The sequence below is a fragment of the Toxotes jaculatrix genome, chromosome 12, assembly GCF_017976425.1.
Source record: "Toxotes jaculatrix isolate fToxJac2 chromosome 12, fToxJac2.pri, whole genome shotgun sequence".
Lineage (NCBI taxonomy): Eukaryota > Metazoa > Chordata > Actinopteri > Toxotidae > Toxotes > Toxotes jaculatrix.
In genome coordinates, this window is record NC_054405.1 from 18,444,189 (window position 1) to 18,580,656 (window position 136,468).

At 39.8% G+C, this 136,468-nt stretch overlaps 2 protein-coding genes across 2 annotated transcripts; both read right to left on the reverse strand.

Moving 5' to 3' along the window:
• Window positions 1-49,186: 49,186 nt before the first annotated feature.
• On the reverse strand, window positions 49,187-82,120 carry nsg2 (neuronal vesicle trafficking associated 2). Its single transcript, XM_041051920.1, has 5 exons — window positions 82,086-82,120; window positions 81,514-81,690; window positions 71,206-71,316; window positions 51,677-51,787; window positions 49,187-49,384 (listed from the first exon to the last, which is right to left on the reverse strand). Exons 2-5 carry the CDS (start codon window positions 81,640-81,642, stop codon window positions 49,187-49,189), a joined length of 549 nt encoding a protein of 182 aa, XP_040907854.1. The 5' UTR covers window positions 81,643-81,690; window positions 82,086-82,120.
• Window positions 82,121-86,633: 4,513 nt separating this feature from the next.
• cpeb4b (cytoplasmic polyadenylation element binding protein 4b) lies at window positions 86,634-116,841 on the reverse strand. The gene is made up of 10 exons (XM_041051118.1): window positions 116,434-116,841; window positions 114,328-115,565; window positions 103,566-103,656; window positions 99,227-99,277; window positions 93,631-93,801; window positions 93,327-93,416; window positions 92,916-93,034; window positions 92,673-92,787; window positions 91,457-91,638; window positions 86,634-90,104 (listed from the first exon to the last, which is right to left on the reverse strand). Exons 2-10 carry the CDS (start codon window positions 115,516-115,518, stop codon window positions 89,877-89,879), a joined length of 2,238 nt encoding a protein of 745 aa, XP_040907052.1. The 5' UTR covers window positions 115,519-115,565; window positions 116,434-116,841; the 3' UTR covers window positions 86,634-89,876.
• Window positions 116,842-136,468: the final 19,627 nt, after the last annotated feature.

The following is a 136,468-nucleotide window of genomic DNA, read 5'->3' on the forward strand; positions in this document are numbered from 1 at the left end:
ACCCTTTGAAATGGAGCAACAGGGGCTTGCTGTTGGACTGACTGGCAGGATGGCAATTACCAAGATGCAAGTCCAATTTATCTGCCTCACCCTTACAGCCATAACACAGGGGGAGAAGTGAAAAACAGAGAAAGCAGCTTAACAGAAAGTGTAAATAGATAGAGTGGCTGGCCTTGCCTTGACCCCCCTACAGCGTAAAATTGAAAAGAGCTTGGTAAGTTTAAGCTTACTTTTCGCAATTTAGAAATAATGCTGTTGCTGGACTTTTGGCAAAAACATTTCACTATAATGACTTTCAATATAGATGAAGGCTTGATTACTTGCTTTTGTGAATTCACATGTATTCCATTCCAAATTTCTTGCTCTGTTACACATTTACATCTACATTTTCATTCTCTCAGTATGGATTTCCACTGTAAGGAATAAGCCTTGGTGATGCAATGAAGTGTGTTTTTGTTCATACTAAGTTCTATCATGTGTTTTGGCTCCATCACAGAATGGAAACAACCAGTTCCAACCCTGTCCATCATCTTCTATAGTGGGCGATCATCCCATCTCATAATGGGCATTAAAGAGGTGCTGTGCAGTGTAACAGGTTGTTGCTGTGGAAGCCAGTGTTGTGAGTGATTCTTTTGTTGCTATGTTTGGTTTTGGATTAATTGACCAGGAAAAAAAAAATCTGCATGGTCTGAAATTAAACTAGTAAGATGTTGGGAAAGCTGAGATTTTGACTGTGGATACTGCTAGAATGGATAGCGTTAGTGAAAGCAACACAGATATCATATGATCAGACGGGCTGTAAACAAACACAGAGCAACCTGCAGTACTTATCTACACCAAATTATGTTTTGTGGAAGTGAAAACAAAAGTCACCGCACCAAAAATGTCTACCAAGCTTTCTATATTTGCGTGTGCATGCAAAGTTGAACCAGGCAATAGTTTCTCACATAATTGATTACAAGAGATAGTTTGGGAAAAAACAATTTTAAAGCTGTTATAATCAATATTTTTGTATTAGAAATACTTTAAATGTCTACATACATGTGAAAAGGGGTCATATATAGGAATGCAGTCACATATTATTTTCAGATGACTCTCAGTTCCTCTTTGCTCGAAGTGATGTTTCAGCATCTTTTACTCAGTGTTTTCATGTTCCTTTCCGTGACTTCATTGTTGGCCTCCATTCCCATCACTCACATCAGTGTCGTTTCCAGACACAGTAAAGCTCAGCAGAGCTGGTGGAGCCCAAAAACAGAGCTAAAACAGGGGTGAATATTAAAGTTAGATACACCAGAAAGACAACTCAAAATGAATGCTAACTCCATATCTGTTGGATGTATATAGAATAGTAATACACCAGCGTTGTGTTTACAGCTTGTTTCCACTGCCACCAAGTGGCAGGAAAATCACTTAATGTAGATTTAAAAACAGGAGACCAGCCAACTTCTCTATTAATGTCATAGTTATGATATGATTTTCTTTCTCTCACTCCCTCTCCCTTACTTCTCCTATGTTGGTGCCCCCTCCAAGCCTTTTAAGTTGGGCTGTCTGCTGATCTGTAGATAATTGTTGACCGCAGTACTAGCCAGGAAATGGCATGATCAACTCCAGATGATGAGACAAGCGCAAGGAGAGAGCAAATAAGAAAGACACAGACAAATAGAGAGAAAGAGAGAGAAGTGGGGTCATACTGAAAAAGGAAGAGGGTTACAGATATACCAGTCATGCAATTTACACACTAAATGTGTCAGTTAGTTCATTCTTGTTCACATAATGTAACATTAGCTCCTCCTTCTGTTTTGATTATAGTAAGATTAGGTTAATGTGTTGTTAATTGCTCCTTAATACAAAGGTGTTTGCGCTGCACTTCAGTTTATTCCTTCTAATTGAACGGCAGTTACTCACAATTGAACAGTACTTGAGTAGCACTTAAATCTTATTTGCTTGTAATTTCCCCTGTGGCTGTGTTTTAGTCTGATGACTACATCTGCTTGCTTGATCCAGAGTTTGGAGAAGTGAGTGACATTGTTTGCCTTTGGAGTAATGGCTGTCATTATGGTGAATTACTACTCTACCCAAACACAACTGATTCTCTAAAACCATCCCACAGCGCTCTGTCTCTATCTTACTCTCTGGTGCTGGTGCCTTGTTACAATCAATTAAGCTGATTACAAGCACTATCTTCACCACTTCAAAGGAGGGCCATTACAGTGGGTCAGACTAACTGTCTCTTTACTGCACTGCCCTGTTGTTTGTCTCTGAGAAAGAAACCTTAGATATGTTGCCCTTTAACATTTGAGGTGCTGAAATCTGTTGATGTAGCAAAGAAAAAGAAATGCTGGAATCAGACCAGTGTTTTCATGGTGACTGAAGGATAAATGACAAGTAATGAGCTGAAGACAATTGGTGTCGTCTGTCCTCTTTCAAGTTAAAGGTTGACTCCTCATCAGGTCAGACAACAGGTCAAACAATAAATGGAGGGACACAGAGAGAGGGAGCGAGACACCAAGTCTAGACAGCGTATTTAGGGACCCTCCCTGATTGCTTTGTTCTGCACCATGTCTACAGGTAATTACCTCAACAAACTACTGGGAGCCCTGTCAAATCTGAAGCAAGTGAGGGGTGAAATAGATGAAAAAGTAAATGAAGTACAAAAAAAAAACAATAGATGAATGTGTCGATGCACACACGTGTTTGTGTGTGCCAGTGAGCAGACGTTCATGGATGAATGATGAATGATGATGCTTGGGTTGAATTGAAATAGCAAGTGAAAATGTTCAACAGCAGCCAAGTCACATTAAATAAGCCCATGATGACACATTTATTGTGGTACATAAGAAATTAAATACAATTAAAAACCATGAAAAAAACTAAACTAAAAACCTAAACAAAGCGCCAACTTGGAATCTGACTAAAACTTGAATCTAATTGTTAGTGCAAGTATATTATATTTTAATATCATGCATTAGTCCTGTAAGGGAATATGACTTGCCAGTTCTTTGTCGTTAAGTTTTCAGTTTCAGTTGTGTCCATAATATTTATTGGTTTGTGTGTGTGTGTGTGTGTGTGTGTGTGTGTGTGTGTGTGTGTGTGTGTGTGTGTGTGTGTGTGTGTGTGTGTGTGTGTGTGTGTGCGCGTGGCTAATTACTCAGCAGCAAAGTAATGTGTGACTCATTACACTTCTTTGGTTTCGCAGCTCAGCTCTGTCAAAGGTGCCTTTAAACTGCTCCAAAACCTGTACACCCACATAACATTGTGGTTTAACAATCAGCAATTTCAGGCCTGCCAACTTTTGACTTCAGCTTGGAGTGAGATTTGTTCCCCTAACAGACAGCTCAAAATTATTTCTGAACTACAAGCAAAATTGATTTGTAATTGTCCACTACAAAAATGTGGACATGCTTGATGATGTGTTGATGATATATCAAGGTCTCTTTCTTTAGAACACAAATACCAGCTAACAATATCTGCATGTCCAGATGTTTGATATGGTACTGAATGTTTTATCATGCTTTTACCATAAAACAATGAAAATTAGTGCTGCAGTAACTTTGCTAACCTTGCTCTGCGTAGGCAATGTCAGCGACTTTGCACCAACGGATCCTGATAAACAAATTCATAAATTTCGGAAAAAATGACCAGTGTACATTGTATTCGTTCCTCTGTCCTGACACTTCTTCAGGTTTAATGGCAGATAAGGCCACCCACCCACACCCAAAATCATCAAAATACAATCATTCGATATGATCGGTCTGTCTCTCTCCGACCTTGCTCCATTCATTTCGAGAAAGCCGAAACAAAACGTTAGCATGAACAAAGGCATGTGTGAGCATGAGATTGTGAGATCTGTGTCAGTTGCGTGAGTCTCACGCTCCATGCGTGAGAGTTGGCAACCCTGCAATTTACACGGATTAACTTGCCATCTGGCAGCCATCTTGGCCGCTGCGGCTACACGTAGCTCTCCAGAATCCCAAACTCACATTATTTGCAATGTTCATGGACCTTCCAACTCTAAGTACAACTATGCGATTCCTGAATATGGGTTTACCTGCAGCTAACGTTAGCAAGCCAGCTTTTCAATACATAGAGCGCTTCTCTATCACACACACCCACAGTCATGCAGTGATCACACATCGGGGGCAATTTGGGGTTCATTATCTTATCCAAGGACACTTTGACGGGCTGAAAGAGCTTCAGACCAAATCACCAACCTTCCGATTAGTGGACGACTGAGCCACAGCTGCCCAATCATAACTGCATTAATACATCTTACTAGTGGAGTGCTACAACTACAAGTAAAGGGTTTTAAAATGCAGCCTTTATTGTCTTAAAGTGAACACTTTCTTTTTATATCTTTCACAAATTGTTGGATTTGCTGATTCACCCATGTGGAAATCTTGTTAGCTTATGCATCCGTCATGGCTGCATGTTCAAAGTCTTCACAGTGTGAGGACAGAGCTGGAAATAACCTTTAATAAAACGTTAGGCGCCAGTTGAAGCTTTATCTTAATTGTATGTAAAACAGCCATGCCCTGCCTCATCTTGTAAAGATGGACTGATAGTGATGAGCTGGGTTTGAAATGTGTAATTTTACACACGCCACGAATATGTGACTTTGTGTTGTGCTTTGTGTGAGTTAAAACAGCATCTGCATAAAGTACCTACCTTTTTGGGTATGTTTATGTACATTGTCTAATTTATGTTGATTGATTGATTGAATTTATTGAATAATTTAAAATACGGTTGCATACATACAGTAGATACATACCTTTGCACTCTTAATGGCTTATTTGTGGTTCTCCAACATCCAGATGAGGAAAAACAAGAAAAAAAAAAACTTTTATTTTGAAAACATTAATATGATGGTACTTACTGTGCTGTATTTACTGATATAGATATGATGAATTATGGTCAGTCACACATTGAAAAAGCTGATTTCAGTTTTTGTTTTTTTTTAAGATTTTGATCTTCTCTTATAACTTTCCTTCATTTGTTCACACTTGACCTTGTGTCAAAGTCCTATGTGGAAAATAATATGTGCTCTTCATGACCTGCCAGTGAAAATACAGGTAAAGTCACTGGTTAAACACAGAGTGATGGTTATCTGTGATCAGCTCTTTCTGTGCTGATTATAGAGGGCTTTCGCTTAACTCTCTTGGGTTTCTTTCTTGGTGCCATATGGGCTTGAGATGCAACAGAGTCTTTACATGATAAAAGATAACCAGGCAAGATTTGCATCTGCGTCTGTGATGCAGACAACTTATAACCATACTTATCACAAAAGAGACTGTTGCCTTTTCATTATCCTCATCTTTTCTTTGGTGTTGGTAGAAAAAAATGCATTTTGGTGGTTTAAGATGTAATCCATTCTCACAGGATTGTTCCCTTTTCACTGCTTTTGATATGCAGTCTCAAAGACACTTGCACACAAATCATACACTCACTGATGAAGGACAGATCATTTACTGCAGAAGGTGCCAAACGTCAAGTCTGGGCTTCAACTGTCTTTGTTACAACTGCAAAGATCGTGTCAGTTTGCCTGCAGACACATATTGATCACATCGCATATCAGTGTAAATATCAACTCCATAAATCAACAGAGTTAATTAAAAACCACTGCAGTGATGACAAGGAGCGTCACTGATTGTTTCTATCTTTAATTTATCAGTTGAAAAACATCTTAGAATCTGGATCATGGCTTGGGTAAATACTCACTTGGGATTGGTTCTTTTAGGAGTCAAGGTTTTTGCGGCAGGGATATCAAGACCTGTAGTACGTCATACAGTAACTTCCAGTAGTCTGCAGGTTCCAGAGGCTTCCCAGACATTGTTAGCTCTATCCTTAAGCTTAAAGCAAAAGAGAAACAGCAACTGAAGTGTCACTGAGCAAGGTATTTTATATGTATGTTTGTGTGGAAGTTTGGCCTGTAGCACTGCTTAAACAGGAAATTTTCCTTTTTTTCTCTTTTTTTCTTTTTTTTTTTTTTTTTTTTTGTAAAGCACATGTTTTGATTGAGGAAAAAACCAAATTTTAAATCTTGGCCAAACTGTCTGAAGTGGAGTGACTCCCTCATTTTTGTGTTTCTCCCTCTCATTTGCTTTGCCACTCTAAACCCCTCCGCAACCCCGGTCCCCACCCCTCACTGCCTTTTCACGCACACTCACTAAGCAATATTGCTTTGTCAGGCAACATTTAGAAGATTAACCTCGAAATTGCCATAGGGCATCCCAACTCTCCTCCACCCTCAGCTGCTTCCCCCTCCTTTCTCAGTGTTTCCCTCCCTGCAGCTCACTCTCTGTGAGTACTTGCGCAACAAGTGGCGCCGCTGTAGAGCCCCCTGGGTATTAGAGGGTTGAGTGGCGTCCCAGAGAGCCGTAATTACACCACCACTCAGGTGATTTAAGGGTCCGGGAACATGCTTACCCATGCATGGCACTAAAAAATCCCATTTTACACCAAAACCTACCCGCGTTCTGTGTCTCAGGCGCATTATTTTTTCTCACATGGTGTAACACTTATTATTCTTTTTTTGTTTTGTTTTTGTCAATTCTCTGGGCACAATATTATGCAATATAGGTTAGAATCTTCTATCTACCGATGTGTTCAGAAAACCATCAACAACAGCTAGTTACCTCAAGCCTCAGCTGTTCGGTTCCCTTCAAGAGTGAGCTCAGCTTTGTGATTACTTTTACAGCTTTATTTTTGTCACCAGTTCTGTTTAGTGGGTATTATTTGAAAACAAATAATAATCACATAGAAGCGTTAGGACCTGACAGGCTATAATTCAAGAGAAAGGGTTGATAATTTGCTTTGGTTGACTCTCCGCCCCCTTCAGACATCATGGGGACGATAGGGAATGTTTCTCTTTTAACAAGGTCAGGACTAATGCTGGTTAATGGGAAGGGGATGTTCCTCTGCCCCCGTACTCCTCAGCTCTCACCTCTCTCTAGCTCTCTCTCTTATCTTCTCCCCATCTTGGTTTAACAAGTTGTTGTGACTCAGAGGTCACTGAGAAGTATAAGAAATTCATTGGTTTTCCCCGGTTTCCCCATGGGAATCATTAAAGTTGCATTGAATCTCTGTCTCTCTGTCTCTGCAGTCGCTATGAAGCTATCTGTATGTAGTATGCCAGTGTGCACCAACATTATGCTCAGAGGTGCATGCAAAAAAAGGTTTAAGACTTTGCTCTACACAAGCAGTTGTATATCTGACAAAGAATCCATGAAGTAAACTTTCTGCTGTCTCGAGCCATAAAACAACAAGTGTCATGGGAAAACATGCATGTGCTAATGTTGGTGAAAGCAGTGAATCTATTAATCTCTGTTTAAATCATTGTCGCACAGCCTTGGTGGTATTATAGCTCTAGGGATCTAAAGTTTAAAAAAATATCTTCAGTAATTCAGTATCTGTATATGTAACATTTGTTACAGCATTTATTAATTTAAAAGGAGAAACAAAAATAAGTGACAGGGGAAAAGGGAGAAAAAGCTTGAAAGACAAGTATTAGTACAAAGAGAGATTATAAATAGTTTCCTTTCACTCAACTATTTCTCAGCATTAGCAAATGAGGTATTAGAGTTTCCTTTCTTCTTGTTAAGATTTTGTTTCTGGCAGCACTGGTTAAAGAACTTGTGCCTTTTCACATGTAATCCCTGCAATTAAGACTGTAGGTGTGGCTCCATTACCTCAGCAGGATTAGTAATGACCCAGGAGAGAATATAATTGCTTCTTAATTTGAAGCTGTGAAGTGCATGAAATACCTGAGGCTCAGCCTGCCGTCTCAGCAGTGGTTAGTTCATGGATTAGCTGCTTTTTTTTCTCTTTCTCTCTCTTGCACTTTTTCAAACCAGGACCTTTACAGTTCTTGTGTTGTGCAGTTTGCATGATCTGTTACTCTGCTCCAAAAGGTAGTAATGTATAAAAACAGGAAAAAAAGCATGGCGATGTGTTTAGATAGCTATTTTTCTTTTTTCCTGCTTGTAGGTTACACATGCAATGTTTGATCAAGTATCTACTGATGCACAGGAAAATATATATACTGTAGATACAGTACATATTTAGTTATATACATATTAGGGATGGGTGATCAATTTCTGTCAACGCATGTTTGTGCCATGTAGACCTGATACCATTTAACGTCACCTCAGGCTATTATGTAAGAAAAAACATGTGAGAAACATGAACATTCTTTGCATGTGTATAAATGACACTGTTGTCACAGCCAGCAGGTGAGACAGTAACACCCTTCATTATTCAAGCCTGACATCTGTCCAAGTTGACTAATACCATATAATGACAAGGCCTTTGACCAGCCATAATGGTCTTTTTCAAGTCCTATCTTTTGTCCTCAGAGAGACATTTCCCAAGTGTCCATTAGTGACAATACAACAATTGTAACTGACACCTCACTGCTCAACACTCACTTACCATTAGACACCTACAGGAATCTAACATGGTAGTCTCAAGTTAGATTTAGACAAAAGAAAAAAAAAAAAAGAAATGAAATTGAAAGGACAAGGAAATGGGATTTTTACCCAGAGCTTAAATAAATAAACTTAATTCCCACAGCTAATTCAAATAGAGCAGCCTGACTATGTGGATTTACATCATGGTCACACTGTGTGATGTTGTCTCAACCATGCAAAATGGTTCAATGGTTGAGAAGGTTCAGCGTTATCAAGTCTAGCCTTGTGATACACATACACTCTGTTGATCCTTTTAGCTACACAATTAAGTTGTATTATCTTTTAAGAGACAGATCTTTGTCATCTTAAAGTTATCAAGCCTTCTTTATGGTGTTTGGATTTAGATTGCCTTTACGCACGTGAAGGATTCACGGGAAATGATGTGTGCCTGTAATCCTGTAACTGTTTGTAATTTTATCTTATTGATTTTAGCGTCACTGTTTGCTGTTCACATTAAGTTACTGCAAATACAAACTCAACGTTTGCTACTGCTGCTGCTTCCCATTAAAAGCATTCAACTGGTGAAGCACAGAGTGACTTTTGTTGTGAAGCCGCTCACAGCAAACACAATGTATGAAGCAATTCTTCATCCAAAATGCATCTAAATCACAAGACATGTCACATTTAGCACTGTTTCTTCAGCAGATCAGTGTTAAATATTTCAGAAAGTAATGACTAATGAGCTTGTTTGGCTGCACTTTAACCACAAGTTGCTCTTCAGCTTTATTTCTGACAAAGCAGCTGGTCAAGAAGTGTTTGATTTTGTATTAAATCACACTTCCTGTCATCACCAGTAACTACAGCTGTCGCCAAACCATTCAAGACTCCAGTGGGTTACGACTTTAAGTAGCACTCACTTGGTGGTCTTTGGATGTTGTAATGTCCAAGAAATTTCTTACAACTACAAATGAGAATCTCTTCGAGACCAAGACTAAATAAATGTATCAAGTGCTTTGCTAAATTTCCATGTAATATTTCTTTTATATTATGTTCTGATGTTTTCTTCCATTTTTTAAAGTGAAAGCTGCTCTGTGTGTCTATTGGTGGTCTGTGAACCACCACCTTTGATGTATTGATGATTTGTTGGTCAAAGCCAATCTAAAACTTCTATTGAGACCTTTACATGAGCTGAGAGATGGATCTAGTTTCACTTCTCAGGCACAGAAACAGGCATAAAGACAAACTGCTGCATTAAAAAAAAAAAAACAGGAATAATTTCTCAGTCCTCATCCTGTGACCTGTATTGTTTGCGTGAGAATTAGGCACCAGTGTTCTGATTGAAGGAGCAGTAGAAAAAGAAAAGAGGTTGACAAGCAACAGGATGTCAATTACACAGCAGCAGTGAAATCCACACTTCGTGTCGGCTTAAAGCGGTGAACTGTCAACAGAGAGGAATGCCAGGCAGCCGTACAGGAGGCTGTCTGTGTGTGTGTGTGTGTGTGTGCGCGCATGTATACACTTTGTAACTGTAATTGGAAACATTCATTCATCCATGCACACACACACACACACACACACACACACACACTGCACAAACAAATTCTCACACATACACACAGACGACTCCTCTGACAGTAAATTAATGGAATAAGAAGTTGCGATCACATTTTCCAATACTCAGGAACAGATGCAATTATCACGTTTTCTGCTTTGCTGTTACCTGTCTTTGCCATTATAGACGGCTGACAGACATTGTTATGCACACTGGTGTGTGTTTGTATAGTCTTCAGACAAAAGCCTACAAACATCAGCATTTAGTTACTGAGGTGTCTCTGTTGCATTGATTTCCTTGTCTCCTTTAAAATGGACCCCTAAGTTAACAAGAGGTCTGTACCAAACCAAACTCCTCTGTGGCGATCAATACAGAGAACAAAATAAAATTGTTGAAGGGTTAGAATATGAGACAGTTTATCAATTTGTGGATCTGTACCGCTGCTGTAAAGTTTGGGGGCTGTGATCAGAGGTCTGGATTTAGCCACTGGAGACCATGAATGTCTGTTCGTGTCCAGTTCATCTGACACTTGACCACGAGACATTGCCACTTGCTGCTAGCATGGCTAAAAATGGTGTCTATACTTACTGTGCTCATTGATTTTTCAACATACATAACGATATCTTCAACCTAGACCAACAGATACAATTATATAGAGACACAATACACAGTAGAACCAAATACATAAAACTGGGAAAAGAAAGAAAAACACTTTGCATTTCATTGTATATAAATACATCTGTTTATATAGATATACACACAGAGTTGTGCATATGATATACATGCTATACCTGTCTCTTTATATAATCCAAGACATGCTGTCATGTCATGCTGAAGAATGAACTTGGGGCCGATCAGACGCCTCCATGATGGTAGTGTGTGATGGATTAGTATCTAGCAATCTAAAGGACCTTACAGTATTACAATAAGTACAAAATTCAGTTTCTAATATCCTCTATCAGTGTCCAGGATCCATCCACACCTCGCAGTTTTTATCTTATTTTTTCACTTATAGTGGAGATACCACTTCTTATAATAAAATAAATAAATAAATAACTTTATATAACCAGGAAATGTGCCACACAGAGATTAATCTCTTTTACAGGAGTGTCTTGGCTAAGATAGCAGTCAATACACCATTTTCAAGGAATGTAGAGTCCGATACACAAAAGACCAAATTCTTAGAAATAAGTTGAAAAGCACTTATTGACCTTACTTGCTACTTTATTCTTTATATTCACTTTACCACATGTTTCTTGAATAGGCGATTATAACTTCAAGGAACATTTAAAAAAGGAACTAAGTCAAAGAACAAATTAAAGAAGCTGAAAAAGACGTTTATGATTGAGTCTCATTTACAAATATTTAAACGAGCTGATAACACTTAGTAGCAGGAGATGAATACAGTGAGACTATGCTGCTCAACTTCTCAGTCAGACGTTCTGTCTTGCCCATCTGCTGCCTAGCAGAGTGTAATCTACCAGAGCAATTTTATTAGTCTCTAAACGAAGAACCGCTTTGATTAATGACAGAAGCCCCCAGGTCTCCACGTTGCTCTACTAGGTTTTAAGTCACACTCCAACTGTTGACACCCAGAACTGTAAAAGGATGAGTCAAGTAGCACAATGAGCTGCTGTTCATACATTAAATTCAGTTTAAGACTAAAACAGTAGATTTGTGATTACACAGCAACTAATAGTATCCTCATGTGTTTCACTTTCAACGCACTTTATAAGTCTGTATAACCTGTGGGTGAAATATCCTGAAACTGGACCCCAGAAAGTGTAGAGCAAACAAGGACACACACACAAACACACCTACACAAACACATATGCACGCACAAACCATAATTTATTGGGGAAATAACTCAAGCCTGATGGGAAGCTGCTATTGACCTTGTCCGTGTGTGAGTGTGTGTGCCCTCTTGTGTGTGTTTCCACTAAATTAAGAACTTATTAGGACTTAAAAACCCTATCCTATTTCACGCAGGGAACCTCTGGGGGGAAATGAGGATTACTCTTCAAAGCCTGCGGTCTGGCTCTTTTTATGTTGTAACACTTAATATTTTATGTTGATGTGATGGTCGGAGCACTTAGAGAGGTCATATGTCAAAGTTAGACATTAACACTGCATGCATGGTCCTTGCCAGTAGCTAATTATATGTGTTATGGATTTGATACTTGTAACAAACAAGAAATAAATTACTTCCAATGAACCGAGCTGGAAAATATTTTAATGTCTTCATTTCACCCCAAAACACATTTAGTTTGGGCATGCAGTAAGAACGTTTCTCCTTTTTCTGTTGTTGTTTAATTTGAAATTAAGTCTCAAATTGTATAATTGAACAGATTTTGATGAATGAGACTCATTTTACCAAACTGTACACATCCAACAAAATTAGAGCTCAAGATTACAAGTGTCAAATTTATGCTCAAGTATTTTAATGACATAAAGTCATAACAGTATTAATGCAAAGTTGCAGCAATTGGGCAAAATTGCAAGGTCGCACAGAATTCACAGGGATTGGATGAGTTTGACATAGTCGCTGAATGCTGCATTGCTGATGCTGAGGGCAGCATCACGGTCTTATTCTCTTACCTTCTAGATAGTTGCAAGGAAAGTTTCACACAGCTACATATGGAGCTTTAAGCTGGCAAATAGCATGGAGATTTTTCAAGACAGCAACCTTATAAAAAGTGCCCGACAAGGCCCCAAACTCTTTATCCCTGTTGCCCTTGCATCAAATACATCCTCACATAAACAAGCACAGAGGGGAAGTGTACCACTGTTACAGAGTAGTGGGAAGCCGCAGGGCTGCCAGAATTGGAAAAGGCCCCTCATGACTTCAGGTCTGTTACGACTAAAGACCGCAGTCATGATTAAAAAGCCTTATAGTAGTTCTTGTCAATGCCAGGGCTAAAAATGTTTACACACATGCCTTAATTGGGAATCAGGCTTGTGTAGACTGTAGTTAGAAAGTCATTGGACTACAAAGATTGCAGTCAAATAAATATGCATCTCTGTAATTATTGGCCAGCCTATTAGGAAGACAATTAAACATGAAAGTAAAGTATGTAAAGTAAAAATAGACTGAAAGAACGATGGGTAAATTAGTCTATTGATGAAAGCTGTGCTGCTGAAAACAGATAATAATATATGAATCATCATGATTTGCTTTCTTGCCACATCATGTTTTATTCAATGGAGTCTTTTATTATGAGCAAACCTCTGTGGAAATGCCTCTCCGCTTCATTCTGTCTGTCATCATATTGAATTATCTTTCTGGGCTAAATGCACCGAGGGAGGATATCAGATTTCTCACAGTGATGAGACAGAGATGGATTGTGAATCAAAAAGATAGAGACAGATCGCTGGTGGAGACAGTCCTCATGTTCCTTTTCACAGCTGCTGCCAACAGCAGGTCAGTTTGGTCTCTTTGTGTTATTTAGAGTCTCTGACACAACAAGGAAACTCTACCTGTCTCCATTATGATGGATTTGCTCATAAATGTCGTGGCAGAGTTACAAACAGGAGAACCTGTTTTGTTATTTTTTTCTTAAGCCTGTCACTTAACCCGCTCACTACTCATCCCCATTAAAACTGTCTCTAGGGAGGGTGTGTGTGTGTGTGTGTGTGTGTGTGTGTGTGTGTGTGTGTGTGTGTGTGGGGTGTGTACTGTGGTTACAGGACTTTTTTCAACATATTTTCAATTGTATTTCCTGCTGTTGTTTGTTTTCACTAATCAGACACAAGTAGTTTAGTCTCTACCCTCAAATTATGCAAAATCAACAGTTTATTGTTGTGGTTTGACATTTGCAAGTTTGTTGGCTCTCTCATTGTTAGAGCGACTTTGGCTGGAGAATGAAGTGTAGAAGAAAGTATTTTGATATAAAGGCTAATGTTCAGGAGCTCCTACGTCTACAGCACCAGTTGAGACAAACTGAAAAGCTTCTGCTCCAGCGGGATCTTAATGTTCTCGTGTCAAAGAGGTCTAAAAATATCAGCTGATGTTTGCCAAATGACCAGCATCTTGTATAAGATGAATTCATGACAGCCCCCAGGCTATTTATGAGTTATATATGAGATTTTTAGGATTCTTTTCATTACTTATAAACAGCTTCTTTTTGTTGAGGAAATTTTCTTGTGAGAAACATTCAGGAATGTTAATTTACAATAAATGAATAAAGAACTAGTTTAAAAAAAACAAAAAAAAAGCTTAATGTGCAGCTCTGTTTGACAGGCAAATCTTAATATGTCTGAATGTGCTCTGACATTATGCCAACTGTTTAAAAACAGTATTCTACGCTCAGTTATGTCAGTGTCCAGTCAATGCATTCTTTCGGACTAATTTTAAACTGGGTGTTTTTTTAATACTGTTCATAAAAAAGTAATATGCACTGTTAATTTTATTTGTTTCCCCCAGACTTTTTTTTTTTTCTGCTATATTTCTGTTATGTTTTTCATGATAGCTGAATTAGTCCCTGAGGGACCCCTGGTTAGAAAACAGAGATTAGTTTTATCTATTTATGTTAACCAGACTTTTGGTATTTGTAAGAGTGCAGGCTGTAAATTACTGAGTGCAAGAGCTCCCTCTTGTGACAAAATCGGACGCTCACAACAACGTGTTATTTTGTTCTCATGGGAGATTCTGGTTAGGTGAGTGCAGATAAAATAAACAAAAAAAAGTTAAAAACCCTGTAGTGCCTCACATTTCATTGCCCAATTCACACAATTTCCTTGTCAGTGATGATAAAAACCAAAGGTGGTGGGCGGTCGTTGAAATGAGGGATGGTAAATCAGAATGGAGAGGAAAAGAGGCAGATGAAGTCATGAAATGCCGTAGACAGCGTAAGGAGATGTGCATGTCTGTGGCAGCTACTTGTTCAGTCACCAAAGTGAATGCAGTTAACGAATGTGCATTAAACACTGATAGAGTAATACCTAGACTGCCTTTTAAGATAAGTTGAACTTGGAAGTTCAAAGCTGAATAAATGCAATATGTGTCTTGAGTGGTATCTGAATGGTTTTCTAACTCTGTGTTTGTCCAGATGGGTTTGATGGTTAATTTTCTGCTTCATAAGCCATTGCCTCTCACTGGGTGGAATTACTGTACACATATGTATATGTACTGACAGCCTGCATCCTTCAGTAAAGGTATAGTGTTTAGATTTTCTGCAGTGGAGCAGAAAACATTCTCCAGTGTGTCTCTTTCCTCTCCATTATCCCTATCTGGGTTTCTTGTGCTAGGCAAGATAGACTGCTTGTCTCCATCTGTCAAAAACAGTCCTGTCATCTCATGGTTTGAAGTGGGTCAAGTGTAATTCAGTAGTCATGGTGTTAGTTATAAAATGACATTATTACCACCCTGTCAAAGTAAGTATAGTCTGTGAAAAAAACAAGATAAACTGTGCCAAGGAAGTTGACCTGGTGCGTCTTTGGAGCAAATTTTATAACATTATAACAGTTTCTGCTTTGAAGATTTTTTTTAAAGATAACGAGTAAATGGTTCCCTATTGTATTCAAGGTTTTACTGCAGATGGTGATCGTCAGGCATACCGTGCTATAATAGAGAGTCATTATACTGTAAGACGTTCCTATGGCAGACACATAATAAGGCATAATTTGCTAGAGAGCGAATGATTTGTTACCACTCTAGAAGGTTCCTGGAAATGATCATGTGAAAATTCTAGGAAAAATGTAGATAGTTTGATACTCAAAAAGAAAAGTAATCCTTCGCTTGGACTATACAGTCTTTCTTTCAATGTGTCTTCCTGGGTGTGAATTACAGGTAAACACACATTTCAACATATGTGGAACAATAAACATTTGATACATCACCAAAGTGAATGATTTTTCCAAGAATTTCACTGTGCTTTCCAAGAAATTTGTTTAGAACTTAATTGCTGTGCTGTTCTTCTCTTCTGTTTGTGTGTAGTAACTGCCTCATTTCCTTGTTCCCTGTGACAAAGGCATTTTTCCTGAAAGTCGCACCAAAATATGTAATCCTTACAGGCATTAGAAGAAATAACAATTATACAATACAGTTACAATTACTGGTGGAATTCCTTCCAGGAATTTATGAGTATAGGTATAATTGTAAAAAAGAAAAATACAGACAAACACATTGTTTTGATATCTGATAACATCCTTATTATAATCACTGCCAACAGATTTGATGTTTTACCAAACCATCACAGTTAGCTACAGAGGGTTTCCTCACATTGGCTCACTTCCCTAAACATAAACAGCTTCCACCAACAATGAGTCTACAGCTGGAGGTGAGAATGCAGGTGGCCCTCCTCCAAGAGCGTAGCACATAGCTGCATTGCCCTGTTTCCACTCTTCACTAAATTCTTAGACAGAAATCTCTGCAGCAATATACAGTGCAGCACGTCTATAATCGCACTGTGGTCACCTCTTTAGGAACACGAGAAAATGAAAACGCAATTATGCTGCAGAAATTATCATATTCACAATCTCAGATACGGCTAATGGCAATGGTCATTTCAAGGTGAATTTACTTGCAGAGGCTGCCTGCAGAGTCATCGATCATCAGAAGGAAGGGACGGGGTTGGGCTGATGTCATATACACTCATGGAACATAGGGTGGACATGGAGGTGGACAAGAGATAAGGACAGGAACACACACACAACGAAGCAACTTATAAAACATTTTAACTAAAATAAATAATAGCCACACATTATCAAGATGAAGACAGATACAAAACATTTAATGGTAACAACCAGTACCTACCTATGAGTAGAGTCCACAACCATACACATTTTTATATTTTAGCTTCTATTCATTTCTGTTCAAAGCAAACATGTCAATGCAGACACAAGCAGCTTACACAAATGACTGTTTAAGACGTCAGGGGTGTCTTTGGACAAAGGCACGTTTCCCAGCAGCCACTGTGAGACCACCAAATGTGAGTGAATAGCACATTTCTTGATCCATGGGGCTCTTTCCATCTAAAAATAGACTTTCAGTCCCAAATGTTTGATTTTATAAAACAGCCAGCAGATGTCACTGTGCTTCCTCTGAAGATAATGAGAGACAGGAGAAGGAGCTTTGTGTAACAAAGGGAGAGACTGGATCAACAGAGCTACTTTTTTTTGTTATATCAGTCAATATTATGGTCTGCGATAGTTGAGAGTAGACAGAGAAGATAAATAGTAGAGTAGAATGGTGGAGGATGCATTAATTGATAATTTAGTGGTCATATTTTCAAAAATGTATTGTTTCAGCATGAAGATTGTAATAATGAATGTTTTCTTCCTCACCTTTACATCACACAGAATTTGTACTGTTTGTGTATAAATTTTGTATTATGGAGAGCATTAGAGGGTTGCTTCCATAGCAGGGCTGAGCTGGCCAGGCCTTGACCACCTATGTCTGTTAATTCACATTGATTCTTGCTCGTGAAAATAGTCATTATTGAACATGACTCATGCTTGAATAGAAGTACAGCAGAAGAATTTCACACGGCAGATGGAAGTCTTCTACTTCAGATTGAGGAATGCTAAGATGAAAACATTGGTTTATTGGAAATGAAATCAAAGAAAGGCTTCATTGGCTTTTGTAAGTGGATGATAGAGGAGTAATGTCTTACAGAATGTGTTGCTCAGACTGTGTTTTGTCAACAGAGAGCTGTTGCATTATGTCTCTCAAGATCATATCGGATGTATCTGGTGCTTTGTTGCAGAGGTTGTCAACCACTGCACCAGTGTCGGGGCCTGTACAGTCCAGTAGTTATTCATACCCCGACCACGTACTTCAGAGTTTACTTCTGCTCGTCTGCCTGCAGTATCAGTGAGTGTGTGTGTGTGTGTGTGTGTGTGTGTGTGTGTGTGAGTTTGTGTTCCTTCAGTGATAATTGCTGCAGATACAAGTCACACACACTCTCTCACATATTACCATGAACAAACGGACATGCAGCTGCGTGTGCATGTACATACACATACACATACACAGTGTAACCAAACTAACCTGGATACAAAATGATTAATCACTGAGCACAATTCACTCTCCCCTGCTGGAATAGTCTCCATAACAAACACGCACACACACACACACACATACACACACAATTTTCTCTCTCCTTAAGAGAGAAACCGAAAAGAGAGAGAAATAGAGTTAAATAAGAGAACCGGATAGCAGATTCAAGTTTTATTGGAGTGATGCTTCAGAACAAAGCAATTATTGATTTCATTCTCTCTTTATAGCATTGCTGATTGCCTCTATAAGTATTAAGTGTACTTCAGTGGAGACACCAAGCAAGTGATCCATTGGACAGGGCCTTAGTGAGTAAATTGGAGAGCGTCTGAAGTGCAGTTTAAAATTTTATGAATGGATGTTTGAGTACACAGAGAGAGCTAAATTACTATTACCACAGATGCTTTACAGTCTTAACAATTTAACTGATTCACAGATATTGCTGTTCTATTTTTTCCCTGTATCCAGGGCTGATATTAATCTCTCCAGCACGTGATTGTGTTTTTTAACAGCGGTTCTACTTGTATGTCCTGTTTAAGATGCAGCTGCAAGGTCATACAAAGTTCCAGGAACATATTAGCATTTTAATAGAGTAACAATGTCCTTTTTGTTCAGGTAAATGCATATGAATACAACTGCAGCACTTAATTGTTCCAAGTATGGGAATATCATTAAAGTCCTTTGCGGTTGTTTTAAATAATACCTCTGATGAAACTGCAATATACCTAAAGGTTTGCCTTATCATGCACTTTTTTTTTTACATGCTGAATAGACCAATTCAGCTTAGAGGGAAATTGATATGTGCAGTGAAGTGTACATGCCCAACACCAGTAATTTCCAAGGCATAGGGATGTGCCAAGTTCCCTGTTTATCAGGCCTGAAGTTGTGTTGCACACTAGAGCATGTCAAAACTGTCAGCTGCTGTTTGGAGATGCGCCTTCATCATGCACACTGTAGATGTTTCTCGACCAATTTGATAACTTCCAGCTAATTGGCAGCCCTATAAATGTCCAGAGGTATTTTGGTGTTTTCTCACCCCTTTGCATCAACAGCAGTATGTGTCATGTTCTCTGACATTTCAAAATGTCCTCTGTGGAAAAGGGATGTCTTTGCAAACACAGAACACAGATCAATGAGGCTGATTCGAGTACGTGACTATCAACAAGTGATCCCTCTTTACAGTTTTTCTGCATTGAGCATGTGTGTTTTGCACTTAGTTTGTTTCACTCTGGTCCTTTTGTTGAGTGTAGGGCTACATTTTTCCAGGAATTTTCCTGCCCATTCATTGGCCATTCGGGGAAAAAGCTTGCAGCACAGCAGTGGTCAGAGCTTAGCACAATGCAGGTAGTAGTGCTTAAAAAGAAAAAAAAAAGTGGAGTGGATCAGTACAAATAACAGCATAACAATGTGACATATGAAGCTAACACAATCTGCCATGTGTGTTTATAATGTGGATTTTTTTTGTCAGGTTTACAGAGGTTAGAAACTTGCATAGTAGCTGTACAGTGCTGATTATGCTTAAGGTTAATACATTTACATGAAGCACTAAAATGTTAGGTATGTAAAATAGCTCAAGTAAAATTAAGTAAAACTGAAGTATAATTTTAATTACAAGCTTTTCTTTGTTTATATTACATTCAGCTTCCAATATGTGTAAATTAATAAGTTTTATATCCCAGTGAGACTGTCCTCCTGAAAAAAACAACCCCATAGGTAGCCTGTTTATTGTGTTTTATTGTTAGGCGTCCTCCAGCAAGCATAGCATTTATAACAGCAGCAATGGAGGGAGTCAGGTAATGTACTATACAGAGCGACATTGTCAGAGGAGGGTTTGGGAACATGGACGTGTCAACAAAATTCTGGACAGTCTTACAAGAGATTGCTGTTTGTTTTCCATGCAAACTCAATAGTCACTGTTGACTGTGACCGTTCTACAACTTTAATTGTATGTTTATTATTATTGTAACATGACAACAAAGGTCCTCTAACCTTAAGGACTAAATATTTATTTTAACCCTCACCATGTCAACCAAAACGAAGTGGTCTCAGTTTGGAAGTGACCACTGATATTAAAAAAAAGTATGTTTGTGTGTCACAGCAACAGTCAATGCTGCCAGCTCAGAGAGCTGCCCAGTCAAAAAAGAGAAAGAATGAAAGAAACTGGCCAATATAACAGTTGACTCCTAGAATCGCATTCCTGCACATTGACAAATTGTCACCGCCACTCGAGAAATTTTACTATCAGCAACATGTCAGAAAAAGAAAATGACACTGATGTGACTCAGATGTCCTCACTTAGCCTTGTATTTGCAAAGAGATGGGTTTTTGGAGCTGTTTTTTTCCCACTTTATTGTTGGAAGTTAAGACAAAGTGACGCCAACAGTAACTTATTGCTTGTTTTACTGACCCATCAGGTAACAACAGCTCACATCATGGCTGAGCAGTGATAACGCTGATCACCAAGAAATCCTAAATGCAATATTTTAACCATAGGAACCAAAAATTTGTTTCTCAGAGGAAAAGAGTATTGAAATGCTGAATGTCAGATGTATTAGAGAAGTCAGTAAACCACTGAGGAATTGTGATGTTTGAATGCCTTCTAGTTATTTTTGCTGTCAAACTACTTAACGTGAGATTGATGAGGTTTCAGACCATTTCTGACAGCACACTCTTCCTCGTTTAAATTATGTATTTCTACCTGTGTGTCTTGCTTTTCGTTGTTTTCTCTCGTGTGTTTGTACATTGATGCATCTCCTTTGTGCTGCTTTTTGGCAAATGTAGGCGTATGGAGGAACACTGACAGATGGGGCATGGCAAATGACAAATTTGATTTGGTTATTATGATGTGGGGTTCATCAGAAAGTATACCACTGCTGCTTCTGTCACCAGTACAGTTTGTTATAGTCTCCAGAGCAAATTTCTAGACTCAAAACGTCACAGGAAGCAGTGTCTGACATAAACGTGTTTAATATGTAATATCTTGTTTCAGGACTGTTTGGGGACTGTATGAGTGTGTTTGATTCACAGCCCTGTCACTCTTCTGTTGGTTTTGTTGCACCTGTTTGGGTGGGAAATCTTACACTGCTTTAATTCTTATTAGTGTGCAACATCACCTAATTCCCAGCACAGCTTCACCCAACCTCCACCCGACCAGAGGTCTAATTAGCCAAGGTGCAGGGCCTTTAAAGGGATACTTCCCTTATAAGGAACTCGACTCCTCACCTACTCAGAGTGAGGAGAAGCAAAAGGAAGCCGTTTTTAATGTCTCTGTCACAGTGAGATTATTTTAGTTTAGCTTAATTACTGAAATGTCTGTGGGATTAGTAGCGGCTCTGATCAAAGGAGCTTTCCCCACTTTGCCTCTTTACACACTTAAGAACACTTTGACTCTTCTAATCTGTACATCCCTCCCATTTCTAGCCTCCATTCACATACTCAATTCCTGCCTTCCAGACTTACCGCCAAGGATCCAGAGACGTTCTGCCCGACATCTTCACCCCTCTGTCAGCCTTGAGGCGGCACTTTACTGGCTGCATCGAACAGAAAGAGAGAGCCAGACAGTGCATTATTAAAACTACAGATTCCATCATCAGAGGTAGGCAATTAAGACACAAGGTAGGTAGATATATACATGAGTATGTTTTCTTTGAAAACCATTTTTTTTAACTGCTGCAGAGCAGTTTAAAAAATGGTTTAAGATATAACTTTAGTGTGTTGGGTTCTATGGGTGAACCCCAGGTCTTTGCAGGCGTTATGACTCTCATCAGCAGTGGCACGTTCTGTAAAGAGACATGACTTTTGCTGTGTCCAGTGTCAGCACAACACAGTTCTTAGGGGGTCAGTAGAAGGTTGTATTTTTATTCCGGCATTTAACACCCACTCGATATACATTAGCTCCCACAGTAATCGCCATGTTGCTTCCTCGGGAGGTTTCTCACAGCATAATCATCAGGTTTTCCCTGATTAGTAACTGACTTATGAGTGAGGCACAGCTCTCAGTGTGTGGCAAATCATTTTCTTCCTTGTTGTTACCATGGTGATTACAATATGAACTGGCTGCCTGAGATTTTGTTTCATATTATTTCTTAAATTCATTCCTTTGCCCTCTCCTGCTTCCTCGCTCCTTACACTCTCTTCGTCTATCTTTTGGCATGAAAGGCTGGGTATCAGCCTCTCTCCTCTTTTCCAAAGCCAGTCAGTTGCAGACCCAAGCAGTGATAGGGATTATCCCTCTATTTCTATTAGTCACACACTCATAAGCCATGTATCACTCTGAAGCTTTGTGTCAGCAACTCCACACCAGAACGGAGAGACTTCTCATTATTGGCGGATTGAGAGGTTTTAGCTTACAAAGAGAGCGCAATATTCTGAAAGTCAAGTTGTGTTTGAAGCAAGGCAAATGCATTTCACAGATTACTACATGGTGTAATATGTTTTAACTTTCATTGGTGCTGTGACTCCTTAATTTGAATATTAGTTAAACTTAGATAAATGTGGCTATAATGGAAATGTTCTGTAATTACACACATTTGTATAGAAATGGGAATTTTTTACAGGGTTCTGAATCAGTCAGTGTTAAAGTAGGGGTGCAATGTAATGGCATTTTTCTTCTATTTTATCACTATAACAATCATCATTGTTTGCTGTTTGTTGCTCTTATTGAATTGCTATTTCGTATATTGACAAGTTGATGGATACATTCAGGCCTTTAAAGGCAGCATTTTAATGCAGTTGTCTCAAGTAGGCTTTTACTCACACACTACTTACAGCTATTCTCTTCCTCTGCTGCTTTTCACTTTACCATGCTGTGAGGGAGGAAACAGCTTGACACTCAGGGAGTCTGCAGACAGCAATGCACTGACCTTGAGTGATGACCACGACAACTCCTCTCCCTGGACACTTCTTTTTCCCTCCTCCTCTTTCCTCACCACCTCTGCAACTACAGTCTAACTGCAGTCTCTTTTTTTCATCTGTCTATGTTTGGACTGTTAAATGCAGCTTATATTTGACAGGAATAACTAAACACAGGCAGTGTGGAATAAATTTGAATACTTTTGCACGAAAAAGGGCCTCATGCAAGAACATTTTTGTAGTCGTTATCAACCTTTCTTACTTTTTTCATTGAGGTTTGCCGGTATAAGTGTTCCAAGTAAGATTTACCAAATTGCACAAACTTTTCACAAACTGGTCGTTTCAATTTGCCAAAGGAAAAAAAAAATAGGTTTCCAAATCTCTCAGTAAACTGATTTCGGTAACGTTATCTACAGACTATTTAAGATTAAGGCATTATAAATTTTAAGTTAACTAAATGTGTTCCTCCTTGGAGCGAGGTAAACTATCTGTACATGACTCCTGGAGCAATTGTGAATTTCCTTCATACCAAAGAGATAATTCTAATTACAAGAAACCAACAGAACATGAGGAGTTTTCTTAAATCAGTCATACACGCCACAATTTTGTTCTTACTCTCGTAGAGGTTGTTGTATGTAGTCTGTTCTTCCTGCTTTTGGAGGGTGTTGTTTCTCTCCATGGTGCTGAAACACCTCTGTGACCACTGTAAACACATAGTTATCCAAGCAACCCAGCAACTGTAACCGTAGCTACAAGCTACAACCACAAAGAACTGTTGATATATTGTGTCTGTATCCATCGTGAACCCATTACAAAGATTGTAAGTTGCAAGTAAGTAGCTAAGTTGTGAATGGTTTCCGTGTGGATTTGTTATGTACAAAGAATAGCCTTCTTGTGATTTACTTGTGAGTTTGTATTCAGATTTGAAAACAAAAAGTGGTGAATTATTTAGTCTAATTTTGTTTTATGGCTGATAATTCTGTAATTTGTTGTGCTGATATCGCAATCGATACACAAAAACACCACATCACAATACACAAAAACACCAGGGGGCCACCACCGCAGTTTAGGATTGGCTTGGATGCCGACCTATAAACACATACACAGACCTGCACACAAACCACATGTACGGTAAAACAGATTAAATAACTTATCTGTCTCACTCCAGTGATGTGTTGTTGACGATAGTGATGATGATGCACGTATTGACTGTGCGTCTGTGACTCGCTTTGAAAAATACTTCCCGTGCGATTGTTGTCAAGCACAACCTGGGGAAGTGTGTGCGTGTTCAGGAATAAAACTCAATTCACTTCATGTCACTTGTAAGAACAAAAACTGTGCAATAAATTTTAATGCACATTCATCTTCAGGCACAGGAAACTGTTGATGGCAGAGTCTCTGTGCATTCGAATGTGAAAGAAGCTCCAAAGGCTGATGTGGAGGATAGTCTGATATGATGTAGTATACAGGGAGTCAATGTACCGTGAAAAATCCTTTGGTCAATGCTGCAGGGAGGAATAAACATTTTATGGATTATTCTTAGGTTCTTCCAAAGGCATATAAAACTGCAGAGATTTTGTCTCAGTGAGGGGACACATTTGAGCTCCGAGTTCAGCTTGTTGAGCTTTAAACTGAAGCCGGCCTTAAGTTTTCGATTCTAAGCAAGCAACGAGCTCCATCTTTGCCAGTCATTTTACGTTTTCTTATCTTTTCAACTTTTTAAGCATTGCATCTTAGTAATCAGTGAGACCATTTAAGAGTCTCCCGCAAATACTAACCAGCACATTCCTGGGTTAGAAACTTCCTATTTGTATTTTCTCATTTTTCTGTATTGCATCTCATTTTCATTGATATGACCAGATAAATATAACAAGAAATTCAGGGACTTATTTTCTGATGAGGTCCCTTTGACTTAGAGAGAGTAACCGTAATGTGAGAATCCATTTACACAAAAAAAGTCTACAAAAATGTATTGTATTGTATCAGTATTAGCTCAATTACCAGACATACAATGAAAATGTGATCATAAGTGAATATGAAAACACAATAAAAAGGCCAGTACACAGGCACAGCTAACTTACTAATGTTAAGTCTGTTTTTCTTTCTGCCTGATTGCTTTGGAAAATGATTGATTCTTGAACATGAAAAACTCAAGAAGGAAACGAAAAACAGAGCAACTTAATCTAGTAAGCAGGCTTTTCTCTTACATCAGCGAGCCATTTAAGGAAGACGTCACGGAGACACCACCATGGGCCCTCCGAGAGAGCGGATGATGCACCTCGCTTCATTTCCGATTCCCCTCATGTCTATCTTTGATTAAGGTGATCGATAATGTTTCCTGTGCTCCAGTGAGTGTGCAAGAGACTTTAATTTTGTACTTCTCTACTTTCTACCACTTGATGTCAGTTTCTTTCTCACTAATAGACTAGATTTAGATTAGAGCAGAGGTCTTCAACAGGGGATCCGTGACCCCTAGGGGGTCCGTGGAGGTACTGCAGGGGGGTAGAATAGGTTACAATTACTGTTTTTATGTGCTTGCACTTAAGCAGACGGGGTGTGTATACACAGGTCTCGGCATGTGAACAGCACAGCTCATGTTTGAGTCATTAAGGTTTGTTTGTTTCTTTCTCTTAACCGGAGCTCGTACGAACGTCCAGCTAAAACATGTGATCACTCCTAGATCGCTTACATACAGTAATGGAGAATACTGACGATAATATGAATCTGGATCGGCTATAAGTGATTTGCATATGGTTTTCATTTTATTCGTTCAGTATGACCACATTCACTCTCTTCTATGAATATATATTGAAAACTTAGCACTTATGGAATTCTCTTTTTTGTGCAGAGGAATCTGAGAGCACAGTCATTATCTCTGAGTCTCTGGGTCAGACTGGATCTGCCCCGTTGTGATAGGCAGGAGGGAGGTATCAAACACTCAGCAAAACAGTGTGACATAGAAACCTGTTGTGTGTGTGTGTCTGTGCGTGTGTTTGGTGTTGCACATATTTTTGCTTGTGTGTGTGTATGCATGTGTGTGTGTGTTCCAGCCGGGATTATGATAGAGTAGGAGACACTCGAAATAGAGGTCACGTCTTCATCTGAAACCCTGAAGGGAAGCCTTCACCTTCAAGATAGGGGCTTTAACACTTCTGAAAGTAAAATATTTAAATATATTTCATGTTATAAATATATTTGAATCTGACCCTAGAACAAAGCACGTCTACTCATTTAAATTTGCTGAAAATCAGTGATTGGCAAAGACGTGGTGAATATCTTTTGCTGTTATATCAGACGGCTAAACAGCATGAAAGCTTTAATTACTTTAAATTTGTCTTCGCTGACACTCCAAAAACACAGACTCTAGCTCAAATTAAACAAACTGGTTATTTCCCTGGGACAGTAGTTCCTTTACTGTTCAGGGTGCTGTGCAGTCTGGGACATGTTTGCAGTGTCTTTGATCAAGCATTGTGATGAGCATGTGCGTGCATATATGCCCTTTATGTGAACTACATATTGATTCAGTTTTTAAAAAGAAAGGACCTTTTGTGACTGTGGTTTCCAAAACGTTTTTCCCAGCCTGGCAGTTGAAAACACTTTAGGGGATTGAGGTAGAGCCACAGATGATATATATTTTAGAACTCAGACTGTGGGAGAGCATAGTATTGGGCCCCTCAGAAATCTGACATTGTGCAGCACATCACACATGCTTCACATTCCCCACCACACCCACCGACAACACAGACTATGAAGAATTCTGGTCGTCGACCCCGTCCACTTGAGGCTGGCAGAGTCACAGGGCTGAGCGGAGGCACCCTGGAGGCATCGGCAGCAGGGCAGATGATTCATTTATCTTGTATAAAGCCTCCCACCCTCTCTTCAATGAGCTGATGCAGGTACATGTACAAAGAAGTGCTTCAAGTGATCATTTGTACCAGCTGCACAAAGCTTTCTGCCACAGTCAGTGACTCTATCTACTCCTCTACACTGGATTTCTCTACTCTGCAGTCCAGGGCAAACTATACCTCACAATACATGTGACATATTTAACATTAAATATCCATTTTTTTTCTGTACGCTATTCAGTACAAAAGCCACTCACAATAGTACTGTCTAAAAATGTGAACAGATAGCAATTTATTCCACGTTTATACATAAGTCACATTCAAAACACATCTGTCAATCTCAGTCGATGTACATCTGCAGAATCCAGTTGACCTTGAACAGGTTTCATCAACCCAAGACCTTTATTTAAAGGTGCACATACTGTATAGTCTAAAAAGTGTTCTCATCTCATCTCAAAGTCTGTCTGTGAATACCATAGACAATATTTGTTGTAAAATCCTCAGTTTATCCTTAAAGTTTGTCCTTTATTGCTTTATTATAAATATTTTGTTCTTTTAGCTGCAATGACCCCATATCCCCAGGAGTCATTAAAGTTTCATCCACTTATCTTATCTAATCTTTCTGTTAGGCTAAAATGCAAGCAAAGGGTAAACTCAGTTTATATCAGCTGATAGTAATCAAAGCACAAGACCAACATTAACCTTAGATGTGGATGTTTTGTTCTGTACAAAGATAGAAAACAGGGCAGTGCTTGGGAAAGAAAAGAATGGCCTTCCTGTGTAAATGTTCTTAAATCATTCGTGTTTGTTTGTAGTCTGGTCTGTTTTTGCCCCTACATCATGGAGGTGAAGATAGGTTCTCCAGAAGAGTGGTAATTACTGAGCGAGAAGAGACAAAAAAAAAAACTACAGACTTCGAAGAGAAGAGGTTAAAGAAAAGTGAGGGAAGCACAGGGAGTGAAAGAAAGAAAGAAAGCGGATGTCGTGGAAGGTGTTTATTATGTGGCTTCAGGATGAAACAGCAGGAATGTAACAGGCAATTTTAAGTTGTTGTCCATGTTCAGTAGCAGCCTTTGTTTGGCAGCTTGTGATTATCACACCCACACTTTTTACAAATGAAATAGCAGCACTGGGTGTCTCAACTCCAAGATCCAGTGAAACGCTGCATTTAACACCATGTTTTCCTGGAACCATAAGCTATGAAAAAAAAGGAAGAAAGAAAATCTGCTTGTCAAAAGGGTACATGCTTGCATCCATTTTGTGTATGCTTGTGAAGTCCTAGTTCTAAATTAGCCCTACCTCAGCATCGCCTCAGGCTCCTTCCCTTTTAGCCCAGATTTGTATTTTCTGGCTGTAGTGAAAAACAAAGGTCACTTTCAGATTTCTGACTTTTTAACCTGTTGTGACCCTGAAAAAAAAAACAGAAAAAAAAGCAAAAGAATCTGAAAACGTCATGAAATGCAAGTCACTATAATCACACCTACATTATCCTACTGCCCTCTTCTTGTATAACTCAGGTCCTCAGTGGATGATAAAAACCGTTAACATTAAATGACACAGAGGTGAACTCTGATGATCAACAAATGAAAAATTTGTGGAGGCATGTGTGTTTGGAGTGTCGTACATTTTTGCTTCATATGTTTGCAAAGTGCTGTGGGCTGTGGGCAAGCACTGAGAGTCTTAGGAGAGTCCTCCATGGTTAATATTACTGTCAGCAGTGACTCCAGGATGACTCACCGTGCAGGGATTAATTCACAGTGGTTTGTTCCAGAGGTTTATTAACGCCTTGACTGGAAATCAGTTCCGGTTAATTGAATACATTTTGTGGACAATGCTTTCAATTACAGTCACAGAAAATGTATTTCTTCAAGCAGCTTCCTTCAGCACTTACGCAACATCATTGCAGAGTTTAATCAACTCAAGTTTTAATTATTTGTTTTCAATAAGCAACAGAAAATATGATTTTTTTTTTGAAGAAAATGTTCTTGAAGGCTATATTATTACTTTTTTGTGATACATAACAGAAACTGGTGACTTTTCTAGTTAAAGGTCTCCTTCTGCTGGCGGAGGTTTGTTACCAGATGACACACGTTGGTGCTTTAGAGCTGTCGTTTGAAAGCCTAAAGTGTTAGATCACCTCATCAAATGCATGGCTTTCACTGGCAGGGTTTCAACAGAGAATGGAGAACCCTGATAAAAGACTGAAAAAATGCAAACTGTAAAAGAGGCCAGAGAAGCTGTGTTGGCCAGAGCCAATAATTATGATTTCCTTTTTCAGACTCTTTCACTGCTACTGTGTGTGTGTGTGTGTGTGTGTGTGTGTGTGTGTTGGAGAGAGAGTGAGCTCTTATTATCACACGGAGACTAGAGGCTAGAAGGTTTTCATCACTTCACCCTAATTATGCCATTTACAACCGCGGCTTTAGATAATTACGCAGATTTCATCGATTGAAACAGAACCTCTGATTTCTTCATTTAATGACCTTTGATATCTTCATGAGATTCACAGTAACTCAGTTGAAAAGAAGTGTTCGACCTCAATGGTGAGCTGAGCTGTGCATTAACTAGACATATTTGTGTCATTAAATTGCACAAAAATAATTTGGCGAAACAGCCACACTATTTAACATTACAGATAAAGCAATAATAAAGTTTTGTTGTGTTGTAACTCTGAGCTAAGGGGTTGCAGTAAAAGCTAATAAAGAGGAAAAATGAGTCTCAGTGTCTCAGTGCTGTGTTTTACAACCTACAGGACTACATGGTGCTGGTGACACCTGAACTGTCAGCTGCCTTCCATTCAGGTCCCTGGCTTAATTCTGATCAGTTCTCTGATGGCTCCCATCAGCATGACTCTATATTACTGTACAGGCACAGAGGCAGACTCTGCAGGCTCAGTTTTCAGTTGTTGGGTATTGGGAGACAGATTTTATTTTATTTTTTTAAATCAGCCAGCTGCCTCTGTCTGTTATCCCACATCCTCTGCTTGTTATAATTTGAATGAGTCCAATTCAAATACACCAATAATCTTTTGGTCGCTTTGTATATCTGTTTGTCTCCATTGCAGTCTGAAATCCACCCTGTGGGCTCAGCTACCCCTACTCGTGTCTCCCTTTGTCTCCCTGTCAATGCACATAAACACAGAACTTGCTGGTTCCAGTTTATTTCCTTGGAGTGGGATATATGGAGGCAGAACAACATAGGCATGAAATATTTGCTGTTCTGTACATTGTGATATATTGGCCCCACACAGACAGATGGGTATGTGAAACCTGACAGGATTCTATCTGTTTATAGAAAAGATTTTTAACACCTAACATAAAGTTTTTAATTCCCTCTTATGGCACAACTCCCCCAGTTTCAGGCAGGAATTGAAGAAGTGAAGCTCCAAGCCACAAGGATGATTGGCATGAAGGTAATTAATCCAGTTAGAATAACCTCAGGTTGTCAAGAACTGAACTCTGTCTATACAGTGGAATCACCAAGAACAAAAGGTTTACCTTAACAAATATGTGAATTTGCCACATTATTATCATAAAAGCTGGAGAAATGACATTTACAAGAAAAAAGAAGAAACAAATGTTTAATCTTTTAACTTAACTTAAAATCTGAATTTTATGGGTGTTTTCTGGAAGAGCTGCCACGTTTCACATGATTGTATAATCAAAACGAAAAATTTTAGTCATGCAATGTTGTTTAATTTCAATCAAACCTGTTTTTTAAAAAGGTTTTTTTAAAATGTCCTTGCTGACACTAAGCTTTTACTTTGACTCTGATTTAACAGGCTGAGATCTGAAATCAGACCGTGATCACATTCAAGGTTGTTCTCAAGCACAATTGGATTATAGCTCAGATTGAATTTATGGAGGACACCTGAAGATCATGGAAATCTTATAACTTGTAGGACGGGAAAGTGGTAGGATAAAAGCAGACGGAACAGGAATATATGTAAAAAAAAAAAAAAAAAAGGTTTTAGATAATTTAACCTCTAACCCCATAAACTGTCATTGCTCATGTGCTCCTGGTCAATCTATGGCCACTACTTATACTGTCTATAGTGGTGAACTTTTATTTATCATTATATCCTTGTAAACAAGACTTTTGCATTTTGTCTCATGCAGTGTAGATGAATTTAGTTTGCTTGCTACTGTGCCCATACAGGCACCTCATTTAGAAAGGTAGAATCATAAAAGAACGGACAACAGAAACGATTCTTATAGTATAGAAATGATTCTTATAGTATCCAACATAGTGTACATGAGTTTTGCAATTTCAGATCCCACAGAGTCAGTGACAGCTCAGCGAAGTCCAGCAACATAACCAAAGAAATGCTATGAAGCAAAGTAAATCAAGTGCTTCATGTCGCCTTGTGCCTGTTATTCTCAGGACATGAGGTACCTACCTCCCAAAGGGTTTAGGAAATGGTCAATTTGATGCTACAGTGAACAGATCTGGTGCACTGAACTACTGTACTTCATTACAGGTAAAGAATTTTTTTTCTGTGAGAATCTCACTTTCCAAACTTTCACTGAATCTCAAAAGACCAGCTGACCAGTGTCCTTGAGCCATCCAGTTGCTTCATATAACCCATGGCATCATTAATATAGGTATCGGTGCACACATGGAGGACCATATTGCTGCACATACTTGCATGCATATTTTAACTCACAGACCCACACGTGTACTTGGAACCACCTGGATATAAGTGTGGTGTGCAATAACAAACAGGCTCTGTAGCTACTGGATTCTTAAAAACTGGCATCTCCCTCTGGCCTCAGGCAGAAATTCCAATATTTTGGTAATACAGCTTTGATAATAACTTCTGCAGTGTCAGGCATTTCACTAATCTACTTTAGGGCTGCTTTCTTAAATAGTCTGACGTTTGATCCATGCACTTGGTCTCTTACTTTTTTGCATCAGAGTGTGTCAATAAAAAAAAATTGTTTCTGCATCTTTAGCAAAAAAATGTTGACACAGCAATTGATTAGATTATAACCCTTTGTTCCAGTCATGCCAATAATGTGTGATAGTAATGTTTGAAACAAGGTAGAAAATGTTTTCACGAAATGGACGTTTCAGTCTGTACATGTAAATCAGCAATACTCATTTTTTTTTGACAGTGAAATACATATCACAAATATCTGTTTTTATATTTCAAAATAAAAAAGTAGCACATTTTAAACAGCATTTGCACCACAAACGTTCATTTTATTATCCTCTTTAATTACTTTAAGGAAAGCTGATGGTTAATTAGTGGCTCATTTGTTTTTTTCTACCATTTATTCTTAATAGTTAATTTGTTGTATCCTCACATGGCCTTCTTCTAGCAGGAAATAGTTTTGGATTTGTGAGAACAGAAAAGTGAAAATCAGTTAAGGTGAGCCTCACAAATAAAATTTTAGTTCTATGTGCTCTGTAAATGTCCCAGAATAGTGATTCTTTTTTATTTTCCTTTTTCTCTAATCGTCATGTTTTGATGTTTTTGGCGTACGTGAGTGACTCAGCTCTGAGCTCAGTTTTGCCTATTATAGTGATATCAGCAGCAGATTTCTGGGAGGTCACAGCAACAACAAAACAGGATGCCAGTCAGCTCCACGTTAAGCTACAAACTGCTTGAGGCGGATCGCTTGTCCAGATGAATGACAAGAGTTGGGTTTTGAAATTGTACAGTACAGATGTAATACCGCCGCTGGCCAAGGGCGAAACATTTCACGATGCGGAGCGAAGTGTTGTGGTCTCGGACAGGAATCATCGTTCCTGTGCACAATTCGCTTTATGGAGGACGTCAGTAATGCAATGTAATGATCTTCTCCCTTATGTAGTCCTTATCAGCTCATGCAGGTTTCTCTCAGCGGTTTCCTGTCACTGTGAAGGGAAGAGATCCTGCAACCTTGTGGTGTTATTGAGTGATACTTCACAATGCAGTTATCTTTCTCCCATCTCTTCCAGCATTCTTGTTACCTGCACTTCTAGTACTTTGCCTAATTGAACAGTTCTCAGAGCATGTTTCTGTCTGACGTTCACCTCTCTCTCCTGAGAGTCTATTTACTCTCTTTCCGTGTGTGAGTGTATGTGTTTTTCAGTGTGTGTATTAGTCCCTGTATATGGTTTTCAGTACAGTTTCTCTGATACCACTCATCTCCCAGAAACTGGCTTTCATATGATAATTCAGAGGGCATTATTCAGAACTGTTGTTCAAGGTGTTTTGATATACTCTATGGAAAAAGGCCTGCAGAGCAGAAATGAGAGTGAGGATGAAACATGAACAGGAGAGACCCAAACTAAAAATGCAGTGGCAGAAAATCTTAATAATAGGCACATATAGGGAGCCACAGCATTAAAACCAGTTCCCGGGTTTTAATGTTGCAGTTGAATGGTGTGTCTTAAAGAGAGACAGATGTCACTTGAATAGGCTCTTCTACACCATCTACACATTAAACTTTATAACTAATGCTTAAGCCTGTGAAGTACTGCATCCCGTGGGACTCAGTGGAGGTACTTAATCTTGCAGCAACACTCACTAAGGCAGCACTCAACATATTTCATGTAGCCTGAAAAATAAATCATGTTAATTCCTTATTTTTCCACATTCAAATATCAAACCTCTGCAAATCAAGAGAAATGCAGGAGAAAATAGCTAATAAACCCAGAACACATTATCATATATACATACAGAGTACAGTTATATGTGTCTCATGACCAAAATAACAAAGACATTTTTTTATTTGCTAACCACAATCTGTCGCCCCAAACCCAATTCTTCAGATATTTCATTCCCACATTCACTTTGGTTGTTCGAGGGAGATTAGGTTTATCAGCACAGCAATTACCATTTCTAAAAAAAAAAAAAATAAGAGCCCGTGGTTGTCTTTAAACATAAGGATGATGTGAGAGAGAGAATTCTCCTGATACCACGTTTCCTTGTCAGAATTTTACTCCAGCAGAGCGGTAAACAGATTACGGGGATTTTAAAAAGCTCTCCTCCACTGCTTGGTGCACATACCCAGACTTGACATAATAACCATGCTCTAATATATTGTCTGGAAATGTGCCGGAATATGTCATTCACTTCTGAGGTGATTAACAGTAAATTCCTAAAAGGCACACTGTGAGTGCAGAGTGCTGCAGCTATAGTGGGTGTTGGATGGTAGATACACAATGGAGGGGGAGGGATAAGAAATAAAAAATGTAGTGGGGGGAAAAGTCAGCCTATATAATGTATAGAATGAAGAGGGTTTTTTTTTTTTTAAATGTAAATGTATCTTAAAGCAAGAAAATATCCACTGTGCTAGCTTAAAGGGATCAGAGAGTGTTGGTTTAAAGGTTTTGTAAATCTTACATACTTACATAATAAGGGCATCAGGTCATTATTCCAACCATGAAGGCCTATGAATGAAATCATGCACGCAGGGCACCTGATAACAGCTTTTTTAAACTTTCCATTCAAAGATGCCTGCCTGTGTTTTAGACTTAAGTTAAAACTGAGTTGATAAAAAAAGGAATCTGGCATACACTCTCTCTCAGCACCTACTATAGAGTATCTCAGATCAATGAGGCTTACTCCAAATCTCCAAAGGTCCTGGTTCCTCTTTAACACAATAACAACCCCGCTTGTCAGTCTAAAGGACACTATTTCTAAATGTCCATGCACTATTAAAGAAAGGTATCAACCATGTCCGTTCAACAATGTCTTAAACCTTCAGTATTTCAGGGCAAATGTACCCTACTCCTTTTAACTGAAAGTCATATGCAATAGATCACATTTTAGGAGTAGATTCCCTCTCTCTGTCTTTCCTTATAGCAAGGTCAAGCAGTTGGCATATGAACCTGTAGGCTGGTTTGAACTTGTAAGCCAGATGTTGTAATCTTACCTCCTTTCTTCTTACCCTTTGTGCTTTCACTTCAGTAGAGCTTTGAGGTTCAACTTGTTTGTATTCCCTCATCATCACCGCCTGTATTTTAAAAATGTTCACTTCAGGGACCTGTCTAGACTGTCTTCTAAAGACACATTTAGTAGGAGAGTGTTAGAATACTGCTTGGATGACAGCACAACTGGGTTAAAGAAAACAACTCAAACAGAAATACGGTGACAACTAGTAGCAAAGGCCTTTACAGTGATACATATTAAAGATGTAAGGTAGTTTGGTAAGGCTCAAAATGTACTTGGTTAGGTTTTGGCAAAAAAACAACAGGACAGTCTCACACAATCACAACAAGCATTATTTATTCAGGTTCATTTAATGTGTCCTATTTTTTACAGCTGTTGTGTTCAAAGCTGATTGATTAACTAAGTAATGCACAGATGGATGGAAATGGTGAATTGAAGGAAAAAAAAAAGAAAATATCAACAATTTAAATAATGCAACAAATACATGTATGGACAGTGATTTCTCTGGGACCCTCCCTCAGCATCGGACATGTCAGCAGAGGACTGTTTGCTGAGCAGTTTCTCCTTGGATGCACCCATCCAGTTCAGAATCTGCCGACTGTATGTCAGCCTCAGGATGTCAGGCAGACACCGGAGACCTCTTTGTGTGTGTGTGTGTTTGGATGCATGTTTGCAGTCAGTGAGCACCACACGGTGAGCACATGCTGACCAAGAAACACGCACACATACAGTGTAAATAAGGTGGGATGACTGTGTAAAGAGACAGATGTGCCCAAATAAAGTTAAAAAAGAATTTCTTCTCCTTTAATAGAGAAGTGTAAACACCGCAGTTATGATTTACTGCACTATGAGTGCCCTCGGTGGTCGCTTTGTGTGTGAGGAGATGTGGGTGAGCATATCCTCTATTTTCTTGACATTTTCAGAAGAATGAGAAGAGATTTACTCTTGTGTCAGAAGAAGTGATATGAAGTATTACTTTCTAAAAAATGTCTTTACCTCTGCGGGATTGTCTGTTCTCGATTTTGTGACATTTTGAGCAACGTGAAAAGAGCTACAGCAGCATTGGTGAAGGCGTAAACATGGTTTTGCGAGTTTTGCATCACTGTCTGATTGTACAGAGCACTCCAGGCATGTGTGATGGGTCAGATGGTCAGGTCAGGTGTTTTAGAGAGGACACGTGGATTTCTTTCCAGTGTGCAGCAGAAATGGAACATTTTACCTTCTGTCTTCTTTTATCTATTTAGTTTTTTCTTTTCTTTTCCAAAATAGGGGAAAAGGTGTTTAACAAGTGCAGGATGAAGCAATAAAACTGTTTCACTGTTTGACTTATTAAAAAAGGTTAGAAAATGATCATTTGAAGCATGAAAAGTGGAGGAATGATTTTCTTTTTTCCTGTGTCCTTCCTGAGGCATCAGACGCTTCAGCTGAGGACTGCTTTTGTTTAAGTTTTCCCTTGGATGCACCCATCCAGCCAGTCACGTCAGCCTCGGGACTGTGAGACCGACAACATTGCTTCATGTGTGTTTTCTGTTTGTGTGTGAGAAAGAGAGAGAAAAAGAGACAGAGCAAGACAGACAGAGAGGTCCCCCTGCCCTCTGTGTGTGTGCGTGTGTGCTTTGTGTGTAAATCAGAACATATCTAAATCCACTGCATGTTACTGTGGCTGTCAAATTGAGATCTTGATTCGATGAAGCAAACCCATCATGCAGTGAGTAAGAAATCAGATGGATAGGCTAAGAGAGAGAGAGAGAGAGACATGTCCTTCTCAGAATGTGTAGCTCATGTGCGTCTCACTTGTGGCCTGCTGATCGATTCACAGTTCTGACTGCATAACTCGTAAATACAAATACATCTGATCTTACTCTACCACCACATATGGTTTATGAGTCAACGTGAGCTGGTAGGCATTATGAACATAGTGTAGAAAAAAAAAGATCAGTAACACCTTCTTCATGAAAAAGGCCACCATATGGGATATGACACACAACTGCAGCATCTCTGCACACTGATGAATAATAATTTAATTTGAATTCCACCTTTTCCTATTGATGTGACTGTGTGTATGTGTGTGTGTCATGTGAGCCTGTTCAGCTGACTTAATTCAGACTTACTTAGCAAGTTAAGCAAATGGGCCAAAAACAGAATAGAGTTCTGCAGTGGTTGGTCCTCAAGGCAGATGTGATTAAATGCCACAAATTACCTGATATATATTTAGTAGCACGCAAACAGCAGCTATATCAGAAATGTCAGCATTATTCACTTGGGAGCGCAGGAGTAACATGTTATTTCATAATATAGCTTGTGATACTGCCTTCAACTTCTAATTTATATCTGTAGCTTTCAATTTGAATGCATTGATTCATTTTCACAGGGAGAAAAAACACTGTAAAAGCCAAGTGTCACAAGCACCTAATGTTCAGTTCATCGCATCGAGTAGGATGTGGAGAGAAAATAATGCCAAGACGTTTTGTGTGTGATTAAAATGCTGGGTATTTTAAGGTAAATGTACATGACTTCTGCTGATAGAGTGGGTGACAGAGATGTTTATATTTTTCATCACATTTCATTTTGTCAAAGTCTGCTGGGCTTACACACACCATGTGAAAGCAGTTGAGCCAGAAGACACAAGAGCAGCTAAACAAAAGCAAATGTAAAAAATAAACATAGATAATAATAATAATAATAAAGGGAGACTTTTTTAAAAATAAATAAAGGGTATATAGAAGTCTGAGCGAGTTACATTTAAGAACCATTGATCTGGATTTTTGTTTTCATGCATCACCTTAAAGGGAAGTCTTTCATTAGAGACCACTCCACCTATAAGTGGGAAACAGGCAGACAAAGTCTTTGACATCAATGTTATATATTGTGCAGCTATAGCCACTCTCTTATTAATTGCAACTTAATGGACTTAATGGACTTAACAGATGGGAGTCTAAGGACACAGGGTTCTGTATACGGTACAGAGTGCAAAGCCCTCTGAAGCAAATCACTGCATAAAAATACCTTGAGTAATGGACTATAATGTATCACTGGTACATTATACTTATAACCTCTAATTTCAGAACACCTGAAGGCAGCATTATATCACCTTCACTTTGCCTTAAAGACTCAAAATAATATATCATTTTGGACAAATAATAAGTTATATGCTAATTTGTTGCACAGCTGCAATATCCAGATCTTCAGCTTGGTCACAGATTTTGTTTTTGTTTTTTTTTTTTAAATACACCAGCATTTCATCCCATTCGTCACCTGTGGTTGTCAAATCTCAGCTGGATTTGTGAAAATGAGATGGATATTCACACCTTTTTTTAATCTGATGCTTCAACCACCCACTTCAGGAGATTTCTCATCTCCCGTCATGCTCTCAGTCTCAGTCTCCTTTTCGATGGCAACAATATTGTTTTAAGGCTCAAGCTTTTATTTTGTAAAGAAATTGCAATGTAGACATTGTATCTGAATTTAAATTTCCCACCTTTGATCTCTATTTTATCACAATACTGTTAATCTGTTAGTCTGACCACCATTACATATTCTCAAACTTAGTGTTGCCTCCATGTTGTTTCTTGGTTATTTTCTATAAATAAAAAAAACACACAACGAGGCTTAAAGGAGAACTCCACTGACTTTACACATCAAAGTCTGTTTACTGGTCTTGGGCAGAATTGCTGAATATATTGACAAAAGAAAAGTTGTTTAAAAACCTTTTGTGGCTCCAGAGGTCTGTGTGAAGTCTGATAAATTGCCTCAAGTGATGTCACTTGAGTCAGCGTTGGTTGCTTCTGAAGTTTGAAAACTAGAAAAAAAAAAAAAAATCGGTGTGTGTGAAGTTAGAAAAAAGTGTGTTTACTAGACTTCTTTGGCCCGCTCCTCATCTCTGCTTGAGGCTAGGGGCTCGAGGCTACTGTAGCTGCTACTAGAATAACACACCCAAATGTCTGAGTGAAATGTCAGCAGTCAAGTTGCATTGTGGGTAATGTAAGCACAAGGTTTTGTCAAGGAAGAAGAATGGGAGGAAGTAAAAAAAGACAATATCTGTGGTTCTGAATAAACAGAGTTTAAGGACACTTGAATACCTGCACTCATATACAGTCAATGAACACACGTATATATACAGACACCGACACAAGTATGCATTCCAGTACATCTTGACAAAGATGTCCACTTGCATTCCTTCTCCTCTGCCTTCTGTTTTTTTTTTCATACTTGCTGGTAGAGAGAACAGACATCAGCTTCACGTGCAGGAGAAAACCTCTCCTCATCAGACCTCCCTCTCTTTCTTTCTTCGCAGCTTGGCTAAAACTAGATTGCCTTCTCACTCTGTATCCGTCCTCCTCTGAGGCAACGCTTTGTGTTTCCGTGACTCACCCTGTTCATCTTCTGCTCTCTTTTGCCCCACGTTTTTACTCTCTGAATTCTTTCTGCCATTTTCTTTCCACTGAATTCACTTCTGTTTTCTGTGATGGCAGGAGAAACGATGAACCAAAAATGTGGCCGCCGCTGTTTCTAATACAGAATCCTGCATTTCATAGGAGGAAGAGAGCTACTTTTTAAACAGACTGGTAGACCACGTATGGCTGCTTTTGAAGTTCAGAGGCAAACCAGTAGGGAAGAGCTAACACACCTGGCTCTTTTGCTGTTTCTGTCTCTCTTTCTCTCTGATTAGGTTTCTTTGCCAGGTGAAGGTGTGATGAGACAGATATGCTGGCGAATGAAGGCCCAATTACAGAATAATTAGAGGGGGAAGTGAAGGGGAAAGAGAAGAATACAGGTCAACGGATAGGTGAGGAAAGTTGTGAATATTAACTCAGAATGAACACCGCTCTATCTGACTTTTAATGAGCTCGAGGCCAAGAGCCGCAGCAAGAGTCATGATTTAGTCACTTGAGAATGTAATTATTAAAATCTCCTGAAAACAGCTTTTTTGAGATTGATTGTGGTTGTAGAGTCACTCATAAATCAAGTAATAACAGGCATGATTAAAGCAGTGAGTTGAAGCCAGTGGTGAAATCACATTAGTTAATACCATGTAGTTATTAGCTGATTAATTGATTAGTCCAGAAAGCGGATTAATTGATTGACAGAAAAATTCTACAACAAGTTTAATGATTGTTTAATTGTTTAATGTCATTTATTAGGAAAAAAATGCCAAACATTTGGTGGTTGCAGCTTCTCAAATGTGAGATTTTTCTGTGTTTCTCTAGTTTATATCATTGTAACTGAATATCTCTGTTTTAATGTTTTAGTTTTATGTGTCCTTCATTCTTGAGTTCAGGTTTGATCAAATATAATAATAACTGTAGGTTATTATATTCCTCTTGTAAAAGTTCTCTAATGTTAAGATCCAACCTTAAACTTACACACAACATCCATCATCCTCACCTGTATTCAAAATGACCCCCTCAGTATATTAAACTCTACTCTAAACATGTTATATAGTAACATGTTCCATTCCAGTGGTCGAGCAATAAATACTACCTCCCTGAATTTAAGAAAAACCTGTAAACACAGTGTCACTGATTGAAATATGCTGACCTTCAAGGCTGGGATTCGTTGCGTCATGTGATATGTGACTTTTGTCACAAACAGTGTAACAGCCTTAATTATTTATATCATAACAGCTCAGGTCTAAGCTCTCAGTCTATTTTAGCCACAGGCTTAAATAACCTAAATTGCAAATTTGATTCACTGGGCGGAGATGGCTGCCCTCAGAGGAGCTAGATTCCCAAAATTCATCATTTGTGGGATCAGAGTGTTGTGGACCAGTCTCTGGAGCAAAGAGCTTTGGTGGCATGACCACAAATTAAACCATATCCATCCCATGTTAGTAGGTCCACACTGCTCTGAATCAAACTGAATCACATGAGTCATAAAATTAACACACTTGTAGCAAGTGCATATGTAATGGATCCAGGTTGGTATTTAACATCATCTCTTAGTAATCCTTGCTCTCACAGAGCACAGTTTGCAGTCTGCAGCACACACTGTCTTGGCATCCGCTCCTAAATATGACTGACATCTGACCGGGGATTATCCCATTGCCCCAGTTTCACAGGGACTGGCGAGCGGAGAGTGCTGTGTTGTAAATAAGCTGCCCAGACTACACAAAGATCAGAGTGTGGCTCTGTGTATGTGTTTGTTTGACTGCCAGAATCAGTTCATATCTGTTTGTGTGTGTGTGTGGCTTTTTATGTGTGACCAAGCATGAATGTCTGCACATATTCACTTTAGTTTATATGAGCATATGCCTGCGTTCAGTTCGTGAGTGTGTGTCTGTGCATAACTACAGATGTAAGTCAGTTAGGACAAAGAAAGTCGATGTGACAAATTTATTTACATGTCTTTGACCTAATGGATTTTCTTGACTGAAATAATATAAATAACAAAAACCCAGGGTGAGCTTTATTTTCTGTTTTGTGCATTAACCAATACTGCAGAGAGCCAGATTATGACATTACATCTGTAGCCACTCTCTGAGAGAGAGAGAGAAGACTTACACCCCTTAACCCAGACGTTTTTTTGTATATAATTTAACTGTGCTCAGTATTTTGAATATTATATGTACCAACTCAGCGAGCACACCCCAGCAGCAGTCAGGGTTTGTGGACTTAACTCATATCCTGCTAAATGGGTGGGAGAAACTAGGCCAGAACAAAGTACTCACACAGACAGGGACACACACACACACACACACACACACACACATACACACTCACTTAGATCCATTAACAGCTGAACATTTATATGTTGATTTAATTTAGCAAATTACACAGTTGGCATGGCAAAGTCCATTTACATTAATTATAGATATACCATAACCATAGCTACTGTATTTTGTTCCTGTTCTGTAGATTATTTGAATTCAAGTTTCTCTCTCTCTCTCTCTCTCTCTCTCTCTCTCTCTCTCTCTCTCTCTCTCTCTCTCTCTCTCTCACACACACGCACACACACACAAAGTCCATTTGGAAAGCCCGGTGAGTCTTTTAATGACATAAATAAGGGAATAAGGATCCATTTTACATTATGAAGTCCTTTAAAATACATTATTAACACATATATACATACATACATATACACCATACACTCAAAATACTATTTTATTTCTCTGGCAAACACACACACACACACACACACACACCAACTAGTGCCACTTGTAATGTTAGTGTAGAGTAACCCTGCTTTTTTTTAATGCAAAATGCGGGTTGTCTGCTCTATTTTATGCTCCTCTTTGGTATTGTATAACTTATTGAGTATATTGTGACGTACTTCTCACTAACACCATCAGTAGTCCTGAATGCAGACCAGGACATCAGCAGAATCTGAGGTGAAGGGTGTGGCGGCATGAGAGATCATAAATATATAAAGTGTATGTCTCAGTTTAACATTCCCATCCCCTTGAGGGAGTAATTCATTCTTTTAATCTTAATTAGAATTGACCTCCGCTATATATTAAAGTGAAAACTCCCAAATCTCATCATCAGCTACCAAAAGAAAAAATAGGCCTGGTCACACCAGAGAGGGGCATGGCAAAATCCCTCCGCACAGCCACTTCATACACTGAACCCATGTTGCCTCTGAGGGTCATGGAGGGGTCATGACAAATAGTAAAGTGCTATTTAAATGCAGTAGTCATTTGTTCAAATGCTTAAAACAACCCTCTTGTGGTCATGACATTAATTACTGTCTTCTCTCAGAGGCAAAGGCGGAAGTAATCTGATGTTACTGCACTGCAGAGTTTGTTAGGGTGAAGAGTTGCAAAGTGCCGTGCAAAGTGTGTCAGACTTTGACATCAAAGATTGCAGCTCACGTCCTGTCTCCTACCAAGACTCAACTATCTTTTAACCATGACCATGATCTATCCCAGAGCGTCACACTCTGACATCACAGAGATCATAGTCATCACATAGAGGTGGAAAATCAGAAAATGCTCATATAAATGTGTGATAATGGGTCAGTTTGGAGGAGACAGATGATCTGTTTTTGTTGTTCGGGTGTGAGGTTTTGCCATAGAATGGTTTTGCAAACTCTAATGAAGCTTTATCTGAGAAAGAAATCAGATCCTCATTCACTGTTTATGCTTTGAATTGACTCACCAGTGTGTGTAATCCATAGCACATGCAGTCTGTGTATTCAGTGGTGTTTGTGTCCCATCTAAAGGCAGCATTTGATTCAGTTGGAAGATAATACATTTTTGGATAATGTTTTTGAGCTTTTTTTGCAAATTACTGTTTGATTCTTTTTTTTGTGTGTGTGTGTTTTTATAGAGTGTTGTCGTTGTTTTTGTGTTAGATTGTTTTTATTTTCAAGAAACACATCCGACCAGTCGGAAAAAATTAGCTTACTTTGATTCAGACACTTTATTTATGTTAGAGCAGAGTTTATATTAATCAGAACAGCATTGCAGTTCAAACGAAGTGTTTTTCACCATTAGTAAACTCAAAATTCACAGAGAGAAGACAGAAAGGTCCTGTTTTTTTTTTTTTTCTCTTTTCTTCTTCACTTTGTAGCTTACTAACAGCACTACTTTTATGTAAAAACACATCCAACATCTCCTCAGAGTGGAGCTGGCATGAAAAGACCCCAGGAATGAAATATTGTGCATTTGCCCTTTCTGCTCATATCAATTTCTTTTATCATGAACATACATTGACAGGAAAAAGCGAGCATAAAAAGTGACAAATCAAACTATAAAACTGAAGGTAAAACTGTCAGCATCTGCTGATGTGAAGGTCTGTCTGGTTCATATCGCTATCGCTGCTTCCCCGCATTTACCTGACTCCTCTCCTCTTCTTGTAATTCCCCCTGGGTCTGTCCCCCCTCCTCTACTATTTCTCTCCTTCTGTTTTCCTCCTCCACACCTCTGAGGGCCAACTGCTGAGAAGCAGCCTTTCTCTGACAGCAGGGGAGATAGCTGAAGGGAGAAATGGAGGTGCGGAGCGCAAACGACACAGAGGGCCATATGTGTGTATGTTCGAGTGCATGAGAACTTTGATGTGTGTGTGTTTGTGTGTGGGTGTGTAGGAAAAGAGACTGGATGGTGGAATCAGAGGAAGGATGCACGGCTTCATTGTTCTTTTCGCCTTAATAATTGAGTAATTTCATTTCAGTTTTAAATTTTTTAGTCAGTTTTTATAGAGCACATTTAACAAGTGTTCTGCAGAAAAATTCAAGATACAGTTAAATAATTTGAATAAATGGGTATATAAATAAAGTGTAACCAACAAAAACAAGCTAGCTAGCTACTAGCTACACAAGATCAGACTGTTCCACAGTCTGGCAGCAACAATGAAAAAGACTAAAGACTCTGTCGCGTTTGTGTTTCAACTGGAAATGACAAACGACAAGGAGTAATTAATCAGGATATCTGAAGAGTCTGGATGTAGAAGAGGGACAAAGGAGATTGCTCATACTACTCAAAGTACTCAGTTCTTTAAAAACAATTACACCATGGCCACTGAGACTTCTAAGGTTTGATTGATTAAATTTTAGTAGTGAGAGCTGCTAAGAACAGTTGACATTTTTCAAAATAAGTGAAAAAAATGTACTGATTTAAAAGCTATGTCTGTATTAGTCCTGCCCACAGTGCTATGATTGTTGCCTTGCTTCTCTGATCAGGGGAAATAACCCTCACTGGCTCCAGACCTCTTTTAATTGCTGGACAAATCAGCAATGTGGATACCTGTTCAAAAAACAAACAGGAAGCTGGGAATGTAAACAGTGGTGCTTCCTTCAGTTGTCTTGCATATAAACAAAAAAGACAAACACAAAAATTGTAGTTGAACACACTCTTGGATTAAATCCATTTTAACAGCAAATTTTTTGAAAAGCTTCACAGTCACTCATAAATATTTTACCCCAGTTGTTTCAGCTGTGAGTAAATCTCTAACAAGCTACTTGTTCATTAAAATATGTATAATGACAGTAGCTGATACATTTGCTAGCCTTGGTATTAAGACTTTTCCACACCACTTCAACAAATAAAAACAATGCTTCCCTTCCCAGGTATTGATTTTTCATGCCAACTGTTTTGTTTCTGTTTGGATCACAGACGGATCCTGCAAGGAAGCAGAAAGTAGCTGATAGTCGAGGGAGATGGGAGATGACAGCACTGAAGGGTGTGTTGAAATAATGAGTGTGGAAGGAAGAAAGATATACAGGCACAGACAGAGAGCTTGAATATGAAACACAGAGGACAAAACTGTGAGCAAAGGGAAAAGCGTACATCAGGAGAGAGATACCCAGAATACAAAATATAAAAAAAAAAAAAAAGTTGTTATCACTCTGGAGCGGATACAAACACAGCACCCACAAATCGTGTGAGAAGTTTCAAGCCTAAGCTCTTTTTCCTGTGTTGCGAGACAACAGCATGGACATATATGGCTGCTCATTTCCAGATGTCAGGTTTAATTTCCCTTTGTGCCAATCAACACAGAGCCTTTTTTTTCTCTCTTCCCATCTTCCTCCACCTTTTCCCTTCCTTCCTCCAACGTCCTCTCTACTTTGAGAAAACACCAATGACCTGTCTGCAACAATTAGCCCTTCTTCACATCAGTTTCTAATATCCTGCACTGGAAGGAATTTAGTAGGAATTATACCACTGGAAGCTATTTACTGTTATAATTAGAGAGCCATAGAGAGGATTAAGCCACAGTTCATCCCATATCTGATTGCCAATTGTCCCCTTGTAAGTAATCAGGGCCAAAAGGTCTTTTAAATGAATGGTCTAATAAGCTTGGTGAGGATTGTACGCTTCCACTGTGTGAGGAGATGAAATGGATTCTTACATTAAGCAGTTCTGCTAAAATCATGCATGGATGCTACATCACCATGTGATGGTGTCAAAAGGGGACGAGCGTTTGTGCGGATACTTTTACCTTTTCTTCTCAGCTTAGTCATTGTGGATTCCAGAGGTGTACCATCGTTGTTTTATTTTGTCGGCAACCTTTTTTGGCCTTTGAAGGAAATAGACTACCATGTACCTTCTCTTGCCCATATGAAGTCACCAGCTGCTTCTCTTCACCTGACCCCCCCCACACCCTCCCCAGTTCACAACATGTCAGTGTTGTGTTAGCATTGTGTAAGCACTGCATAAGCAACCATCTGTCCAGTTTGTACAGACTCTGACTCAGGTCTGTTCAGTAATCCACATGGGAGTAAAGAAAATGGCAAACATCAGGAAAATCACCTTTAGTGATCATCTATCAACATTTAAGTATCAGTTGCAACTTAACAGTACTAAGGTTTTTTTTTTTGGCAACAGTTCAGCAACTGTCAATTCATATATTTTAATGTCCAAAGTTTTGTTACAGTTGTAATTGTGAGTATGTTACCATGCTGAAGCTGGCACAGAGCCCCTAGTGTAGACTTGGACTGTTGTGCATGCCATTTGTTCGGAGTGAATAGTATGTGTACTATGTGCTTGTTGCAGTCAGAAGGAAACTGTTCTTGAAGTTGGTGATTTTATTTTTCTTCCAGAAGGATGCAGCACCAACACAACACATGCTGATTGTGAGAGGTCAGGTTGTTTCGCTGGTTTGTGTTCTGAAGGCAAACACAGGCACTGACTGGCTAATCCTATTATAACACTTTCCTTTGTATTATACCATTTTCAATTCCCCTGAAAGACTCTGTGGAATATCTTTTTTTTACCTTGTATACCTTTGAAAGAGCCGCAAGGTTGAGTGACAAGATCATATAAACAATAAACATTTGTCTACTGTAATATACCTGTTGTATCTCATAAACATCAATAGATATAGCATTCCATTATGGACAATCGCATTAGTTATGTGGAAAAATTGGATTTTTATTTTTTGTATCATTGCAAAATTTTTACTTTGCTGAATTAGCCAAAACCAGGATTCATTCTTGTCTAGTTATTTTATCCTTTAACAATTTCTCTATTGATTTCCCAGAAAATGTACAGTATTATCATATACTGTAATTTGACTGTGATATAAAGAGGATTTCTATATTCCCCTAGCAGCACGCAACACATGATCCTACTGTTAATGTCAAGTTAGGAAAGCCGGTAATTCTATGAGGAAAGAAAGATAAATCGTTTATGGGTCTATTGTGAGCTAATTATGGATAAACATAAAAAAGAAAGTGGCACAGCATCGTAGAGTAAAACCTGTCTCTGTCTGAATGTAAAGACATTTAGTTTTATGCGTGGATCATCATCTGTCATTTGAAGATACTTTGGTTTTATGCTTTTTATACACGTCTATGTGTGCTGTCAGACGACAGCAAACCTATTACTGACTGCGTGCAGTGGTTGGCTTAGGTCTGAAACCCAGAATAGTAAAGTATTATCTACTACAGCAAAAAGAAGATTACAATAATAGTAAGACAGTAAAAGAAAGAGCTTATATTATTGCTGCTACTGTGTCTTGGAGACGTAAATTGCCCTTTTTTTTGCTTCTTCTTTAAATCTTCCATCACAGACACTACAGGTGATACAACTGATGGGACTCAGTGAAATGCTTGGTCACAACACAACACAAGGCCAAAAACTTCAGACTTCAGTATTACTGCTATACTATCTGTCTGATTCTGCATAAGATGGAGGGATGGAGTCTGTCTCCTCTTACTGATTGACTTGTGTGGTGCCTGCATCATTCATGGGCACTGATAAATTTTCTTATTTCTATTTGATGTTTTAACTTTCTGGAAATGTTAAACTTTGAAACAATTGTACATGTGTTTATATTTTTTTGAAGAGATGCACTGTTTATTTTTATTTTTATCTTTTTCTTCTTGCTGTTTGTCTCTCTCTCTCTCTCTCTCTGAAAGCTTATGCATTCAGTGCCTGTTTTAGTCCTCAGCAGGGAAAAACACAGACAGCTGACAGATTCATTAGAATACAAGCCTCTAATTAAGAAAATCAGCTATTCATGTCACTCACTGAGGACACTGTTGTTACTGCTGCACATAAGAAAAACAGAGGCCTTATCTGCCATTCACAGAAGACTCTGTAGATGAATAATATATTCAGTAGCCATTACAGGCACAGGTATTTTTCTAGTACTTTTTTTGCTGTCAATCACAGGTTCTCGCCATTACAGCCCACGAATCTACTCTTCACTTCTCTGGAAAGTTCCACACACAGACTACATATCCAATATAATGTGAGTTTGAGTAGGAGAATGAGCATCTGGATAATATAACGTGCTGTATGAGAAGTCGTCACTGTCGTTCAATTTGCACCACCTCGGGCCTGCATTAGCTGCTGTGTGAGCGCTAAAGAGACTGACAGGCACACTCAGCACAGGTCACAGCTTGTTTTATTTTGAACCAAGAGAGGGAGGGACAAGGATGCACACTGATAAATTACACCAGGTATCGCTACATATTAACTAACAACATCACAATATCTCATAAAAGCGCTCTTGACAACAGGTCCAACATTACAAAATGAAAGAATAACAGTACAGGAACAAAACTCGGCTGCAGTTGAAGCCCATCTATAAACGTAACAAAACACAGCAGAAAATAAGAGTTTTGGCAAGAGACAGTGATATGCACAGTATTTCCTTTCCCTTCTGCAACATTGTGTTTGATGGAGCTACAAGACAGGCAGCTGAAGCAATATGTAAGTGACTTGCATGGAGGAATTGTAGGTCTGAAAAAAAACAGAAAAGAAAGAAAGAGAAAAAAAAACTCCTAATAAAAGCTACTACAATGCATACACACAAAAAACTAGTTAGAATGCACAGTTCTATGTACAGCTTGGGTCACAGGGAGGGTTTTCATGATTTAAAATGTATAGCACAGCACATTGAAAATGTCACTGAAAGTGAGCTATAACACAGCCATGATGGAAAAATTCATTCAATCAACTCAGGACATGTTGCGGATGTGGACATTGGTATTAAACCTTCCTCAGAGCTGAAGTTTTGTATACAAGACCATACAGGTGTATTTTGGGTTGGAATATGACATGATCTGTGTGTGTGTGTGTGTGTGTGTGTGTGGTGTTTGACAGATGTGCCTGAGGTTACGCAGTTTGGACGAGGAAGGCAAGAAAGAAAACGGGCTGTGAATGAATACACAGTAACTGCAGTATACACACTTGGAAAAGCAAACCAAAAAAAAAAAAAAAAAAAGAATCTCACAGAGAGGAAGCGTGAAATTCAGCATTGACTCGTGCCTTTGTACAAATAGTTGCCTGGTAATCACATACAAAACATCCATACGTTACAGTAAAAAATAAATATATCATGACGGTCAATAAATAATAAATGAGAGGGAGGGGGTAAACATAGTAACAAGAGAGCAGACTGTGTGTGTGTTTGTGTGTGTTTGTATAAGTGAGTGTGTATCACCAGATGATGATATTCCCAAGAGAGCAAAAGATCAATGGGAAATGCTCCTCGATAAGAGAAAGAGCTCATAAATGGGCAGACAAGGTAAATCAGAATATGGCCTAGCGTGTGCTTGTGTGTTTTTATGTCTGCATGCATTTTTTCACTCTATATTGGCATTATATATGCAGCTGCTGTGTTAATGTGCGTCTCTTTTGCCTAAATTTCTACATATCCTCCTACGTGTGTGTCTGCGTCTACACCTGCCCGTGTCTGTATGTGTTTCTTCATGTCTGCATGTGTCTGTGTGTGTTTCGCAACGCCCTCGAACCGTTCAGCTAACTCAGTGGCCCTCGCCGCTCGGGGGTTTAGCGTCGTGCTGCTGCCCCCCAACCCCTCCGGGAAGCCAGGGCGAGACGGAGTGCGAGGTGGTCTGCTTGGCCATGCTGTAGTGGCTGATCACTGTGTAGAAACGGCCCCTCGAGTTGGCATCCTGGGCAGCGTAGTAGGCCTCCAGAGAGGCTGGGATACACCGCTTGTGCTGTGACGAAGAAAGAGAACAGTGAGGTTCAGAACATTTATCAGTGAATTCATTGTTAAAGCTGATATACGTAGCATTTTGTCGTTATCAATTATCAAGAAAGGATAGTGCCATTGAAAAATTTTATAGCACTGAACGACTGTTACAATGACAACGAAGGTCCTCTAACCTTACCCAGCATGCAGAAAGCACAAACTGGCCAACACACGAGGTTTATTCCTTTTTTTTTTGGCCACTGACCACTTAAGCTATTACTTGGTACAGCTTGTTATGAACCGTTAATCATGTAGTTAGTGTAATTAAAATGAGGACGCTTGCAATTCGAAAATTGCACTCATTCATCTCTCAAAGTTTTGACATACAAATGATTAATTGTACGGGCTGACCATTTTGCTGAAAAGAGGGGAAAAAATAACACCAATCATAAAGATACATACTGTACCTCTACATAATTTCAGGTATTTTTTCAGATAAAAAGTTTACCAAACAGCAGAGGAACAAAACTGATAAAAAAGTTTTTTTCCTCCCCATCTTCCAATATTTCTCCAAGTAACTGCCTGAGTTAGATATTTTGTAAGTGGATAGCAGTCTTTGAGCATTAACCATGTTTTTAAAAAGACTCTGATAGACTTTGAATAGCTTTGAGAAGAAGAAAAGAAAAACAGTGTTTACGGTGTCATATTTTCCTCATCATAAAAAACGGCCTCAAACCTATGACAATTACAGTTTTTGCTACTGGCAGTAATAAAGAGGAAGAAGATGTAATTTATATTACTGAAGCTGACAGCACAGCTCTATGTAACAGCATATACAGAAGAATGAAGACTCTCAGCCCATAATGCTATAATGGAGTGAATGTATGGTATATTAGCGTATTTTGAGTGAATGTATATTCTTGAGTGTGTGCATTTACAACCTTGTGTGCATGTGTTCTGTAGGGATGAACCATACTGTGTGAGCGAGCTTGCACACAGGCGCGTGCACGTGTTTTTCTATCGACACTTTAGCACCTGGTGGACGTGCATGTGACACTGCTAATAATACCTCTGCACACTGCAGTCTGAGCCCCTGCAGAGGTTGTGAGTCTGAAAGTAGATTTATTCCACCTAAAAGACCAGATTTGACCAGAGAAAGACTTTCAAGGTGACCTCTCACAAAGTACTGTGAAACTTATAAGTGCAGTGCAGTGAAAATCTATAAGTACCAGGGAAGGGAGGAGAGCAGAGGCTGTCTGCATCCGTACACTGTAAAACTTTAAAGATTCAACTGTAATACAGTACATTTCTGAACAGCAGATAGCTGGATGGAGAACGGCTATACGAGACATTTTCTTTTACGACCTTAGTCATGTGAACCTGGTGTCGACCACAATGTGGTAATTACTGTAAAATAGGCAGTAAGAGTAATTTGTCTAATTTTCATCTAATAGTCAACATGGCTAATGATATAAGGGATCTGCCCTCAATGGAGTCTCTTTCTTTGGGTTCTGTGTCAAGGAACAAAGGCATTAAATTACACTTGATTACACTGATCAAGACAAAATCACTGATATCACTGATTGATGACTGTACATCTGATAAGCCTCGTTAGCTGTGTCATGACCTCAGAAATTAGTGTAAGTAGGACGGGGGTATTTTATATTTTTCTTCTCCTGTAGGAGACTGGATGGTGAACTTACCTTTGATTCTTGGTTTAGACAGAAGGAAAAGTAGAGGAGGAGATAGTGAAGGTCTTACATAAGAGCACTTCAGCAAGGTGAATATTTTCCAATATGGCAGACTAACTCCAGCGGTGAATTGAATAATCGATTGATCAGTTACTTGACCGACGCCAACAACTGTTAACTAACCCTTAAAACACTTTTCAGTCAAAAAGGACAAACTTAACTGGTTTGAGCTTCTTAAATGCCAGGATTTGCTGCTTTTTTCTGTTTTGCATCGCTAAAATTTGAAATTTCTCACCTTGGAATGTTCGAAACTGTGGTGGACATGTTCCACTATGATACCTTACATGAATTATTCAGTTCTACCTCCTTCAATATCAAACAAAACAATGGAAGCAGCACCTATAATTCACCACAGCGGATAGATAAACCAAACCAAAAATATATGATGATTCACAAATGAATCATTAACGAACATAAACATTAGCTACAGGCCCGTTTATCTGAGAGGCTCTCCCATGACCTGCTGCACAATCCAGCTGCCCTGTTAACTGCCTGTCTATTTCAGGGCTGTGGACAGGTGTGCTGTAACACCATAAAAAGAAATGAAGGCCAATTACGGGTCTTACCTTATAAATGAATCCATCTGGGCAGGCATGGTCATAGGTGAAGGCTTTATAAACCACCAGGAACACAATGCAGGCGAGGAAGGCCAGGGCCAGGATGATAAGAATCGTCACCTGGAGGGAGGGCAAACTCTGGTCAGTGTGTGTGTGTGTGTGTGCGTGCGTGCGTGCGCGTGTGCATGTGTGTGTGCGTGTATGTGTGTTTGCCAGAGCAATAAAAGAGTATTTCGAGTGTATGGTGTATATGTGTGAGACAGGGTTAGGGTTAGACAAGTGAGAAAGATGAATTATGTGCACTAGTGTGTGTCTTTGTGTGTGTGTAATCATAATAAATGGTAAGATGCTGCTGACTGAGGTCAATGGCTCCTCAAGGCAAGGTGTTCCTGTTGAGTTATGAGATGAATGACTCAAGTAGTGACACTGTTAAAAACTTCTTCCACGGACACTGCTGTATGGTTTGAATACGCATAAGACGTACGTCAGTAGCGCATGAGAATTATTACCCTGCTGTTGGACTGCCTTCTTGGTTTCTCTAGGTCTTTGTTTTGTCTTTCTCTTGTTGAAGGATTTCTCTGTAGGTGATACATGGACATGTTGTTCCAGTGTTGTTGGGCCCTTTTCACAGCACATATTCTGACATGCCACAGTAGGAAAAGCACAAGTGCAAGTAATAACATTAAGAACTCTGCGACTGAAGCAGATAAGTGGAATTTTACCCTGAATAATTTTTATTATTTAGATAGATAGATAGGTACTTTATTCATCACCTTATTCATCACATTCACATTTAGACCTGTGCTTCTCCTACTGTGACATGTCAAAGTGGTTGAAAGGTCTACTGTAAATACAGACTTCTAAATTAAATTTGTGGTGAAATTAATATGCGTATAAACTTTACCCAAGTTCACTCCTCGTTAAATTAACAACGTCCTGCAAAAGTGAAATAACAAAGCTCACTAAAGCTACTGCGGACTTGTCTCGGCTTACATAAAATCTTCCTGTAATCCTCAAAGATATCACCTCCTGCTTTGCAGATGGTGAAATTTTGTCATGTGACCTGAGCTTGATCTACAGGACTTCATTATGTTATAACAAGCTGTGTTTCCACAAAGACCTACTGAACTAGGACAGGCCAGGAATTAATTGGTGTATCAATTTTCAGTAGACTTTTATTATTCATTCATTGCATTCATTTGGCAGACACTTTTGTCCACAGCAACTTAAATGTTTTGGCACAGCATATCAAGAGCAAACGGGCCTCTCATTGCATTACAATTTTATAAAATTCTGATGTCAAAACTAATGATTCCAAGCAAACTGTAAATGTGTTTTGTCTGATGAGCTGCACAACAATAGTTTTCTTACATCAGCAACGAATAATCCATGCTGAGTTTTATTTTGGTGTTGATTTCAGCTGTTGGATATTTTGGTTTTGAATCAGCCACATGGATCAGTCAGCGTAGTTCCTGCCGTGTGGTTCCTCTGAGAAATCAATTAGAACCTTCATCTACTTTCTGAATGTTTCCAGCTGTTTACTGCCAGAAGCAGGAAAAAAAGCTCTTTCCTTTCTCACTGGTGGCAAAAAAATTTATTAATTGCATTTTCTGAAATTGTAAGAAGCTCTGAGGTGCTCAAGTGTGCAAATGAAGCCATTCAATAGCTGGTCTAAGCAAAATGTGTAATTAAAAGAACTGGAACAAACTAAAATGTTCTCGTCAGTTACAACAACAAGGAACTATGAAATGTTATCAGTATTTGCTTGGACAAGCATTTGTACAGAATCAAAATACGCGCAGTGTGAAAAATGGTTAATAGCAGGCAAAAGCAGAGCTAATCTAAAGTGATGGAAATAACACATTTATTCTGCACATTGATGCCTCACATCACTGCACATTGTGTAGTTTGAGGTGTGAAATATTTATTTTCCTGGCAGGCTAGACAATGTCATAGTAAAGCAGATTAACATATAAAAGGATTTGTGTCCTCCTACTTTCTACTTGACAACATGATTGGGTGCTTCTGAGCGAGCATTTAATTAGAATTATGCAAATTAAGTGCAAAGGATAGCAGTGTTTAAAAATGATATTGTCTGCCAAGTCATAAATGCCACTGTAGGCATGTGTGATGCATGCATATGCCTGCATGTGTGAATGTATCTGTTTTCCCCACATACTGGAAAAAAAATAATAAAATCACCATTAAAAGTCAGATTTACCCTGGTGAGTTAGGTAAAAAAAATAGAACCATCCATAAAGGATGAATATCTCTAATTTCCTGTTTCCATTTCTAGTCTTGAGACCGGTGTTAAAGCCATTCTCAATTTACTGCTCTCTATATGATCTGTCAGCACGAGATGTCAGAGCAATTACACATGGGTGTGATCATCGGTCTCCATCAGCGTTATGGGGGTGGACAGGGACACGCAAGTTAAGTGACTGTTTACTTGGTGTCAACTGGGGGACACGACTCTCAGCCTTGGTTGCTGCTGACACTCTTGGTAAATTACATCTCCCACATCACACACTGCAATACAATAAAAGGACACGTTTAAAGTCACGCTGACCTGCCTTCTGGAGCGGCAACAGACGCGGAATGACTGATTAAGACCCACCCTGACCCCCATTTGAATAGCGATGTACATGAAACAGCTTATTAAGGAGAGGGATTACTGTAAAGCTCCTCATATCGTGGAGCGAGCAATGAGCATGTGGAGACCCAACTTTGCTCAGACACTTGAAAAACATGAAACGAAGATGGAAGTTGCTAATAACTAAGGAGATTTGCTCTAAATTAAAATGGAGGAAATTTGTCTCCATATATCCATTTGTCAGACGCTGAAATAGCCATTCAGTAGATTATTCACTGAATGAAACTGCTTCCTAGAGAATATATTGTCTGACCACTCTTTAATGATGCTTAAAATGATGTCATGACATTGCACATACATTAAACAGATTAGTGGGATTAACTCTGGTATGGAGAGTATAGCCTATGACAGCAGTCAGAGCAGCAGTTCAAGCAAGAACATACCCTTTGTAATAGAAATGATCGCTCTGAAATCCCTGTTGATGCAGCTGCGGCCATGTGGTGTGTAAATCCATTAAAAATCTATCATGACCTTTCTCCATTATTCATAATCTGGCTGAACTCTGCAGTAAACCTTAGGAGGTCGTCAGGGCAACGCTACAGCTCACAGATGAAGACTCCCTCCACCCCTGAAGTGGATTCATACCTTTATCTGCCAGTATCTGCCGGCCTGACGCAATATTCCTCTATGATAATATGACACTCTTACACTGATTTACCAGATATCAGCTGAAGCTGTGCTTAGGGTGTGGTCATACCGAGCATCAGCAAATAAACAGAGTAGAACAGAACAGAATAGAATAGAATAAAGCTTTTCTGGTCAATTCAAGGCTCTGATATCTCCCAACATGGCAGCTTCTCCCACCCACATCAACATCATCCTATTTTCTGTCAAATTCAGTCCATGTGTCATTACTGCTCCAGTATTTGCCGTCCTACATCACTATCACCAACAACACAACCATCATCCTGTTTGCTGCGCGACACAGATAACAGGCAGACGCTTGTTTTTCTTGGACGCAGGTAGACACGCAGCATGCGGCTATAATTTGGACAAAGAACAACGTGTCCTTAACAAGGATTGGCTCCATCGGTAAAGATTGGATTGAGTGCGTGGCAGGTGACTGTGCCCGCTGGGCTTTAATCGTTTCACCGAATCCACCCAGGGCCCATAGAAACCCCATGTTTCTATTCACATTGAGAAAAAAAACACATTCTAATTGCATTTAAGGTTTTACCAAGCAAGGCTTTTATGCAAAAATGCATTTTAACAGCATCCCATTCTTTCTCTTTTCCCAAAAGAAAGTGGACAAATCAAAACTAAAGCAGAACAAACTTACGTTCAAGTTATTTAACGTTATTTTAGCATGACTTGATTTGATTTGATTTGATTTAATTTGACATGAAAGAATTTAATTTTCCAAGCGACGTATCAGAATGAAATAAAATTCTAATTATAAAATCATAAGTAAAACTGCCAGTAAGAACCACAGAGATCTAGAGATCACATCCTAGAAGCAACTTGAGGTGACAACTCAAAGGAAAAGTTTACCATTTTGAGAAATAACTTTAATACTTTAATACTTTTTTACTTTTTTGCTGAGTTGCACATCCCTGGGTAAATTACATATCTTGTTGATTTTTGAAGTGAAAAGATGTAAACACAACCCCTGCAGCAAACAGACATGATGATCCCTTAAAGGTGCTGGTAGGTGTATTTTGTTACCTCTGCAGAGAGCCTGTTTCCCCCTGTTTCCAGTCTTTATGCTAAGCTAAGTTAGCTGGTAGCTTCAAATGAAAATAAACTGAAATAAAAAAAACAATGGAGACAGAATTCTATCTGCTGCTATTTTGGACTATAAAATGTCCAAAATAGTGTTAAATTCCAATTTATCACAAGCCTAGTGTCAGTTTATTGCTGTCTACAGCTGCAGCTACAGACAGTTGTGTATTATGGAGAAAGACAATCAAACCAGATTACAAAAGATCCAGTAGGACTGTTCCTCTGTTCCCCAGCCTTCTCATCTCTGACTGCAGATGAAGCATCTAGGGTTCACCTATTGTTTATGTTTTTCCAGACACACACACACCACCTGGTTATTTTCTCTAACACTGTCTTTGGATCGTAGGGAAAAAAAAAAGATTCATATGTCTGATTTCTAGAAAATACATTTCCCTTTAATTATTTATTGCTGCACTGTGCATCATGAGTTCAAAGGCAGTCTCCTAAATGGATATGCTTTTTCACAGCCTATTTCACCACCATTCGACATATGATTTCTCTTCTTTTTTTTTTTTTTTTTAACGGCATGCTATGTTAGCTTGCACCACACACACCCACACTCTCACTGCTGGAACTTGACAGGCCATATGGGGGGAACAGACAGCTCCTCACATTCACTCGAGGAAAAGAGGAGAATATGTAAGTGTGTGTCTGCGAGAGAGAGAGAGAGAGAAAGGGGAGGTGGGTGTGTGACGGGAGAGGAATGCGAGAGAAAAATGACGCTGATAAAAACAGATAACAGAGTGACAGAGGGAGCAGAGTGAGAAATAAAGAAGGAGATGACAGAGACAATAAAGCAGTGAGCGAAAGGCAGACAGGGAGCAAATGATAGAGATCCAGGGGCAGATGGAGAATCTCATTCCCTCTCTTGGTAGCAGGTGGCAGAGACAGACAGACAGAGAGGCAGGCAGGCAGGTGGGCAGCAAACACAATGGGAGATCAGTTGATGCATCAATCAATACTCCACTAAAAGCATAAACAACTATTTTTCATTCATCTTCCTATTACCCCTCTGACACCTTTTCAGTAGCAGCACAAAGGGAAGTTTGGTCCCCTAGTTTTTCATGGATTATTTTCTGTTCTTTTGTGTACTCTACTGAGAAGCCCTGTGCTGCACATGCAACATATGCTGAGCTGAATGCATAAAACCAGCTATTACTATAAAATGTGAAAAGTTCTTATATCAAATACATTTTATCTTAACTGCCTCCAGGGAGGTTTCATGATGAATGAAATTAATGAACTTCATGACAGGCTGAGCTGGAACGGAGAGAAAGCCTCCCCTAAGAATATATAAATATATATATATATATATAAATTTAAAAAACTTACAGGTCAGATTGCAGCAAAAGCCAGTGCATGTTCACCAGATTTAACATCCAACAGTAAAGGACAAATAAGAGCTGAGTGAAGAGGAGGAAATGGTGAAATGACTGTTTACAGTCACTGTCCCTTGTAAATATTTATCTACAAGTCTTCAGACCAAATTTCTGGTTCAGATTTGACCTTTTCGTAGTTGTGTGCACTTCTCCTGTTTGCTGCGGTGATATTCTACCTGTTGGCTTTGAATTGCGAGGCTCACTCAAAAACTTTAGAGGGGAATCTCTCTGCACTGCTGCCAGGCTGTTCAATGAGTCTGAGTCACAGAAGCCTTTCGCAGCAGCTCTCCACATTAAGATGTGTTTTGGAGCATATTTCAAGTAGAAATATATATATATATTTAAAATTACATACTGTAGCTTTAATTTAAATGATTACACCATACATCAAACTGCTCATACAGCTCAGCTCAGAGCACTAAAATGCAAAGTTAAGTAAAAATGCTCTCCATCCATTCCCTCTAGAAACAAACCAGCGGTATAGATGTAAACGTGTCCTGCTGATGTGTCTAATAGAGACACTAAGCCCTCACCGATTTGTCACATGTGTAAGCGTTTAAGTCAGGGATCAGTAAGCTACATAAAAATGTAAATGAAATATTCTCTTATCCTCTTAAGGCAGTTTTGCAATGATGAAATTAATGAAGTGGGTCGCAGGATACCTGTTAGGGCAAGTAGGTGGAAACTAGAACCGATAACTGAAAGGTCACGGGTTTGATCCTTATGTGTCCTTGAGCAAAAAACACACCAAGCCCCTACCCACTCTGTCACTGTACAGGGAATACAAATGTGCAGGTTATGGATAAGGGCATCAGGTAAATGATGACAAAAAAAAAAATAAATGGAGTACTGTATTAACGCTTCAAGGCTGCTTGGTGATGTTTGAAAGTCAAGAACTAAAGCAGTGTGGCACAAGACAGTGGTTTGGTTCCTTCGCGTAAAATTAACAGTACCACAGTATAAAAATCATCCACTATGAGTAAAAATTCTGCATTCAAAATCCTGCTTAAGTACAGAAGTATTATCATAGATATATATATATATCTATCTATATCTTTATCTATATCTTTTTTTTAAACCTTTGTTTCTCCACTGACATTTCTAGCAGGTGGCAACACATCAGAGCCATTTCTACTACATTTGAGAAGAGCACACTTTTTTCATTGATTTGTTTTTTTTTCCAAGGTGCTTTTAGCAGTGGTGACTGCTAATCATGTGTGCAGTGTTTCCTTGTTTTTAGCCAGTGGAACAAAGACAACTCTCAAAGCAGAGATCGTTTGGGGAGCCCGTTACCTCAGAGCAGAGTATCTGAGACGGGGCAGAGAGATGTCAAGGAGACTGTGTACAGGGATTAGGGCTCTTGAGGACTGGCTATCCGGTTGAGACAAGCGCAGCTGCAGTAGTGTGGCAACAAAGTGCAAACACTCCACTGTCGAGATGCATCGCGTCTTGTATGGAAATACAAACTGTTAAAATGTCAACCTGAGAAAACACGAGATTTTCCTCTGATCTCAGGTCAGCTGAGGTCTGCACACAAGAGCAAGTCTCCCTCAGAGCTTTGCAGGAGGTTTGGTCTGATAGGTCAACAAGCTATGTACACTGTCGAACCTCTTCCAAAAAACAACGAATAGAACATGGACTTTGAGGATATTTATGCAGCACCCATGCTGCTTTTCTGTGTGTGTGGGGCGATTTTATTATAGCTCCACCATCTCATATAAAGGTCACTCAGATGCAATATAGAAAACACCTCACTCAGTAAAGCTGCATAAAGGTGTGTGTGTGTGTGTGTGTGTGTGTGTGTGTGTGTGTGTGTGTTGGTGACTGCAGATTCTGATCATCAAATTCAAGGATTGAGACAGATTTGGTCCTGTTAAAGCTTCTTTGCCACTTACATTAAAAAAATACAGAAGTGCAGAAAGTAGAAACTGATGTAATTAAAAACTAAATTCTGTCTGGTGTGAACAATACCCCCCCCCCCCCCCCCCCCCCCCCCCCCCCCACCCCGTCTGTGCACATCCAGAGGAAAACGAGTTACAAACATTTTGTACTTGAACGTCCTCTGCAGTCTCCTCCATAAAGGCAAAGTAAGACTTGCTGAATTCTCTTTTTAGCCAGACCACGTTGGCCAATGTACCGACTAGAGGGAACAAAGCATGGGCTCTGCTTCACACAGAGTGTGTTCAAGCTAAAAGGGAGACATTCCAGCCGGAATCAAACTAGAGGACTTTTAAAATCCTAACAGCCCGTGAAAAGTACAAGCATCACACATGTAACAGCTGATTTGTGCAGATTACAGTCATCTCATTTCAAAATTTTAAGATTTTAATCATCTTAAACCACAGGATCGCACCAATATTAGCCAGTTTGAGTTGTAGCAATCAAACATTTCTGATGTAATCTTGAAGGATTCAGCCGCTCTGATGCTTGATGATGCTGGGAGATGAGAGATTTAAATCCTGGGCGCTAAAAGATAACGTGCTGACTGTCCATGGTGACTTGTGGTGGCCTATTTTTCAGGAGACCAGCACAGAATCTCTACAGTCTCAAAAAACAGTTTTCATGGGAAAGTTAGGGTTATAATCATCCCTTATATCATGTATTGTGTGTCCAGATTCAGTGGAGAACAGGCCTTTTCTAATCATTCTGTGGGGGCAACGTGAGCCTAAATGTAAATTAAGCAGGTCTGACTGCATTGGCATTCTAAAAGTATTTTCTGGGCATGTGTGTCTATATAGTTAGAATCATTGTGAATTTTTACTTCCTCTCCTTTATAGTAAGATGTGTCGTCAAAGAACATCAAAAGTCTTTCTCTCACATGCACACAATCCACAAGCTTAGTGCCGAGTGAGACAGTGCATGTTCAGCAAGAGATAGATGCTAATTATGCTAATGTATCCCAATTAAGCAAGGTCTCTATGGAGACAACACTTCAAAGGTTTTTGGAGCACAGTGTCATATTGGTTAGAGACTCTGCTCGGAGGAGAATGTGCTCTCGGGGTATAGACTCGAAATCAAATAGCAGGTGGGCTTAAAATGCCAGAGATGAGAAACACAAAGTGACAGAAAGGGTGAAAGAGACAAAGACATAAATGCATAAACAAGACCACAATGAATAAACATAATTTTGTGCTGTATCCCCCCCAAAGACTCGATGATACCCACTCGTTCCTAAAATATGATCTGAGACCTAGTGTACACTCTCACGTAGAAAACATGTTCACCGAAGAAATAAACAACACAAATCAATAATGACGACAAATCCAAAAGCATCCCCAATAATATGAACACATGAGCATGCACACACACACAGACACTAATTGTGAATCAGTAATAAATCTCTGAGGAGACACTAAACATCTGGATTAGATTTGCTAATCAGCTCCTACTTTCCTAGATGAAGATGTTTCAAAAGAGAGAGATATTATTAATGATGGGATCCGCCTTTCAACACGTGCACACGCACACACACGCGCACACATACACACACACACACTTAGCACACCTCTAAACAGTTGTTTACATCACAAGACAAGGTTCATTACTCTAATGTCTCCCCAGCTCTAAGTCTCCTGGGTGTTTTTTATGTTCCTGCATATGTTCACCATGTACACAGCTGTGTGTGAGTGTGTGTGTAATGACTTCTTTAATCACTCTTACTTTGCCTATAAAAAGTATTCACCCACTTGAAAGTTTTCTTGTTTTATGGCATTAACATTAATTTAATTTGGCTTTACAAGTTAACAAATACAAAATACAGAATTTTTGTTTGTGTGACTATTCACCCCGTCTGAGTCAGTATTTAGCTGGTGCACATTTGGCAGCAGTTACTGCACAGCCTCAAGCCTGAGTGGATAGAGTTTTTTTTTGTCAGCTTTGCACATTTGACCACAGCAAGTGGTCCACCTTCTTCTTTTCAAAATTGCTTAAGCTCTGTCAGGTTATATGGGTAATGCGAGTGAACAGCCTTTTTTAAATCCAGCTACAGATTCTTGATTGGACTGAGGTCTGGACTGAGTAGGTGTAGGTGTTGTCACGATACCAACTCACCAAAAGCTGGACCTTGGAGCTACAATCAATCAATTTAAACCCCTTGACTGCACACAGGTGATGTAAATTTATCATATTATATGACTTTAAAAATTATTGGCTGCACCAGTGATGGTGGATACTTATGTAAACATGAATTCAGGTACTGGATCAACCAGCTTTCGGTGCTTACAACAGATGATGTCAAACTCAGAACCAGACAATCCTGCTGTCACAACAGAATGACAACACGAGAGAAAAGTGTTCAGAGAAGAAATAAAATGAGAAATAAAAGTTGAAGACATAGATAGAAAGGATTTTGGTACTTATAGCAAGTAGACTGGGAGATTTTAGAGAGGGATATGATTCAGTCGGGAGAGGAGAGTATGAGGATTTGTCTCGAAGTGAGAAGGTTTAGGGGTAAAACAGATGATGAGGCAATACTGTAGGCTGCCATGATCATAGTTGAAAGGTCACTGCAACCTTTCTTTTTTCAGCCAGCTGAAAGTAAAGAGAGTCAAATATGAGTCAACACACTTAACGGTAAAGTCATTGTCCAGAATATGTGGTTTATCAGCATGTTTTTCAGACTTATCAGAGCCTTAAATTATAGATGAGGAGCGGGAGGAAGATGAATAACAGCAATGATAATGAAACAGAAAGACAAGTAATGATAATAATATGTAAAGACAGATGCTGAATGTGTGGACTGAGATTGCAACATGAGTAATATAAACAGTAGGGCCATGTGAATCAAAGATAAGGACAGAAGTGAGAGGAAACAACAGAGAAGCGAGAAGTGGAGGGTCAGGGTAGTCATCCACAGTCTGTCCGTCTCCTAATCGCTCCCAAGGCTCAGCTTGTCAGAACAACAGCAGCAGAGTGAAGGACTCTGGCTGAGGACAGGGAGGACAATGGCTGCTAACTTTCTTTCGTCACTTTGTCATTTTTGAACACAAAACAAAGTTTGACTTTTTTCTTGGCCTTATGTCTCCACTTCTATTGTGGCAGAGTTAACAGATACTGACAGGCTGTGAACCCAGCGCGCACTGTTAAGCAGCTGAGATGCAGCAGGAATTTATTCTTTGAATGAGTCTTAGCTGCCTTGTATTCAGCATATCTGCATGGGGCTTCAATTAATAGATAGCCAACAACTGCGTTGCCACCACAACATAATTGGGGGAAAAAAAGTTTAGTAGTGTATGAATAGAATTTCTAAGTGACAGGGTTTCCATCTTTGACCTTTGAGACTCTATAAAAAAAAAAAGTCACAGTACTATTTCCTTAGGTCCTGACGGATAAGAGTCAAAATTCCCTACAACCGTTAGAGGGCAGGGTTTTGTTACTTGTACATATGTTGTTGTTGTTGTTTTTTGTTTTTTTAATCCAGCTCTGCATGAATAGGACACATGCCATTTTTTTCCATTTCAGCAACAGCAATAAAAAAGAGCCCCATCTCGCAATATTAAGAAATCCTTTAAAAACTCCTGGATCAGCACCAGACACTAATTACTTTTTCCTTGGGCGATGACCTAATTTCCCACCAAATTTAATTGAAATATGCTAAAAAGTTCAAGAGATATCCTGCTAGCTATCAAAATAAAAGACACAGATAATAATTATGTTCACAGGCAGTTTCCAACCAATTAAGACCTGAAGAAACTTGGACTTTATTTAATAATATCTAAAACAGAATAAAGAAAAACAACAGGTATTTGCAAAACATCAGGAACTGTTATGATTCCTGTCCTGAGCAAAATCATGAAAGCTGTCTGATATATTTAAACAAGTATATGAAAATGTGTGCCAAGAGATTTATTGCTGTCAGACTGCATAGACTTTCTGGACATTGATCAGGCCCAGAAATCCTTTTTAGTCTTGGCAACCTCTGAGTTATTAAGTCCAACAAAGCGAGTTTGGATGCAGCTACCTCTGTGTCCTTGTATAAGAAAACAAGACAGAATCTCCAATAGGTTCAGCATGCTTTTTCTGTAATTCGCAAATTGGATTTTCTCTGTGCCTTGACCTTTGAGATAAAATAGGACATGCTGTCGGAATTTTATTCAAGTGTTCCTTGTATACTGAATGGGTAAGAGAGATGATTTGTGGATATGTATTCACATCTGCTGATATTGATAGGAAGACAGTGATTGAAGTCTGCTGTCCTTTGAGGTGCTGCTTGTTATGGGATCTGAAGCAAGAAGTAGAGCAGAACAGAAGCCTTATAAATCATCCCAAATATCACTCGCTCAGCATCAGTGTCTGTCTCTGTTGTTATCTGTCTGTCTGCCTTTCTATCAGGCCATGAAGTCTGAGACTTGTCTGTCTGTCCAGCCTGTTTAAGCGTCTGTCAGTGCGTCTCATACGGCAGCTGACACAGGGGACCTCTTTGCAGTGACAAATGACTCAAACTTGAGTTGTCTTCGAGACCTTTGGGACGGCAGGCTGACCTAACCGGGAATGTGTTTGTGGTTCAGTGGAGCGTGAAGACACACGCAAGGCACCATCCACACGTATGCTGGTTCTGATTTACAAAGTGTGTGCACGCCAAGGCTGTAAGATCTAGGGATCACATCTGTCTAGTTCATTTTATCAGAAGCAAATTTGGAACAATAAGAAGTCTGTGAATATCACCCAACCGGAGCTGGCACCGTTATAACAGGAACTGTAAGTGTGTTTGTGTTAGAAGTGTTGTAAAATGCTTCCCAGCAATGAGACTGATGGGAGAGTGTGAGCATGCTGCTGCCGACTGTTGGCTTGTGATGACACAATGGAGAGGGAAAGAAAACAAGTGGAAGAGGGTGAAAGGAGGCAAAATGGCAAGCGAGAGCACGAGCTGGACAGATGATGAGAGGGAGAGAAGGCGAGGGAGGAAAGATGGGAAGGAGAGAGAGAGAGAGAGGGGTGGGTGTGAGGAAAGATGAAGAGAGGGCGAACAACGATGATTGCCGGGCTGAATCCCTGAACAGGTTTAGAAACTCTCACTCTCTGTTACCAATTACTTTCAAGCAGCCTGTGGGCAAAACCAGAGCTGCTGAGGTCCAGATACAAGACTATTACTGCATTCAAGTCAGCTTGTTAAAATTGAGCTCATATGTCTGAAATTCAAACTCAAAGTATAAATAGACAAACCTCAGGAATATATGATTTAGGTTGTCTGTCCGTGTATGTACTCACGTAATGCATCTCTTACCGTATATGTTCTGGAAGGATCTGCAAGAAGCATCTATCATAAGGAAAAAAACATTATACCTGCTATTACTCAGAATGCTAGTACTATTATTGTCCACAAGTTGATATTAGCATTGAGCTTAAAGCACCGCTGTGTTTTGTTAGATTATTAATAAACAAGTCTGTTTCATCAAGTCTGATAAAAAATGAATAGCATAAAAATCCAAGTGAAAATTAGGTTTCAGAAATGCTGAAAATCTGTTTCTGTATTTCCTTAGAGGCACTCTGGTGTCTGGTATAATCAGCAGCTTATTCACGTTTTCTCCCAATTTTCCTTTCCACTTTCAAAATAATGGGGCCATTTTCTGACCTGTCTTTATCACAAGAGTGCCATGATGAGAGTAAACTGTGGCCATCAGTGTCTTCTTGCAGCCAGAAAAACAAAACATTTCCTGGATTCATTGGGACATAAAATTCTCGTGAACATCTGTTGAAACAACTCTGCAAAATGTGGTATATTTCGGGGAAAGTCCTCACTATCAAAAAAAACAATTAGCCTTAAATATACAGTAATTTTATCTGTATAGATTTTAAAAAAAAATAGATGACCACAAATTCAGCCAGTGGTTACGTTTCCTATAAAACATTTGGTGTTGCGGTTTAGTCATTTACAAAGATAATTTCTAGGAGAGAGTGCTGCTATGGCAGGAGTTGATGCTTGTATACAAGCACATTATCATCTGTTTTCATAACACCTGCTGTATTCCAAGTGCAGCAGAGGAGTATAAATGCAGTTGCTCTCACATCAGCAAAAAAAGCATCCGCCCTCTTCTTCCCCTCCCTCTGATGCTCTCCTTCTTTCAACAGCACACAAGGTTCAGAGTATAATACTAGCGCTGAAGGTAAATCAATTGTTCCCCGAACTGTTCACATGAATGTCTGTGTGTGTGTGCGCGCGCGTGCGCACCAGTGTGGGTGTTAAAGTGAGAGTAGACAAAGGCTATAAACACTCCCTACAATCAGCGTACTATTAGTCATCCATGCAAAACAAGGAAGAACAATATGTGGAACAGGAGGCTGCATGAGGTTTCGAACCACAGCAGTAATTACCTCCAACCTGACAAACAGTGAAGGCCTTCTGTGGAGGCGGCAGACTGCAGCAAAGCTTTTATCTGAAGGCGAAGTGGAGGTAATAATGGGATAATTGTTTTGGACGATGGCTGCCTCTCCCACCGCTACCTGCGCAGGCCTGCTAACTTCTGCTGGCGCCAAGCGTGTTCAGCTTGGCAGTCACGGCACTGTCATGCGGTCAGTGTCTATGCGAGTGTGTGTGCGTGATGAGGTTTGTGTTGGCATGTGTTTGGGAGTGTGAGAGTGTCAGTCCTGTAGGAGTGGGTGTGTGCATGTGGGTTTTGAAGTGTGTGTGTGTGTGTGTGTGTGTGTTGGGTGAGAGCCGGCCAAGTACACCATGTTTTCTGGATAGCGAGCCTGCCAGAAACCAAGCAGGACAACACGAATTAAATCTCCCCTTCATCAGTCTCTACACCTGCATCTCTCAATCCCTGCCCTACTGCGCCAGACTAATCCTCTCCTCTCTTCCAAGTCCTCATTTTCAGAGATGCTGTTCATGGCATTTTCTTTTTATCAGAAAGTCTGCAGTTGAGCGTGATGGAAAAATGGAAAAGAAAGAGAATAAGGCTTTTGCAGCAAAGGTCATGAGCGGAATTTAAACCAAAACACTGCAAATGCCTCAACACAACACCCTTCTCTATCCTCAATTTCATCCCTCTTATTAGAGCCGGACCACTACTGAGTTTTTGAGGCCAATCCAATATCATTATTTGAGAGTTGCCACACATCCAATAAAGATATATTGGCCTTTTTTTAAAATTTACCTAGCTGATAACTAGAACATTTTTGATGAGGAAACCCCGAAAACATTATCTTTAAATCACATTAAATGGTTTCACAACTTTGATTAAACATATATTTTAATTTTTGCCTGGCACCTGAAACCTGATTTGAGATTGTTTCTCTAACCATAACCAAGATCCTCTAACCTAACCTGAACCTTAACATTAACATTAATCATGCTTTAATTGCCACAAGCTGACATTGTGGGAAAATTAACATTTTGTGACTTTTCAGAGAGGTTCATTAAAACTGTTCCCTGATTATGCTGATTAAAAAAAACATTACAATTCAGCATTAAAATTCTCTCTGAACACACTAGCTGTTGCATTTTAACAGAATATAAACATAGTTTTTAGGAGACACGATTGAACTCCTTGTTAAGAATTGAGATCAAAACATTCAATGAACATGACATGTTCACAAATAAATCTGTAAATGTAAGTCATTGTAATGTAAACTGTAAAAAAGCATAAACCTTCACTTACCTACACTTAACGATACTAAACATTAAATGAAGCAGCCTGTGGAGTGATTATGCCTGGGCAATAACATCTAATCACTGTTGAAAATTTAAAATCCTGTCAGCAATGGTTCATTCCTCTTTCTGTATCAACTTACATATGAATTTCTTAAAATTAAATTACTTACATCCTTTCCAGCTCTAAGTTATCTCTAAGCTTTTTGCAAGCATTATTTATGTCAACAGATTAAGTCCAATCTCGCCTTTTATAAAACAGTTTGAGCATTTCTGTTCTAGTTTTTGTAATGTTTTACCTACTAAAATCCTATGATAATATCAGTTCGGCCGGTGAATCTATGTTCATGTCTTTCTGGCTGCTTGTTCTCTCTTCATCTATCTCTCCCTCCTCTTTGCCTCTCTTGTTCCTCCTCCATCTAACTGAGACCTCTCCAGGTTCAGTTTGCTCGACATGCAGTGAAATTCAGGAGGTTGTAGTCTGGCTTTGTTTGAGCTTGCTAATGAGGGGTGAAACGTGCCCTCCTCGGTTCATTCGCGGAACAAAACAACTACAGGGAATACGCTGCAGCTCAGGTCTGCCGGGAGAAATCAGAAAGACGGAGAGAGGGAGGGAGGGAGGGAGGGAGGAGAGTATAAGGCAGGCGGCAAGGGACAGAACGAGAGTAGGAGGGGATGGGAAGCGATGACACATCAACCTGGTCTAAAGGGATGTATCTTTGGGAAAAAGAGAAGGATGGAGGAGAGATGGAGGAGATGATAACAGACAAGGAGGGAGCAGGAAGGATTTTTTTTTTTTTTTTTTGGTAAACTAAAAAAACTCCCCCCACTGTTCACTCCCCACTTGCTCCTCTTTTTATCTGCTTTCCTTGCACCAGACTTATTCTGTATTCACGAGATCACTGCCATGGCCATTTTCTGTCACTGTGGACAAAAGCTGCAGCTAAATGTCTGAAACGTAACATGTCCTTCATAAATGAAGCTGCGCTGCACTTCAAAATAAAGCTGTTTGAATCAAAAAGGGAAAACCAATGCAGTAAGCAGAAACTGCAAGAAGAGGAGAGCAAGCAGAGGCAGGGAAGGAGAGGAGAGGAGAAAAGGATGGAGAGTGGTGAGCAGGAGCAAGGCAGTGAGGGAGGGCAGATTAGAGAGCATTTTACACTCTGAGCTCTTCATCCATCAACACAATCTGCAAAGCTTTGAAGAGAGAAGAGATGTGCAAGCTTTTCATCCAGAAATGTTTGCTCTGCACTGCACAGCACGCTGTGCTCTGTACTGTGTGCGTGTGTGTGTGTGTGGACATGCCTGTGTGCCTGCAGGATCAGCTCTGTCAGTCAAGCAAAGCAAGAGGTTCAGTTGAGCACCCAAAACCAACCGACATCGCACAAAATCACACAGACTGAAATGCATTTCTGCCTAACAAAAGCTGATGTGGTGTGGCAAACCGGACATGATTGTAAAGTCTGCGGCAACATTTTGGACAACTCTGATAAACAACATTGCAACTCAGCATTGCTGTGTAGGCAGTGTGTCCTGATTTGGTTCCACTACTGCAACTGTCACAAGTCCACAAAATGCCTGTCAAGCCAGTCACAGCATGAAGTGGGTGTGAATTTCGGACTGTCGATTCTGGAAAGTTACACAAACTGGCAGACACAGACATCTCCTATCTGACAATGTGTGTCTTTCCCTCCTTTTTCCTCTTAGTATTCATTTCAAATGCAGATGATGGAAACTGATCAGCCGTCAGAGATTATGCTCCACCATTCATACTGATGTAGCTATCCCCTTAATATCTTGTTGCTTTAAGTTATTGTGTCTAACATTCGGTACCTGGATTATTCAGGTATGTAATTAATTAGTTTCAAGACAATTTGTTTAACAGTGTCTGAATAAAAACTGAACATTATAACTTTCATGAAGAGAGGATTTATTGCAGGGCTGTCGTATCAGACTGCATTAGTTTTAGCCAGGTGTACCTAGCAAACTGCCAAAAGAAAATATATCAATATTGTAATTTGACAATAAAGTATGTTACATATACTGTGATAGAAGATTTTGTTCATATTATTAACTCCTATCCCCGTTTAACCTGTAGAATTTCAAATACAACTTATAAAATATGAGAACACTTGCTCCCCTTTGTACAGCTGTATTTGAAATCAATAAGGGGCTCCTGGGCTCAACAGGGCTCCGTCAACTTCATGGGTAAAACACACTTTTTCCTCTACACAGGAGATTCCTGGCATGCTTGTCCACCGATGCTGCCATTTCCAAGACACCAATCTCACTGCATCCCTTTGTGGTGCTGTAGGTGCTCAGGTGATGCAGTTTTCTACTTAACCTTGGCAAAAAAGCTCAGAAACAGCTTCAGTGTACGAGTGTGCGAATAGTGTGTGTGTGTGTGTGTGTGTGTCCTGACAATTTCACAGCTCCTTTTGGTGTCCGATATCGAATTCTGCCCTCCTCTACTTTCAAGGACCTTTCAGGCCAGTGTTCCAACTCCCATTTATACACACACGCACAAATGCACATACATACACACACTGAGACATTTGCACACCTCTGCTTCCACACTTTCTCTCCTCGCTTTCTGTCTCTGTCAGGGTTGCCATGGAGGGAGGTTTTCTTTGCTGCCATGACAACATGAGTTCTCTTTGGTTTCCCCTAACGACAGAAGAATGGAACAGACAGCGCCTTGGTGATGTAGATGTTGTTGGAACAGTAACTCGGTGATTCACACGCTCAGCTGAAGTCACCTGTCTGAATGTTTGCTAGGGAAGTGCAGTGGAGGAAGAAGTACTCAGCTCCTTTACTCAAGTAAAAGTAACAACAATGTAAAAATACTCTAGTACAAGTAAAAATCCTGCTCAAAACCCTACTTATATAAAGCTACAAATATACTTAAAGAAACCAAATGTAAAGTATCAAAAGAAAGAACTCATTCTGCAGTAAAATGAAGCCTGTGACTGTATAGATATATTATTATATGTGGCATTGTGCTGTCAGAACATAGCATAAAGCTTCCAACTGATAAACAAAACAACACATTGAACGACTGGTCAGTAATGACTGGAGCTCTGGCGACAGACCACGCTGCAGTTACCCCGTGAGGACACCATTTGTCATGTGTTCTTGTACCAAAACAAACACTGACGACAACCAGCTGCTTTCACTGTTTACATGCCTTGGCATTTGGGCTGAAAAGGTTTATTTATCGGTACACAAAAAATTTTTGAGAATTATAGGTAGTGACTGGACCTGAGGACTTCGGGTTAGAATCTTTACATATCACACTCAGTTAAATTATTTTATCAGCCGATTATCAACAACAGCTGACCCAGACTGGAACAGACCCAGTCTAACTTGGTCCGAGCAGTCATCATGCACAAATCATATTCAAAATCAGCTCAACAGTCATAATGTGTTTCCGCACTTTTCTTTTTTTTTTGGATCTTTGCTTTTTTGTGAAATGCTAGATAACTTGACCTGTATGGGCCTCAAACAGTTAAATTAAACTCAACAATTAAATGAAACTATCTGAGACGTTTAGAGGGGGTTCAGTCTTTGGCGGAACTGATAAAGACTCATAGACATCTGAAATGTTGCCCCTAAACAGATGGTGGCTGAGCCAAAGGGTTGTGAACCACTGGTTTAACCTTAAACATGTAATGTAAATGTAAAAAGTATATTATTTCCCTTTGAGATGTTGTGTCGTGTACCTCAAAAATTTATGTCAGTACAGTTCTCGAGTATGTGTTTGCATGCATGTGCATGATTATGCTTGTGTGTTAGAGATGAAGAGCAGGAACAGACAGAGCATGATGTTCATGTCTGCATGAGATATTCATATTATTACCAATTCTTCCATTTTTCGTCTGCAACTCTGCCTGTATCTCTACCTCCTGAGTATTTACGCAGAGGATTGAGTCAACTGCAGGTGTATTTCTAAACCAAACTGGCAGTCCAACCTAGTAACACTGATTTAATTTTGGTAAGCCGAGGGAGGAAATGTCAGATGAACAAACATCCTGCTTCTAATTAGAGCGATGATGACAAAAATTACCTCAGTGCACACACAAAAATGTTCTCTTTGGACACCGATTATTTTTTGCATCACAGATAATCAAGATAATTAAGTACAGCATGTGTTTTATTCATCACTAGTTAACAGTACAGATTCATTCATTCTTACCTTAAGTCTCTCAGACACCCCGTCAGTAAAGCTGATGGTGAACTCCTCCACCTTGGGAACCTTCAGCCTCTTCTTCTCTGTTTGGTACTCTGTGCGAGTTTTCACCACCACCTGCAGGAGAGGGAAACCGTTAAAGCAGTTAAATACTGAGGGATGCTAAAGGCAATTTTTTAAAAAAGCCTCCACTGAGGTCTTAACGCACTCTAAATTAAAAGGTTAAAGATGCAGGAAACAGGATGCAAAAGCACATAAGTGACAACATGTATTTGATTAGATTTCTGTGTGTCTGTGAGGTTTTTAACAGTAATAAATCTTGGAAATACAGCTTTCTTTAGTGGACATGTTTTTTATATTAACATATATTCCATTGTGCATTGTTTAAATATAGAATAAAAATGTGTTTACTGCTTCCTCTAAAATTTGGATGTACATAGTCAAATGAGATCCTGAGCCCGATATTACACTAGAAGCACATCAGGAGCTCAGGCATTGTCCAAAGGTACATATTCTAACAGAGCAGGAATGTGATTTAAAAAAAAAAAAAAGTAATTGAAAAAAAAGGGAGATGGAGACTTCACAATTCAATACCCAAAGGTGTAAGTAGGAATTGAGGGATAGATGAAAGCATAGGTTACAAACAGATCCTGAATCTAAGTAAAGAATACACTGATAGCACATATTATAGCACAACTGTCAATATTTCATGCCACACAGTAATATGTCCTGGGTTGCCTCCTCGACCCAGTGCAGGTGGTGGGAGAGAGGTGGGAGCAAAGCTATCATCAATGATGGCGAATGAGTGTGTCCTGCACCCCATGCAGGACACACTGACAGCACTGAGCAGCGCCTTCAGTGAGAGGCTGCTTCACCCCAAGACAGTGAAGGAGCAATATCGCAGGTCCTTCCTTCCTGCTGCCGTTAGACTGTGCAACCAGCTGTGCTGAGTAGACCACATGCACACACACACACACACACATACCAGGACTGAAATTGCAACAATCTCAATTTCGGGTGCAATATGTACTGCATTGTGAAGTAATCCACTTCTGCTTACATTCTCTATGCTGTCTATACTGTGCTCATACTGTGTACAGTGGTTCAATATTGTATATACTGCTCACACTGTGTATATTGACGTTTTGTTTATAGTATCTATCTAGTCTTTATATTTTTGATTTTTTTGTATATTCTGGGTGAATCTCTCTCTTTGCTGCTGTGACAGGTGGAATTTCCCCACTGTGGGACTAATAAAGGCGCATCTTATCTTAGCTTATCTTAATATCAGTGAGTTCATGGACTCCTCTTAATTTGACTGAAATTATCCTGATTTGGTTATAGGATGAAACCTCAGCTTGAACATTGATGGTGCACCTAACACAGCTAGAAACCGTCCTACAAGAGACAATGGTACCAGGCATCTGTTAGAGCTCTACTGTGTGTTAATAAGGTCTGGTGCCCACAGTCCAAGACCCACAGTCTGAAGGGAGAACACTGTGCTTCGGGCCAGCAGCTACATGGGGGGAAAAAAAAAAAAAGTGAGGGTGGTGCAGGCTTGTCCCAGTACTGTCAGTCTAACACTCCTCAAACAAAAGAGGTTTAGAGCTACGGTCAAAATACAGGAATCTAGTGGAGAAGGACACAGGGAAAAGAGGGAAAGTCTTAAACTATAAACTCTTAGATTTGTGTACTTTTATATTTCTCTATTAGTTTAGCAGCTACACCTGAGAGTCATTCCCGTTTTTAACAAAACGTGTCTTAGTTTTGCAGATGGGACTAGTACTTAAATAGTAACCACTCAAGACGTCAAGCGGATACTATAGGCAAGATCATACCTGTGTTGTCTCACCTGAATATATTTTGTAAAAGTCTGTGTAAAACTATAACTATGTATAAATTGTGCCCCATGTTACTAGTACATAACTTTGATGATCTTCACTTCTCAACTTCTCTTCACCAACAGAATAAAATGTGGAATTTTTCCATATCTGTACTGAACACACAAAATATCTGGGTTATCCTAACACTGACTTGTGGCCACATTTGCACAATTTACACTTTAAATTCAGATTCTGGATCCTAAAAAAAAACTTCATTAGTTAGTCTTCTCTGCTTTAGCTTCATATCTTCTGTTGTAGCACTGACCATCTCACCACGGCACTTAGTAAAAGGAGGAAGTGTCCCTGCTGTTTTGTGCATTCACTGTATATTAATGTGCAAGAGGAATGTGACAGACACAGAGAAAGGTGTACAAATGACAAGGCAGAGGAGAGGTGAATGGAGAGAAAGGGAACAATGTCTCCGTGTCCTTGTGGCTAATTGCACTGCTTCTGAGCAGCTCTCCGTCACTTTTGAGACAAAGCCAGAAACTGCTGTGCACACAAACTGCCTCCACTATCTGAATAACAAAGCTGTCAGTTGGCTCCAGAATGCTCTTATCTAAGAGTTGAAGGCCGCAGTAGGTGTGCTGAATACAGTGCATTTGATTGGACCCCTGAGGCTCCGGAGCTTCGTGGCTTTCGGTGCAGCAACGCCATACGTCAGTCTTGTCATAGTCATAACTAATGTCTCAATTTTGCCCCAACTTTCTCATTCTCTGACTCATTTCACAATATCGTGTTCAGGGCCTCCAGGTTCAAACACACCAGCGCTTTATGTTGGTTCATTACTCTTCCCTTTCCTCTACCTCTCACTCCTTTATTTCATATTACCTAATGAAGTGGCAATCAATCAACGTTGCCTCATTTACACAGCCCTTTAGCTATCAACAAAATCTACTGAACAAAGTGCCTCCTTCTCTGATTAGAAGGGTCCAAATACTCTCCAGTAAACCATTAATTCACAAACAATAAAATATTGTTTAACAAAGCCTGATGTAAAAAACCATAATAAAAATGACGCAGCCGTGAACAGTCATGACAGGATGAATGAAAATATAATTACAACCTGATTACTTATTATTCCATAGAGGTTGCACCTCATTTTTCATTTGTGATTTCTCCTGAGAATCTGTTTGTGTACTCAAGTGGTGATGTGTAGTTTGTTTTTTTTTAGGTGGCGGCGTGGCTTTAGGAATGGAAATGTCAGTCTCTTGTTTGGTCTATTACTTTGGTCCAGGCTGAAATATCTAAACAGCTATTGGATGATTTGCCATGAGATTTAGTACACACATTCATGGTCACCAGAGGATGAATCTTAATGGCTTTGGTGATCCCCCAACTTTTCCATCGATCTTCCCCTTAGGATGATCTGGGTAACACTTTATAACACTGACTGCAATTTACAGTGCTCTATGAATGAGGTACCCATAAAATACTTACTACTTGTACTTAAATATCCTCTATAACAACTCCATATCTACAGCACTTTTTTCCAGATGGATACCTAATTGTACTTGATAAAGCACTTTAAGGAACAGCACCTACACCAATTTACCAGTATTTTCTCCTGTCCTCCTGTCCTGTCTCTTTTTTTTTTTGGTAACTGGCTGCTACAACAAAATTACACTGCTGTATTAGAAAGTGTAACCATGAATCATAAGAAGCTTGGTGATCCCTGACTTTTCCTTTCAACTTTTCTCCATCTTACAATTTACAGCCTCACAACGCTGCTAGCATGGCTTTAAGCCTGTTATAATTTAAACCTCTTCACTTCCTGTGACCTTTAAATATGTTAGCAAGACTGACAGGCTCTTCTACATCAGTAACAGGCAGGTAAATGATACCAGCACAAACAGACTCTGCTGCAATTTCCAGTGAGAATCTATTTACAAATGTTCAATTAGTCCTGTATATTTAAAGCCAACGTTTTGATTCACTGTGACCTTTCAGTATCTCCAGGATGTGTCTGATTGACACAGTGTCACTTTTAGATCTGTAATAAACCTTCACAATTTATTTCTGTGTGGTGAAATGACTCCAGGCTCACAATGTGATGCAGGACTTGATTTAAGTTTTTAAAAACTGCACTTTAGAGCTTGTTAGTTTTCATTTTTATGTTCAAGTGAATGAAAAAAATGAATGAGTGACACATGAATGAGTACAGAGAAGTACATTTTTAGTTTCAGCTAATACGGTTTTAGCTCCTCAAACTCAGCCAGCCACTCTCTCTGTGTCTCTCCATCTTTATGTCTCCAGTCACAGTATTTCTTTAGATTTTATATTCCCTGTGGAAAAGCTGTCAGAACTTTTCTTTCCTCCGCATCCTCTCCACTATGTTATTTCTCAAAACCTGTTATCACTATGATTTCTGTTTCATTTTTCATCCCCAAAGACTGAGCTGCGGGTCTTTGGTGAAGTTTCAGCATGGAAGGCAGCAGCAGACATTTTTCTAGACATGTTTGATTCTAGTGTTTCCTCGTGAATTAAACAGTGAATGAAATCCATATAAAAAGCAAAGGAGATCATTGCGGCAGTTGTACTGATACAACATGAGATCTAACAGGATGAAGTGATGATATAATCAAAGGTGATAAATGTTTAATCAACTCCTCTTTTAGTGTTTAGTTATTTGGTTGATTTAAATTAGACAGCCCTGCAGATACAGAGCTCAAAAGTGTGAAATGATTCTAAAATAAGAAATCAGAAGCCTGTTGTTAATCACACTTGTATACTCTTCATTGTACACATTACATCCTTGTGTTTTTTTTAAAAACATCATTCATTTGGAGTTGTGTTTCTTGCCACCTAATGGATTTAAGTCCAATAATCACTTAATTTTAGCTCTGGTTCTGGTCTCCACCACCTCCTGGGAAAATATCTGACACTGCAGTAGCTAAATGCCACACTATGTTCATCTGCTAGTTGCAAACTTTGTCTGTTTGCTGTTTGGTGTTGAGGTAGGGTGCAGTGGTGTTTTAAGGCTCTTTTGCTGAAAAGAACTGCCTGACGCATCTGAAAATTATAAAACAGCAAACCTGCAGGCCACATAGCCAAAACTGTGAGCTGAAAGATGCTAAAATGCTCCATAGAGCTTAAGAGACTGCAGAGTAGGGTGGTAATGCTCTGAGTTCATTGCTACAAACAACACCTTTTACATACATGTAGTCATTTGCTTCATTGTTAATAGAGACCAATTGATTTTTGAAGCTTAAAAAAAAGAAATGCTTTATACCATTACAAATAAACTTCCATCACTGCGCTGTCTCCTGAAACTCACTACAGCACTGCTGGTTCTCTATTTATCCAGGTAAATAAGAACGTGTAAATCAATCTCTGTTTACACAGCTAAGATGAAAACCAGCAGGGCTCTGAGTCCAGAAGAGCAGGACTAAAACCCAATGGTGCAGTCAACGGGCAACAATGAAATGCAACTGGATAATACTGTATACAAGGGAGTGGAAGAGTACAGTATGAAATGTACAAATTAAAGCCACTGTGACTACATACATGGCATACATGGTTGTGCAGGCTTTATTACTATAACACTCTTGTTTGTCTTCAGAAGTCACAGCTTCTCTGTGCACAGCCAATCAGATAAATGCAGTTTAGTTTATGAATAATTTGTGGTGATTTGTCAAATTAAACTTGGATGACGGTTCACCTCGTTATGTGGCCTCACATCGTCACAACACTTGTGAAATTATTCAGCGATCCATTACTGAGTTAACATGCTGGCTGCGGGTTCCTGCTCGCAGGGAATTCCTCCCTAATTCATGAGGATAAGAAAACACTACCGTAAAGGATGAATGAGATATAAAAGCTACTCCAAAGGAACTGAGGAGAGAAAAAAGGAAAGGGTGAAGATGTGTAAGGAGGCGTGTTGGACAGGAATAGAGAATGATAGTAAGTCTATCACAGTCTTTGAAGCAGGTCTTTGTATCTTAGCTTTGTTCTCACAGAAATGACAGAGTGAAAATATCTGCCTATCCTCCTGTGAGTCACTCTATTTATCTTTCTCTCTCCACCCTTCTCTGGTTGTTGTTGTTTTTTTTTTCTAGTTTTTTTACCAGCTACCAACTACCAGCAATCCAATCAAGATATTGGTGACCCAGCGGTCGCTGTGACACGTCCCTGCCCAGATGGAATCAAATCTAATACCTCTCTAATGCCTCAGCCTCTGTGGGCCACAGCAGCATTGTGTGTGTGTGTGCGTGTGTGTGTGTGTGTGTCTGTCTGTCTGTCTGTATGTGTATGAACTTTGCTTCAAACCCCTGCCATCACTGCACCACGCCCCTGCAAATATCCCCGGGTAACCCTGTAGTCGGGAGGTCACACAGTCGTCAGGCAGGATCAGGGTGAAAACAGCTGGGGTTGTAATTGTAAAGCTGCTCAGATACCAGACTGCTGATCTGGGGTACGAGTCAGGTCACATGACCCAATAAACCTCCCTTTAGCTTTAAAGGACAGAGTGTAAGAGCGAAACGTCTCTGATCAGATCCTGAAAGGCCAATGAAAGCTGATTAACACCGAACTATTTCTGGGTGAGGCGATTGGCTAAAACAAAAACCTCAAATTCATAGAGATTTTGCATCGCAAAGATATTGTTAGTTTACCAGATTTTAAGATTTACAGATAGAAATCCACACAGAGATATGGCTTCCCACAACACAGTCACTGTCCTTTAAGTTATAATCCTTTAGATTTAAGTCCTTGGCCTTTTCGGAGACTGCTGTTCATTTATTTTGGCACTGCTCTTTTGTAATGCTTATTTGTAATAACTTTAGTTATTTTTATCAGCAGGCATACTGATGAAAATTTAATATTGTTTGGTGTCCTAGATGATAATACAAAATTGAATATTAAATTCTTGAATTAAAATCTGTATATTATACATTTTTTAAGTTTTAATGGCTTAATTTAATATTCACAAATGCTATTTAAAGGTAAAAAGGCAAACATCTTGGTGCATCTTGGACAGGAGGTCAAAAAGTAGATTGACTCAATTCATTATTGTATAAATCCCTAGGCTGTTAAAACACTTTGTTCTTGTTCTTTTATGCTTGATTTAAGTCCTGGTTCATTTGGCAACACCTGTGGTTACAGTGCTAACAACAACACGTGCAGGTCCCAGAATTCTGTGCCAAAATGGCTACGTTCTCTTTTGTACTTGTGCTTTTGGAATAAAAGCCACCGACTGTTTCGCCAGTCAAACGTTCTTAATGAGAAGCAGCAGCAGTAGGAAACGTTTGTTAACTTAATAAGGTTGGAGGAGAGTGAACAGTAAAGAGTGGGGCTAATATTAATGAGATCAAATTAAAAACAGTATTGATGGATTACATGAATGCATTGCTTTCGGTGAAACGCCAGACTCCGCCACTTCTGTAATTATAGAGAGCTAATTACAGAATGTAATCGGTGCTAATCTCTGCAACAAACACACTGCGTTTCCCATGACTCCTTCACAATAAAAGCCACCCTCTGTTTTACCAGTTGCATGTTTTTGATGTGAAGTTTCAGCAGCATGAAATGTTTGATGAGCATTAGCTTACAAAGCTTACAAAGTAATACTGATAACCGGCATCAGAATGACAACAAAATATCTATGTGCTCTGTGTAGATCTCCCATTAAAATGATCTGTGCTAGCCACAATCAGCACCCCATGCTCTGATGTTTAATGACAGATTTCATTATTTCTCTTAGCCTCTGTTGTGTTCATGCATCACTTGCTGGGAAGACAAATTCTCAGCCTTAAAGCTGGAGACAAATTCATAGATTCTGCAGCAAATTGACCTTTACAACTCCCACACTGTCCCATTTAAGAACAAATGGGCCCATCACCATTTACATAATGATTTATTTAAAAAAACGACCAAAAATCCTTTTTTTTTTTTTTTGCTTAATGCCTGTAAGCATAGACAATTTCTCATTCCTGTGAGAAACTGTGAGCAAAATGTGTTTCAGCTGTCAGTGATTGTATCCAAAAGCAACACAGCAGCACCAATCTTTGTGCCTGCGTCACCCGAGAATTAACTGATCGTCAGCGGCCACAGCAAACCTCCTTCTCTGACCTCTATTCCTTTCAAATGTCATCGGCAATAACTCGCTGGTATATCACAGGAACTCATGCTCCGTCCACGTTATTCTCTCTCTATCTACCTGTTCAGGTTATCACTAAAACCAAAACACACACTTGAGCTGTCAGTCAGTACACTGACACTGTATGCGTATGTGTTTATGTGTGCTATAGGTTCAACACAATATCAGCTTTGACAACAGTATGTGGCGATGTTCTTGAATCTAGTGGGACTGATTTAATCAGTGTAAAATGACTGACAGCTCTATGGATGTCATGTCACGAACTGGTGGCTGCTGACAGAAACGACTTGTCACATACACACACACACACATGCCCAAATGCCTGCAATGCACACACACACACTCCTTTAATCTGCACGCAAGCTCCACTGTGAATGAAAAGTGCAAACATGTCTTCCTGTGTGTTCTGCTGTGTGTGTGTGTGTGTGTGCGTGCGTGCGTGTGCGAGTGTGGTGAATGACAAGTCTCTCTACTTAACAGGTATATGAAATAGAAAGAGACTGTGCCTCCCTCAGCAGAATTCACAATGAGGCTGTTCTGTGTGTTTCTGTCGCTGTGAGTGGACGACCATTTTTGGGATTATTTTTGGAGTTTCCTGTGAACCTTCGACAATAAAACCACTTGAAGGGTTTCGGTCCAAAATTACAGTAGGCAGTCATCACATGAAAAACGTGACCCCTGCTCCTGTAAAATGGCAAACTGTTGTGCTTTTTTAAAGGCTGGCAACTCAGGGCCTGGGCTGACACAATGATATAAAAGGTTTTTGCACTCTGAGGTTTTCTGTGTTTTAAAGGGCCACATGATTACATCTTTACTACCTCGCTGTGTTGTATTTCTTGTTTTTCCAGGAAGCACTCCAAACATAAGCAAAGAGAAAGACTGTTTCTTTTTTTTTTTTTTTTTTTAATCAGGCGATTCACTGTTGTTAGAAAATAGTGATCAGATGTTTCCAGATCTCAGATTCAATAAGTACAATAAATAAGAAATACTTTTTTTTGCAGTGAGTTTGATTATAATATTGATACCACTCTCATGTCTGTAAAGTAAATATTAGGTTACAACCAGTTTCCAGTTAGCTTAGCTTAGCATAAACACTAGAGACGGGGAAAAAGCTAGCCTGACTGATCGGATGCTGGTTGTAGCCTTATATTTACTTTACAGACATGAGAGTGGTTTCGATCTTCTCATCTAACTCCCAACAAGAAAGCAAATGAGCATATTTCCCAAAATGCCAAACTATTCCCACACTGATAGTGTACAATGATCTAAAATAGCAAAAAAAACAAAACAAATCCTCACATTTAAGAAGCTGGACTCGTTTGGCTTTTTTTCCATGATAAATGGCTTAAATGATGAATCAGTTATCAAAATATTTTTCTCAAGGTCCACTGATCAGTCAATCAACGAACCATTTCAGCAGTGTTGTGGTGGCTGAAGTCATGTTTTACAAGAAGTTCTAGTCTCCATTTCTTTTTTCAGATAGAAAATTGTAAATCTCAAGTAATAACTGTACATTTTGTACACAAGGTAGCAGGAGGGTTTGTGTCTGATCCAAATTCTGTAACATTATGTATCAGCCAGCTCCTGTTTTAGGTCGAGTGTATTGGCTCAGATGTTGTTGATAATAAGCTGAGAACTAACTAACGCAATGAAGTTATGATTTATTTTGTCTGGGGGTTCTATAAATAATTGATCGGTAGCTCTGAGTAGAAATATGGATTCCCAGCAGTGCAAAATGAAATCATCAAACTGTAACTGCTTCCTTGAAACGAACCAAGCACTGTCACACAATGGGTGAATAGAAAAGCTTTCCTATGTGCAAGGAACGTCAATGAGCTTGCCTCTTGTCTAAATCCATTCATTTTTATAACGTGCAATCAGTGCAGCTCTCTGTCCCGACCCCATAGAAATACCAGTCGGCTTTCCACGCTGCAACAGTGCCACCATGGTAACTGGATTAACGTGCGGCAGCACACTTACTATGGGATGTCGAGATGATAAATGACAGCCTGTCTGGCACCAAATCTGTCTCCTAATCTCAGCTGGAAAACAAAGGACACGGCTGGGAGACAGCAGAGATGAATGAATGAATTAAAGAGTGTGTGAGTGTGTTTGTGTGTGTGTGTGTGTGTGTGTGTGTATATATACTGTGTATATGTGTGAGTTGGGAGGGGGAACAGGTTATTCAGCATAAAAGGGTTTGAGGATGGCACAGGTCAACAACATTGAGTAAATAGTAACAAAGGAAGATTTAGAAGAGCAGATAGATCCACACACAATCAGGAGAACTCCCTCTTTAACACACTCACACGACTGGGCTGTATAGTGTCTCACCTTGTCAGGTGCTTGGCTCTGGAGGCTGCCAACATCCAGTGGAGTGATGAGGGGCACATTCTGAAAGCCGTCCTCCACGCTCACAGGTTTGGCCCCTTTGTCTTGAAGATTACTCCCCAGTTTCACCATCTTTCACCGACCTTTTATTATATTCCCTTATTTCCCAGAAGACTGCTCCTGAATAGAGGAGGTGTTGGAGAAGGATGGTTTTACCTCACAGCCCTTCAGGTCACTGAAACCAGGCAAGATACCTACAGGCTATTTGATAGGGAAGATTCTAGTGTGTTGAATTAAATGATGATGAGATTTTGATTTTTGTAACACAATAAATGAGAACAAACGTTTTGAAATTGCTGTTTTGTTGAGAAACGCAAATCAAATTTGGAACATGCGATTCATTGGTGACTGATCAGAGGAGCAAAACACTCCAGAAAGCAAATTTTGTTTGCAAAATAAACAAACCCGAGACTAAAAATGACCGGAACCCAAACAGAAAAACACACCTTCCCTAATAGCATCTTAATCAATCCCAACAAAAATAATAATAATTTTTTTAAAAAGCAGTTACTCACAGCGGATCGTCCTTGTCCGTCCGGTTCCCCTGTGCTGCGGCAGTGTTTGTGTCTGGACAGAGGCGGAGGGGAGCGCAGATAAGGAGCAGGAGATGAGGCTGGAGGCTGCGCCGCTGTGTCGCTGCTGCTGATGCTGCGGGAAAGCGAGCCTGCACCGCCGGAGACAAACTGGACGTCTGGCGGCAGGTTTCCTACCAGCAGGCAGCCCAACCCCCTAATCCAAACACAGCCTCTTCTTCTTCACCGTGCGCTGCTACACCCAGCCGCCGGAGCCGCCACTAGGGGGATTTTTTTTCCTTTTTTTTTTTTCTAGGGAGTCTCTCATTTGTTTGGCCAAAGTGAAAGCCGAATTAATGTTGCCTTTCCATGCTCCTCGTAAACTCCTGTACTTGGAATTATAATTAGCATTGATTATTATTACAAAGAAAAAAAAATAATAGAAATTTGTAAACATGTTTTCCATTATAAAAGTTTTAGGCCTGTTCTCTTTTTTTTTCTTTTATAAACTCAGCTAATCAGAGCTAGAATTGAGTGTAGCCTCAGTTCTGGGTGACAGCACAAATTTAACCAGAATTAAAACAGAAAAGTAAAAGAGTCAAATTAAGAACGTTAAATAACCAATAATAAAATTAATCTACTTCCTTGGAAAATACCGATTTAATATCAATGGTCTGCTTCTCTTGAATGCCACACCCCGATGGCACTTTCTCTGTCGCTAATTTGATGCATTCTTCCCTGGGCGACAAACGAGAGATCCGATATTTCCCACGGTACTTGAATGCAGCGTAAAGCATGTGGCAACTAATCTTGTTCTTTTGGTCCTACAGCGCCACCTAACGGTTCAATTAGTGACACACAGGCAGACTTAGGAGAAGCTGATATTTAACATGCAATCCGACTATTCATCATTTAAAAGATAGATGCGTATGTGTGTGAAATATAAAGGCATTTATTTGAGATAAGTGTATAGCCAAATAAGTATAAATATTTAATTATATAAGAAAAATCAAAACAGCAGGTCAATGCAATATAACAAAATTTGTGCAGATGTGTGTTATGAAGATACCAAATTAAAATCTCCTCAGGTAGTATTTTAGATGCTCTATAATAGAAAGGGGCCTGGTCAGCATGATCCCTCAGCTTAAACAACTTCAAAAGTGTTTTGAGATGGTGTTTCAGGCTTTTAAAATGCTAATCAGCTGTTCTGTCTCTCTTTCATCAGACTAAATCTCTCCCAATTAGACGTTTAAATGAGAACCCCAAAATCAAGATATGTTTTTTTTTCTATCTTTCTTCTTCTTTTCCTCCTCATCTCTCTTGCCTGACCCTGTTTATAAATGTCCTCCCTCAGGACCTGTGACACCTGAGGCTTCACATTCTCTTCTGTCGTCTTGTCTGAGCAATATAATGAGATCACCCACATTATCAGTAAGAGGGAATTAAAGGTGCTAGGTGTAGAATCAATTTATCATTATCAAATTAACTGTGATGACGCTGTATAATTTCTGTAGAATGAGGTTGTATTTCAGGCGTAACCCATATTTGACATCCATGGTCCTGTCGTATTTCACAGAGGCCCTGAAGGAACTGCTCACACCTCTCCCATGCCGGTGTCCATGTAGGACTTCCTGGACAAAATGATGTCTGCTGCCGTCTGCTGCCACCTGCTGCTACCTCCTGCCCTTCATCCTGAATCAACCAAATCTTTGACAGAGACTTCAGACTAGCAGCCACAGAGAATCCTGTCCCTCCAAACACGGCATTCCTTCTGTCAACAACATGCTGTCCTTCCATCTCACATGCAGGAAGTACCTCTGTCTCAACCAAGGACATTCATCTAATGTCCTGCATAGCAGGGCAGATGATTAACAATGATATTGCCATGTGCTCTGTCACGTCCTTAGCTATTGTTAAGTGTTTAGAAAGTTAGGCTGGGCAGGACCACACTTTTCACTAGTAGATAAGTAGATACTGGCAAGATTTTTTTTTCTTGTGATAATTTGTCTTTGGCAGTGTCATGGTTACATTCATATTAGTGGGCATGGAGGGGATCTGTTAATCTGGCATCCATATCCCTGATAATTACCTCTTCATTCCTGTCTGTCTCTCACAGGAAACACTGGATAGGCGCACTTGGAAAGGTAAGCTATTACTGTGCTTTATTAATCTAACTTAAAGCTGTATCATATACCCTGCACTTTATGGCAACAACAACTTCTTATTTCAACAAATTGTCATCAGTTTAGAAAGAAAGTGATAGTGTTAGCCTATATATGAAAAGCTCTGCTGCTGCTAGATGAAATGTCCTTGCCAGCAAATGGATGTTTGTTGAACACTGAACAGTGCAAGGGGCAGCCAGTTGGTGGTGTAACTGAGCCATCAACCAATTCGTTCTGTTTTTCCTGGAATTTTGAGAAAACAACAACATATGACCCAGAAAGCACTGTGTCTTTGATTGGTAGCTTGCATGTCTGGTATTTATTGATTCCCAGAGTGAGTGATGTTAGTGAATGTGTGATTTGGACATTAGCCTTGAGCTGAGGTTTTACCATGAGTAGGTGTGTAGAAATTCTTGGAAGAAAGAACAAGAGAGTTTGAGGTGCTTTACTTCATTCACTGGGATACGCACTGCCTTTACACATGTATATGAATTGAAAAGATGGAAAAGGAAACATGTTGTAAGTTCAGATTTTTTTTACTACTACTACTATAGTAGGACCAATACTAAACTACTACATCTTCTACTACTATAGAATTAAGCCAGAGTCAGTTTATAGGATATAAAATGTCTGGAGATTTGATTTACTAATTCAAAAAAGTGAATTTAGTGTTAGAGAGCAACTTATCAGCAGCTGAAAATCGTTGTTTTTGCTCACCTCCAGTGGGTTAACCTTTCACCTTGCTGCAGTGATGCAGAAGTGTACTAGAGGGAGTGGCAGTACACCATGACATCACTTGTGGGCGTGGTTTTAATTGCAGCAGAGTACACTTCTGATCACTCCCAGTAGTGAAACGCCACCTTCTGGGCTGTTGTTAAGTTTCTGTTTAATTAGTTACCAAACATTTGCATCAAGGCCGCTTTTAAAGAAACAGTGATTGTTGGAGGTTTTAATCTAACCTGCTCCACTACAACTGTTTTTTTTTAAGCCAAACATATTTATTTTACTCCCCAACATTATTAAAGGACGGCAACCACAAACGTGACGAGCCTTTCGGATTTACAGCCAAAGCTAAATGTTGAGACTGACGGCTCATGCACATGGTAATATTACACCACGTGACAACGCAGAAAGATGTGACAAAATATGCATAACAACATGAAATGTCCAAGACTTAACATAAATAAGGACACCAAGCACATATTTTCATCACAGTTAAGATTTATTTCATTCAACATTTCACATTACAAATATTTAAAAATTATGCATACTGTTATAAATAGTTGGCTGCAAACAATTAAATAACATTAGATTTTTCTTTTTCGTTTCACTAGCACTTCTACAGACCAACTCCTAGAAATATGGACATATCCGTATTACATAACTTAATTAGAAAGGAAAATACAAAAATAGGAACTTATAAAGTGAAATGACAATAAAAATTAAGGTGATATCTTAAGTAAAAAAATGCTATTAATAAATACAACAACCTTCCCATACACAGTTAAAAACTATTGAAATCTTGCCATTAAGTAACATCATTAACAGACAAATATTTAAATATTTATTTTCCTTCAGAAAATGTGAACCATATATTGTGGAGCACAATATAGCAATTAGTAAAAACTAGACACTTTAACATATTAAAAGCTTCACCTCAAAAATATAACAAAAATCTGATCAAAATTATAAAAATCAATTATACATTCCAATTAAAAATATACCAATAAACAGCTAAATACATTGTTGACCTAATAATTACAATGCAATCAATCACAGTAGCTTAAAATAAACAAAATAAGCAAATGAGCACAAAACCTTTAATGTTTTAAAAATAACTTCAATTATTTATATTAGTACAAATAGTTTGATTTCTTTTCTTTTTTACAAACACCAGCATGAAAAGGATTACAATAACAGTAGAAAATGACTGTGAAAAACATATTAACATCTTCTTTAATTAAATGTCTGCAATTAAAAATGGCATTAAAGAATTACATTGCAAAGAGTCTTTATCTGGAAAAAGGTTCAAAAGAAGTATTGCACATAACAACTTGAAGTTAACTTGCAACATTTACCACATTCAAGTCTTTAAGCTCCCCTTCCTCCAGATAGGTCTATATAAGATCACCTCGACAGACAGCGGGGATGAGTTCTCAAGTCTTTTAAACAGTGTTCTATAAGGATGCTTAAAGTCATGCACTGCCAAATCGATTTAAAGTTAGATTCTGTCTTGTTTCTCGTCTTAGCTCTCTGTCATGTGCATCCTGCAGAGGTCTGCGAATGGGGAAGCGAGGAGATCAACACATGTGGAGGGGAGTTGGAGGGAGGGTGAGGTGAGGTGAGAGTGGGTTTGGGGTGTCCTTAACAACTTAATAGTTGAGAAACATTTGGTGCACACCACAACAATTAATTTTAATAGCTAATTCATGTACTTGTCATTTTCTCTTTTTTTTTGTCATGCATGCTAAGGATTACAATAGGTGCTAGTTGGCAAGTTCAAGAATATATATATACTTTTTTTTCAAATATTAAAATATCTAAACACCAAACATCCATTCTTGTGATACGAGATTCAGCGTTAAGCGTGAACCAAATTTTGCATTCTCCTTATAATAAGTTATACTCCATCTATGGAGAGGAAACCAAGACAGAAGTTACCATTTCCAACTAGTATAGCCATGTTTAGAGACATTAACATCAATTTCAAATTACAACTTGTTTTTTTTTTCTCGCCATGCTGTTATTGACCAGATTGACTGGAAACATCTAGTGTACGAAAATCTAAGACCAAGAGAGCAATACACTTTGGTCTCTCCTCTGCAGATCTGAAGTCGCATCAACACAAGTGCGCACTTAGTTGTAAAGATTCCTCAGCACTGAAATGTATAAAAAGCATAATTGAAAATAATATATATTGAAATCACTCAACTTTTTTTCTTAAAATGAACATTTCCATATATGCAGATCTCTCAGTAACAAAAGTACAAAAGCTACCTTTCACAATGTGAAAAATTGAGGTATTGCAAAAAGGAGTTTCCCCATTTGTGAAAAATGTGCCTAAAATGACTGTTGGAAAAAGAAAAAATATTTAGAAAAGTAGTGCATAATAAATGTTTATATGTGCATGACAAAATAATTTAGCTAGAAAACACTGTACCAAAAATCAGCAGGCCATGTATAAAATAATCTTTTTTTTTTTCATCTCATTTAACAGCAAATTCTTCACAAAGTGTTTTAACTTCTAAAATGCTCACCTACCACACCCACAAAACTAATGTCCAGGGTGCAAAACTGGTGCAACGACACCACGCCGATATGAGGATTCTCACTAGTGTGTAATAATCAAGTTTCTGTACTAACTCCCTGACATATTTAAATGCTCGGCTAGTAGGATGCCACTGAGTGACCTAAAACGTCAAACAAATGTGAGGATTAGTTTTACTTTCGCTGTGTGGATGTGCACTTTATGTTAAATTTTCCCAAACACGCAGACCTATTTGAAACAAAAAGAACTGGCGCCTACCAGCGTGCACCCCCAGTTTGAGCTATGGAGAGTGTGAGGCCTTGTGTGTGTGCGCGTGTGTCTGCAAGCCCTGTTGTTTTTCCACTGGTGTTCTAATGGGTTTTAACTGCACTGTCAAATACATATATATAAATACATCATGTTCAAGGCCAATCTTTGGTTTGCTGGAGTCCATCAGGGCTTGACAGTTAAGTAAAACTGGGTAGAAGTGACATATTTTGAAAAAATATATATGAAAAACGTCCTTGAGGAAATGAAAAACAAAATAAGGATAAAAAAAATAAAAAACTTAGACAAGAAATGAGCTACAGTATGACCCACTACTGCACAGCCATCTTTGGTTCCCAAAAGCCACTGGGTACAACCGACTGGACCTGCAATCTAGTTATCAAGAGCAAACTGCATGTGGGTCACATGTGTGTAGTAGTAGAGCAAACTGCAGAGACTATCTTCATTTATGCTTCAAAAACACTGGATGCTGAGTTGGATTAGCTTGGCAAGAGAAAAGATAGAGGGTTCGCCGAAAGGGCAGATCCCTCCATGACTCAAATGTGTGCTGACGATTCGAAAATCAGACAAACTGTAATTGCTTCTTTAATTAAATGTAGCTGACTGTTGGATGCAAAGTTGAACTTTTTTCATTAAAGACTTGGGAGAATTGCACAAATGCAAAAAAAAAAAACAAAGAACAAAGGCAACTCCCGTTTGGCGGTAGCCCCGTAAAAACTGCAACAAAGCCGGCCACCTGACCAGCCTTCTCTTGAGGAGTTATCTTAACCTCAGTCCTGAAAGATCTGTATCCAAGCTCCACTGTGTGCAGACACAGAAAGTGGGTTTTGATCCATGAATGAGGCCCTACCCTCACTTAGCTGCTAGCTTAGCAGCAGAAGCCACCGGCAGACATGAGGAGGGGGAGTGGGGCTGGATTTATCTCTTTAACCAGTGAGCCTGTCTGTCTCTCCTGTATCCTCCCATACGCCATACATTCCCCTAATACACTGTATACTGTACGATGCTCTGCTCTGTCCCTAGCACAACCCTGGGTTTGATTACAAAAATAAGGAGGTGATGAAGCAAGTGAGTACAAAACTGTACCAGTCACATCACACTCTGCCTGTTGCACCACTTCCCTTTGATTACAGTTCTAAGGAAAGGAGAACAGCAGCAGATGATAATGTTTCTTTCTTTCTTTTTAAACCTGTATTCGGCACATTAGCAGCTGAGTTTGAGGTATTAGTTTTTGCATGTCACAATGGAGATCAAAACCCAAATATGTGTTGCTAAAATTTTGTTGTGATTTTCAAGTAACATCAAAATGTTTGTATGGTCTTGGAAATCATAAAAAGAGAGGTTCAAAAATTTTGATCTGGGAGGAAAAAAAGAATCCGTTTCTTTCTTTCTTTCTTTCTTTCTTTCATTCTTTCTTTCTCTGTTCTTCAAAGTTAATTAAGATTCAGCTTTGGTTAACAACTAAGGGTCTCATATATTGTATCTGCACTCTTTTAAATTGGAAATAAGTGCACTCTTCTTTAGCAACACCTTTTTCAATTCACATTTGCTCTGGAGCCTCTTGTATCAATAGAAAACTTAATCACACCTCTCAGAAATAAATAGCCAATGAGACACTGTTTCAACAGCATTTGCTCTGGAGACTCGATATAGAACAAAAAGCAACAGCTCTGCTACAAAAGAAGTCAATCAAATGTCAAATGAAGACTATTGGTTTTGGGGCCTCTTGTATCAAAATTAAAATCAAATGCATTGTTAGAAAAATATGCCAATTGAATAGCAGAGTACCATATCACACCTCAAACTTTCCTATATATGTATTTTTTGAGAACTAATAAAAATATTTCAAAAATCAAACGCATAAATAAAATTATGTTACACATCTTTTTTCTTTGCTGGACATATTTGGATATAATTCCAGTTTTTCTTTTCTATCTTCAAAATATAGATATATATTAACTTAAAAAAAATGAGAAAAAGGTTCGGTGAAATTAGAGCAAAAAGGAACCAGCAACAGAAAAGTGCATTTATTTGTACAATGATTTGCGACTCCTGCACTACCTGCCCTCCTGCTCCCTCTCCCTCTCTGTCATCTGCTCAGTTCCAGCGGAAGGAGATGTGACGGGGTCGGTCGCCTCCCTCCTTCACCAGGGGTTTGTGAAACTCTCGTCCGGCACGTGAGTGGATGGCCGCCCAGCAGTACTCGCAGTAGTACTGCAGACAGGTGACATTGGCGCAGAAGAAGGGTGCAAACTTCCCACCGCAGCGAGTTCCCTGGCACTCATCGCACAGCTGGTCATCCAGCACGTATGGCTTCACTTCCACCTGCAATCAGAGGTGGGACTCATTTAATCATCAATGTTATTGTCTTTGCAATTCCTGTTTCTGTGTCGTTGAGCTCTTATGTAAAATGTATGTAAAAAGTGTATGACAATACAGAAGACTACTGGAATTGTTTTTTTTAACAATTCAGTTCCTTAGAGGTTATAAATTATAAAATAACCAGAGCATACCTGAGGAGATTTTGTAAGACTGTTTCTGACTTCATAATAGTTGGTCAAATGATGAAATCCGTGGATTTCAAACTCCCTTTCAAGCTCATACTGAATTTCAAAACACCTTTTACTTGCTTTTTCAACTGTTCAGTGATGAAGGGTTCTGCTATTAGCAAGTGAATGTCACCAAGGCACCCAGTCTACAAAATTTGCACACCAATTATGTAAATGAGAGAGCACCGTACTTTTATTCCAGTGTTTCATATTATGATTTTTACCTCTACTCTTGATATTTCTGTTGGATTTCTGCCCAAGTTATCTTGTTCGCTCGCGTCTATTGTGCAAATGCAAATAATATTTGTGTCAATTACGGCCCACCGTAAGCTGTGCAACAGAAGTGCAGATATTACTATAACTCCTTGGCTGCTGACAGCAGTGGTTGGAAAGTCATTATTAGCCGTAGCTCGCAAGTGCATATACGTCATATAAGTGTATAAGGTCATTACATACAGCAAAATGGTGAGATTGAGGAGTAGTGGAGCGCACAGACATTTTTCACACATGACATTTTGACATGTCACAGTCGAAAACGCACTGGTATAAATAACAAAATTAGGGGGATGAATTCCATTCAGCTGCTTCAGTTCCAAGGTCATGGTATTGTTCTCGCTATTGTACTGTCATTTCTTACTGTGACACTTAAACAGAACAGAGCCATCATTAATATTAGTTACAACTTTGCGCTCTCTACTATGACAAGTCAATATGTCTACTGTGAAAAAGACCCTGAGCAGGTTGCTACAGAACAGTAGTAGTTTGTGCAAACAGCCAAAAGATTGTGATTTTAGAAATATTCTCAATAACTGTCCAACATCTGCATCTTTCAACTGATTCTTTGTTATTCTGTGCCACTAACGACTGACTGTTCCTGTTAGTTTACTTCTCACTGTAACTGTTAACAGACCAGTGCTATAAATAAGCATAGATGCACATCTAACCTTCCCTGCACTGTAGAAAAAGAAAGGCTCAATAAAAATAAATAAGATGGAAGAGAAGTTAAATTCTCAAAGTCATTTTAGAGAAACAGAGCAGGAAGTGAGGTGTGGGGAGACAAATGGTAAAAAAGAAGGGAACCGAGAGGGGAGAATGAAAAACATAGAGGTCTCTTTTCTTTCTGCTCACCCGTTTATCGATTTCTCCATGCTGCAGCTGTACAAAGCGAGCACTGATAGCAGCAATGTAGCTCTGCTGATTAGAGAAGGCGACCCGCCCTGCTCCCTTGGGGTACTTCAGCTCAGGGTCTGTGTCGATGCCAGCGTAGCAAACTCCACCGTACAGACGATCCATGATCATGGCCAGCTCCACTGCAGGGAGGTCGAGGGGGGGGGCAAAAAAAAGACAGAGGACTAGCTGAGCAAAATATTTACAAAAACAAGTTTGGCACACAGAGGTAAAAAGACATGAACACAATAACAAACATCCCGGCAAAATTTAACAACTGTGCACATAAGCCTAATAGATAAACTAATACCCATGTAGCCAGTGAACACAAACACAATGGGCTGATGAGGGTTGTTACCCTCATTTGAGGGCACTGTCCTGTGGACAGCTGCTAAAATGGCTGCAATAAATCCCAACACATTTATTTACAGTCTTTATTGTGTTTCTTTATTGTGTTTGCTGTTTCTTAGCAGCAGTTAACAAATGATCAACTGGGGAGGGGTGTTTACCCTGAAATTTACCATTTAGCTTTACTCGTTAAAAACAGAAAAAGTGAAATGGCTGTTGTGTAGACTTTTGCATGTAAATTTTGGCCCAAATATCACACAGGATATTAAAACATTTAATGCAGCACACGGCCTTATGACCTCTGTCATTAACACAACTATAGCACAGAAGTCTAAAGCACAGCTACCAGCAGAACAGAAAACATGAACACACACTACACATGATAGTAGTATCTACATAAAAAGGAATTTAATATTCTACACAGCACAGTGCAGATCAGAGTACTTCCTCTTAGGACCAGTGTAGGTCAGGACCTCTACCAGAGCTAATGTTTATTAAGAACACAAGCTGATCACAGTGCAGTGTTTTAAGATGTTTGCCTACTGCAATTCAAAGATTTGGAAGAAATGAAGCTGAAGAAGCGAAGGATGGCTATTTAGTGTTGCTCCTTTGTGGATTACAGTATAAACATATGCAAAAGTATAAAATGCAGAGGAAAGGCCTTTGATAAATGAGACAATAACAAACACACAGGATTCAGCCCGTATGTACAGTGTATACTTCAAATGTAAGTGTTGTCATTATAAACACATTTGCTGTTGTTTCACCTGTTGGAGAAAGTGTCTTATGTAAAAAAAAAAAAAAGGCCAACATGAAAAATGAAGGATACCTGCACGGAGCGGACGAGGGACACCTCCCACAAAGATAGTTTTCCTCGGGTCCAGAGGCTGAGATCCATCCATCACAAAATCGCTGTCATTCAGGTTCCACGGGCGGATCTGGACCTGTCACACACAAAAACCTACAGGTTTCAGCTCTCGGAGTAAATAGCACTAAAGTCATAACCACATTTTCACTGAGTTCAGGGAAAACAGACGTGTGTCTATGTGTGTGTGTGTGTTTTTCCACTGACCGGCTTGTCTTTGATGGTGGGGCTGGACACACAGAGGTACAGCTTGCCGTCCTCCTCGATGCAGGCATCGATCAAAGCCTGCACTGAGCTCTCATCCTGGAACAGCAGGAAGGCATAGCCTACACAAAATACAGCAGGGTTATTCATGCTGCTGGGGACACAAAGAACTGACAAAGAATCATGTTGGAATTTAGTGCCCTGATTACTGTGACTGAATGTCTGATCACGACATTCTGCATTCACAGCAGGAGACCATAAGCTTTTACAAACAGACAAACAGTCCAGACATAGTTAACAAATGCTTCAGATAACAGCCTGTAGACAAAACCAGACTGCACAGATGCATGCATATTGATAATGGTAGTGCAGTGCAGCACACTATGAAGAGGCTCTGAAGACAATTTCACACACCTTTGGGAGGAAAATAGGATTTGCTCTCAGCTTTGTGAGGCCAGTCCACAAACAGGTGTCCGAAACGCCGGAAACTAGCTGTGATCTCATCTGAAATAAAGCAGACAGGATCTATACTCATTGGCAGCCCACAGGTTTTTAAAAGAAAACTGATTACATTGCACTCAATGTACAGTAAGATGTTTCAGGTGTAATTTTAAGATGATGTCATATAGCTTAGCTATCTCTCGAATGTCCATTGTCTAAGTTATTACCAATGATGACTAAAAATCGAGTCCTTTTGATTGTAATTTAACTGCTGTACCTTCATCTATATCAGGGGGCAGTCCTCCGACAAAGACCTTGCGTGAGTAGCGTTCGACACGCTCTCCGTTCTGGTGTGGAAAGCAGTGTGGAGATCCCAGGCCTGCAAGACCCTGATCGCCACGCTCGTCATCAGGGAAACCATCCTCCATGGGGAAGAGAGAGGAGTGGCCTGAGAGAGAGAGAGAAGGAGAATAGGTGAGCAGGAGAGGTTTTATTTCCTGAGGAGAGAACTAGGAGTAAATGGTGGGGTCAGTGTTGTCATGGTAACACTGGGGAAGTAATGGCATTAGCACATTAATTTTATAACACTTTTTGGCACTCGGCTGGTGATGGGTGGAAGGGGAAAAGGAAGTGTTTCTTTGAGACTATTCTTGAGCTGGCATCATTTACCACATAATTTGCATTAAAGCAGCATTTATTTCCCTGATATCTATGTGGCTTTAATGACATCTGGTGAGAAGAAAATGTTAATATTTCTCTTCAACTTCTGCAAATGTGTTCAAAAGCATTACAACTATTATGAAAACATTACTGTCTGACAAAAAAAAAAACACACAAGCAGGAGTGCAGAGTAACACCGGAGAAACAAATATAGATAAAATCATGAAAGTTATGACTTAATTCCAGTTATGTAGCATGGAGAAATCACAGTTTTAAAGTACATTTTAGAGTCATATCCAAAGAAATTTGATTGAACAAAAAAACAAGCATGAAGAGTACAGAATGTCATATTATGTGCTATTCTGACTAAATTTCTTGATTCTTAATGATGTCATGACTCACATACAGCCAGCAATTGTACTGTCTATGGAGAACTGAACAAACACAGTACTCCTCTCAGTGGGTGAGTCTAAATAGTTTCACAGTGGACTCTGCATGTGTGTGTTGTAGAGGTTAAGCCCTCCCTGACCTATTCCTGCTCCCATACAACCCACTCTGAGCTGCTTTATAAAGATTTATGCAAGAGAGTTAGCCTCAACTTACAGTATGCGATGTGGGCGAGTGTGTATGACTGTCCGATAATGTGTCAGTGCTTCTGTTGCAGTGTGTGTAAATCACATATTACCCTCTGTTGTCTGATTTAAAAAGTTTGCAAAAATGTGTATGTGTAGAAATGAGAAAATGCAAGCAGATTCAAGCATAATGAGATGAAAAACGCATAAGGTCACTTCACAAGCTTGAAACAAGGCTCGACACTTAGACGATCATGCAGACAAACATTTAACTTCAGTGTACAGGTAAAAAGCACAAGGCCGTTCAAAAGTATATGATCATATGAACAACAAACCAATGCCCCATGACCAATAAAATAATAACAGCACAGTTTAACATGACAAAATCAGTCAAAATATCAAGACACGCAGAGCTGAATTTATGCTGAAAAAGTGACATAATATATCCATGATGATATGTTACCTCGTCTCCTGCTATAATTCCTGGCTGCATGTGGAATAAGGACAAATCAAAGGAGAGGATGATTAAAGATGCACAATACACTATACAAATAAAAGTGCCACGTGGTTCATGACAATGGAGGGATGTTCCATTGCCTGCCTGCCCTCTAGTTTATTAATCAGCTGTGAATCATAATCAGCCCATGGAACTGTCAACATATTGCTTTACCGACAATATGGTATAAAGTTAAAGTACAGTTTCAGTAATTTTATCTCACTGCGTTTCAAAAAAAAAAAAAAAAGGATGGTGACCCTTGTTACCTGGCTATGATGATGCTAAAAAGACAAGGGACAGGTCAGTGTAACATAAAGCTCTTTAAAACAGCAACAATAAAATAATAAATATGATAGTAATAACTATAGCTATATAAATGTAAGTAAACAGACATTGGGATAAGAACATTACAAAAAGCAAGTCAGAGACAAACTTGACTTTGTTGACCCGAGTTCCCCAAGCAGGCCATTCTGAACCCTGGTAACCTTGACAGAAATAGCACAGTAACCTTAACTCTACCCAGTAAATGAGAAATAGTCATGAGGCTCCCTACTCCAGCAAAGTCATTTCCAAACATTCAGCAAGCAGGCTTCTCAAGGAGAGAACAAATGACAGAAAAGAAGCTTTTGTAATTTTATATTCACAATCCTTCTGAAAATAAGTGATCGACAGTAGTATAGAAACATGTATGTCCCGGATAATTGCGAAAGCTTTTGCTTATTCCTGTTACTATGTTGCTAATGACAATATCTAAATGCTGCAGTTCCTCTACAGAAATATTCCTTCAGTGTTAAGAAGCTTTGATGTAGCTGCAGATAAAAAATGCATTTCCGCAGCCGAGGCAAATGAAATGAAAACATTTATAATTTTCTCTGAAACACATAAATTTTGCATTTTTCCTCATTTTTGCAGCGCTACTTTACAAATCAAGTCTGACTAGAGCAGCTCCATATATGCTGATAACAACTGAGGCTTTAGTCAAATTCCCAGATTCCTCAAGACAAGGCTTAATGTGCTGAATTTGAGAGGCAAGGTCACATTTGTTGGCTCCTGCAGAGGAAAGGCAAAAAAGTAAGGCCTGCACAGAAACATGCTCAGGGCCAAGCATAGCAGCTTTGTCAATCACACAGATAACGAGGCAGTGTGCATAACACTGTCCAAACAGCTGAGCGACTTATCCAGTTCACTCAGCTTTACCAAAGAGTGTAACTGTGTACCATCACGCAGAACAGCGGACGGAGATGTCCTGCCTTCTAATTATCAGATTAAAGGAAAGGAGCAGGGAAAGAAGAAATGAAGTCCTGAACCTTGAGGCACACCACAGGTAATCAGGGACAGTGTACGGTCGTAAAGACACTGTACTCTACATGACATCAGGACAAATTCAGTTACTATAATCCAAGCTTTCCCTGTGGCAGTGGTTTTGTTAAGACGCTGTTGTTTGGTCGAAGCTCCAGTGTGGCTAACGATGGTGTGAGGGAAACTTCCTTCAAAAATAAGCCTAATGAAACTGCCAGGAGTAAAAACACAGCAGTTGCCATTATGTGTTTTCTGGATACGGCCGGCCATGACACAATATATGATTCCCTGTGTTTAGGGCAAAAGTTCAGCTCTCCAGAAACCTGAACACAATGCATCTATGACAGCCAGTGGTTACCGTTGCAGCCTCCATTGTTTGCAGTGTAAACACAATAGCAGCCCTGTGTGGCCAAGGAAGGCAGCAGCAGTGGCACCAAGGAGAGAGAGGAGGCTGCCACTCTCATGTACGTGCACGGCTATCCGCCTCTGTTGCCTGAGTCGATGATGATGAACTTTTCCAGGTAGCTGCTGTGTGTTCGCCTTGTAATCAGGCAGCATTTCAGTGGAAACAATCGTGTTAGCTGCTCACTTTTTGAAAGCACCACAGCATCTACTAAATCTAGATAGTGTTCAGTCTAAGAGCACAAATGAAATCAGTGTACAGCTGTGTTAAATGGATGCTGCCAGATGATTCATATAAAAAAAATAAATTCTGTTAAAAAAGTGAAATAATCTCAGGAACAGAACACATTTACTGGCAGGAGGGTGGGAACGATGACTTGTCCTTTACAAGAGGGTCTTACAAACAGCTAGGGTGTGATTTTTCCAACCAGGAATAATCAAAGCCGTTTTCTTTTTTTTTTTTTTTTTTTTTTTTTGTTTAAGTCATGCAGACATGCAGTTCTTTTTTCTGCCTTTAAACATGTCTATGTCTAAGTGTACCAAGGAAGATACTCTTTTTGCTCTAATCTATTTAATATACTATATATAATACTTTTTCTTTTCACAGAGCTGAAGTGACGTGAATTAAAATGCGGACACTGGAGTGGCTGAAGCATCGACACAGCTAAAACGGTAAGAACATGGAGAGGATGAAGAAGTGGCCAGAACACACAAGCAATAATCCTCGGCTCCCTCTGTGGACTTTTCAACCCAGATGGACATTAACTCTAGGGGGGGAAGGTCAAAGAGAGCTAGAAAGAGAGAGAGAGAATAAGAGAGAGACAGGAAAGCAGATTGAAAGAGAGCGGAGAGTGCTATAAAAAGATGTGCATGTGTGTGTGAGAAAATAGATTGGAAGAGATGGAGAAACAAGCTGATAAAAAGCTGTGTGGGGGTGAGAGAAAATGAGAGTGAGCGAGAGAGATCAAGAGAATGGGAAATGCAATCTGGGTATGCTTATGAGACAAAAAGAGAGAGAGAGGGAGAGAGAGAGAGGAGTGGTGTGCAACCTCTATCCACTGCCTATCCGCTGGCACCATCTGTTTCAGGGCTTGATGACAGCTCCTGACCATGTGATCTCACCATGTGACCCAGCAATCTTGTGAAGAAACTACTGGCCTCTCCTGTTTTACATCCTGGCCCCAGACCAGAAGGCAAAAGTTACAACAACACAATTACACCGTGATAAAGGGAAAGAGGGTGTGCAAGGGCAAGGTAGAGGTAGCTGAATATTTAACTGCTGCTGTGGAAACTGCAGCATGTCAAAGGGATCTGCCAGTTTGTTTGTTTTTTGTCAACCATTTCAGAGGCCAAGTTAGTTATATACAATTTAAAAGGCATTATTTTATTTATTGGAACATGACTTGTATTCAAGGAAGAAAACAAAGGGAAAAAAGCCTCTCAAAAACTTTCTAATGAAGGACATCACAGAGCAGCCCAGTGATCTATGACGCACACCACATAGGCGTAACATCCCTGATTTGAATCCAGCAGGAGACCTTTGAAAAATCTTTAAAAATCTTTAAAAAGACCTAAAATCTAAAAACCTCAAACATGAAACCTTAAAACCAGAATAAGAGACATCATTTACAGGACAAGAAGGTTTTTGTACACATCCTGAGGCCATTTTTTCCCCTAGTTCTATCCCTCAGTCCACGCCCCCCTCCCCCCCCAAAAAACCCACCGCTTATTTCCTGGCATCACAAATCACTACATCCTCTCCCCATCCACTCATCCTATTTCATTTCACTCTTCATCCTTGTATTTGTTTAAGGGACAAAGCAATATCAACCGTCAAATGAAAGGGAAGGAGCCAACAGAAGTTTCAAAACTAGGTGAAAGGTCATCACTGAAGATGCTCGTTGGTTACCGCTACTTTTAAGCAGGTGAGTGTGTAAATGGCAATTTTATTTTATGTTGACATTTACAAAGCAGATGAGCACAGAGGAGAAATGCACACTTTTCTGGTTGAACTCAATCCCTGGCATGAAAGGGCAGACAGGGCTCCAAAGTCCCCAGACACAAAAGTCAAGGTTATTTAGCATCACTCCAACTATCTCCACCTACTGTACTCAGTGTCACCTTCATAGAGCTTATTTTAAATTAGTTACTACAGCTGGGTGAATCATACCATGTATATATATCCACTTGGCTGGTGAGACACCGATTTCCTGAGGGGGCCTGTTTTTAGTTCAGGAGCTAAAAATTACCTTGTTTTTTTTTACTTTTTGTTTGGCCTGTCAGATTGGTGCATATTTTCAGATTAATGAGCAATTTTAATTTAGAGTTAAGGACAACTTCATTTGCATTTCATCAAATTGTGTTTTAAAGGACTTCGGATCATTAATCTCTAATTTGTAATGTTAGCAGACCGCTAAAATCTGTGAGTAGGTTACCATACGTACCATTGAGGGGCAGAGGGTTGTCCCCGCTTGGATGGGGGAACCCAAGACGACCTGCACAGGGAGACACAGAGCAGAAATATTTAATATGATGGGGCCTATATATGACTAAATGTGATATATGGAGGAACATTAGGAAGTTTTAAAGTAAGTTTTGATATCAGTCAGTCTTTTTAGAAATTGAGTATTTGAACAATTCTGCACACAATGTAAGCATACTCCTCTAACAGAAGGGCACGGTTTTAGTTTAAATAGCTGGCTTAAACAGAAGAATGTATTCAACGTTTAGTGAAAGTGTTAATGCAGAATAGGCTTTGGCTGTGACAGTTATGAGCACACAGTGTTGTTTCCACATCAATCTCATTACATCTGTGGGACACCAACAATCTCTCTCCCTCTCATCGACCTCTATTTCCCTCTGTGCCTCTCTAACCCCCTTCTCTGAGCCTCATATCATACATTTTACATTGAGCCATTTGCCAGGCCCGTCTCGCTAGCACGCACACACACACACAAACACACACCCGCACCCACACAAATACATGTTATGATGCCAAATAAGCTTCAAAGTTATGCAAGGCCCGCTTGCTGCAGAGGGATAATGAGATGAAAGAGCTGAAATAGTACAACCATTGTTGTATGGGTACGGACCGCCCTGTGATTGGTGCATTCCGATGCCTCGGTCACATGGAAATCTCCTGGCCCCTCCCCCACACCTCGCCTATTGAGCCCCACCGTACTCAGTAGATGCGGTGCATAAAACAGAACTGGGACTCACAGACCACAGAAACGAGGGCGGACCACCCGTGGCTTCAACAGCTACTATACTATGCAACAGATTTGTATTAAAATACAACTCTGTCAATTCATTCTCATCAGTGAAATGTTCCGTTAAGTCAAAATAAGATCAGAGACACCAACTAAAACCAAATTACACAGTTAAGCTCAATTCCTCCAGACTGCACTGCAGAATTTACCAGTTTATCTCGCTCTGTAATTTAGCTTAATAATATACAGTATGCTGATAGGTGCACCACCCAAAATCAAAGTCCATTTGAGCAGAACATATCATATTGGATTTTAAGAGCCTTTAGTAGTCCCTGAGGAGCAAGTGTTCAGGCACGTAAGCACACCACATCCCTGTGCGTCTGCAGGGTTGTGTGTGCCCGCTCTGTGAACCTTATTTGCATGCTGCTGCCTGCTGGCTGCATATATGTACAGTATAGTAACAGTTAAAGCACATGCATGCACAAGCACACACCGCACAGTGGTGTGTGTGTGTGTGGTAGCTGAACAGAGGGATCCTTTCTGTCAGTCAGGACAATGCTGGAAGCGATTCAAAGCCACTTCTACTGTAGACATTTTGTCTCGCCTGTTCCCTTGCTTCGTCGCTCTCACTTCGTTCAATATGTTCCGCTGGAATGAGAAATTTGTGCTCCGCTTCTGTGTATCCGAATGTGCTTGTGGATTCATCCTGTCTGTGCTCATTGCATTTGTGTGCGCATGTATGTATGTGTGTGACAGAGAGCAGGAGGGAACGAGAGTCAGTTGGCCTGGAGAAGAGTCAGCACTCAAAGAAAATGTGCTGTAATTATGTTTTTCTTGTTACTTTGCTGTGGGGCGAAAAGGGAAGAAGTCACTTAAGTCAATACTACACTATGCTGCTAAGTCTGGACTATAATTATGAAAAGAAGGAATAAATAGCATAATATTTTGTAAAAGGCAAAGGGCTGCAAGACAAAAAAAAGAAAAGGAATATGGGATGGGATATGGCATGATACATCATGTAGACAATAAATAATGAGGTACTGTACAAGAACAGCACAGAAGAAGAGGATGGCTGAGGAAAGATGGTGAAACAGCAGGTAAAATGAGGGGAGTGATAGGGAAGATAAGTATGATAAATAAGAAAATATAATAATTTACAGATAAACACTGCCTCAACAAAGATGAGCAGAGCTGTAACACAAATGGACAGAGAGCTAACGTTTCACTATTGAGGGAAGTTTAGGGCAGCATTACTTCTGCTCAACTACAGGCAATGTCATAACAATTTCAAAACCCTACATGGTTTGATTTCTAATAAAGAAGAAGCTTATGGTTTTCAATTTTGACTTGTTTTGTCTTCTGGTACCAAGGTCTTAGATATTACCAGTCGCAAGAATTAGTGGCAGCATGGTTTGAGCTACGATACCAAAACCTGGCTAGTGAGGTAGCTTTACTGTCTTGCTTCCATCCTTTAATACTGAGGGAAGATTTACAAAGGCTTGACAGCAGATCACATTGGATCACAGCTGGACGTGGCTGAAGCCAGTGGGTGTGAGGCTGAAATAAACAGGATAGTGAAGTGTCTGGAGCACTGACTTTTCACTCATCGTGTTATTCTGGTTGTGAAACTGGTTTGTGTTTTACATGGCTATGTCTTTTCTGTAGAACACAGGCTATAGCAATATGTACAAGAATATGATTAAACAGGTAAAGTTGTGATTGAGATTTGGAGACAAGGATTCATGTACGTGCTGTGTGCTTTTTTGATTATCATTTTCTGCAAACTAACGTTCAAAATAGAAAGCTCTTCCATTTTATTTGTCATTTGACATAAATTCAGACTATAAAAGGGAAAACAATATCTCATCACTGCCAGTTTGAGGTCTTTTACACTGAGGTTTGAGTTGACACAAAGACACAAATTAATCAGTTTCTGGTGCTCAGCCCAATGATAGATTGTGACAACCTCACAAAAGAAAGTTTTGTGAACCAGTTGAGAAACTACTAAAAAGAAATATGGCTGATATCTAAGTCTATAGGAAGGTGCAGCATTACTATAGGTGCAACATTACTTCTGCTCGACTAAAACTAATGCCATACCAATTTCAAAACCCTACATCCACACCCACATCCTAGTCTATAGCCAATCAAGCTCCAGCACCCCACCCAAACCCCTTAAACTTATAATTACCAGAAGAGATCCTTCAAGCTACTCCCCCTGGACCAATAGCTGATTTTGGCCACAGAACTTAATGTTAGTTCAGCACTATCTATTTATAGCTGCACCCTCTAAAATAATAAACAACACTGGCTACCTGCTGCATTCAATAACCCATTTCTGGGTTTCCATTGACCAGTGTTGCTTAACACCATTCATCCAATAATGGACATTGGCCAGTCTCTATTAATCAACAACCAATGTCAGTTATAATTCAGTTTCAAATGGATGAATCTCTTTTCAGCTAATTACAAGTATCAGCCTTTGCTTTGTAATGTAAAGAATACATACTGTACATTTGTGCAAAAACGCACAACAGTATTCATCAAATACACACAAATGAAACTAAATAATATCTTCTGAAAGGTGCAAAGTTGCACTTACAGGCTACATCGGTTTATAAGAACTGGTGGTCCAATGTCAACAGATAAACACTGCAGATAATAGCAACATGCTTTTATGTCTATCACAGTTGTGTACTTCTTGAACAGAAACAACTGAGTCATTGTGCTGGGAAAACTGTTATCATCCTTCAAAATGGGAGGTTCTGCAGCTGTGATCATTAGAAACTAGTGATGACCAAGAACTTCAGTTCAGATGAGTGTGTCTTTCCATCTCTTGCACAAATCCCCTCTTAAATACAGAGTCTTAGCGTCTGTCAGCCCGATATTCTTTCTGCGTCGCCTTTTCAAAATTCAGGAGAAAAAGAGGTCATACTTATTGTTCCATGCTCAGGCACACTTACACAATGAATTGTGTAAGTGACTGACCATGCACAGTCTGACCCTTCCTATTATTATTGATCACAACACCAAAAGAAGACAAAATGTCTAAATGTATGGTCTGTGGAGGAAGTGAAGCTTCTCCTTCAAGAACTGGGTGTTATATTGTGAATAAGTGTGAATGTGTGAGCAGTTACCAGCTCTAATTCAAGTGTGACACTCCTACCAGATGCTTGGCCAATGAGATACAATCATGATACACTCATTTTTACATTTGTTTTTCTGTAAGAGTATTTGTCAATTTACACTTAATTTTATTCTAATATATATAACACTGCAATATTCAATTTCTATTTTGAAAGTAAAGCATATCATTGATAATTATGTATGAAACATAGAGAAGGACAGCTTGATGGGGGAAAATACACTAGGGGGGGTCCAAGCTCATACCTGTCCAAAAATAGATATTGTGTATGGATCTTCAGTGATTGAAATCAATATTTTGTTTTGTCCATGGCACATCTTGTGCCATGTTAGAATGTTAGATTCTATGCACTAGGTGTCTGCTGCCAACAGCACGTGTGCTATTGCTACTTAGCCCTTCATGTTCTCGATTGACAGCTAACATTTTCACCTTTCAGGGTGTCCTGCTCAGCCCTCATGATGTCGATCAGGGAGCTCTCCAGTGTATTCATGTTGAAGCTGTCAAATGACCTGGTGCGTTCCTAAAGAGAGAAGAAAAAGAAGAGAAACAGTTTAAACGGTATGTTTTTTTGTTTTTTGTTTCAATTTCGGGCAGCCAACAGTCTTTATATTTGGCCACCAAGATGCTCCATAGGGGCAACTGAGGCAATCAGATTTATCAACCTCTATCATTCATGACCAATTTGAGCTATTAATAATGAGAGAGAAAAATACAAAAGACACAACGGATTATTTGATTTGTTCCAATGAACATTTCTTCCTGCTTTTCTTTGATTAATGAATGGCCAAGGTACTGTGAGGATTTAAATGCATGCTATGCTTAATTTAAGATTCTGACACTTTAGGCATTGGCCTAAATAGTGAGACTGACAAACAAAATACATTAGGAGTGAGCCCTAGTTTCACATAAGCATCACCGGAATCTCAAGTGAATTCGTAATGTATTCTGTAAGGTAAAAACTAAGATAAAAGGAAGTTGGATCAACCGTATAAAAAGATTTCGCTTTTGGGACAGAGTGCTTTTTGTACTCTTTTAATTGTCTAGGCCTCTGGCCAACTCTGCCATGTCACCAAACAGGAGCTCAAACAATACCTCAGACACCTCTGTGAAACAGGTGCGTTAACCATTTGAATTAAACTTTATTACTTTAATAAGAAATACAATTATTTTTGTTCCTTTGTTGAGTAAATCAAATTTTTGTTGTCAGTACTGAATTTCTCTTTATCATATTGTTTGAAAAGAAGCCCTCAGAGATTCATTTTTTTTTTTTTTTTTAATCTAGCACAATCCCCCCTTTTCACATGGTTATTGTGTGTTTGAGTGCTGGCGTTACTTGAAAAATTAACTAACTACGCAATAAACTCAATCGTTCAATGAGGCAGTATAATAGAAGTCAACAGTAAAATGAGCAGTAGAACCGAGCAGGAGCTGAGCCAATTCTCAAGCAACAGCTTTGTCACCTACAACAAGGGCATCCTTGGCATACTAAACATACTGGAAATGTTTGTATGCACACACAAACACATGTAAACACACACACACCCAACCAATGTGTATACACAAAATATGCGCAAACACTGAAAACATGTGCCCTTACACAAACACACATGCACATACTCCAAGTGCCATCCTGATAAGGCTTCTGTCTTGACTCCACCTCAACTAAAAGAAAAAAAAAATGCAGCCTGACAACAACTTGTTGACAAACTGATAACCTTTTCTGTTTTCCTTCTGTTCAAAATAACCACAATTTAGGCAGACAGTACTGCTAAAGACCAAAATATGAAATTTGTTTACACTGGAAATTGTGTTATGTCGCCACAACTTCACATGTTTGACTGTCTCATCCCTTCCTCTGTCTCTTCCCTGTTTTTTTTTTTCCAGTCATTCTCCAATACATGCCATTTTAAAAGCAGAAATACCTTTAAAGACGTTTTCTATTCCTCATTCATGTGTCAGAGATCTCACATCACACAGAGCAGATGACTCTTCTGGTGACAAGTTCGTGATTATTTTTTTCTTAACCGTCTGGTCACAACTGAAATAACTTTTTTCCTTCTCTCTGCATCATACCTTTTATCACAATCATGTTAAAGTACAGCTGTGAAAGAAACATGATATTCTTAAATCATATTAATTATAGAAACCATTATTTATACCCTCTAAGAAAACCATCTAAACCATCAATAGCCTTTTAAATAAACAGTGATGTACAGTATACATAGTAATATTTAAAAACACACAAGAGCAGTTAACACCAACTTATTAACACTTAGCACAGGGATCAGAAGTAAGAGACTCTGCTGGACTATGAAGATACATGCTTGAAAATATCAGAGCCAGTATACATTTAATGAGCTCGGTTTTTGCTATAAGATTTAAGTCTTTAAAACATCCACTTAGAAAGGATTTAGTCTGAAAAGATGCTCCACAAACCAATCAGGGAACGGAGAATAATTCTTAGATCACGGCACGACTCCCTGCCTCTTTAACATTTGCAAACCTTGTGGACAAAAGCTGATACAGATATCATCAGTCTGCAATGGCATCACCTAACTTCATTCAGAAACTTAATGTGGTGCACGATTTAGAAGAAATGTGGACAGCCTCCATGTGTTTTAAAAGCAAAGGCCAGGGTGAGAAAAGCAAGTGGTGCGTTCATCCAATCAGGTGTAGCAACAGTTTACGTGCAGATCTGACTGAAACAGAGAGAGGCCATTTGTGTATTGTGCAGCATACTTGAAATCACATCTGCGTCAAGCAAACAGAAAGTGAAAAGTGATGACTGTGAGCTGATGCTCCCAGATTAAAAACAACACATTAACATTAAACAAGAGGAGTAAAGCATGACAGAGTACAAAAGAACGTTAATTAAAGTAAGCTCTGAGAAGACGAAAATCTAAATCCTGACACAAAGAAATACAAAATAAAATGTGCAGGTTTATGTTAAATTCACCTCTCCTGAAAAGTCTGAAATACTTCCTAACACCAACACAGCGTGATCAGCTCTGCTGTTGGCCCGACTGATGTTGGATAGGCTTTCCACAACAATAATCACCCAATGTGTCTGTGAACCTGTAAGCAACCTGTACATAATCTGTATAGTCAGTCACTCCATGTTCTGCTTTGTCTTTCCAACAAATATATCTAGGCCTAACCTCTAATATTTATCCATCAACCAGGTCAGGTCACACCCTCGCAGCAAACTGTAGGCCAGTGTCTGAGGAGATCAGTCTAAAAGCAAAACCACATGGGGGAAAAAAAGCTCATAGCATACTACATTTCTCCATGAGCGCCACAGGGGTCAAATGCTAAAGGGTTCAGCAAAACATGCCTGTGTCAGTGAACCATATGATCAAGGGTCTAGCCAGCAGGCAACTCACTTTTTTCGTCTACTGTCTGGTGTCTACAGCGGCTCCCAAAATTCAATAGCTACTTTTACTATCTCATCTGCCAAAGAGTGTGGTTGGATGTCTGGCACACTTATTTGTGAGATAGCCAAACTTCCCAGCTGTAGCCAAAATTTTACCAGCACTTGGGCTGGAGTAGATTTCCCACACTGACTAAAGGAACATACTAAAACAGTGATGACATGGTAGGAGAACACACCCAATGAACACTCTCCCTCAAAACAAATATCAACACAGGGATATAGACCAGACTGCAGACCTACTATTTTCTCATATCCGCCTCAGTATCTTATGTGGACTTAGGCCTTTGTGCTTCAGGTCAAATAAACCAAACATTCAAAGACAGGGGAAACAGAAACAAGTGAAGGACTAGTTACTGTGGCAAGTATACATCACTAGTGAGTGTATCCTAGAACAAGCACATAGTCCAAAGTAAATACATACAGATAAGAATCTGCAAGTTGCAGCATTTCTAATATCTGCTGCATTTCTAGAGTTTCTTGTACCAGTTAATGTACCACCTGCTTGGTACAGTTGTATTTTGTTTGATGTAGTATCACAGGGTAATCCTATTATGTTGTTTCAGGAGAATAAGAATTCATTTTGTGTCTGAGATGGACTGAGTGCGGTGGACTTTAGGCCTGGCTGGTGCTCTGCAGTTGCTAAGCATTAGCCTGGAGAGATGCAGACAGTGATTAATCATCAGATTCGTGCATCCTTCTCTCTCAACAACTGGCCAGCTGACCAGCAAAGTACTCATCCCTGACAGATTGCAGGGCGTGCACAGATACACACACACATACATACGCAGTCATGGTCACTAGTCACTTCCAGAGACACAAACACACAAACAGATTAGCAGCTAGCAAGACACACAGAACTTACAGGGTAGTCCAAGTCTATGTGTATCTATGAAAGCTTGCCCACATTAGCCCAAGGCCATAGGTATAGACATAGAAGACATGGCATGATGTACTATATTTGCAGGCAGCAGTGAAATGTAGCCCGCTGTGCCCAGATAAACAGAGAAAAAAAACAATAAGCGTCATGCAGTCTAGTTCAAGCTAGAAGGATCTAAAAGGCGGGACACCACTTTTTCTGTGACTGTCAATAAAAATGTCTGAATGATGGATTGATTTGCATTATGCAGCATGGCAAAGCGCCACTACCAAGCCCCGTCGCCATTTCTGAATGTTTGACCCTGAATCAAAAAATGCGTACTGAACTCATTTTAATGTACCAGAATTATGCAAGTATAAATGCATCATAAATTCACCACTTTAAATCACCACTTTAAAAAAAAGCTGCATGTGCTCAGTGGATCAGAGACTGTACACACGTAAAAATAAATCAGGATGGATGGAATAAGCCTGTGTTAGCCTTGTGGGAGGCATCAAACTCTGAACTGGGCTTATTAGATTCAATTACCATGACCTATAGGCTCTTTTTAAGACTGCATCAAAGTATATTTTTATTAATCTGTTGATCATTTTCTCCATTAGTTGTTGGCCAAAAAATATCAAAAAATTCTGGAAATGTCCTGAAGCCCAAGGAGGCATCTTAAACGGTCTTCTGACAGACCTGACTAAATAGTGTTGTGGTCATTTGGGATTTTGAAGGCAGAATGTGCTGGAAAAGTACTTTCTACTGAGATAACTGCTTCAGTTAGAGTCTGCATATGGTAGATGTATTCAACCAACTTAACCAATGCTACCTGAGCTCTGGGAGAATACCAGCGTTGAGCCAGTGTTAATGACAGGGCTATACCCTAGCCACAACTGTACCCGAGCTTGTTGCTTGTTTCATGTGCCCATAGTAACCACCAACAGCTGTCACATGTCAATGACAGATGATGGTATTGGGCATCTGCACAACCCTACATAAAAACTCACAATATGAAATCTTTTAAAGCTACATTTGTTTGACTGTAAAGTGAAAAAGGGTTGAAATGATAAAGCTTATCAGGTTACTTGCAAGTTAAGTAATGCAGCTTCTCAACTTTAAAAAGGTTTTAATTAGGCACCATAAAACAGAGAGGGCAACCTCTAACAGACTTTGATGACACGTAGCCAAGCAAAGCATGATTAAATACAGCATGTTGAGGGTGACTAACGCCAACATTAATCTTCCATGTCACCTGCCTGTTAATGAAAAATGGAGGTTCAGGGAGGGTGGAAGAGTGGCGAAAGGAACAGGGTAAAGGACATAAGAATATATGGATGCAGTAAGAGCTTTTTAAGAGGTGTAAAATTATTTCAACATCCATCATTCAACATATTCATTGGTGGGAAAGCTGCAGTCTTCCCTCAGTTTTCCCTTATTTTTGTGCTTCTAATCACATCGCTGAGACAGAAGGGAGAGAGAGGAAGCCCAAAGCAAAGAAGGGAAAGGGAAAGTGGCAGATGAAAGAAAGGAGATGATGGAGAGTGGGAAAGCGAGAAGTGAGGTAAGGCAAAGTAAAAAAAGAGAGAGAGAGAGAAGAAAAGAGGGCAGGAAAGGGAAGCAGGTTGAGCTTTTGATGCTTGTGATTATGTTTCTTCCTGGTCTAAATATTTCAAAGGCCTGCTATGACATTAAATACCCCCAACTGTCAAAAACAACCTACTACCCATTGCTGGCTGGCTGTGTGTGTATGTGTACATTTGGGGTGTAACAGGAGTGACGGGGGCAGGAGCTCCAGCAGTATTTGCGCCTGGGGATTAGACTGAACTGACTCCCTTATTGCATGCAACGAGCTAGGCTAAATACAATATGACACTTCCGCATAGACTCTGCTTTGTCTTCTGCCTTTGTTAAGACACATGTGCAGAAGACATAGGCCAGGGACTAATTAGGACTCATGCACACATGGCATGTGCACATGCACACACATACACACAGGCTCTCTTTCTTGCTGTTTCAGAGCGTCTGTCAAGGGTGTGAGAAGGGCACAATGAGGCTGTATGAGCAGCAGAGTTATGTGCTTGCCAGTGCAGCTTGGGCCTCTCATTAGTCTAAAAAAACATTTCTCTCATTTAACACCACTGTCACAAGGACCAGAGGTAATGACTGAAACCTCAGGCCTCTACAGCTTAATGGCTTAGTGTCTGTTTATAGATGTGCATGAATGCAAAATAATTTGCATGTGCACATCCTGAATACGGACAGGAAGCCTACCTGAAACGAATGAAGCTTCTTCCTTCAAAGTAAACTTGTCAGCCTTAGCATAATCATCTTTTCATCATGGAAGTCTCAAGTCAAGCACAGACAAATGGGCAGGCGGATAGTTAAATCATTTGTTGTACAAACTAAAGAGTGAAAATCAAATCAACTCGTTGAGGCACTATGAGAGCGACAATGTGGTTTCTGAGACAATAATAGTTTGGCATTTCCTCTGAGCAACAGATACAAGTAGTAGTAAATGAACAAACATTTATGCTCATAAGTACAGTTACAATACCGATGCTCTTGGGCTGACCAAAACTGCCCAGAAATACTGCCCTGCACACCTCTTTGCCAAGCCAGCAGCTGATGCAACTGTTGTCTTCAACTGTTGCTCAACAACAGCTTCCCCACTTTTTCACTGACCGTTCCTATGATGATAATTCATTGTTTGCTTATTCTAAAAATAAAGAGGTGTGTTAAGAAATCAGCTTTTGATGAAAGCAGTAAGCAAAGATTTGCTCAACATATGCACTGACTCAGAACATGTCTCTAACAAACACTGTAATCCTGCACATGCTGATCTAATCTGAAAATCAGCTGTGTCACATAGTAATGTTTCAGATATGCAATTCAAAGAATAGAAAAAGCACTAACAATCACTGCATGCTTTTTTTTTTAGTTTTTTTTTTTTAGTTTTCCAACTAATACATGGATAATGACCTGTCACGGTTTTCAGACAATCAGCAGTTGAACAAAATGCTTGAGTTAGAGAAGTGTTCAGCATTTGTCTCCACTACAGACCTGAAGCGACAGTAGCCTCATATAACAGCACTGTATAAGTCTGCAGTATATGTAAGCTACACAAACAGTGAAGAGGGATCTGTAACCAACAGTTACCCAGGTAGCTCACAGAGACAATATCCTGTCCTGGCTTACTCGCCTTCAGGTGCTGCAGGTCTTGACCTGGTCACTGGCCAAAATCTACCTACCCAAATCAGCCCAGTACACCTGAAAGAGCAGCAGGCCACTGACCTTGAATTTTGCAGGTGAGGAATTAGGGAACAGGGAAAGAAAGAACAGAGAAAAATAAAGGAAGGCAAGGAAGGAGTTTCCTGGCATTCAAGGAGTACAAATTTCTGGTCTAAAACTAATTACCAGCTGACCAGTACATTAGCAGTCAGAAGCAGTGTGCCTGGCCAGGAGCCCATCACAAGTGCTAAAGCTGCTCTAATACAAAGACAGCCCTGCCTGCTGCAGCAACGGCAATAGTACTTTTCTCCCTTGGTGTGCCATGGTGCTGTACACCAGTTTGGATAAACTATCCACCAAATGGTCTTGCTCTCAAATTGCATCTACACGTTTGTTCATGTACGCACAAATCACTCTCATGGCCTAAGGCAATGCCAAACCCGATGAAAGTGGGCAGAGTGAGGGATCTGTGCTTCAGCATTTAGCCATTGTAACACAGCAACATAGTGACCAATGGCATATTTCTGTTTTAATGTGTGTTCATATCTACTGAACAGCATCTTACTGCAAATATTACAAATATTACATTACAAAGTCCAACTTTATGGGGGTCAACAATCTGATTGCCTCTGTCAGTGCTAAAATGGAAACTATGTGAGGCAGTTGGACAAAGCTTATAATACTGGAAGAGTGTGACAACAGTTCCTCATGGGGTCTGTTTAGTGCAGAGTTACAGGAGCTACAGTATTTCGATTACCAAACCTGAGGGGCGCCTTGTGTAAGCCAACATGTGTCATCATCAGTCATCTGAACAGTACATAATCTTGACTAACGCTGACAAGTACTGTTTTAAAAAGTAAAGCAAAGCTATTGGTCTAATAGTTTTAGCTTGAGCAATTCTTCAGCAATAGTTATAAAATGGGAGTGAATGAAAAGGAAATGGCCAAAGCCAACTGGTTCGACAGATATGGCAATTTTCATGTCAGATCTAAATAAAAGCCCAGACACTGACAGTCAAAAACAACACTGACAAAGATATCTTTGAGATTGAACTACAGAGGAGGCTTCTGACAAATAAACCTGACACTTGGTTGCCTGTGTAATAATTTAACAGCAGCTTCTACAGTGACAGCTTCAACGCTGCAACATGATCTATAAGCTCACACCAAAATGACACATTTTTCAATTCAATTACAGGGGAGCAGAACAATACTGTCAGCTTATGGTTTAGAAAAATACATGATATATGGTTCATAATTTAATATACTTTTTTTTTTTTTTTACATGCAGGAAACACCTTCAAAAAACACCTTAGTTGGAACAGAGCATCATTTCCAAAGTACATGCAGTGAACAGTTCCTTACAGTTGCATTGTACAATATGAAGCAATATTTAAAAGCAACATTCATCCAGTCATCATTGGAAGATGTGAACATTTGTGTATTCTAAATTAGGGAGCTCTCAAAATTTCATATCACCTCACACCTATCAAGTATCAATGATCTAGTATCTTTGTCAGCCATGTTCATATTTTTTCTTCTCTAAAACATTAATTAATTCCTTGTTACTCTTGTTCTTTGTGAATGGGTTAAACTTCCATAATCAGTAACACACACACACAGAAAAGCCATTTTACGCCCATCCTCCATCTGCCCTTGCAGTATCAAGAAGGCAGAAAGACAATGCTACTTGAGCTGATCTGATTCAACCGCAAGGAACAGAAACATACTGCAGCTACAGTAATGCTAGCTTTAGCTTAAATCTGATATGGGGTTGTAAGAGAAGGGACTCACCACTGCTCAAAATGGATGCAGAACAACAGTTCTGATGAAACAGGAGCAACTAATGGAGCTAGGTGCAAGCTGATGGCATCTATAACCCCTTTTATGTCAACTCTACAATTATTCACTGCTGCCAAGAAAGTTGTGGATATTTATCTACATGTATTGCTTGTTAAAGTTGATTTTACAGCAATATGGCTCCAAGATATTAATAAGGATGAGGCCCTAATTATTTGGTACAGGTCAGATATGAACTTCACCCCATTGCTACCCACAACAATTAGGCTGTTATCTACTGCTAAATTGCTGCTCAGAGGTAAGCTATGCTACGTATTCAGCAAAAATACTCAAGACATGTCAAGACATGTCAGTACAAAGTCCTTACTCTTTGGCCTATGGTGCACTGTGAGTTATTAATTGCTAGTCAAGATGAGGAAATAACTGAAAAGATCAAAGCAAGCATCACTTTCTAAATTACAAATTGAGTTAATTTGCTTGTCTGGAGAATTTTAGTTCATTCCTGAAGAAAATGCCGTGATGAAAATACAGATCAGGACTTGCCCCATGTATGGCTCGGGTAAGGAAATGAAGCAGCCCATCACTCGTGGTCTCTGAGGCCAATTAGTAACGTTGTTAAGCTATTGACAGACAGCTGTAACAACAAAGGTAAGCAATCATTCAGACAATTTAACACTATCTACTACATCCAAGATGACATTGGGAATTGATGGCAACCAAGTCCCTATGACTGACCAGAAGTTAATTTGACAGCACAAACTGCCAGAAGATGAAAAAAACATTGTCCAAAGGAAAGAAATGAAGAAATGGTACTTAAAGAAACCTCTCATCAGGGTCATCAGACGTAGATGGGCCTATAGAAACCTTCCTCTCTCCACCCCCGCCTCCTTGTAACGACCGACACAATTAATCATGAGCAAGATCAATAAAATGAATTTATCTCCGTGCTCCCTTTACCTCTTTCCATCAATCCTATCGGCAGTTTCTACATGTGATAATACAATTATTCGAGCCATCTTCATTGTGAGTGGACCCAGTGATAAAAATTACAGTATGAACAGGCTGACATTTTGAAAACGAGTTGCTAGGCTTTGACAGCCATGACCCAGGTGATTAATAAAATGATGATCCTGAAAAATCATTAGGCACTATTTACCAAAATAAATTAGACTGATACCCTATTATGTGGAAGGAGTAAAGAACAGAGCTTAGTCCAACAATCTAAAATATTACCTTTGTTTTTTTGTTGTCATTGTTTCTCACTAGAATAAAAGAAATCCCATAATGATGCCCCATTGTTCACCGGTGCATCTACTTTTGTCTTTATATCTCAGTGTCTGTCATCGTTCTCCTGACACCCTCTCTCTCTTTCCCCATTTCTAACCTCCCTCTCCCATTTCTCCATCCCCAATGCCCCCTCCACTACCCACTCCCCACACCCCCACTCCTCCCTCCAGCCCCCCAGCTCGTATACGTGGCACACACCACTGCAGTGACAGAGCCACATTAGTCATCATCAGGGACATACAGCTGTGGAAGTAAAGAGCCCAGTGACTGCTTTCTCTGCTAACAAGGTAAGAAATGCATCATGTAAATCCATGCACCCCACCCCCCCTCCCAATCTTTAAAAATAGCATTTATACCACATACTGTAAAGCAATAAAAACACTGATTAAAAAAAAAGCTAACATAAATGACATATTAATGTCTTATCATTCAGGCAGCAAGAAGCTAACACACAAAGTTAACACAAAAATGTAGGTACAAAAGCACAGAAAAAAACAGCACAATGTGCTACAGTTAATGAAAGAAATAGTCTGCTAGAATTACTGTTAAATCATACAATGAGGCCATCACAGGTAAACTGACCTGAAAGGGGAAGATGTTATCACTGCGGCCGACTCCATCATCCATCCACGACTTGGGGTTGAAGCCTGCGGGACTGTTTCGAGGGTATTTCTGGGATGCCACATGGTTGTTAGGGAAGGTCTTCTTCAGAGGAGAGATAGAGTTGATGGGGGTCATCCCGCCATTCAGCCCTCGGCGATAATCTCTGCCCTGAGACCCTCCCCAGCCACCGCCACCACTACCATAGCCTCCTCCAGGACTCCAGGAAGTGGAGGAGCCAGGGGAGGGAGAGGGGCTCTGGTAGCTGGCTGGACCCCATGGGGACGGGGGCTTGTTCAGGCTGTTAGACAAATGGGGCAACTGGCTGAAAGCCGGATTCCTATGCGGAAAGGGCGGTGGAGGGTGTGGAGAGGCCGGGGAGCGCCGATGCTGCTGGTGTTGGTTGTGGGGGTGTTGAAAGTGGGGGTGTGGTGGGGCAGCTGGGTGGTGCTGGGACAAGGCTGCCGCTGGTCCAATTTGGGGGGAGAAGTTCCCACCAAACCCTGGACTGACATGGTGTGAGAAGTTCTGGAACAGCAGGGGCCCGTTGTTGGCAGAGGCCGGGTTGAAGAAGCTGACGTCCTCATTTATGATGGTTGACGGTGCCGGTGGGATGGCAGCGGACCAGTTGTTGAAGCCAGTAAGTGATGACGAGGTTGTACTGGACTGGACGGGGCCAGTTCCTCCAAGACCAGGCGTCTCCTGGTAATCAAAGCCTGTCAGGACTGGAGACTCAAGACGCAGCTGCTTCTCCTTTCCATTACTTCCTTCAGATGTGCCGTTGTCTGTCTTGGCTTCCTCTGACCGGGCTTTTTCCAGTTCTGAAATGATCCCACCACCACTTCCACCCTCCTGGTGACTCCCAGGAGACAACTGCTGCTGCTTTTCTTGCGTTTCCTGCATTTCCTGTTGCTGCTGTGCTTTGGGCTTCTCTGGGCCCCCCAGGATTTCGTCTTGCACACTGTTGTGGGTGGCAGAGGCAGGGAAGAGCCAGGGAGAGCCTCCCGTGGTGCCATTCCCTGCGGCTGTGGTGCTGTTTATGAAAGCAGCAGGGCTCTGCGACACATTTTGGTGGTGGTGTGGGGGCTGCAGATGCGGGTGGATTCGGACCGGGAATGCAGACTTGTTGCCAGTGTTGTTTTGAACTAGGACTCCAAACCCGTAATCCCCCATTTGTTTTCTCCCCCCACACACAAATGCTATCCCGTGATCGTATGGTCCTATTGAGAGAAGAGCACACAGGATGGCATGCACTGAGTTAGCAGTCAGCCTTTCTCATTCCACTATAGATCAAGGGATTTAGAAACAACCAGCTGATGGACATAGACATTTCCTAGTGACATAAAAGATCTTTTTTTCCTGTTGGGTCTGTTTTACTCCCTCAGAGAACTCGCAGACATATGATAATCACACAACATTGTCATGAATGAGCTCATTCTTGTACCGAACAATCTAACCTTATTACTCTGAGCAGTTGACAAAAGCCAACCAGTTAACATTTCATCTTAGCTAATTATAACCCCATGACGTTGCCGGCTTGTCTACAGCTGAGCTGCTGGCAGCCACCAGTAAAGCTAGAAACACTGCTGTGTCGAGACGAGAGACACACATACACATACACACACTAATACACACACACACACACACACATATTTGGAGACGTTTTCCAAACGCAAACCAAATGACAGACAATTGATTGGCCACAGTACAACGTCAAGGAGAATTACAGTAACACAGAATATCAATGAATGTTGAATAGAATATCAGTTATAACCGTTATAACGTACGTAGGAAAACCACTCGACCTTGTTTGACAGCTGCCAGTCCAACCTCGAAATTTACAAGATATAACCAATACACTTGCTCACTCTGATCGAAACGCGTCCAGTGAAGCAAGTGTCACACATTACTGTTCATTAATACGTCTTTACACTTGAGACAGTAACTACGATGTAATAAACTAGATATGTTAGCTGGCCGGCTAACATTTCCATCCGTTGCTAGGGTTAGCTAGCTAGCTATTAACTGTTAGCATGAATGCTAGCTAGCCGGACAGACTGGATACAGGCGAGTAAAATTCATTTTCACCTTCTGATCACCACCTTCGACCTCGGCGATGTCTTTGTCGAGATTCCCTCGGGCTGAGAGCAAGGTGGTGTCCTCGAAAAGATGAGTACGACAGGCAAAGCTTTTCACGGGTGATTTGATAGCTGACTCGTACAGTGCAGTCGGTCAGCTTTTTTTTTCTCCCTTCTCCTGACGTGTCCTGCCTGCTCAATGACACAGCTCTCTATCCGCTGCCTCTGATCTGGACCGTATCACCAAAGAGCTTTGTTAACGTGGCAATGCGTGAAATATATTCGGCCGCAGGTCTTTCACAAGCCTTATTCGATGGGGTTCATTGTCCGTTTGATTTAAGTATCGTTTCTCGCTAAGTGTCTTTCCAGCAGAGCCAGCCGATTCCTATGTGCTTCTTGGCTGCCCCTCTCTCCTGGAACCGACCGTGGCCGAATAACAGCGAGAGATCAGCCGAGACACACTTCCGCTTCTAGCGCCACCCTTTCCATCCTGACCACTCCCTCGGAGAGCCACACCTCGACATGTGATTGGACGGAGCACCGGCAACCTCGCCCAGTTTCTTCATCATTTAGCAGGCATGCACCAATAATACACCCATGCCATGCATAAGTACGGCCCACTGAGGTCGGATTGAAAAAAAAATAATCCTCCCCTGCACGGTCCTGTCCTTTCACGATGCAGCCGGTATCAGGTCGTGAGAAAGCTGAGATACCAAACCCCCGCCCCCCCCTTCTCGCTCTTGAAAGGACGGCAATGCCTCAGAAAAAGAGCATCCTTAGCCCATGGTTTTTGATCTCATGCTCCTTCACTGTACAAGTGGGAATGACCTGTTTAGATCACTGCAGCTTGGAAAACAAAAGTGTCACAGCACCACAGCAGAAATGATTTGAAGTAAAAAAAAAAAAAAAGAAAGAAAGAAAAAAAAAAGCTGGCCACTCAGCATTGTCATTGTGTTCCATACAACAGATTACGAAACCACAAAGAGGTGGTGACACGGATCAAAAACTACTCTTCTACATGAGAATACCACATCCAGGAGGTCTGATTGAGGAATTAACCTTAACCTTATTTCCTGTAACAGCTTAAAGCATTACAGCTTTGTTTTTAATTATTTGGCTTTTATACTAAACACAGCAGTCTTAGCTTATAATGTTAATTTTGTGTTGATTAAACTGTAATTTTGGAGACTGCAGTTTGAAGTGCTGTTGGATTGTATTGTGCTGTTGATGAGTTCATGTGGAATGCCTGGTAGCCCTTGCCTCTCCTGTCCTAACTGGTCTTTGTTGATAGTCTAATAGCATGTTTAAATATCTTGAATTACAGGGTCTGTAAGTAGTGCTAATGATTGTCCTTTGACCAAAAGTATTGTTCACTTTTATTCACAGTTTTTTTTCATGAATTTTTTCTTCTTTTTCAGTATGTGGGCTGTTTTTCTGTGAATGAGGCTGTTGTTTTTGGCTGCATACAGCTGACATTATCTTCTGAAAAGCCTGAATTTGAGAGCACAAACTAAGGAACAATGCTTGCTTCTGCAAATGTCTCAGGAAGGCATGGTTTAATTTCAATAGCACATTCATTCTTTCACAAATTCATATTCTGTCCATCTGACAGAATCTAACCCTAATGGACCTCCTCTTGTATTTAAAAGCAAGCAAAAACATTCCAGCTATTCCCTGCATGCACAGTATTCTGTCTGATATAACAGTTTAACTTGTGATTTATCACATAATAATTTCAACATCTCCCCAGCTTCTGTAATATATCACAACACAGCCCAGCTAAGAGATCTGTCTGTGTCTGCTTTACTCTGCCAGATGTCTGACCATCCAACCCTTTTTACTTGATCACCCGCCCACACCATTCTGCACATCTCTTTATCTCCCTCTCTGTCCTCCTCTGTGTCCTTCTCTCCTGTACGGTCATTATCACTTCGAGGTCATCAAACAGCTTTAACTCTGTCAGTCTCACCGACCCTCAACTGGCAGTGTCACATGCAGCCGCAAATAGCTATCTAATAAATCTGTCACTTCAAGTCCAGCTGGGATGGAGTGATAAATTAGGGAATCTGTAATGTTCTGCATTATTAAATGTGTACAGAAAGGATGAGCAGGGGATGGGAGGTGGATAGCAGGTATTGGCAGTGTTAGGGAGCGATCGGCTTAAAGTAATCCGATTTAAAAAATATATTACCGAAATCTGATAGCAACACTGTTCACATTCAGTTTGCAAATTGGTGCGAGCTGTGCAAATACCTGCACATAAGATAGAATGTGGAGGTAGATAGCTTCAAAAGCAAACTTGAGTCATTTATTTTGACAATTAAAATCTGAATAAAAAATTAAATGCAGGCTTCGCAATAGGAGAAATGACTCATTGGAACTTGCTTCTCTCCTTACTTCTGCTGTTTACCAAGAAAGATCATCCCTTTAAACCACAGCACTGATAACTAACTGTATGGAACCTAAACTTTTTCAAACTTTTACTAGTTTTTCCACCATAATAGGGAACGCAATTGGTTTGTATTGGAGATGGATTAAATTTTGGATTACAATGGAGCAGCATCAGCCCAAAGCTCCATTACTTCCAGATAAAACAAATATTGGTCAGTTCTCCTTTTATGAGCCACTTGTTATCAAAAATTACTGAATTTAGAATGCAAATTGTTCTGTCTTGTCGTCACTGGAATAATTTAGTCTTTTAATTATCTAATAATAATGAAATGATAATGCAGCAGCTATCTTCCACAAATAATCATTTTCCCTGCTTTGCTTTTTTAGCAGTGTAATATATCCAAAGCGACATATACAGCACAGCAGCTCCAGCCTAACACTTGTATCATGTATTTCAGTTATATATTGTCATTCTTACTCGTGACCTCCATTTCTTCTCCTCATTTTATAATCTCTGTTCTGTTCGACAAGTAAAAGCGTTCAAGTGAAATCTTAATCATACACTGGAGGGTGAGAATCAGCAGGAGGAAGGAGTAACACTTTATAGTCCTAAATGTGTTCCAGCTTCACAGTATCTCTTGCATAGGGCAGGATATTCATCTCACAGCGGGGTGGATGATTAGGCAGAGTGCTTGGTACTGTAAATGGATTTCTGGGACAGAATAACCGGTCTGACTGGCCTCACTCAGGAGACAACACCCTCTCCTCCTTCTGTTCTCTGTCTTTCACTCTCTGTCTCACACACTTTTTAAAATTTTATTTTATCAAATTCCCCATGAACAGAAACAAAACACAAATCAGAAGGGACATGGCATACACATTTGTGAAATTATTTCTATAGATCTATATTTACCTACAATTTCAAACTAAAATGTTACTGTGTAATTAGTCTACTGTATGAAATAGCTAATAGCTAGTTTTAGCATGTGTTCTCATTCTGGCAGTGGTTTTCTGTGTGCTCTGCCATATCCAAGACTGGATAGGTGCTATGAATAAAACATTGAATCCATTAAAAAATTAATCGACTCTACCTTAGGCTTAATTATGGTGCAATTCCTCCCAGAGTGCATGTGTGTGTGTGTTTGTGAGTGTGCAATTGTATGTGTGCATGAAGGTGCCTAAGTGCATATGTGCACATGGTAAGCTCACAACTCCAGTGTTGATAGTCTAAATCTTAAAATCTCAATTTGAGCAATTTGCCACTGCTGTGATGGTGGAGAACATTCTGCAGCCCATTCATGTGATTGGAGTGCATTGTGATCCATCTAAAAACATGGCTGTTATCCACACTGACATTTGGGAAATACAAGGTTTTGACCTGACAGCAATTGTATTTGTCTAAATTATGCAGATGTTTGCATGTATGGTATCTCAGGACGAGATAAACGGTTTTGAACGCCGTAACAAAGCCTCATGATGTGCTGTTGTAGAGTTGTGTTTGTGTCTTATGAAATATTCAGAGAGTGTACATGTTGCTAACAAAACGGTGTGGACGTGCTCCTGGGTGGCTTTGGGACACGACAAGGACCTCTGGGTACGAGGTGGAGTGGGAGGGAGGTGAATTAGATGATGCAAAAAGCAAATATGTGCGAGGCGGATGGAGGGATAAGAGAGCAGCAGCAGATGCAAAATCAGATTTACAAGTGTGTAAATGCTTCTATCTGAAATGTCTCCATTAAAACTTCTTGAGTTACTAAAACATATGTGAAAGGGTTTTACTGTTAATGCCTCAGACAAGGATTAATTTTTATTTTCAGCACTATGATTTGCAATCTTACACACAACAAAGTCTTGATAGATCAGTCACTTTTCCAGTGTTTCTACTGTGGTCATACTGATCTGTCTTAAGGTGACATTCATAAATATTGATAATTTTAAATATAAATGGAAACCATTAGCTTCCTTCATATTTATATTGGAGAGAAACTCCTGTCCTCACTGTTTTTTTTTTTTTTTCTGACAGCCTGAGACCTTTCACATCCTTCATCCGTCCAGTGTATTTTGCCCTGTTGTGCTCTCCTTGGGGACGCTATACTAATTAAGCCACAGAGGTCTCTGCTGGGTAGCGAGCCGGGATGAATGTTTGAAAAAGACACATGGACTTAGTGTGTGTGTATGTGTATGTGTTTGTGTGTGTATATGTGCGTGTGTATGTGTGTGTCTCTGCGCGTGAGTGTGTGTGTGTTATAAAGGCCAGGCTGATTTCATGACTCCACTGGGTACAGCGGGGATAATAAATTACAACAGAGCAGCAGCTGGGGGTCTGTGATGTGAGTGTCAGTGTGAGTGTCAGTGTGTGTGTGTGTGTCTGCCTGCACACTAGATTGAGCAAATATGTGGTTAAGTGAGTTAACACATATTTCAAAATTCAACATTTTGTACTGCAGCAAAACTGGCAAATCTGCTGTTTGACTCATTTTTCAGTCCACAGTTCCATCTGATCATGGTGCAACTTCCCATGTTAATAAAGGAAAATATGACAAGTGATATAAAGAATTGCCCTTTAAAAATATGCTTAACAATTTATGAACTGCAAAAAAAATTGAATTAATTATATTTAGAGAGGCACCCACGTTAGAGAGAAATTTAGCAAAATTAGCATAATTATTGCAAGTAGCATAGAAATATTGTACTGGTAAATTATCCATTTTTGCCCTGGCAGTAACCATGATTTTTCTTTTGATAACGGCACAAGTTAATCCCTGAAAGTTTCATAAAAAACACAGGAAAGTTTTATATTCTTATATAATTATTATAATGTACTTTATACTGTACTTATATTATAATGTATTCTCAAACAGACTGAACACATTGCTTTGGTTTATTCAAAATATTATTGATCCCTATCTGTGGGGGAATTGGGTGTGTGGAAATGTGTTTGTCTATCTTAATAGCTTTCACTACATCCCTGTATCTTGAGTGATCCGTGTACTATACATGGCTGTCTGCAATGTGTGAATTTGTTGTTGCCATGGCAATGTCAGATTTGGGCTACATTTTCATTCATTCACTGTTCATGACATACAAAAGTGACATTGCTTCTCCTTATTTTCACACATTTGAATCTTAATTTTTCTTATGAATCAATGTGAGAAAAAAACATTTGGAAGCAATTGTTGATTTACCAAAGGGTGGTATGTGTGTATAAATAAGGAATGTGCACAGAAGTGTGTGTGCGTGCGTGCGTGTGTGAAATCAATTGAGGAACTGTGCCTCTATAGAAGGAGTGGTTTCATTTACCTTCTGGGCACTTGTCCATGGCTGATGAGTCTGGCTGGGTGACAAGCTGAAAGGAACAAGGACAACAGCTGCTGGATGGATGTGGTGTTTTGATCATCTTCAGCTGTTTTTTCTAATGCGATGTTCAAGTCACAGATTGTATCAAATCTCGATGAGTCATTTTCTCAGAAAGTGTTGTAATAATATGGGATTTTAATCCCAGATAGCAAAATAAATCCGGTTCATAATTGGGCCACATCTTTTTTTTTTCTTCTAGCCCAATACATGCCCTGTTCCACAGCCTGAGTCTGGAACATTATGACAGTATGACTGTCAGATGCTACTTTCACATCTAGATCATTTCTGGTACACCCACAGAAAACCTTCTGGATGTCAGTCAGTGCTGGAGGATAACGGCTGGAATCAGTCCAGATGTGATTGGGGACCCAGGCATTTTTTGGGCCAGAGGTTTCATTTTTGCTATCTGGGATATAATCCAGAATATATGCCATTATGATGTAATCGTGCTCCTCCAATGTGCTAACAAGTTCTGTTACAGTTAGTGATTTCCTTTCCTAGAATGGATAGTTTCCCAGAAGGATTTTTAGCCACGCTAGCGGAATGAGGTCCATGGATGGCAAGGTTGGTGAATCCAGTGAACATGTTAGCATGCAGCAGTAGTATTTAGCACAAAGCATGGCCGTGCCTAAGCACAGTCATGGATGGAGAACTGCAGTGCTGCGGTTTAGTGTTACATATTGGTAGGGGCTCATTAACAAGTAATCAAAAAGTGTATAGTTCATTTTTAATTTGCTCACTTGATACTATTTGTACTAATATTGGATATTGTTTAACTATAACTCGTGTAAACGCAGCAGTAGATATTCCCCAAATCTCTGACTCAAAGTAAGGACTAGGAGGGTGAAATTTTCACTTAGCTGCTAGCCAACATGTTTCTCATATCAATGCCTTGCAGGTACTACTCTCACTCACTTTGAGGCTGCATTTGGTGGACAAATTGGTAACTCAGCCACTATAGGAAAGTCCTTGTTTTTCAGGTCTGAGGGGCTTACGTCAGAATCAAGCCAGTGGAAACTGCTGCTGACCAACAAAACTGGATAAAAAAGTCTGTTTGTTGTCCACTGGCCTGCTAGTTGTACTCTGACTTGAGCTGTGTCTCTTGTAAGGTCTGTCTGCGTGGGGTTCAATGTCTGCATCTGTCTTTCCCTTGTTTTCTCTTTCCTGTGTGTCTGTACCAACACACACATATAGACACACACACATGCTGACAGAGGCTAAAAGAAAGACCAATGGACAGAGGAATGCTGAGTCAAGCAGACCTGAGCTACCCCCCCCCTGTCCCAATAAAGGTACAGAGCATGTGGCCTCATCAATAATGGAAAGTCCTCCTTAAAGACCTGAAAGTCGTGTGTGTGTGTGTGTGTGTTTGTGTTTGTGTGTTTTAGGGGTGGGGGGTTTAGTTAAAAAGGAAAATAATGTTTGTTTGTGTCAAGTTAGTTTGTTTATGGAGACATCAGGCTGGTCTTTGCTTGGGTCTGTGTGTATCTATCTGTGTGTATTTATGTTTACATGTGTATGTGTGTGGTTGGGAGGGGGACCCAGAGAAACATAAAGTTAGGCTTATAGTATTTCATTTCCAGATCACTTTAACTTTGAGGTGGAGCTCCAAGTGTCTCTTATCAGTCGACACAGCTGTACCTCCGAGGATACAGTGATGTACTGTGATGTGTGTGTTAGCTGAGGCAGATGTAGTGAAAGCAAGTGAATGATGTGCACACTGTGACTACCAGTCAGAGGTTTCCTGACATCACTACACGTTACTCCCTCCAGCAACTCTGTAATCCTGCAAATCTTAGTTTCTTCAACTGTGAACAGAGAATTAAGGAATATCCTGGTAAACATTCCCAAGGGCTGAGCCTTATGTCGCATGCTAGCAAAGTGAAACCGTTTCTCTCTGCATTGCTTTGATCTATCAAAGTCATCAGCTGTGGACATTAATTGGGTGTGTTTTGTGCACACCCAAGTACATTCATTTGGCCCAGTTCTCATTAACTCTGTGTTTTTTTCAATGGAAACACATTTTTGTTGTGATATTTTCTGCATTTTATTTTGCCTCAAATAGAAAGTTTACTGCTAACCAAGGTAGCCCTATACTATCTATCTGCGGCTAATGTGCTAATTCAAATTTCTAAGGTAACTGTTGAACTACTGTTGGAATAACTGCTGCTTATCTTACTATTTTTATCTTTGCTCTTGTGAAGTTTATGTTCATGTTTACTAGATTAATTACTGTGCTGTACTTCCTTTGGGGGCTTAGTGTTGATCTTTCCCTGGTGACACTTTTGCGAATCAAATTTTCTTGTTAATATTCGAATTCATTTTTATAACACCTTTGATCAAACGGTTGCTCTGAACTCATTCTGGTAGGTAGATTTTGTTTCCTTTGGACAAAGCAAGGCTTCCTGTTTCACCTTTTTTATAGTCATGGGTTAGTATTAGTGTTACCTGCTTGTTATATTCAATACAGCAGTGCCCTTCTTTCTCATGTGGCCAGAGGAAATCTTTTAATACATCACGTGAAGTTGTTGTTATCCATATATTTATTGCATTCTACCATCCTAACATCAATGTTGTGGTTGTCGTAAGCTGGCTGAGAAATTGTAATGTGATGTGTTTTATCAGGTTCATTTGGCATTGATCTTCTATATTAGCAATCAGAGGAAGTTGGGAGGCTTGGAAGGAATAAGTGAGCCCTCTCTGTCAAAGTTTTATATTTGGAGAGCCAGATTGTTCTATGTTAATTACTCTTCTAGATGTTTCTCTCCCTTTAGACCTCACAGCTCTACCAGCCAAAAGCTAACCGAGGTTGTCACTCTCAGTCATAATGTACTGAAGCCTCACTCTCGTATACCTCAACTTTCTCTCAGACTTGCTTCAGAAAAAGAAAATGGCACATTTTGAGAATTGGATTTAAGTCTGTACTCCTTGGAGACTCCCAGTACTGTGGCCTGGTTGCTTATTAGAGAGGTTGATCATGTATATTTTTTTTCAGTCGTCTGATTGCTGAGTGCCTTAGCTTGCATCAAAGGAGCATTGCTTGCTTATACTTTGCTGATTTCTGCTATGTTACATAACGTGATTTCTTAATCTGGTAGCAAAATGCTGATCTCAGACAAAATCTTGAGACTGAGAGGTTTTCAGACTGAGTTGAGGAAGGGCTACTGTAAAAGGAAGGTCACAGATGAGCAGGAAGTCACAAGAGTTTACAGGATTTCATTAATCCTATTTGATGTCTGGACCGGTGATGACTGCTGTACGAGCTGCGTTAGCATTATTATCAAGCAGAAAGACTTTGTGACCTTTCCAGTGAGCGACAGTGCAAGGCGGGGGCCTTTAGTAAAGAGATTGATCCCCCACCCCAACCCAAGCCCTCAGGGCCCGCCAGGATCTGTTGTGTTTATTGACCTCAGTATAAAGAGTTCACAATCTGGCCCATTGGTAGTTAGAGCCATTGATTGGAGTATAACACATGGATGATCAATTTGTTAAAATCGCCCTGGCTGGGAGCTCTGCCTGTCACCAGCCTCTGGGGTCATCAGAGGAACACAGCAACGTGACTGCTTTTCTGCATGCATGCAAACAAAATTGCGTTTTGTGCATTCATGCATATTTGTCCATCATAGAATATCTATAACAAACTGTTTAACATATTCTTTGATCATCTGTACTGCTGTCCTCAGAAGGTTTTAAAGCAAATAATTGGATAACAAATGTCACAGTGTTATGTCTTCCTCTTGTTATAATAAAAATAGTAAAGGTCTATTTGTATAGCAGTGATTAAAACCAATGTTACAGAGTGCTTTACACACATCAAACAATAAAAACAAGGCACAAACCAGTAAAACCTTTCAGTTATACTATTGTGTATGTGTGTGTATGTGCACTTGTGTACCTATCAGCAGACCGCCTAGTCATTACATGCTCAGCAGGGAACATCTTGGAGGTTCACTGTTGGTCATTATGTCTAAAACTCTATTTTGAATTTGTTTTAATTTTAGCCAGGAGGGGACCTGCAGGTATTTGAGTGTTAAAGTTCATACTCAGCACTGCCTCTGGCTATAGAGGGGATTTTAATGACTCATTCACACATGTCGTTGTTTCACACTCCTCCATAGTGTGAATGGCTTGCAGCCCCAAGCAGGCTTTCAGACTACAGGGGCGGCTATTTAAAGACTGCATACTGAAGGAACCAATCTCCTTAAACACACAAAATATTTTATCTTTTAGGAAATAGTAATACACACACACACACACACACACACACATATACATATGAAAGGCACAGAACCCCTGACCAACCAGTCTGTCTTCCTGCCGTATAGCATCGTGCCGATCATGCTATCACAGGGTGTAGTACCACAGTTTGTTCAAACACTGCCTTTGTCTTTGCACAGACAAAGGGTTTGAAAGTCATCAACAAAACTATATACAACCTTAAAACTTCAGAAAGTCTTTTTTTCTCTGATGTCTTCCCACTTAGCCACCACGAACTAAAAGCACCACTTTATTCTGCGTGGTGAAGTCTATATACTGCATCTGTCATTTTAAAGTGCTTCTGTTTTCTTTGCAAGTCATCACAGTTGATTGCTGTCTAAAGTTCAATAGCACCTATAGGGTTCACATATGAACTATTGTTCCTGCAGTACATCCAGGCACTGTAGCTTTGCAGGTAGGATACAGTTTACAGAGGTTAGTGACTAAATTATAGGAGTACGTGATAATGACATTCTTTTGTTGTGTAAAATGTATGATAGGTGTATTTTGTGTCTTTCCTCTTCTACTGTCAAGTCAAGCCACGTTCATTCATGTAGTACATTAACATAGGGCTTTACACACGATATACTCTGTGTAGAATTCTAGATTATATATTATACCACGCAAACCATCATACACCTCAAATCATGAGGCTTATTTCCTTTCCTTGCATTGCATGTACAGTAATCATACATTTAGAGATGAGTGGTCACTCTTTTATAATACTGCTCAAAGGATGACATGCTAACATTATTTGTGTTCTTTTAATCATTGCCTCTGTTCGTGCTGCCTGCTTTAACCCAGTCCCTCTGTACTCTCTTTCTCTTAGCCAGCAGTAGTGGACAGATGGTAGGATCAAACCCCATCAAACATTTACAACCTCACAGACACAGACACAGCCTCATCACACTCACTCCCTGACATCAGAGAGGTCCACCCATACCACCCCCACATGTACATACACACACATGAAAACACCTAGCATAGCAGTGAGATCTGAACATTTTCAAATTGTGAGTGTAATGGAGCTTTGACAGAAGTCTGAATGGCACAGTGACTCTTCAGCACTGAGCAACTAAATTTTTTAAGCAAAAATGATCCCATATGCTCCGCTGCACTTTATCTTAAAGGTGTGTTTCTTTTACATTGCTGAAATTTTGCTCAAGGACTTTCATCAGGACACATTGAATTCATCAGACTTGTTTTACTGCAGCCTTGAGTCCCCGAGGTCCTATATCTCAAACAAAAGGAGAAGGGCGATAGAGAGGAAGGGAGGACAAGGATGATGAGTCAAGGGAGAGAGAGAAACAGAGTGAGAGGAGGAGGAGGAGGATGACAGTGTTGAGGAGGATGGGAAGAGAGAAACACAGACGATTAGCAGGCGGGGGAGAAGGAGGAGGAGGAGGAAGAGGAGGAGAGGTGAAGGTAGAGGAGGAGGCGGCACAGGAACTAAAATGGATAGCTGCATTGCTGTCATGATGCTTCAATGTCCTTCAGACTTTCAGAGAAACAACAAGCTGGGTTTTGCACCCACTGAATAATGACAATGATATACAGCAAACTGTGTTACACAGAAAAAAACTCAATCCAACATAACTTGCAGAACCGTGACCGTATCCTCAGTTAAGGTACCCACGAGTCCAGCAGCATAAGTGTCATATCTTATACACTGAGCTAAACTGAACGATGTAATTTAGCCTGTGGACAAATTGCAGCTTTTGACATTTCGATACAGCAATTCCTCTGGTCAGAAAAAGGTAGTGTAACAGTAATCTTTGCAGAAACACATACACACATAGAGACACATCTAAGCATGTAAACATAATGTATATTTACATGATAGCAGCCAAAGAGATGCACAAATTGAAAAAAATCTCAATAATCATCAGCCCGTTTCTATCCCAACAACCCCACAGAGATTTGGTTGCCAAGTCAACCACAGCCACCGCAATGACAACCATGCAGTAGTCAGCTTGTCTTCACCTCTATTCTATATTCAACTGAATCATGCTTGCTGCTTTTCTCATCCACAAATTTGTATTTTGCTTGTCTTTTCACAGAAAACTGATAAGGCACCTGCTTTGGGGATCCAGTTTGGTATGTTTGAGTCACTAGTTTTGATCATAAGATTATATAGTATGCTTGGTCTTTATTGTAGCTTTTGTGAGACTGAGTCAAATCCTTTGCTAGTGAGTAACTGAGACTGCAAGAGATTAAAAATCCCCTGGAAACTTTGAAATGCAAACAAAGTCAATCATTTCTCTTTATATTATGAATTTTTAAACCAAAAAGGTTTAATATTTGAAAACTTTCCAGAGCCTAGAGTGAGCTTATTGTCATATGGTGGGTTCAGGGACAGAGACACATATGTGCATGTACAGCAAAGATTACACAGAGATGTTTTTTTTTTTTTTTTTGTACACTGGGTGAGCAAATTTCACTGGAATGAATGGGCGCCATCTTGGAACACTACTTTTGATAATTCATCCATGCGTCTAACTCAGAAGTGAAATACATTAGCGGTGAGCTAGCAGACAGTCTAAAGAGCCACACCAATGACAGCTGATGAAAATGAGGCAGTGACATTCAGGGAATTTCTGCTGAATAATTATTTCACAGGATTATGATGCACCTCGGAGGAGAAAATCTGCCTTTGAATTCAGCAATACTGGAGCGATGCCTAGTGGAGCTAATTGTGGGACAGCAACACATGCTGCAAAATGAGAGTGGCCATAAAAATCAAACACTAATGTGTCATGTCATGCGTGCAGCAATATGTCTGTGGAAATTTTACTTGAAAAAAACACATTATAGGATTTGTTTGAAAAACCTGACCTTTGTTTGTTTATGTTACTTCCATTGGGTGAATGAGCAGTTTTTTAATAGAAAATTGATTGTCTTGGCATCTCCAAAAGTTTACTATTAAGGTTGTAAAAGGTTTTCCACTGGGAGTTACAAACACTGGTACAAGACTCCCCAGCTGCTGCGTGATCTACAATCCCAAGCAGAAATATAACGTGACCCGGCGACTCACAGATGGGAATGCATGAAGGGTTACATATTATTCTGTGTGCACGGGCGGTAAGCATTTGAAGAGCTTTAGCAGAGCACAGTGAGAGAGTCATGGCATGAATATACCCAAGTCATGCATAAACTACAGAGAAAACTGCCTGCTCACACATGCATGGACTCACTCACTCACCCGCCCACAGACACACACACACAAGCACACTCTTTGGCTGTCCATGCTGCTTATTGTCACACCTCAGCCTGTAATAACCTGCGTTGGTCATCATGCCATTTTTTTTTTTCAGACAGGTAATTACCCATAATGACATTGGGCATGCAGGTCACCAGAACAACACAGACACAGAATAACACAGGGGTCATAGTAATGTAGTGTCTTTGACTTTTTTTTTCAGTCAGTGTGTCTGCTGTTTGCAAAATGCTGAAGGCTCCCATTGTCCTGTGACCTGATTAGTCACACTGTATATTAAAAGTCTATCTTTCATAAAAAGTGATTTAGAAAGATAGGCCTTCTCTCTTTCTTACTCACTGTTTCGCTTCTACACACACACACACACACAGATCCAAACACACACACAAATTCACTCACATATACACACCTTAACCTTCAGAAACTCAAACCCAGAGCCAGTGATGAGTCTGAATGCTCTGCCAGTGTTGACAGTGCTTGACTCATTCTGCAGTGTGCCTGCAGTCATTGAGATGCATAGCGAGGTCTAAACTGAGCTCTGCCAAGTTGTAGGCAGCCATTTAACCACCAACACACACACATGCATGCAGACCCAGATTCATAGGAGGAGAGGGAGAGACATAGAGACCAGGATCATATGAAAAGGCAATCTACTAGAACCTTTTGCTTCTGTGGTGTAAATTCTGTGGTGTGTTTGTTGAGTTGATCCTTTCAATTGACTGTACAGCATGTTACACATGAAACTTGCATAGGTGGTGCACTGTACCTGATTAATTTTTACTGTCTACTCATCACCAACATTCATAAACGTGACGCTGCCATGCTAACAGCCCCATGAGGAGGCTGTAGTCAGGCACAGTGGTGCTCTGAGATAAATGCTCAAACACCACTGTATACTTACATGCTCACAGTTGCAATGCTAACTTGCTGTTATTTTGCAGGTATGTTGTTCACCATGTTTACTGTCTTAGTTTAGTATGTTATTTCACTAACATTTGCTGATAAACAACACATGTGAACAAAGTGCGGATGAGGCTAACAGGAATATCATTAGTTTTGCAGTTTTGATGGACAAATTAAAACTTTGATCTGACGGTGACACAACACGGAAAGTCGGGGATCACCAGCGTTATTACAATTCATCCTGAGAGAGGCATCAACGTGTGTACCAAATTTTATGACTATCCATCTAATTGTCATTGCCATTGCTATTCCTACAAATCTAAACATTGGTAGCACTACACAAACACTTGCATATCAACTGTGAGCCTAACACAGTTTGCCTTTATTCTCTTCCTAACACCACTACACCACCACCAGGTATCATCCTTTGTTGGAGCAAAGAATCCTATCAAACATTACCTGTTGGTTTGTTTCTGGACACCTACAGTTACCACAGTAAATAAATAAATAAATATTAGCACTATAAAGCAATGTTTGGAACTGTTCTCCTTCCCTACTCCTTTGAAATGATGAATGACACTGCTCACGCAAGAAGAGCATCACTCAACATTCCTGTTGGGAATGACGAAACAACGCAGAAACAGTTCAACACGTTTCTTTAAAGTACAAGCTGTACGGGGGCATGAGGTGATGTATGACTTTTATTAACATCAATGAGAACCTGGTATTAAACTGATGCAGCAAACAGGCTTATCTTTTTTCCATTTTGTGAAATAAGAGTGATGCAAACCGTACCCCAGCTAACCCCAAATTTTTATTTTTTTTTTACAGTGATTGTAAAAGTCTATTCAGTTTGGATTTTTTTTTTTTTTCAGAGGGAGATTTCTGAACAACTGTTGGATGGATTGTTATAAAAAATGGTCCAGACTTTCATGGTCCCCACAGGATAAATCTTTCTGACTTTGATGATCCTCATCCAGCACTATCATCAGGTCAAAAGTTCAATTTGGCCAATATATTGGATTGTAACCAAATATCAAAAATATAAAACTAATGACATTCTCATCAGCCTTAGCTGTACTGTGTGATCATTGCTTATTAGTGAATGTTAGCAGGCTAATAGCAATAAACATCAGCATTCAGCATTGTCACTGCCAGCATTTTACTCAAAGGCACAGCCTCACAGAGCTGCTAGCATGGCTGCAAACTCTTAGTCTTGTATAATTGTAATCCCAGTAGCTGTCTGTCTTGAAATTGAGCCACTGAGTCACCCTATTCAGACTTTACACCCATATGGCCCTTTCTTTGCTATGGGAAAGTAAAAATCTTCCTTGAAGAACCCAAAACCTCATTGTATCTGTGTATTTAGGTCTGAATCACCAGATGTGCTGTTAACCAATTAATTTATCACACATCAGTTGTTGCTGTTAAAAGCGGCTGTTGAACTCAGTGACTTCTCAGTGAAACATCACCATCACAGATGTGGCACATATAGAAAGAACAAGAAAGTGTGGACCCACAAGTATTTAGCTTGCAAGCACATGCATACAAGCCAAAATCACAATGCAACACCCTGATCTGTAATCTATAAGGAGCGTTTAGTGGAGCAAAGGTCATAAGGCAGCAGTCTATCTGCGTGCATGTAGGGGGGAAGGGTTGGCATGATGAAGGGATGATCGTGTGTCTGTATAACAGAGCTGGCCAGCTGAGCAGGCTTTAAGCTGATAATTTGGCATATTTTCATGTCCATCTAGTCTCCATCAGCAGTGTACTCACTGGCACTTTCACCGTGTTTGAGCCTCCCCTCTCTGTGATCATCAGTTTGATGTAGAGGTTGAAGAGGTAATTACATCTCAGAAGAAGTGTGTATAAAAGAGGAACAGAAGTGCAGTATGAATATATGGTACAGCACAATAATTTATGTTGTCAGCCACCCTGTCATTCGGTCATTCAGTTCACGACTTGATGTAGTGCTCAATGGGGCTCAAATTATTTCCACCGACCCTTAAATCTTGATATTCATGGTCCCCTACAGGATGAGTTCTAATGATTTTGGTGATTTCCTGACCTTTCACATAGTGCTGTGCTATCCCCCTAGCGCTGTCAGATTTTCCCCTTGAGCAACACTTTTTTGAAGCGCACTGTGCCTCAAAAATGAATTGCCATGAAATTTGCTGCAGATATTCATGGTCCTCAGAGGATGAAACCTGTTTATTTTTGATGACCCTATTGACCTTTCTTCTTGTGCCTCTGTGAGCCAGTAATTTTCTATTGTCTATTCAGGATATCATAAACCAATGTGTAGATTTCCATACTCTGTTTCATCCAACAATAACTTGTTTCAGGAAGGACAAATTTGATTAATCCCATCTAAACCCAACATTTACAGTTTAATTTTGGGCATTTAATTACGATTTGCTGCCAGTCATAGACAGTACATTTACTGCCAAGCGTGATGCATAAGGACATTTGAGAAAGACTGCCCTTTTTTCACTGTTGCTGTTATTCAGTGAGTTAATATTCCTCACTTGGCTGCAACCCTCGCAGCAGAACAGACATCTAACTCTTTTTTTTTCCCTTTTTTTTTTTAACAGAAAAATTATAATCACCTGATCCCACTGTTATAATTGGGGTCAAGGAGAACTCATCATTTATGAAGAAATATGCCCCTCTCATCCCTTACTCTCCCTTCTCCTTTTTCCCCGCATTTTATCATCTTCTCGGGAGGGTGTCATGGCACCCAGAAAAAACTGTGACCTTGCTGTTCCACTTCAGTTCATATCCATTTATGTGAGTGTGCGTGTGTTTGTGTGTATGTGATTGTCTGTGCATGTGTGTGTGTGTGTGTGTGTGTGTGTGGTCATCTAAAAAAGGCCCCATAGGAGTTTTTTGTCCCACATAGGCACCTGACAGAAATGTCTCAGAAGCCCCTAACAACTGCACCACAGACTATATGCATGCACGCGCACAGACACACATGCACACACACACTCACACTGACACACACACACACACACATAGACAAAATGAATATACACACACCTGAAGGCAGAAAAAAGGGAAGAAGCACATGAGGGGGCATCTGAGAGCGAGAGAACAGCACTCTCAGTACATCCAGCATTATTTCCTAGGAAGTTCCTCTGTGAAAGAAAAACTGCACAATCACTCCTAACAGAGAAGCCATTTTGTTTGCAGTTGTATCAAGGGTACGACTGAGTTACCAATGCAGGCACAAGTCACTGACTCAAAACATCTGACACAGCTTGTCTCTAAATCTTGCTTCCACTGAATTTCCCACTGAATATTTCTGTACAGCTGACATTTGGAGATACAGTTTTGCTGTAGTGTAGCCATATGTTTGACTGCACACAGTTTTATTTCTTTGACTCACACATGCATTTCACTGTCACAACTGCTTTTATCTTTCCTCTAACTCTCTCTCCTTTTTTTTGGGTGTCCTGATGCCGCCGATCGCCCTGGGTATCAAAAATAAGATAATGGGATTACCATGACAACATGAAGGAGTGACGTGACGGTTATTTCAGAGGCCACTCAGTCCACAGGGACGAACTTGATGACACTGATGAATCATCAAGAGAAACAGGCCAGTGTGACACTCTTACTCCTTTTCCTCCTCCTCCTGTTTAACATGCTTCTGTAGTATATATACTGTGTGCTGTTTAAATTGTGAGAGTTGAGCTCTATCTAATACAGCACAGCCATACAGCAATCTCTTTATATAATCTCTTTATATAATAGTTTTTATTGAGTATTCACTGTGGTTTTCAGAGGCGAGCATTACTCTTTCAGTTTCCCCAAAATGATTTTCATTAGAGGCAGACTAAATTGTCGTCTCGAACCTTCACAATCGCAACTTGCTTTGCACACCTTCCTCACTTTTGCACCCCATACCCGACTTGTTTTCCCTCGCCTTTCTTCCTCTTCCTGTTGTTTTCTTCACCTCCTGCTGTCTCAGACTTGCCCTGCCCCATTTTGCTTTTGTGTTCCTCCTCCCGCACATCATCATCGTCATCATCACTATTATCCTTGCCTTCCCCTTTCTGTTATCTGTGGTGGTCTTGGATACGCAGTCCTCCATTTTCGCACCCACAGCCTCGCCATAGCAACAGAAGTGACTGCGTGACAGCCCGCATATCAAGGAGGAGAAGAGAGGAAAGGGGGAGGATTGAGGAGAGGAGAGGAGAAACAATCATTTGCTTGAGGAAAGGTAGTGAGGGGAAATGCCAAGCTTTGGTATCCGAAAAGATAAGTAGGTCAGTCCTAATCTAGGGTTGAGTTTAGTGTATAAATAAATAATGAAGTCAGCTTCACAGCCAAAACACCATCTAGGTGGAAAACCTACTAAATGTGAAAACCCACTATGCTGCACCACAATATACATGCAGGTGATGTCCTCTAAACTTGATGTACACTATCACTTCACTGTCACTGTAAAGCGTCACAGTGATGAATGGATGTGCAGTGATAGAGGCACATGTTGTGCATAGCCAGAAGAAGCTGATTGTAAGAGAGCTGAGATACAGTAGATAGTAAGGAGGTAATCAGCAGCAAATTTTGTTGCCGTATGTGCGTGTGGTGTGTGTTTGAGAGCAAGAGAAACCCTGGGCCTTGCTGGGGAGATGGCACTGTTGGAGATACGAGATGCATTAGACAGATGGGGCATGTGATTGGTCACATCTGGTAAAGGGTGGAGAGGAGAGGAGAGGAGATGCAGGAAACGATAGGAAACAACAACACAGAGGGAAGATACACTTTCCTCGTGATTTTAGGGATATTTATAATGATATTGTATCAAATGACAATGTGTAATGTGAGTAGTGATGAACCAACAGAGAATTATCAGCTGGATCTGCAGCTCCCCTCGGCTTCATAGCAGAGATATATAGTGAGTTGCAGTTCATTGTTTAGCTTTCAATAACGCAACTTTACTGTTTTGTTTCTCTCTCACAGTGTTGTTGTCAGTCACAGCATGTACATGCATCCACTGTACACGACCGGCTCAGCACTAAAGACAAAGACAGACAAAGTTAGCGACTCAGTGGTGAACTTTGTGGAACATTCAGCAGCTAAAGAGCCAAATATTTTGCTCCAGAGTTAGTGAACACCAAAAACGGGGATAGAAGAGAGGGAATGTTGAATTTGCATTTGCAAGGTGGCCAGAAACACGACTCCAAATGAATGATAATGTTGCTCCATAGCTGCTGGATATATAAACAAGCCACCATTTGCTACAATTCACCATATCAACTGTTTCTTCTGCTCCCATTTATTGCAGAAGCACAAAGTTGGAGTCAGGGGGGAACAGTTTCCTAGGAAAAAAGTGAACAGCTTCCCTGGCTCTGTTTAAAGTTAAAAGTTACACTCACCACTACTAAACCGCTCTAAATCTGACTTACTTGCACAGTGCATCTTATTTGTTTAACCCTTAAACAAATAGGTTTGTGACAAAAGATGATTTTGGAAGTTACAGCTCTCTCTGTCTTTGAGAGAAAACAAATAAATACAACCCAATAATTATATAATAACGTACACACAGTCCTACATGTTTTGCCTGCAGCTGGGTAATCTAACCAGATCTTAGAGAAGAGGATAGTGATGCCCTCAAGCTGTCCATCTTCTATCCCTGCATGGTGCCACCAGTTCATTCTGATTTCAGGTGCTTTGTCTGTTAGTTTCCAATCAAAACCTTTTTATTTATTGTGTTTACACATCCAAACAAGCTCCAGTCACTCTACAAACTACAGTTGATCACAGAGGGCATTTTTCTTAGTCAAAAGTGACTATGACGCAAAACAAATGTGGTCAGGGTGAAATGAAAATTACATATGTATTTGTCCCCATTATCACGGTTAATGTCGTGAGACACCTCTTTCATGAACTTTCAGTGTTTTTTTTTTTT

Bases quoted from the DNA above. Each gene is read 5' to 3' on its own strand.
- nsg2 (XM_041051920.1), bottom strand. From the start codon at position 81,642: ATGGTGAAACTGGGGAGTAATCTTCAAGACAAAGGGGCCAAACCTGTG. The intron at 71,317-81,513 runs GTGAGACACTAT...CCTCTCCTGCAG, and splicing joins AGAGCCAAGCACCTGACAAG to GTGGTGGTGAAAACTCGCAC. The intron at 49,385-51,676 runs GTAAGACCCGTA...TCTTCGTCACAG, and splicing joins CAGATGGATTCATTTATAAG to CACAAGCGGTGTATCCCAGC.
- cpeb4b (XM_041051118.1), bottom strand. From the start codon at position 115,518: ATGGGGGATTACGGGTTTGGAGTCCTAGTTCAAAACAACACTGGCAAC. The intron at 93,417-93,630 runs GTACAGCAGTTA...GCTTTATTTCAG, and splicing joins GCCCCCTGATATAGATGAAG to ATGAGATCACAGCTAGTTTC. The intron at 92,788-92,915 runs GTCAGTGGAAAA...TGTGTGTGACAG, and splicing joins CCACCATCAAAGACAAGCCG to GTCCAGATCCGCCCGTGGAA.